Source organism: Haliotis rufescens, unplaced genomic scaffold (genome assembly GCF_023055435.1).
Source record: "Haliotis rufescens isolate VD_foot unplaced genomic scaffold, xgHalRufe1.0.p SCAF_20, whole genome shotgun sequence".
Lineage (NCBI taxonomy): Eukaryota > Metazoa > Mollusca > Gastropoda > Lepetellida > Haliotidae > Haliotis > Haliotis rufescens.
The window spans coordinates 19,486,043-19,630,221 of record NW_025963891.1 but is presented as its reverse complement, the minus strand read 5'-3'; the positions used below and the strand labels follow the sequence as shown (position 1 = coordinate 19,630,221).

The 144,179-nt window shown below is 39.0% G+C and overlaps 1 protein-coding gene across 1 annotated transcript; it reads right to left on the bottom strand.

Moving 5' to 3' along the window:
- Positions 1-35,968: 35,968 nt before the first annotated feature.
- Positions 35,969-103,538, bottom strand: LOC124137393 (RYamide receptor-like). The gene is made up of 2 exons (XM_046503678.2): positions 102,483-103,538; positions 35,969-36,584 (listed from the first exon to the last, which is right to left on the bottom strand). Exons 1-2 carry the CDS (start codon positions 103,173-103,175, stop codon positions 36,105-36,107), a joined length of 1,173 nt encoding a protein of 390 aa, XP_046359634.1. The 5' UTR covers positions 103,176-103,538; the 3' UTR covers positions 35,969-36,104.
- Positions 103,539-144,179: the final 40,641 nt, after the last annotated feature.

The following is a 144,179-nucleotide window of genomic DNA, read 5'->3' as shown; positions in this document are numbered from 1 at the left end:
CCAAGAAATCCGTACGTGAAAGAACTTATTGTTAAACCAACAAACAACAAACAAGTGGTATACAATCAACAAGTGCATTACCAAATTGACTAGGTTTACAAGTCAATACAATTACTGTACACCAATTACAACGACAGTACACAAGAGAGCGGTAGAATAATATTCAGTGACAGTATATAATATGTCACTGGTCAGTGTCAAATTCAGTTGTGATAGCAGATTAAGACATCTGGCAGCTGTGATTGGATGATTTTGTGTAAGATTGTCATGTTCTTTTGACAGTGGTGATAGTTATATGATGGCGGTCTGTGAAAATCGAGTCTGGCCCAGGCAATCAACTGATTTACATCATGAACGTCGATCCACGCAATTAGGATACGATGTCATGCATCAACCAAGTCAGCGAGCCTGACCGCCCGATCCCGTTAGTCGCCCCTTACGACGAGAATAGTCGCCTTTTACGGCAAGCATGGGTTGCTGAAGACCTATTCTTCCCTGGAAGACTACGCATCCGAAGTGGGATGCAAACTGTTACTTTGTTGCACTTTTCTCGGTCCTCCTCAATGTTTTCCGGAGATACACAGTTCCTCTGGCATAAGGTTGCTCATCAGATGACTATGTCAAGGTTATTGATTAACAAATAGACCCTTTCACCCAAAGCGTTATTTTTACTCTTTTGTTGTATGATGGCATTCCTACAGATGGGATGTAACAAGCCACTTTTCATGAAAGGACCTTACAGATGTTTCTCAATCTCCCATCCCGTCGGCTGAGCTCAGCTTAAGGAAGGATTACTCAAGAACTCCAGGCCACACAAGACTCTGTCAGAAGGAAGCATATCAAATGTTCATGGTGCTTGTTTAGAAACACTGGAACCAATCCGGTACCCCTCTACCCCTATCATCGGCACATTTACATGGCTAAGAATTGGTTTTGGTAACAAACGTCTTGAAGGTATTAAATTAAAAATAAATTGAGCATTTTTTCGAATTGTGGCATGGCTATTTCTCCAGTTTGAGACAGTGTATTACGACATGAAACAACTGATAATGGAAATCGTTTTTTTTTGCGATAATATATCATGGTTTCTATTTAATTATTGAAATTAAATACCTTAATTATTGTACTGTCTCTCATCATTTAGTCACATTTGTAGGGAAAGTTCACTTATTATTATAATATCCTGCACACTCACAACTACTTCTACATCTAGAAAATGCGAAAGTAAACCCATGACTGCCAATCTATTTGCCAATATATTTGAGTTTTGTTTCTTTCCTAATAATATGAATAATGATATGATGAAAAGGGATGATCAAGGTATCAAATTAATTGCACAGAAGTGCACAGAAATGTACAGAGAAGTCAGACGATGCTCGCCTGATCCATGTTTATCGAATATCTAATTCTTCAGGTAGCTAGACAGTATTCTCCATACCATTGATGCCAACATTGTTGGTTCTGCTCCCACGCTAATGTTACTATACTACCATATGCATATCTACTGTCACCAAGATCACCTTTCCACCACTTCATCACGAATGTGAAACTTCTAACTCTCTATCAACAAAAGTGACCAGGTATAAGCAGGATGCTTAACATCTAATCAGATTTAATTTTGTTGTTCTTAAAAGCTTGCCTTTTTAATAATGAAGATGGTGTAGCGTAAGCAGATTTAATAGCGGATTGTCCGCTTGTCATCTTCAGTTGCCTTACTTGTCAGTCACGCAATTGCAGCTGTTTCAGTTTGAATGCACAGACTCTCTCCATGTACTCTTTAACTCGACCATCCTGTGTACTCTTTTTGTTATTTTTGTAACGCGGATATTAGTACTTTGTCGAATTATGGTGTTCTTAAGAAAATATGCGTGGCGGGGTCTCGAGTGGTCCTTCACCTTGACTTTATCGGTAATTGGAATAAACAATATCTTTTTCCGTCGGAGATGCCTGTATCTGAACGTTATAGGAGTTTCATGTAATTCTGTGTATGAGTTTGTGTATTGGAAAGGAGCCAAAATGTTACGATTGACATGATTACAGCAGAGATAACATACACGTCGGCGCGGGTCGACTAATCTGTCTAGACTACGCATGAGATAAATATGTTAGGAATGAAAACAAGATACACAATGTCTTCTTTTCTAAAACCACTCCATTTATCATTAGAAATAGATTCATTAACTGTAAGTTCATATCACACGATGTAAATACAATGATTCCAAAACAAAACACAGACATGAACATGTGTTTCGATGAGTTTAAAAAGAAATAATAAAGATCGATCTTGGAAGTTTAGCTTTAATTTTTGCGATTGGAGTCGGATCACTCTGGTTTCTCATACACCATCATCTGGAAGTCATTCTGGATTACTTCCTGACTCGCTAAGTAGAAGGCTCGCCCTTTCAGATGAAAGATAACCCCTCCCTATACGTGTGGCAAGTCGTAGCCTCATAAATCAGAGAAATAATTTCGAAAGCATAACCCAGCTTCAGTTGACGGCTAGACTAATTATTTCTTAAGACGGTTTACAACAAGTGCTTTTTTTTATTTATGGGGTATGATATATCATGTACTTCATTTACAAAGATGTAGAGGTAGGATTTTCACGAAATATCATACATGTCCATGAAATGACAACTCTCAATTACATCTGATGAAGTCGTGGGCAGTAATCCGTCGTTAGTATCATAATTCTGTACGAAGTTTGCACGGTACTTGATTTCTAATAAAGCAAATGAATGATATTTTCCACTGACGAACCTCTGTGTTTGTCTGTATGTTAAACCTTATTATTTCTACTGCTGGCTGCTGCCCATTGTACCATATGGACAGAAAGCCTTCAGTATCAAGAATATAGGTTTTGGTATGTATCATATGCATTCGGCGTTAGAGGCAACATGCATGTATAGTCGACACTAATAAGAGTGAGTGAGTTAGGTTTAACGCCGCTTTGAAGAGTATTCCAGTTATATCACGGCGTGTCAGCTTAATTTCGGTGGAACGCCCGAAGTCATGCATGTCTCAGACATTTACCTCTTTGGTGAAACCCACGAGCACCGGTATGGTAGAAACATAATCAGGGCAAACCGGGATTCGAACCCACGATCATAGGTTTCAAGCGTGCCCAAGGGACGCTACTCTGCACCGCGACTTGGTCACCCGTGCCTCCACACTAATAAGACATTTACATTGTGCAACATGTATACATAAATCACAATGGCATATGGATTCTACATTTGATAAGAAGATAGGGCGCCTAACAGAAGTGCTCATGGCTTTGAATACTAGTATATTTGTTTCATGCAGGGCATCCATGTTTTTATTTATTTTTATTTTTATTTTTAAAAAGTAATGAAATAGTCATGATCATAATTATTATCCTTATTGGAAAAAAACTGATGACAGCTGTCTGAAACGGAACTACTCTTTTAGTTCAATATAGACATTATCGTTCGTCAGATTGCTTAACTCTGTTTCTGAGATGCTGCTGTTAACGATCGGGCAAATATAGTTCAACTTGCCTTTTACATGACGTACCTTTTTGCACAAATGCAGGCTTGTCAGTAGCTCTAGTGACCAATTAATAACGTCTACAGAAATAGCAATCTTAAAACACGTCAACCAAAGCAAAGTTGGTATTAAAGGCACCTTCGTGGCTACATGTACACATGTCCTACGAATTCTCTGAGAATATGATAACCGTGATAAACGCATGATCATGATCAACAAAATCGTTTTAGATGGAACGAAAGAAATTGGGTTCTGGCATAAAACCTGGCACTCATCTCCGTTTTCCTGAATTGTAACAAAGTGTCTGAAACCTAATGGATTTTGTTTTGTTAAATGTCTATCTAATGCATTATATTTGATGAATGTTTATCGATTAGTCCATATAGCCGTATAAAGTACTATTGCGAATTCGAAATGACTCCAGGTTTGTTAAATGCGCACATTTTAAAATAATTATTGTTATATATCATTGGTAACCTGTTCACCAATTTAAAAATCAATATCAGAAATCCGAATCATATTTGTTACTGCAGCTGCGTTCTCTGCATACCGATCTCAGTATATGTTATAATATATTATACGCATAATGCAATGAGTGAGTAGGTAATATGACGCCATAAATGGTCTTCGTACATTCTGGCCATTTTGGGAATTGTATTCGGACCTTCGGTTTAACGAACGAAGTTTTAACCATGAGGCCACCACCCTCAATTGCGAATGAAATATTCGTGTATAATATTATTGTTATATATACTTGTACATGGAGATCGTCTTCCTACATGACGACTGCAAGTAACTATTATTTCGACCAGTCAGGATTGAAGGTAAGAACATAGGTCCCCAGCAATCTATGCTTGTTGTAAGAGGCGACTGAATGGAGGTGGTCGTAAAAGTCGATGATTTGGTTGATTGTAACTTATTGTAACCCATATGAATGAGTTCAATCACTGGATAGTCTGACCCAGACTCGATTAGTTACAGACCGCCGTCATACAGCTGGAATATTGTTGAGTGCGTCGTTAAACGACAGACAAACTGCAATTTTGACAAAAGAGGACCAGTATCCAGTATAATGGGTATCCATGATAAACTGCGGCATGGTACCTCAGTGGGCTAGCACTAGGTTACACAAAACCAAATGTATTCCTATAGACGTCTCTTGTAATGTTATTTTTTGAGAAAAAAGATAACTGGGCATTCAATAGCTATTACATGTACACGTGTGCAGTTCGGCCTTAAACAGTAGAAACAAAACATTTAGCTTTTTTAGCCAGCTTCATTTCCGTGTACAGGAAGCCACCCACACCATCATCAGTTCTGCACCAATTGGCACCTGCTTGAAAATATCTGTGGTCACATTCAGCATAAGTCATCATGTTAAAGAAGACAGCACTAACTCTTGAGAAACATGGTCATATTTGATTACTGGATGCATGTGCATTTAAAGAACATAACAATCATACACAAAATCATGAAATCACACCTGCCATATGTCTTAATCTGCATTCAAACTTTAAGATAATCTCGGATTTGGTGTAAGAGAACCTATAAAACCGGCATAGGTCTGATTGGTGCACGCAGCCACACACACGTGCATGAACGCCATGGTCAGTGTATAAGTGAAATAATCTTGAAGACAACGTTTCACTTCATCTCATCTTATTAACGGCCGGTCGAATTTAAATAGAACTGTCTTATTTGATCTCTATTTTTGTTCATTCCACACAGTGCTTTCACTCGAGATACAGAATAACACATTGCTTTCGCGTTGAAGTAACTGATTTGAGCACATGAAACATCCATTGATGCTTAAGGCAAAATAATTTCTTGACTGGTCCTTGAGTTCTTGTCATAGTCGTATCTGACAGTTAGACATAGAGAACGTCATCGCAAAGAACAATCAGACTCGATCATCTGGCGGTGCAAAAGGCATGACTGTTGTAAAAGTTATTATTATGAATGAATCACTGAAAATCATCCTACTTTCCCACAACCCTAATCCTACACTCAAAACGAAGATGATTGAGTTAAAAAGATTTGTATTGCCTAGCATCATTTGTTGGAGCGTCTGTGTCGAACTGACATTTTCCCGAAAGGAAGTTGCGAACTATCACGTAGACTCGGACACATGGATCTTATTCCATTATTATTGATCTTTATTTAGGGAGTCAAATCATATGCAATCAATGTAGTTTCCGTACATAGTTTATCACTATCTGTCCACAAACATGTACAACACCACACTATTTTGTCAGTGTAGCTTAAGCTTGTTAAGCCTGACAGCGGTAACGTAAAGGACACGCCGGATACGTTTCCGCCTGGTTGTCTGGATGATGCTGTGTGTATCGGAACGGGGAGGCTGGAACGTTTGATATCACCAATTACTGACAGTGTACATATTTTGATCTTAGTTCAGAAGAGTGTTTGAGGTTACATAGACGATGACGCGAAGGTATATGATGTTATATATTATTTAGATAATGTGATATCATAAAGTTACACTTCATACAGTTACACTCAAACAAAAAGTGGGCCGTCGTGCTTCTACTGCAGCGGTGATATTTTTAGGAATGGATCACAGAAAATCAGTGATGACACCGGGGATTCGCCAAAAGGGAAAGCATGTCTTGCCCTAACTACAGCAACCGTAAGTCACATAATGTCCATCGAAAATCGAAAAAGTAAGTCTCCGTTTGTTGCCTGACGCCGCACTGCAGTACTTCTGCCATACAAATGCCGACATTCATTTCTTTTTGTAGTTGTAAGAAATACGAGACCTGTCGTAAAGAAAGAAAATCGATCAAACTACAATTGTTTGAACTGCAGAATGAACATACAATTCTTATTTCAGCAGACATTCATTTCACAAGTGACAGTTATAAATCTCCATCATACCAACTGCTCGAATGAGCGTGTACAATGCGTAACCCAGAGAGACGTTTATGCTAGTTGATGTGATTGCCTGATCAGTAAATGTGGGAATTGGTACAATGTTGATGCTCAGTGGTCATTCTCTGACTGCTGACTTTCTTCCACTATTTAGCTGAGAATCCCCACAGAAACCTGCGTTTCTGATTTGACGTTCACGGATATCCTTGTGGACATGATATAGTGTCAGATTACTGACGTCTGGGGATTACAGCGTATAGCAACGGAAGCATTAGTTTTTCAAGCATAAGAAAAAGGGGTGATCAAATTGGTTTTGCGTAAATCTTACTAATGTTTTTAGTGAAAGGTAGTCAATGTATTTTTATTGAAACACGGTTTGCGGCTTCAGACTGCAATTATTTACAAAATCGAAGGAGTTCAACATTCAGTGGAATGTTTTTTTCCTAATTTATTGTCCCCCTTGGAGATTTTATGTTTGAAATTTCCAATATAATCCCGCTTATCGTATTGAAACAGATGTCATTTTCAGATAGTTCCAAATGTCAATGTTTTCTTGTAGTTTGCAAGGAAAATAATATTAAGTCTGCTTTCATTCATTGTTTCTAATTCAATCTATTCCCATGTTCTAATCACATCAAGTGATGGTCGCATGGTACAGTCAAGCCTATTGAGTCTACGTTAGTTAAGAACAAAACGAGCAGTTACACGTAAAATGTCAACTGTGTCACCCCTAACCCCCACATTAGTCCCTTAGGCCCCCGTTACACTATCAAAAACTTTGATGAAATACTTGGTCAAAGTCCATTTTGACCAAGTTTTTGATAGTGTAACATGCTGTCAAAATCTTTGACAAAGTTTTTGACGGACTTTGATGGAATAGAAACCGATCTTTTTTCTCTTCAAATAAAATCAAAGTTTGATGACGTTGATTTAATTTAGCCAATCAAAATGCACGGAACATTTACCCCTTATCAACCGGGAGTGCATAGAGTCAAGTCAAGGTGAGAAAACTCTTTGGATGTTGGAAGAATTAATCAATTTGGTTCAATAACGAGCAGCCATTCTCGGGACCAAATATGCCTTTGTCTACCCCGACTCCGTCTTTTCAACATGGCAATACACAAAATACATGTGATATTGTCAAAACATTCTTCGTCAGTAGCATCCATCTTGGCAAGATAATGCCCGCCAAAACTTTGACGGCCTGTAAAAAAACTTTGATGAGTGTAAATAGCCCAACTTTGATCGAAGTGTTTAAGAGTGTAACGGAGGCTTTACAAACTAAACTTTATTGATCAACCTATTTTGTCAATGCATCAATTCAATTATTCGTTTGGTTGTGTGCTATCGATTTTATATTTAGAAACACAAATGAAGTTGAGTCAGTATGTTGTTTCTTAAAGTTGAACTTCACAATAATTCTTCAATTAAGCCATTACAGAGGTCAGTGTTGAACATAGGTCAATGACATTGATGCGGATACAGCAGCCTATCCATTGTATTTCATGAAGCAGGTGGAGAGGAAGTAAAGTGAGGAAGAGTGATAGCGCTGTTGTTGACGTTACAATCCAAAAAATATAAAAAAAGAAACAATCAACATTTACATCGTAGGTGGGGGAACATCCTACATCTAGCAGAGATATCCGATAACCAATGTGCCAATCATTAGGCGGATAGTCGTATTCAGCACTGATAAGTGAATCCAACATCTTGCCTTTGATACGTAACTGCTCCAGTAGATGGGTCACAGCTGCCCTCGGCGGACTTTCAGGTCCTACACCGCCATCTTGCCCCGGTCTGAAGACAAAACGAGTAGATCAGTTCGAATACTTCAGCCTCCTTCAACACGTCCACTGACAAGAGGTTGGACTCCTCCTCCACATTTAATATACCTCGATGTCAAGTCAAGGACAAATACTTTTTCCATTGTCTTCAAAACCAAGCATATGAATAGGATTAAACAGTTTCAGCGTACATTATGAACTATCTAAGAGACATATTGTTGGTAACGTGTTCGTTGTCATTTTTGGCAGCTGGATTCTCCATGAGGCACATTTTGAATCCAAAAAGCTAATTGAAAAATGACATTTATGATAAATAACTACATGAATAGCCCAATGTTAGGAGTGTGGAGTGTTAAGATATTAATATCACCATATCCCCACTCACTGTCTTACGTACACTTTAACACTGAAATTAAAATGTTTCTAAACACTGAAATATGACAAAAGTATGCATCTTTCATGCTTGTACGATTCACACTGAAAGACATCGATCGATCATGGACAGGTCCCCCACACAGCTCTTATACTGCCGCTTCAAATCATGGATCCAATGAGTCATTGTAGTGAGCCCCTTATTGGCAATATTTACTTCCAATTGACATTTTAGGGTATTAATACTGAAAAAAAGTCTTATTACTTTTATGTTATTAAAACGTATCCTTTGTTCATTTGGAGTATGCAGCGGGGATCCCTTTTAACCAATAATTGGGTCCTTTTCATTCGTTTTTTTGTATGTGAAGACCTTATAGTACCAGTGGTCAAACAAATTGTAGTTGATGTAGACGTAGTTTGGGAAGATAACTGACATATTTTCTTTGATACAGTTTTTATACATGTAGTTATTGTCTTGGACAAAATTAGTATGTGTCGCCATAGCTGTACATTGTTGTGTCACCCTAGGTGTGTCATGTCTCGGACTGTGTCTCCATAGCTGTACGTTGTTCATATATAGCGTCCCCGTGAGGACAACAAACAAACAGTCTTAGCTGTGTGGTGTATGGTTTGGTTGGTTGGTTTGTTGTTTAACGCCGCACTCAGCAATATTCCAGCTATATGACGGCGGTCTGTAAATAATCGAGTCTGAACCAGACAATCCAGTGATTAATATCATGAGCATCAATCCACGCAATTGGGATCTATGACATGCATCAACCAAGTCAGCGAGCCTGACAACGCGATCCCGTTAGTCGCCTTTTACGACAAGCATAGTCGCTTTTTAGGGCAAGCATGGGTTGCTGAAGACCTATTCTACCCCGGATCTTCACGGGTAGTGTGGTGAATGTGTCGTCTTTATAGCTTTACACATACACCACCAAAAAAATCCAAACGTTATCAAAACGTTAGGCTGAAAACAGTCGCCGAAACACTGCAAACGTAACACAGCCTGTTGGTTTTGAAGATGCACGTGCAGGAATTTAAAATCACTAAACACCTTTTTTCAGGACCTGCCGAACAGCGTACAGCAGTTGGAAAGTGCCTCATTGACATAGTGGGGCGTCTTATGGACGCTTATGTCATCGATGAGGCGTCGCTGTCAGGTTCTGTCTGAATGCCCACATAGTTCACACACGATATTGATGTTGCCTTTACCGATGTGCAAAAGAAAGCATTCAGAGGCTTTGTTCAGACTTTCATCATCTGTTTTGTTTCGTGATAAGTGTCTTATGTGTTTGATTGCTGTTTCTTGAGTGCCATGAAATGTCTTCTTTTGGGTTGATGATTGCATTTCAAAATTTGTACATTTTGTGGATTTTGCTTTTAAAAACAGTCCAAGCAGGTGAATACTTTCTGTTGATCAGACGTCCAGGAAGCTATTATTATGACTATTAACAGATTAAAATATAAAAATGCAGCAAAGAGGGTTTCAGTGATCCTGGCTTAGTCAGGCTGGTTAGGCTCATCATCAGCTTAGGGCCCTTGCCCCCTCTACACGCAGCACAGGCAGGGAATGGGACTTCTCCCAGGAAGCGCTGCCTAGTCATACCCACCCAGCGCTTTTCGGAGAATATGAAGACTCCCCAGCACTGCAGCCTTATGCATTCCCTAGATTCCCTGTCAGCAAACCCTGTCAGTTATTGGTTGTTGTTTAACGCCGCACTCAGCAATATTCCAGCTATATGACGGCGGTCTGTAAATAATCGAGTCTGAACCAGACAATCCAGTGATTAATATCATGAGCATCAATCCACGCAATTGGGATCTATGACATGCATCAACCAAGTCAGCGAGCCTGACAACGCGATCCCGTTAGTCGCCTTTTACGACAAGCATAGTCGCTTTTTAGGGCAAGCATGGGTTGCTGAAGACCTATTCTACCCCGGATCTTCACGGGTAGTGTGATGAATGTGTCGTCTTTATAGTTTTACACATACACCACCAAAAAAATCCAAACGTTATCAAAACGTTAGGCTGAAAACAGTCGCCGAAACACTGCAAACGTAACACAGCCTGTTGGTTTTGAAGATGCACGTGCAGGAATTTAAAATCACTAAACACCTTTTTTCAGGACCCATAAACATGCAATGGATCGTTGCCAAAGCATCACAGGTGATGAAAAAAACCAGAAAAGATTTGCCACGTTTAACTGCACAAAAGAGAGTGGGAGAGGGTTTTCGGAATTAGGCAAATGGGTGCCTACATTGCAAGAAACTTCAACTGTAGACATGCAACCATCGCGCGTCAGACTGTTTGAACCATACAGGACAGGGCAAATGCAGGCAGACCAGTGGTGACTACGCCACAGGATAACACGTTCGTCACAACTGCAGCAACATCGTTAGGACGCTGCATTAGTCGATACACTGTGCTACGACGTCTCCGTGTCGCAGGTATTCGAGTCCACCACCCCTTGAGGCGGGATGGCCTTGAGCCATGAACATCAACGTTGAAGACGGCACTGGCCAAGGGCAGTAAACCGCTGGCAGATCCGTGACCGGCAGAGAGTACCTTTTACTTACCATAATGATTGTCCTGATGGAAGTGTTCATGTTGTGGCGAATGAATGGTGGTGGGGCCGGAATTTGTGGCAACCAACGGACGGGACTTGTCATCATCCGTGGCAACCTCAACGGCCAGATCTACAGTAATGACGTTATTCAACCCGTGGTCTTACCATTCCTTCGCAATAGCAACAGGGAACACTCTTACAGCACTACAATGCTAGGCTGCAAACTGCAAGTGTCTTTCTTGGCTGCGCACAACGTCTTCGTTCTTCCATTGCCAGCTCGCTCACCAGACTTCAACCCTCATTGAACACTTGTGATATCACCTATCGTCTGATCCGGAAGCGTCCCCATCCATCACAGAACCATGAACAGCTGGAAGCCGCGTTGAGGGACGAGTGGCAACGAATTCCCAATGACGCAAGCAGTCGGCTGACGACACCCATGAGACGGCGAAACTGGGCGTACACTGGTGCTCGTGCTATTTAGTGCGTCTGATACCTGAGAACCAACTCAAACGTATGATGACACTCATTACCGTGTAATGTGAAACTGTAAACAGTGAAACCCCTGTGTTTCTTAAGAGACCATGTGCACGTTGTGAGCTTCTCACTGATACTATGCATGCTGTATTGCTTATCACATGCAAGTACATCACCACTGAACAGCCTGTTTCTGTTTCACGTTATCCACAGTAAAAATGGAGATATGCTTTCTTTTGCCCGGCACCTTACATGTACGAGCGTATGTCAGACCCGTGAAGATACGGGTCAGAATAGGTCTTCAGTAACCCATGCTTGCCGTAAAAGGCGACTTTGCTTGTCGTAAATGGCGACTAACGGGATCGGGTGGTCAGGCTTGCTGACTTGGTTGATGCCTGTCATAGATCGCAATCGCGTGGATCGATGCTCATGATGTCAGTCACTGGATTGTCTGGTCCAGACTCGATTATTTACAGACCGCCGTCATATAGCTGGAATTTTGCTGATTGCGGTTTTAAGCAACAAACAAACAACATGTTTATTACCTCTTGTCCTTGCCCGACGTACTGATCATTGATCTTGTGACGCAATATATTAATGCGCACATTCGATGAAAACTTGCAGTGTTTATGCACTGTCGGGGATGTTTTTGACGAGAAAATTTAAGAATGACATTATATGAAAAAGACGTTACCACGCTTGTGTCTGGGTGGTTAATATCCTGTATAAGGAATACACAGTTTGTATTCTTTTCGACTAGGTTCACTAAATGCAATGCATATTATAAATACGCGATGCCCTCAATGCATTATAGTTTCTATTGATTCGAAAGTATATCAAAATCTATTAAGTCGGGAAAGGCGCTCAACACGTCCATGCTCCTCTGTGTAATACAGAGTAGTGAGCTGATAAGAACTTTGCTTGGAAATAATTAATATTAATAATAGATCAGTTTTGCAATGAATCATAAATTCTTCTTATACGCTCTTCGGCGGTGGGATAGCCTTGTAGTTAAAGCTATAGCTTCGATTCCCCACATGAGTACAATGTGTGAAGCCAATTTCTGGTACCCGCCCTGATAGTGCTGGATTATTGCTAAAAGCGGTGTAAAACGATACTCACTAACTCATTCTTACACGCTCTTGTATTCTTTCTACCTGCGTAAATATCTTATAACTCAATCGGACCAACTGTGTATTTCTTATATAACATATAAAGATGATAGTATGGGGTCTAATGTAAAGTTTTTGTTTCATTATTATCTGACCACTGTTATCAGACAAAGCATTAGCCTCTGTTAACTGTGTCAATAGCGACGCGATAACCACTTGACACGGTCTTCTAAGTTTCACCGGATTAAATACACCATTGACGTTACACTCTAGCTCATGGCGTGGTTACACATAAAAGTAATCGATCCTGGTCATTTCATTAGGAAATGATATCGCCTGATGTGGACAACATGAAACACAAAATAAGTATTTATCTTTGAACGTTTTCCATTTTTGAAAGATGGTAATTGAATTATAATTAAGTTTATATTTACATATATTATTATTATTATTGCTTTAAAATGTCCTAAATCTTAGTACCCATGAAGGGGGTAAAATAGTTTTTTTATCTTTAGCTTATTACTCCCAACAATTAAAATACCTTTTACAAACAAAGTGGGGGGCACGGGTGGCCCAGTCGTCTAAGGCGCCGCGATTCGCTGTGCAGAGTTGCGTCCCTTGGGCACGCCAGAAACCTATGATTGTGGGTTCGAATCCCGGTTCGCCCCAATTATATTTCTAGGTTTGTCAGCACCATACCCGTGCTCGTGTGTTTCATCGTAATGGTAAACGACTGAGACCAGCATCACTTCGGGCTTTCCTCCCACATTAAGCTGACACGCCCTGATATAACTGGAATACTGTTAAAAGCGGCGTTAGACCAAACTCACTCACTCACTGACCCAAACAAAGTGTGCACAAGTATGCTGTGCATATATGATAATACTGGTACATCAGGTCTTTCAATATACTGTAGTCAACCTTACCGATGTTTAGTATTTAGTATTTATATAGTATACTGGCTTAGCCGGCGCCATTATTGTCAGGACTATTTAGTAATGGATATATTACAGAAATATCTTACACGTATATAATTTTACTTTGAAAGGTGCAAGTGAAGAATGTTAGCTTTAGTTTTCATTTGTGATTGTGAATAAAGGTACTGAAAATACAGCTGCAATACTATGCTACTAAATGAGTAGGTATGTTGGTTCCTTGCTTGCAGAATACATTAGAAAGTTTAACTAAATGTGTCAAAAGCCTATCCATAAGTATAAGAAATATCTAAGAAGTACGATTCCGACTATATCATGATCATGCGTTTATGAATCACTATTTAAAAAAATTGGATACCCGGTGTTCGCGAAAAGGTGGACGTATCTGGCCCCACCGGTGGCACCCGTCACAAACGCATCCAAAGGCAAGTCAATTAATTGTTCACCTGAAATAAAACACGGGGACATATGGTACTGTACATGTCAAAATAGGGAATTGCATTGGACAAAGTTTTTTTCATTGATGCGTCTTAGTTTGAAATGACCTCCTCGTGTCAGACATGAAACTTTTTGAAAGTTTTACCGAGGCCTTGAATGTTTGTAACCTTGTCAGAGTATCTTTAGAAACAACGGTTGTTTAATGATAGACGGTAATAATATGTTATTACATTCAGACACGCGATAAACACGTTTTTTGTATTTAATTCAAATTAAACAATGCCTCTTTTGTCGTTGACCGTACACTGCCTAACTAATTGTTATTTAAACACCACTTGACAATGACGGAATATTCTTTTTTCCTTTTAATTGATGGAATAACCTTGACGACACGAAAAACCTCAGGCGGATTTGAACTCGCGAAGTCCGCCCGGAGGCTAACGAATGTAATCTGTTATATGGTATATCCGATATAGTTTATGCACGTGTTTATTGCTTTTCTGTATGTTTATTATGTGACAGGAGGCACGTCGCAAAAGAAGTAAATATGAATAGAATACAATCGCTTTCATTGATACTAATTGAATTTCCGTGTCGAATGAGTGACCTAGCCTTTTAAAGTATGTGTTTGGTTTAATATACTCAAGTTGCATACACTTGTCTATATATATATTGCAAATGGCTTATTGACTAGAGACCAGAACAGATTCACTACGTCCGGACACGATGAAAGCAAGGTCATCCCTCATTAGTCGGATCCTGGCACAAGCATGGGCTACTGGGGACCTTATTCCCGAATCTCAACGAGGCATTACTGAAAGTCGCATCACCTACCGGTCACAAACAAGCCGAATGATCTTGACGTTTTCTGCTATATTTCACAATTGCTTTTATTGATTCGCACGCCTGCTTAATGCATTGGCATGATTTAGTTATGATGATCCCCATAATCAATATTGCATTTATCTTCCAAATAAGTGTTTTTATTGAATGTGTTCATAATCAAACCAATAAGAGTAAAGGAACTTAAGTTTCAAAACTGACATATGACAAACGACTTCATGCCAACCCATTTTTAAACATCCAACTTACTAAATCAATTGGGTACAGTGTTCTCAGTGGCCGGTCCTTAGGTAAAATTGGCAATTAGGAAATAAATCTGTATTTGCAGTTTTGTGGGAGCAACGAAGGACATGTATTTGATTCCCGGAGTTTCATTTGGAACCAACGGAGTTTTAAGCCAATAGCGCGGCCACTCACATTGGCAGCGCAATGTTACCTTAGTCGACAGTTTTATATTTTCGGGACGTTTCAGCACAATAATAGTCTAACGTTCGCGTTAACATTTAGATCGTGATCAGGCGACGCGTGCGTTAAATTGATTTCCCACAGAAGCTGGATGGCGTCAATACAATATGGCTCCGCTCTGACCAAGGAGTCCCATGATAGCAGCAGGAGCATATTTGGAAACGTCGTATTTCTGTTTCCGTGCTGAAAGTACCAATATGTTCATTTTGTTTTTGTGTTTCGAGAATAAACCAAATATTTCCCCAAAGTAATATACACAATAAAAGATAATAAAAGATTAACTTCATTCGAAATGCACACTGAAACTCGCAAGCAAAAGTGATACCTATAATTATATCAGATACACCAATTCCAGTAAACTACGTTTATAACGAACACGCTTATAACGAACTGACGGATATAACGAATATAGTCTTTTGTCCAAGCCATTTGCTGTATATATGCTTATAACGAACTATGTCGAACTGGTATCAGTGGTCCCTTTGAGTTCGTTATAACCGTAGTTTACTGTATGTGGCATTAAATGCGTTTCCGTTGCTACAAATCGGAGATAACTATTTTCTCTTCAGCTATGAATACTACCTTTGCGCCATTCAGCTTCCTGTGGTGACAGCGAAGGTAAGAGTGTCCGACATGTATCTTGGCTTTAAATCAGCGTATTACCAGTCACGGAAACGACTGTGTTACAACTGCCTTTTAATGTCTGATACAACATTTTGACAGTGATCGATGTGGCTCACGTCAATGTGGAAACGATTTGGGACGTTGCTGGTTGAATTTGTATGTCAAGTGCTGCAACTGAACAATAGGAATACGGAAACGTGTCGTTTGAAAAGGCGGCATAATTTAAAGACGTTTTAATTAAGTGTTGATCTTATCTTTTTAAATTATTCATTTTAAGAATGTAGAGTGGGCACCAAAACGCTGATACGCTGAAGTCTTGTCATGGAAGGTCAGTGTGATCTAAGACTGTTTAAAGATGCAAGGATAAAAAAAATTTGTTTAACACTGCATGTCAGCATTATTCGAATAATATTAGGGCGGTCTATACTACTCAAGATAGTACCAGACAAACCAGTGATTAACGTTATGACCAACGACCAATGCCGTCAATGAGCCATGGCGCGCAATCAGCCATGTTACCGAGCCATCTGATTTATTTACTCTTAAGACAAGCATATGAACCATAGACCAATTCTAACCAGGAATATCTATTTAGCGGATAGCTTTGCATTTTGAATTATATTCTTTAAACTTTGCTTGTGGTTTCCGGTTCGTCCGGTTTCCAAATTTACTTGCGATATATTGGGCCTGTGTAGTGCCAGTCATCTAAGGAACCGCACTTTGTTGTGGAGAGTCCCTTCCCTATGATTGTTTTTCGAATCCAACATTCGCCCTGACTCCATGTATGTTTCTAGGTTCGTCAGCACAATAACTGTCCCTGCTCCTGTGTTTCAGCAGTGAATTTAACGTTGCGAGTTGCATCACCTTGGGATTTGCTCCCACTTCCATTAACATGCCGTGTTGTAACTGAAATACTCAAACTGTCTCAATCACTTTGTGCGCTTGTTTTACGATCGCGAATTTGTTGTATTTAATCAAAACCCATCCCCCTCTTTAACCTCATACTCCAACAGACACGCGCCATATCGGTATCAGTTTTAAGTTCATTAACCTCTCAGCTCCGATGTGATACAAGATACACCAAATTTCTCAGATGATCGCCCATCCTACACAGTCGTCATATTGACTCCAATACCAACTGTCATAGATTCTTTATATACCGTCAATCTTCTTTTACTTTGCCCTGATATTTCTATACTTGACGGACTAACGAGAACGTAATTTTGATACTAGTTTACCCCAGTTAGATATGATTGTATTAATACAGAAAGATATATCACTTGGAAGTTGAGGAAAATGCTGAACATATTCACACATCTTATTTGAGGTTTTGAAAGAAAGAAAGAAAGGTGGCAGTGAACTGCCAAATGTTGCAAAATGTATTTTAATGTTAAAAGGGGTCCCAGTGTACATGGGTCTGACACACGAATCCTGGATTCATACTGAAACTATAATATTTTGCAGTTGGTTGTCAACCCTTCATTGTTGATTAGCCAATGTGTTAAACGTCTACGAACTACGTAACTCTATAAACCGCCAGGCGAAAGAGAGTATACACTCGAAAACTGGATATGGCTAAAAACAATTACAGACGCTCTCGAAATATTACTAGGCTGTAAACAGTCGCCAAAACACTGCGAATCTAAGGTCCAAAACACATCTGTGATACCCGTATCAAATACACCACCATCGGATAACCCTTTCTTGTTGTTTAATTATTAGTCACCATCAAACAGGGATGTACACTTTCTTTTGGTATCAATTCCCACAAATAAAACACTGATAGGGTCAGGGGGTAGCCTATTTGTGAAAGCGAGGTTAATTCCCAGCATGGGTACAACGTGAAGCCAATGACGCCAATTTCATGGTTTCCCCCGTCGTGATATTGCTGGAATATTGCTCAAAGCGGCGTAAAATCCACCTCACTCAATCAGGTGTCATTATCACATGTACTGTATTGAAAGATGATTCAAACCACGTCACTCACTGACGCACTCAATTCATAATATATCTTTGTGGTGACTTGTCCTGTGGCCTGTCTAGAGTCCTCCTTTACTTCCATTGCCCTGCATGCACAGGTCCACTAAATGCCATTACATATCCCACAATATGTCACCCTATGATTCACAAGATTTTCTCGTGCTACGATTAGATTCTAGTGATATACTTGAGTACTGCTGTGTCACCTGTGAATCGACCGAGTGTTTTGATCATGAATAACGTATCGATACTGCATTGCAACACAGTCATCTTCCTTAGAAAAGCGATGCAAATTAAGAACTAACCTTCTCGTTGTTAACCCCAAGAATGTGCGAAGAAGCGATAACTATTAGTTCCTAAAGTGTTCCTAAAAGAATGCAGGGCTAGACTCGATCCGAGCGATAACATATTTCAATCCACTGCTTACACCCCAACAGCTGCCCGTTGATATTATCTGTTATAACTATCCTTTACTCTGGGTACACCTGGTTTTATTTCTTTACGCTCATAACACTTGCTCGTAAAATTTGGTACTCGTTTGATGTGATGTAACATGTTTAAGGGAATGTACGAGGGAAGATCACAACAATGTTCCTTACTTTTCTTAAGGCTTCACATTTATGTCGATAAGACAATTCTCTGCCACTTATCTCCAACACCTCTGTGAACTATTTCAGTGTGCCCATACGCCAATTAACAGAATAGTTCTTCTGCAAGTGCTGAATGATAGCCGACCCGATCTGACTGTTCATTATCTGTAACCGGCACCAACAGCCTTCACACTCCACGACAAATAGACTTATATGTACTATCATAAAGTGATCGCTTGCTACAACTGTGACACATATTAGACGGTCCTCTTTGATCACATACCATCACGTGTTCAGATTTTATGCACAGGGTGTTTTTGGACTTACAAATCAGTCGGTACGGATTCGATTCCTGCATGGTCCGGTGGTTAGCCGCCTGTATTTGATAGCGAGCAGGCTTTACTTTGAGGTCAGTTAATTGCGTTAAATGCGGATTTCAACAAGATTTAAGTTGTAACACTGTTAACGTTGTAAGCTCAATATTAATGTGTCACGGACCGCCTTTGTGGGTCTAGTGGATAGCGGGTCTGCCCTGAGAGGGGAAGTTCGGAGGTTCGATCCCCGGCTGCGTCATACCAAAAGACGTTAAAATATGGAACTTTGTTTCGCTGCTTGGTGCTTGACATTAAAGAGACAAAGCTATATATATATATATCGGATATATATATTGCCCTTCTGCAGTTTACGCTTCTACGTGTCGGCTCCGATATGGAACAGCTGACAATATTGTCTAAATTTTACTCACTTGCTGGCGCTGAAAGCGTTGCCTTGTTATGAAAACCCAATACAGATGGTAAACCTTTCTTACGTCCGCATACGCGAATGAAAGTTGTTTTATTTTTTAATAATATTTCGTTTGAATCTTTTATATAGCGAATATAAACACGTGAAGCAGAAATGTTTTCGATGTCCTCGGTGATACGACATTTTCTGATGTTCCACTGCATACAGGTCAAAAGAAATGTTGCCTCAATGCAGAAAGATGACGACTGAGTGGGCGCCGCCAGACCAAGCAGCCCTTTTTGTTCCAATCGATACGTTCTGCTGAAACAGAAAGAATTGCCATGCTTAAGCTTCAACAGATTTATAAAACTACGCTGTACTGTAAACCTGACGTTGTGTATTTAGAAGAGAGTTTTTGTATCTCAAAAGACATGATACCATGTCATCAATCCTTAACGTTAGTCCTTTGAAGACCATAGATTATTGCTGCTGTATCTGAAATCATACCTTCCTCAGGACTGTTTTCTGCCAAGGATGAACTTCAAAAGATTCGGCTTAAATCCCCCTTATCTTTTTTATTTGATTTTCATAACCGGATGTTATTGATTTGAAATTAGATGAGTTGACTTTCGTCCGCGAGATGTAAATATGCACGTTTTATACGCATAAAAAGGTAACAAGAGACTATGCGGAAAATTACATTTTTTATGATTGAAGTCAAACATTTAAGGTATTCCCTTGCAGATGTGTTTTGGATTTATCTCCAAATGATCCAAGGCGTGTTGTACGTGATTTTATGCATGTAAATACTACATTCCATTTTCATGCATCGTAGGAATTACGGCATGAAGTACATAATATGTTATCATTTGGGGATTACAGTCTGGTGCTTAAAACAAATCATTAAACGTGAGCGTTATGATAACCTGCAAATTGCAATAGCCACCCGATGTCTGATGTAATAGGGGGACATGAGTTCAAATCACTGGCCGATAAAGGAACATTTCATAATGGCACGTAAATGATGCAAACAGTGGTTATCGTCGGTCACATAAGGTTCTGATCACATTCAATAATATTCGTACTGATATGTGTACTGATCACTGTCTGTCACATGAGCACATGTATTTTCTGATCACTATCACATGAGCACATGTATTTTCTGGTCACTATCACATGAGCACATGTATATCCTGATCACTGTCTGTCACATTAGCACATGCATATCCTGATCATTGTCTGTCACATGAGCGCATGCATATCCTGATCACTGTCTGTCACATGAGCACATGTATTTCCTGATCACTGTCTGTCACATGAGCGCATGCATATCCTGATAATTGTCTGTCACATGAGCGCATGCATATCCTGGTCATTGTCTGTCACATGAGCACATGTATTTCCTGATCACTGTCTGTCACATGAGCACATGCATTTCCTGATCATTGTCTGTCAAATGAGCGCATGCATATCCTGATCATTGTCGGTCACATGAGCACATATACATCCTGCTCACTGTCTATGACATGAGCACATGTATTTCCTGATCACTGTCTGTCACATGAGCACATGTATTTCCTGATCACTGTCTGTCAAATGAGCACATGTATTTCCTGATCACTGTCTGTCACATGAGCACATGTATTTCCTGATCACTGTCTGTCACATGAGCACATGCATTTCCTGATCATTGTCTGTCAAATGAGCGCATGCATATCCTGATCATTGTCGGTCACATGAGCACATATACATCCTGCTCACTGTCTATGACATGAGCACATGTATTTCCTGATCACTGTCTGTCACATGAGCACATGTATTTCCTGATCACTGTCTGTCAAATGAGCACATGTATTTCCTGATCACTGTCTGTCACATGAGCACATGCATATCCTGGTCATTGTCGGTCACATGGGCACATATACGTCCTGCTCACTGTCTATGACATGAGCACATGTATTTCCTGATTACTGTCTGTCACATGAGCACATGTATTTCCTGATCACTGTCTGTCAAATGAGCACATGTATTTCCTGATCACTGTCTGTCACATGAGCACATGTATATCCTGATCACTGTCTGTCACATGAGCACATATACGTCCTGCTCACTGTCTATGACATGAACATATGTATTTCCTGGTCATTGTCTGTCACATGAGCACATGTACGTCCTGATCACTGTCTGTCACGTGAGCACATGTATTTCCTGATCATTGTCTGTCACATGAGCACATGTCTATCCCGATCACTGTCGGTCACATGGGCACATGTATATCCTGATCACTGTCGGTCACATGGGCACATGTATTTCCTGATCACTGTCTGTCTCATGAGCGCATTTACATCCTGATCACTGTTGGGCACATGGGCACATGAGTTCAAATCACTGGCCGATAAAGGAACATTTCATAATGGCACGTAAATGATGCAAACAGTGGTTATCGTCGGTCACATAAGGTTCTGATCACATTCAATAATATTCGTACTGATATGTGTACTGATCACTGTCTGTCACATGAGCACATGTATTTTCTGATCACTATCACATGAGCACATGTATTTTCTGATCACTATCACATGAGCACATGTATATCCTGATCACTGTCTGTCACATGAGCGCATGCATATCCTGATCACGTGAGCACATGAGCACATATACGTCCTGCTCACTGTCTATGACATGAGCACATGTATTTCCTGATCACTGTCTGTCACATGAGCAAATGTATATCCAGATCACTGTTGGTCACATGAGCACATGTCTATCCCGATCACTGTCGGTCACATGGGCACATGTATATCCCGATCACTGTCGGTCACATGGGCACATGTATTTCCTGATCACTGTCTGTCTCATGAGCGCATGTACATCCTGATCACTGTTGGGCACATGGGCACATGAGTTCAAATCACTGGCCGATAAAGGAACATTTCATAATGGGCACATGTACGTCCTGATCACTGTCTGTAACATGGGCACATGTATATCCTGATCACTGTTGGTCACATGGGCATATGTACGTTCTGATCACTGTCGGTCACTTGAGCACATGTATTTTCCTGATCACTGTCTGTCAAATGAGCACATGTATTTCCAGTCACTGTCTGTCAAATGAGCACATGTATTTCCTGATCACTGTCTGTCACATGAGCGCATGTACGTCCTGATCACTGTCTGTCACATGAGCACATGTACGTCCTGATCACTGTCTATCAAATGAGCACATGTATTTCCTGATCACTGTCTGTCAAATGAGCACATGTATTTCCTGATCACTGTCTGTCAAATGAGCACATGTATTTCCTGATCACTGTCTGTCAAATGAGCACATGTATTTCCTGATCACTGTCTGTCAAATGAGCACATGTATTTCCTGATCACTCTTGGTCACATGGGCACATGTATACCCTGATCACTGTCTGTCACATGAGCGTTGGTACGTTCTGATCACTGTCTGTCACATTAGCACATGTATTTCCTAATCACTGTCTGTCACATTAGCACATGTATTTCCTGATCACTGTCTGTCACATGGGCACATGTATTTCCTGATCACTGTCTGTCACATTAGCACATGCATTTCCTGATCACTGTCTGTCACATTAGCACATGTATTTCCTGATCACTGTCTGTCACATGGGCACATGTATTTCCTGATCACTGTCTGTCACATTAGCACATGTATTTCCTGATCACTGTCTGTCACATTGGCACATGTATATCCTGATCACTGTCTGTCACATGAGCGTTGGTACGTTCTGATCACTGTCTGTCACATTAGCACATGTATTTCCTAATCACTATCTGTCACATTAGCACATGTATTTCCTGATCACTGTCTGTCACATGGGCACATGTATTTCCTGATCACTGTCTATCAAATGAGCACATGTATTTCCTGATCACTGTCTGTCACATTGGCACATGTATATCCTGATCACTGTCTGTCACATGAGCGTTGGTATATCCTGATAACTGTCTGTCACATGAGCGTTGGTATGTCCTGATCACTGTCTGTAACATGGGCACATATATTTCCTGATCACTATCTGTCAAATGAGCACATGTATTTCCTGATCACTGTTGGTCACATGGGCACATGTATTTCCTGATCACTGTCTGTCACATGAGCACATGTATTTCCTGATCACTGTCTGTCAAATGAGCACATGTATTTCCTGATCACTGTTTGTCACATGGGCACATGTATTTCCTGATCACTGTCTGTCACATTAGCACATGTATTTCCTAATCACTGTCTGTCACATTAGCACATGTATTTCCTGATCACTGTCTGTCACATGAGCACATGTATTTCCTGATCACTGTCTGTCACATGAGCACATGTTTTTTCCTGATCACTGTCTGTCAAATGAGCACATGTATTTCCTGACTACTGTTGGTCACATGGGCACATTTATATCCAGATCACTGTCTGACACATGAGAACATGTATTTCCTGATCACTGTTGGTCACATGGGCACATGTATATCCTGATCACTGTTGGTCACATGAGCACATGTATATCCTGATCACTGTCTGACACATGAGAACATGTATTTCCTAATCACTGTTGGTCACATGGGCACATGTATATCCTGATCACTGTCTGTCACATGGGCACATGTATATCCTGATCACTGTCTGACACATGAGAACATGTATTTCCTGATCACTGTTGGTCACATGAACACATGTACGTCCTGATCACTGTCTGTCACATGAGCACATGTACGTCCTGATCACTGTCTGTCACATGGGCCCAATCGATGTCCTGCTCACAATCAACCCAAACTGTTTAACATCGTTTTACTGTCGTACGCTTTTTTTGGCCACGGGTTCTATCCATGCCTCTTCCAAACACCATAAAACAAATGTGACAGCATGTGAAAAACCAACAGCTCCATGAAGTCTCGATGATCGATCTTGTTTTCTGTAGTTGGTGAGCGGATTATGCATTACTCCAGTCACCAGTGTTACGTGACGGCATTGTCACATACAATGAGTGCAGAAATTTGCAGTACAAACATAATCATGTCGTGTTTACTGGATAGCCAATTGGTAGGTTTTCGCATTAAAATTCCCCCTAATCACAGAAACGTGTTTCATTAGAATGCGGGGCGGTGGGGTAGTATAATGGCTAAAACAGTCGCTTCGATTCCACACACGGGTACAATGTGTAAAAGCCTAGTGTTGGTGGCCCCAATATTACTGAAAGCTGCCCCCCCCCCCCCCCCCCCCCCCCAACCCACTCGTTCACTAACTTGTCAATGCCTAACCCATTAGAACTGTCTAGGGTAATCATGAATATTATTGTTTTCTGTAGTATATTGTACAGCTATATACAATGTATAATAAACATTTAGTTCTCCAACGGAAGTTATAAATGGTTATTTGGTTATTTGAGAGTTGATTTGTCTTAAAAATGTCACTCTTAATCATGTTGTGTAACTTAATTATCGAGGACATGTGGAGTAGACATGTAGATGACATTTCCTAATTTTAAGCATCAGCGACAAAATTATGTGAAATGCAATTCCCTATTTTGACTTGTACATGTACCATTTGCTCCTTTGTGTATTCAGGTGAACACTTGACATGCCTTTCCATATGTTTGTCAGTGGTGCCACCGGTGAGCCTGGAAACGCTAAACTTTCCGCGAACACCTGTTATCATCACGATTTGAAGTGATTGATAAACACATTATATAAACATATGATATATTTGGAATCGTTCAATAGACTCGGCTTTTAGCAGAAATTTTCTTTGAATATGGAAAGAATTTTGTCGCTTTGATTTACATGTCTGGATCAGTACAGACAGGAACATAATGTACTGTAACAACGCTATAAGCAAAGTCCGTTAACAGGAATAAGGATCAAATGCCCTTACGGTATGAATCACATGGAGCAAGCACGATCAACAGTAATGCCATTTTAAAAGCACTCTTTAATTCTGTCTTGAGAGAGTGCTTCAGGACGTTTTGTCAGTAAAGGCTGTCATGTTATTTGAGGAACACTGCCGCTTTTTGACATTAATATCGGTTTAAGCTTAAGATAATGTCACATGTCAAATGAATTATTTACAAATCAAATTGACCTGTCAGCTCTCTATTTGCTAGACAAAAGCATTTGCAAATAAACATGAGTAAAGACCTTTTTTCAAGAAAATATGCCAAAACGTAATACACGCAGTTGAATATGAGTGACGAAATATTATTCAGACACATGCATTCAGCGTCCCCCGTGTGTACTGTTGTGTGTATATATTCAAGTGTGTGGATTACTCGGATAATCCCAACGGCTACATTGAATATTGTATACCATTCCTCTGTACCACTTAGTAACTGTGGCGGATATTGTTTCCATGCCAACAATTTGATTTTTTTTATAATTGGCGTCTTGCTGTTTGTACCAAGGTTGTAGAAGCTGTTCACTTTGCACAATAATACTTTTATTATTATCATAAAATAAGAGGTTCCTGGCAACAAAACGATCATTTGAAGTACCGACATGATTTCATTGGGACAAAAGGATAATTCCTGGGACTGAAGGATAAATCCAGGAAACAAAATGATAATTTGAAATGCGGACATAATTTCAATGGAAAAAAATAAAAAAATTAGGTAACAAAAAAAGATAATTTGATGTATCGACATGGTTTCATTGGAACAAAGCATAATTCCGGGGAGTGGAGGATAATTCCAAAATGATAAATTGATGTATCGACATGATTTCAATGGAACAAAAGGATAATTCCAGGGAGTGGAGGATAATTCCAAGTAACAATTAATAATTTGAATTACCGACATGATTTCAATATTTTATTCATCTAGATTAGCTTTTTTGATCGAATTTATACATGTATGTTTTTTTAAGTGAGTAAGTGAGTATGGTTTTTAAGTCGCTTTTAGCAATATTCCAGCGGCGGAAGACACCGGAAATGGGCTTCACGCATTGTACCCATGTCGAGAATCAAACCCGGGTCTTTGGCGAGCCGAGCGAACGCTTTAACCACTAGGCTACCCGACCGCCCACTGTTTTTTTAAGAGCTCTCATTACCTACCTATATATTAGTGAGCACGGAACGACAAATCAGCCAAGTGACAGATGAGAGTTCATGAGTCTGGTTAATCGGTGATATGTAACTTTACATGGCCTCTACCGTCATATGGCTGGAATATTGCTGAGTGCGGCGTAAAAAAACAAACAAAACATGGCCTGTAGATCATTTCGGTTACCTCTATATTGAGAGCAAAGGAGAGTATGAACTCGCAGATGATGTATATCCCCCAAACACTTTCAATATTTAGCTCGATTGAAGCGGCGTTGACAATCAAGCGATGTCTTCTTAAATTATAGCATGATGGCTTCCTAAATTTTAAATGTACACATGTTTAAATAAACATATATGTATATTTATTCAAGCTTTTCTCCCACATTTAAGCTGACACGCTGTGATACAATGGGAATACTTTCAAAGCGGTGTTACACCAACTCACTCAGTATATATAAAATTATATATATTCGAACATACGCTCGCAACTTCATGACGTCTTAAATGAGACTTTTCTATTTTGAGATGGTAGTGAGTTAATCCCCTTAAATGTAGCTGGGCAACGCAGATAAACTCAATGGCCCAACGATCTGATCAAAAAGTTGTCGCGATACAGCAATCTGTAATGGGAGAAAAGGTACAGATAATGGCCGTCAAGTATCCACTTGGCACATTTTCTCTTTATACTGTCATTATTTAAATACGGGCATAAATTTGTAAAGATTGTTCAGTTATCATCCTTAAAGAGGCTGTAATATGATATTTCATATAAGAAATGGACGGCTCATGTGAATCTATCAATATATGAATCTTAAGTTACATGTTTCAAAGTATCCTTCCTTTGATAGTTTTGCCCAAATTGTTTGGAAATATTTCGGTCCTTCAATCTCCATTCTCAACATGCAACGAACGAGAATAACGCATTGAACGTCTTACTCATTTCAAATTCCAATTAAGTGAAAAATCATGACGAAAAACGCACCCAATGCTCCTAGAGGGCGGACTTGTCGTATCCGTGTTTATCTTAGCACCAGTTTAAAACGAAGTTACAGCGACAATACAGGATCAGCTCTTTCCTTCCGAACATGGCAGTAACCTCAGGTTATGAGTCTAATTTGATAAATTTATAGATTTCCTCAACTTTTTCTGTTTAGAAAGTCATCAGTTTGGGGGCAATCTTCCTACACAATCACTGGACTTAATCCGTTTAAACTGAATTAGCGAATCGGTCGATCTGACGCCAGTTGTTTGAACAGTTACGTCCTGTTCTTTCGTTCATGTTTTCCTTTCCGCTTCACGTTGATCCAGTAACACATTTTAGCGCCACAAAGCATATAATTAGTAGCTAATCTGAAGTTGAGAGACACACAGCCTTAAAGCGTTATCCATCACTTAACGATGAAAAAACTGATAACTTATAACTTAAATGTGGTTTTAATACAAAATTAACGTTAAAGGGTTACGCACAGGTTAAGTAAATTAATGTTTTCCAGTAGTCACTGTATAAAAAGTATATTTATCTACTCTGTTTCTGTCTGGACGAATAGTTTATCGGAGGTCAGTGGACATTCATAGAATCTGCATTCGAACGTCTTTAGATTACAATAATTGTACCGTTACTTAAGTAATATGTTAAACGATTACGAATCTGTACATGATACGTTCGGGTTTTGCGACGTGAAGGTGTGCGTGCTTTTGTTGTGTCCTTACCAAATACACGTGCCCGAATGATTTTATGTTCTCAAATACATTGTTGACTAATATCACAGGTCATTTATGACGTGATGTCTAATTACATCCTAATTTAATTACGTTTTAGAAAGATTCATTGTAAACTTCATGATGGATACCATTTTATAATACCATTTTTAATCGTATCCAATGAGTGAAAGCCGGTTATGTGCGTTTTGAAATACACGTTGTCATATAAACGCTGTTTATTGAGGGCGAATGTAGTAATTTGCACACTATTCAAATTCAACGTTTATATTTGGCATGGCATACAATGTAGATTGAATTCAGTCAACATGAATGTGGTGCCAAAGTCAGGCACTGCCTGATGTATTGTTGTGGTGACAGGGTTATCGATGTGTTGCCATTCAAGAGTTTGCGCCCTTTTACACATTTCATGTTGGTAATCATAACATGATAACTTGATTTTCTTGCAGAGAATATAAGATTGCTGTGTCCCCTGCGTTAATTAATTCGAAAATTTGATAATGATCATGCTTGACCAGATAGAAAATTGGACGTCGACAATTTGATTAACTCTGGGTTCAAGTGATCAAATTTTGAACGCCGACAATAACTCGCTGATACTGAAACAATTGGTGCATATTGTAACATACTCATCAACGAATTCGAATACATCGTTGATTATGTTTACAAAATATTCAATGGGTGCCATCTCTAGAGTTTAAATTTTGCCCCTTTTAATTTGTTGTTTGTAAATGGGAACTTGAAGGAAAGTGAGTCAAGTGTGTATGTGGCAGTGGTTTTGCTGCACCAGGTAGTAATGTTGATTGTGGCGTTCATTCAAACTACCTCATTCGAGCCGGACAAACTATCTTGAGGAAGCAGTTTCTAGAAAGCCAGCCGTACCTTTATAAGAGATGACCCGTGAAGATCCGGGGTAGAATAGGTCTTCGGCAACCCATGCTTGCCGTAAAAGGCGACTATACTTGTCGTAAAAGGCGACTAACGGGATCGGGTGGTCAGGCTCGCTGACTTGGTTCATGCATGTCATGGATACCAATTGCGTGGATCGATGCTCATGATATTAATCACTGGATTGTCTGGTCCAGACACGATTATTTACAGACCGCCATCATATAGCTGGAATATTGCTGAGTGCGGCGTAAAACAACAAACAAACAAACAAACTTTATAAGAGACAGATCTAGACGAGAGCAATTCTAGGCCTCCTTCCACGATCTGACTTGCGACGCACGCATCTACTTATAATTACCCAGTGCGGACGGGATGCGTATTTGACTTATCTACCTGCTTCAAGCACTGTTTCCTGGATTCAAGAACGGAGCACGTGCTTCATCTAAGACATGCGACTGTGACAAATTCTGGACATTCGTGAGTGCACTTACCAATATAAAAGACCCTGTTATTTATTGCTGCTTACACATATTTGACCCACTGTGTTGCCTTTTATGATTGTAAACCTAATCCTGTGTATTTCTATAGAGTTTGTTGCTTGTTGGTTAATCTTGTGTTGTTATTTACTGATTTTACAATTTAGTTCTGAACGAACCAATTTCTGGGTTAATTTTCGCGTTTCAACTTCTGATTCAGCACGTGACAACTGTGTCCGCATCTCAAAGCATTCAACATATATATCTAGAAATATGCTGTCACATTAGCATATATAAACATTTATCCTTCCAGTGCAATTTGTGAGTGGATAATTGACACGACAACAGGGAGTTGATCCTCTGGTAGGTTAATATTATTAGAAGATCCTGTCAACACTCTCAGCGATCACTCTAATTGTGTAATAAAATTAGCAGTCCGTGCAGGGGCCAGATGTCGGACAGAGTCACTGAAACCAGATGTTTGTTTTGTATAAGTATCCTTCAATGTTCATTATTGCGAAACTTGTCCAGAAAGTGTGTGAAATTTACTGGGTCCGATAGTCAATTTCAATGGGATAAAAATATGTTTTATGATTTGCATGCATTAACATGTGTAGCAAAGCGCATATCCCCGTGATAAAATGCATTTTTGTATATATACTAACGGAAAAAAATAACCGTGCTTCCTACAAAGTGGTATATATAGCAACATACCAACATGATACTGAGTCATCGTTTGATCAATGTTTGGGGAAACGACCGGCCATGGCAGTACAGCAATGATATGCTGCCTCACTTTCACCATGTCGACCACTGACTTAACATATTGAAGTCAATTTTACTATGAGCATCTTTTCCTGAAGTTACGGTAATGCTTTAATGCAAGATTTTGAAATTTGATCTTTGAATGATTGATATGGGACAGATCCTTATCTAATGGTGGCCGAGGGACATATGTGTAAATAGAAACTGGTGCCAAATAGTGATTTTGATAAAACGGGGGAGTACAAACCACAATAGCACCACAATCGCTGAACCGAGTTACGTCCCTTAGGCGTGCCACAGATCTCTTATAGTCGGTTTGATTCCAGATACCTGTGTTTGTGGGTTCCACTAAGTCTAAGTTACTTCGGATTTCCCCCCACATCATGTTAAGACGCCGTGAAACAATTGTTCAAAGCAGACTTACACGCAAAAATCGCTTTCTTTCTTTTTCTAAACAAAACGCAATTTTAGAATTAGTTAGTATCTGTGTTTGAAAATATAAACTCATTTTTTTCACAGTGAAAGTAGGAAGCTCACAATAGTGTGAAAATGCTATGCCGTTATGAGGCCTTCGTTTTTCGAGCTAAAAAAGGCCGAGTTATCCCCCTTAGATTATGACGTAATTGGTGCCAATTCAACTGGGTCCCTGTCTATTCTCAACGCAAAAGATATCAAGTACCAGTTTGCGGTAAAACAACATGGCCTACGACACACTCCGGCGCAGTGGTGACTCAGCATAACACTATGCTGGCTGGTATCTGAGACGCTAGAATCACACACCTGTACCTACCCCACGTGAAGCGGCTCTAACAAAGCATGATGACGTCATAATGTTTATCAATTGGCACAATGACGTCATATGGCAAGAGGCATAAGCCATGGTGTTTTTGTTCTGGAAATAGAACACTTGGTAAATGTGAAAAATATAAATCGTTTTAATGCAAAAAATATGTTAATTAATTGTGATATTTTTATATTTTTGTCTATGACACTACTAGGTTAACACTTTTAATGTGGAAAAAGTACACGAAAAATAGGTTCATTTCCTTGTGAACTTGCCCTTTAAACCAACCCCAAAATTTTGGCCAGCTGTGACGAGTCCACGGCCTCCACGCACGATGTGTACAGCCGATAGGTAGGGCATCCTTAACACCTTCGTATATACATTGTGCCTTCACTGGAACGTCCGGGTTATTCGTGAGTGAAAGTTCTCTTTTCCAAGTGATTAGAACCCCACTGTACATGTGTGTGATCGTGGGCGATGGTGTGACCTTGTGGTTTTAACGTTCACTCATGATCATCACGCCGATGCCCCGGTTTCGATTCCTCACGTACAATGTGTGAAACCCCTTTCTGAGCAATATACCCAACAGATACCGGAGAAGAGAAACCTCTACATTCTCAACCACAAGATCACTAAAAGTGACACGATACTATAAATGTAAAATGATGCCAAGTAATACGCACATAGCTGTACAACAGGCTAGGTTTACGATTCACCGCCTGTCTAGAAAGACAGAATGTACACAATCGTGCATGCATATCGACCAGACCATTTGTAAATTGCCTCCTGACAACTGATAATTTGTGTACTCCCAGAACGGTTTTGTCGACAAATGATTCATCGCAATCCATGGACCACCACATTGACCATGATTATCAGATTTTGTCGTCAATTATTTTGTATTCCTTGAGGGTTATATTGTCACGATTTAGCAAGAGGATACGGGAGGTGAGCCATGCTACTCAGGACACCAGTGCAAATAAGGGAATGGTTGAGTCTGGTCAGCTGAAATCACACTTGTCCTATTTAGTTAGCCACTGATCAAATCTTCGATCAGCATCCCCCGAGTACTCTAAGAGTGTTTGTCGCTTTTCTCTGTGTCTTAGATATATCAAAGACCCGAACATCACCTAGGAAATTGGAACTGAAATACAGGAAGGGTGCAGGAAAGAGTGAGTCGTGTTTAAAATAACTAAGTATCAGGTTGTAATGGATTTAACATGGCATTGTCCCATCCAATCGCAGTATCCGTTTCAATCATGATGTTAGTTTGTAGTGTTATACAACTTACAAAAGTACTCTCCAAAAGAAGTAGGGCTTCGTGAAACATAAATGTTATGATCTGCCGTCAGAAGAAAGACCAGCGTTGAAAAAGAACTGCTAGAGATCCTCCCGTGCACGTGGGTAGAGTCATTTTTGACTTGCCACCAGTGGGGCAGGATACGCTCACCTTTTCGCGGACACCTTGTATCACCACTTTTAGATAGTGATTCATAAACACATGCTCATGATATAGTCGGTATTGTACAATCGAGATTTCTTACGAAAGTATAAAGGGTATTGTTCCAAGTATTCATTTGACAGCTCTGTGAAAGGTCGCTCTGACTGGAGAGATGACTTACAAAAATTTAACTTATTTTCATGATCAAATGGTTCATTCGTTATACCTACACAGGTAAATATCCTAGTTTGTATCTGCGACGATCAAGTCATCTCAAACGTTCATATCTTTACTACACTCTCCCTTCTTACCCCTACACCCTTACAATACTAGACAACATGATCTGTTGATGGTCATGTTACACCTAGTCCTTACTCTTTCTTATCCATCCATTACATCACTCGATACCTCTGTACTCATCTGTTATTATCTCATTTCCTTTACGTAATTGGAGGAGTTTACAATGTAGTGTTCGTAAAGATATGTGAACTTAAGATGCCACACCGTATATATGTGTGAATTGTCATTGAATTGTAACTATAAAAACAATCACTTGTGGTGCACTGTTTCTGAGTCATATGGGTTTCATTATAACCATTATGCATGATATACCTATTCTACTACTCACACATGTAAATACTACAGTCATGGCATCACAGGTTAATTGTAGCAATATGAAAGAATCAGGTGGTCCTTAACTCTTTTCGGGGGCACGGGTGGCCCACTCGTCTAAGGCGCCGCGATTCGTGGTGCAGAGTTGCGTCCCTTGGGCACGCCAGAAACCTATGATTGTGGGTTCGAATCCCGGTTCGCCCCGATTATGTTTCTAGGTTTGTCAGCACCAAACCCGTGCTTGTGGATTTCACCGAAGTGGTAACGTCTGAGACCTGCATCACTTCAGGCTTTCCTCCCACATTAAGCTGTCAAGCCGCGATATAACTGAAATACTGTTAAAAGCGGCGTTAAACCCAACTCATTCACTCACTCACTTAACTCTTTTCAGTAGTATATATCCTTTGCCTGAAATACCACCATGCGAATTACAACCCAGCAGTCTGACCCTGGCCTAATCAGCCAATTATTTGGCAAACATTTGATACTGTTTCGGCTCCTATTCGCGTGTACCTTCTCTCTCCGAACACCTCAACATGGCTTCATTTCCGTAATGGTTATATGTCCTGAAAGTGACACACGATTTCTCTAAATGGCTGATCAAGTATCGACCTTACACACATTAATGCGATTAAGGGACATGGGCTCTCCAATTGATTCAAGACACCATCGCACATGATTGGATTTACCCTAGGAATCCATAAAGTTTCATTTGACATACCCCTTGTCCACGATACTCCAGATTAAAGTGATAATCGATATGAAAGTAACCAAAAGGAAACTATACCAATGAAGTATCAAACTTTAGTTTCCAAGTTATGGATTCAGCCGAGAGTTGATAGACAAGAGACGCGAGTGTCTCAAAGAAAAAGCACGTGGTCGATATAGCATGTGAGTGAGTGTGGCAATATTCCAGTTAAATCATGCCGGGGGACATCAGAAATGGGCTTTACACATTGTACCCATATGTGGGGAATCGAACCTGGAACTTCGGTGTGACCCCACCGCCCAACATGGTCAAAGGAGCATACTCAGTCAGTTTGTTTCATCCATTTGTTTCTTTGCAATGACAACATCTAAGAGCAGCTATTGTTCGCAAATACCTGGTATCATCACTTTTGGATAGTGATTCGAAAACACATAATGTTGATGTTGGGAATCGAACAACGGACTCTTCTTTCAGCTTTCTTATGATAATGGAAAGGGTTTTGTTGCTTCTAGCTAAAAAATGTAAAACAATAATTTTTTGTAGTTCGCCTGTTTATTTAGTTAATAGTAGAAAATGTCAACATAGACAGTCCCTTTCATTTATATTCAAATATTATTTCAGTGCAAATATCGAGGACTTGATAATGTAAAAGGAAAAGAAGTTCGCAGAGCCAAAAGTGCATTTGAGAATATTTTAGAGCACGGCATTGGTCGAGTATGCCGCCATTGGTCGAGTATGCCGTTCTCGCTTATGTCAAGTATTAACCAAATGTTTATATTCTTGGAACACAATGGCTGGGTAATGGACATAAATAGTTTGTTATTTTAATATGGCTCCCGTGTCGACAATCTTGAAATTAAACCTCAAACAAATCTGTGTGTAAGCATTTTTGTGAACAAGCATATATAGTTTCACTTCTTTGGTACCGTGGTTTTTGAGGTGATGGTGTTTACATTGCAGAGAAATGCATTTGTGAGAATTTCAGTGCATGTACCAAACGCAAAGGTAAAAACTTATAAATACGCAAAATCACATACACAATGTGTTGAGTATCAACTAAACATATATGTGCATCACATTTCACATACTTTGAATAAAAAGACTGAATGTTGGCCATGAATTGTCTTTAAAACGTGACTTTGTCAGGTGAGCTAAATATTTTGTTATTTATCCGCAATATTAGCAAGGTTTCATGGCCCGCAAAATTACATGCGATTTGTGAATGTATGCAAATATATATTACCCCTAGCATAGATGACGCAAAACAACCAAAGCACGTTAAAAGGAGGTCCATTTTGTTACCTTGTTTGGCGCTCGGCATTAAGGGGCTAAAACAAGGACTGGTCTGCTCGGAGTCAGTATACTGTGTCTGAGTGGGGTATTCACATTAAACTGCGGCATGGTATCTCATTGGGCTAGCACTATAAAATCGGCATAAGTCTGGACTAGTACAAGCAGCCACACATACACACACGTGCATGTACATCGCTATATAAGTGCAATAATGTTGGACGCGACCTTAAAACCCATTTCACCTCACCTCACAATATGTGTGCTGGATGATTGTGACCTGTGAAGATCAAGGTAAGAATAGGTCTCCAGCAACCCAGGCGACCATGCTTGTCGTAAAAGGCGACTAACGGGATCGGGTGGTCAGGCTGGCTGACTTGGTTGATACATGTCATAGGTCCCAATTGCGTAGATCGTTGCTCATGTTATTAATCACTGGATTGTCTGGTCCAGACTCGATTATTTACAGACCGCCGTCATGTAGCTGGAATATTGCTGAGTGCGTCGTTAAACAACAAACCAGCCAACCAACCAGCCTGGATGATTGTATGACATCGTACTCCGGTACGCCTGATGTCAGTCAGTGGTCAGTCCAGAACCGTGTATTATACTTGCCGCCAAGTCATATACACGCTCCTGTAATTTTGCTGACAGCCGAGTAAAACCGTCTATTTAAACTGTTAAGGATGTCTATACTGTAAATACATGTTCTTACTGTTTGATAAACAAAATATGAAATGAATAAATATATTGAAGAACAAAGGTGACAGTAGCATACAATATTCTTCACACTTTGATAGCCCTACATTATGAAATATATGTTTAAGGCATAGACATGTTAAATTCCCAACTATCGAGGGAAGTGTTCGTGCGGTTAATGCATGAATGTGACAAAACAATAGTGTTCATGAAATCAGAATAAAATAGTTCCAGAATTTATTTCAACAATATCGCAGTCAAATCTTTGTAAAGCATATAGAAACTCAACATTGTTATAGCATAAATAGAATATTATTTTCGGGCATGTCGTTACTGTAGCCTCACGTGTCACTATGGATGCTTGTGTTCACTTCGTTTTGACAATTACATTCACGTCCCAGATACATCTGAACTGGTAAACCACAGTGCCCATTCCTGATGGTTAACCTGACATCATGCTGCTTCCTGTTCACATGGACCTCCATCAAGTAGCACATACTTTCTCTTTCTGGCTCTCGATCCTTTTCTTTCCGTTCTTTTCGTACAATAAACTCGTCGGACTCGCTGTTACTTGGTCTACGCCGGGAGCACCTGTTGAAGGCCATCAACAAACCAGTTCTGAATTTCGGGCTCATCCAGATGTAAATTATTGGATTATAACAACTGTTACTCATTGCAAGCCAGTGACACAGCAACCAAATGATAGGCATATATGGGTGATCGTATATGAGAAAGTCATGGTCACCAAGAATGGTTATCACATGTATTGGGAGCCAGCAGAGAGCGTAGAACACTACGACGGTAATCATCATCCTTATCATCTGCAACAAAGAAAAAGAAGTGTTTTTAACAATGCTGAAGAAAATACCATGTTGGAGCATACAAGTTGCTATCGATATACAATAGGAAGCGCCGCGAGAACATAAACGATTCTTACGAGGATTTAAAGAGATATCTCGGATTGTATGCTTCTCTGATTCTCTTTGGAAACTGTAATATCACTGATAACAAAAAGTCTTTTCAGCACAATTCCTCTTTGATGTTTCCTTTACAATTTTAAGAAAAATGGTTCATTCTTTATTATTAGTGCTACATATCCCACCAAATTATCAGCTCTCTGAACCTCTTGGTTTCTGAACAGACGATCATTGTGTCTCAACACTTCCCACAACTGAGAAAAATGTTTTCCTGTTTCAACAAGCATACGTCCATTCATTTTTAAAAGTAATCACACAGTCCGGTAATCTGAAACATGATTTTGGTACTTAGCAGCACCACGTGATTTAGACTGGTTCAGACAATATTCCAGCTATCTCATGATGTCAATCACTGTCAATCTGAGTGCGGCGTTAAACAACAAACAAAACAAACAAAAACAACATTATCATGATTGAATCACATTACGGGCATGTACATTTAGGATGAATACATCTAAATCTGGTGGTGCTGCTAAATACCAAAAGCATGTTTCAGATTACAAGACTTTGTGATTACTTTTTAAAATGATTTTATATTTTCGTGTTCTATTCTTTTGAAACAAAATTAACGCAATGGCCAGATCCTAATAGGATCCTAGTCATTATCATAAAGTTATCGGACGAATAGACGACGGAGAAACTGGCGACAGGCAATGATGCCATAATCTCACTTGGATCCGATCAGCTAGATTCATAAATGCCTTGAGAAAGACAGCCAAAAGAACTGATGAAATAGGATAGGCACTTTTCACCAATAAGGGTTGCTCAGACTGAAGTATCACCAATGAGTGATGCTATGGCGAAAACGGAAAACGAGATCTTTGCATTTTCAGAGTGCGAGTAACATGTCTAATGAAGACATGTTTGATGTCAAGTTTGTTGTCAAGCAAAACAAATTCCATGAAATAATATTTAAAATCTTGGCACAGTCTCCTACAATGTATCCTTCAAAGCGCGTGTTAACTGCATACACGTATATATCACATGTACTTTGCAGTACATAGCAAATTGTAAGATATATCATATATATTATATATCATATGCAGCTGTTCACATATGTATGTTGGTTATTAATGTCTAGTCGCAAACGTATTTAGATACAGGATACCCGTCGATATTCCATTACACTCAAATGATGCTTCAGTCTTGGCAAGCGCGTCTGCCAGCATGCATACGGATTACTTTCTTTAGGTGAAATTAATTACAGTAAACTACGGTTATAACGAACTCAAAGGGACCACTAATTTTAGTTCGTTATAACCGTAGTTCGTTATAAGCATATATATACAGCATATATACAGCCAATGGCCAGAACTAAAAAATAAGTTCGTTATATCCGTCAGTTCGTTATAAGCGTGTTCGTTATAAACGTAGTTTACTGTACTTTCGTTGGTATAACTGATACGTAGCTAGAATGAAAAAGTAGCTTAATTGGTCTTTGCCTCTGGTAATGTAAGAAAATGTTTATATGTTATAATAAATAATAAGAGACATAATAAATATAATAAATAATAAGAAGAAATAATCTTTTACTCGGAACGTTTGTCTCACCTGTCATCATCATGAACTAATGAATTTATAAGATGTCAGAGTTAATTCCAGTATAGGAATGAACGTTGTTCTAGGAATTATCTATCGTAAGATTTACACATGTATATTGTTACTATGTAACTACGGTATCATCTCTTGCAAGATAGATTGGAATCACGTAACTTTGGTTTTCAGACAGTTTAACCCTCATTAATTTAAAAACATGCTCTTTTCACACTAACATATGGTCTGTCAGATAAAGTAATTTGCAAAATAGATGCATGTATCAAATCGGATTAACAAGTAAAATCATGAAGGATGTTATACACATTAGCATTCGACATTAGTTATCTTCACTCAAGCGTGAATGTATATAACACATCGAGAAAATCTACGAATCATATTATTTTTTCAAATTATTCATGAAGCATTTAAAGAAGACAACGACACCAGCCTGTTAGAATCGAACTAGATACAGGATCACTTTAAATGGTTATCAAAATGGACCGTCATATGTTCAGAAAAGTCAAACGGATGGTTTTTATATAGGCTTGTTGAAATCGAATTACTACATGGCACTACATGTCAGAAATAACTAGAATTATTCCAAAGGTTAAAGATGTTCGTGTTTCCACGCAAAACTAAATTTCATTTTCAACTCAGCTGTACATCATCTCCGCGGCTTTCATCCTCTCCTGTAAAAATCAATTTATTTCGCCACTTAGTAAATCACCATTACACGATTGGTACACGTTCAATGTTTTCAGGTGTTTTGGAACCTATACTGTTCTAAAAGCAATCGCCATCTGCGTGTGCGGCTTTTGTAAAATGAACTCATTCACAGTTTTGCCCACTGGTACAATTATCGTCCCTGCGAAATGTCCCAAAGACGTCAGTAACTCATCCATTAATGTCCCACACCTAATCTCCGCCGTGAAAGGGATTACATGCTTGAAAATAACAACCGTCCTTCCCTGCTGCACCTGCACACATTTCTGACCAATTGTTCAAAATGTCAGAGTAAGCTGTTTGTGTGTAATCGTCAAGCTAGGCTTTTTGTGAATAACTCACACCCACTGTCCTGATATATACTGAACAGCATTAAAAACGCACCACCGTGAAAATGGTTGTATTTTTATCCGGGCTTAAGTCATATGAAAATAAAATAATATATGAGTGAATGAGAAATATATACGACGTCCTGGACGAAGCATGAAGAAGAACAGCTCGTCAAAACACATTCCTAATTTTTTTGTGAGCGAAATCGCCAAAACGCAACAAATTGCGTGCACATGATGGAAAACGTGTTTTGTCTCACCGGATCATGCAGAATAGGGCTATAAAAGACAGACTTTTAAAAGCCACATCACTTGTTGCTGCAGACGTAAAGGGTACTGACACAAGAAATGCCAAGATTAACAGCAGAGGAACGTGAACGTGTCTTGGGCATGCTTCAAGTTGGTACGTCAAGTAGAGTCGTTGCACAACGGTTTCAATGCCATCATTCAACAGTCTTCAGGCTACTGAGCAGATACCAGCAGACATGACCCCCAGAGATCGACCACGGCCGGGTCAACGTCGTGTAACTACACCACGTCAGGATCGCCATATTGTTCATGGTGTCATGGTGTGGGGCGTCATCAGTCATAACCATCGAACAGAGCTCCATGTTTGTCGTGGAAGAGTTAATGCCCTTTACTACAGGAATAACATATTGGCAAATCACGTCATCCCATTCTTTCATCAGCGCCAGGATATGCACACCTTCCAGCAAGATAATGCAAGAGCGCACACAGCACGTGTTTCAACACAGTACCTAGCGAACAATAATGTGCCTCTGCTTCCATGGCCAGCCCTGTCACCCGATCTATCGCCAATTGAACATCTATGGGATTACCTGGGTCAACGCCTCTCACGTTGTCCGCAAGTACAGAACCTGAGAGAACTTGAAGATACACTACGTCAAGAGTGGAATGCCCCAGAACACTATTCGCAGACTTATTCGATCAATGAGAAGACGTTACATGGCCTGTGTTGCTGTCAATGGTGGACATACCAGATATTGACTTTTCATTTTAACCCTATGTGTCTTACACTGATGACGTAATTGTAATTACTGTGTGGTATTCCTGTTTCCTTTATCGTCTTTCTAAATAATCCGTCTATGTCTGTTCTAATCAAAATTGGTCATTGCTCAAGTTGTTTTTGTAATATTTCAAGATTTATTGCTGGTGCGTTTTCAATACTGATCAGTATATATTGTGTCTTTGATAGCAACAAATACAACTTAATAAGTATATAATAATGAAAGGTAAATCGGTTATTCGGTTACGAAATTTCGATGTTATAAGCATATTTACATATTGTTTCTAATCGCAACAAAATTATATTTACTGATGCCAGCGACTGATTTTAAGTTAAACCGAATAAGAAAACAACAGACCTCTTAGCATTATAGCATCCGAAATGTCCATTGTACGACTATATCATAAACATGTGTTTATTAATCACTACCAAATAGTGATGAAACCAGGTGTTTGCGAACAGGTGAGCGTATCCTGGTCCACCGGTGGGACAGGTCACAAAACACATGCAAAGGCAAGTTAATAGTTCACCTGAAAAAAACATAGGAATATATAGTACAAATCGAGGTAGGAATTGTATCGGACATCACTTTTATCGCTGATGCATCACATTTGGAAATGTCCTCAACGTGTCTACCATAAAACCTTTTGAAAGCTCTTCTGAGGCCTTGAATGTTGTAACCCTGATCAAACCATTTTTAAGCAAGAGTCGTGAGACGCTCTTTATAATCTAGACGAAATGGACATGAGATTGTCCAGTCATTACATGCGATCTTCCATCTGTACTTTACGAAAGAAATGTAACAAATAAGCAGTCACATCAGGGCCTCTGATTTGATCAGGGCCACCAGTGTTTCTTAGCACCATACAGAAAAGAGGATTATTTTAGCTCGTTGGAGGCAAATAATGTGATGATTCTTCTCGGGTCACTTGACTGTTTGAGGCCGTTCGTTTGCAATTTTTTAAAAAGTGGATGTAAGTGACAATTGACATATTACTGTTTGGTCTCTTTCAATATAATCCTAGAAGTCATCCCTAGACCAATTACAATGTCTAGTCACTTCGACCTGGCTTGTGTTTCTGGCATATAAGGGCCTTAAGTGAATGCACATGAATAAAACATGCCTCTGTCACTTTTCTGGCCTCTTTAAGTAGCTGAATGATTGAACATCAATGCTGTCCTCAATTTCGTGGTGTGGAAATACAAAGAAACGAAACTCTTTGACTGATCGGGATATGACTTCTTTCCTACTTTGATGACACACTGCCGTTGATACATTTATGTTTAATCAGAGTATATAATTCTTAATTACTGTTTTTTTTCAAAACCTGAGTATTGATCTAACGAGACAGATTAACGCAGTTAACAACACTGCGGAAATATTCAACTTCGATATCCGACCGGATATCTGAGATATATAGTTGATGGAACAGACAGAAAGAATTAATGACCATTAATAGATATACTGAACCGCAAAAGAAACGTCACCATGGATAGATATATGAGACACCTTATTTGTCCAAACACTGTAAACATACTTTGAGACATATTAAGAATATGAAACTTGGCAAAACTGATCATCAAGGTTGAACTTAAAGTGTCAAATGTTCTTAAAGTGAAACACAACACTAGTCTATGAGCATATGGCATCTCGTGTGTCCGCCATGTGAATTGATGACTGCCATGCAACGTCGATACATGGAATGTGACAAATTAACCTTATTTACGCGTCGCTTTCGATGTTTTGGATACAATATTTGCATTGAGGATGTTACGATTTATCCAGTTCTGCAAGGTTGTACCTACCAATGATACTTCTTGGATTGTAAATAGGGTAAATATGATAAAGTAATCCGAGATCTGCCACACTAATTCTTCAGGTCTATTTCCTGGTAACTGTTTATGACAGGGATTGTTAATAGCATCTAGTTGAACTTGCAATTGATTCTTGGAAGCAGTGAATGAATGACTGAATAGCAATAAGTGCAGGTCTATTTTGTCTTAAGTACGTGTGCAATAGCACACCGCGGTCACAATGTGGTGATCGACCGTGGATCCATCTTTCAGGCTCGTTTATCCTTCTGCATCTTACACGTATACCTGAGCACAAAGGCTGGAAGGAGGTACATGATTATGCTTTCGCTGTCAGGCATGGATCAAGACGCGCATTATCGGCAATGGCCATGTATTCGATGGACTCAGTGTCTGAGAGCGTCCACCTTTGATTCAAGCCATCTTTTATGGCGGGATATACTGCGCGAAGTATTGGATTAGGGTTGAATAACGGTGGTTACTGTCAAATAAGGTGTGACAAAGAAATGGTTTAGTTCAATATGTATGTTCCACGACTGATTTGTCTCCCCATTTAGTATAACAGGATTATGTTCTACAGACTGAAGTTTTTGATACAGTCAAAGAAGTTATAATAAATTTCTGATACTGACTTAACACCCACATTTGAATCAATATGAACCTTTTGGAATTAGGTATATTCCTTGTTCATTCATATTTCTTACGATGGAGTGGAGATGGTTTATTACACTATCATTAAATCATTAAATATCGAACGTAACAACGAAACAATTATGTACTGATTGACTGATACCAGAACAGGTCTATCGAACCGTGATTTGTGTTTTAAGCCATTGCCTGGGATTTTGAAATCATGCCTCTTTGCGCGGATCTTGCAATGTAATAACAATTGATTAGTGTCAACACTGATTTTCAGTGGTCCATTCATATACCTTTCATTACCATTATGCCTTTCACGTCCTGTTTCAGCAAATAATCGAGACTGATTAATGGCTTGCGTTGACGTTTTGAATAAACAATCTGTATAAACGTTACTTTACAGTTATTCTCTATTCTTCACTTCAACTCGGACACCTTAAGCTTGGTGACAATAAGAGTTTTACATTATAGTATCAGTTTTAACGGAATAATATATACATCTGTCTATATAACAAGTATGACTCTCCACACTTTGAAAAAGTCGTCTTCCACACAAACAAGATAAAGTCAGTCGCGGAATGTTTTATAAAGCCAAATCACGCTTCACTTTCACTTCACTTTTCCCCTTTCCCTTTAACCTTCTTGGCAGGGCAGATCATGCTCCTTCGTTTTTCCGAATTCATCCGCGCAACATGTACAGTGATCCGCGAGTGTATGTTCTTGAATGTGTCTCACTTTAAGTGTTACAGATAGATATGAACAACCTGAATGCCTTGACGCTTCTATCAACTGAGGAACTGATTCAATTTTTACCCATGAAACTTAAGTCATACAGTTATAACTATTCATACATAACGAGTGTACGAGTGACAAAGTGGATACAATATCATAGGGTAGCCTGTATGTAATTGAGTAGCAGAATCCAACTAGCTTCAAGCCAACATGACTGATGGCAGTCTGAAATGGGTTTAGGACAAAGGATATCCCACAGAGGGCCCTTCCGTGGAATGAGACTCGGGCCATTCCTCTTGGTAAGCAGATAGGAAATGTAAAGGATTTATTGTAATTAGGTGAATCCGAAAGAGTCCACCTTCATCTCAACCTCCGTTCGATATACTTGATAATTGGAACACATATGAACCCATTTCGATCAATGTTACAACCTGCAAGACCTCAGCAAGTTTTATGGCAGACATGTAGAGGACACGATGTACGATGCAATTTCCTATTTCGACTTGCAGCATATGTTCCCGGATTTTTTTTTCAGGTGAATAATTGACTTCCCTTGGCATGTGTTTGTGACGGATGTCACAACGGGAGCAGAATTCGCTTATCTTTTCGCAAACATCTGGTATCATCACTATTTAACAGTGATTCATAAACATATGCTCGTAATATATTCGAAATCGTACAAATAAATTCCCTATGTCTCATTATCATCGTAGGAATCGACTTTGTAGACTTTAACACCGATTGCATATCAATTTGCCCCAATCGGGGGCTGTACATGTGTTCAGTCACTGGATAGCCTGGTCCTGGCTCGATTAGCTTGAATATTATGCCCGCGGCGTCAAACATCTTTCACTCGCTAAGAGTAATACTTTAGGCTGTTTGGGTGGATCAACCATTTGCACTGAAATACACATTTGAATCTCTCCACACATTTCAATATACTGATAACAACAGATACATATTAAGAAACTTGGTTGATGCATGTCATTGTATCCCAATTGCGTTGATCGGTACTCGTGATGTCAATCACTGGGTTGTCTGGTCCAGACTTGATTATTTACAGACCGCGGTCATATAGCTGGAATATTGCGTTAAACAACATATTCAGCAGAAATACTTTGCATATTCATTCATCACAGTGCCAAATCGTCTACCTGGACAATTGTTCTAAACAACATTAGCACTATTAACTTCTGACTCGAATTCACGTGCCCATTCCTTCTTTCTACTTGAGTCCAAAGCTCCATACAAATCCTCACAAAGAGTGATAGAAAATATTTGAGACAATTGGAATTAATACAAAAGCTCAAAGTAATTGCTTGGATTTTTTCAATCTCAGAAAACAACCAAGTTCAATTGTGTCAAAACATGTGATTTTTAATTTTGAACACTATTGTCCCACACCACAAACTTAATCCATGGGGGTGTTTGTCACTGAACGTGGTGCCCATGCATACAGCAAAGGTTCAGGACAAATTGTCAAAAATGGAAGCATAATCATGTCCAATTATGTTTACTCAGAAAACAATATGTGAAATACGAATGCAAGTGATGTAGGCAAAAAGGTAGGCATCCCATGGATACCAATTGTGCTCTCTATGCTGATCTGTTTCTTTATGCATATGAATCGGAATATCTGCTCGGATTGCAAGAGTCAAAACAAGAAAAATTAACATAAGCTTCAGGTGTATCCATCTAGTGAAACCGCCTCCTCTGGTTCATACTTGACCCGTGAAGATTCCGGGGTAGAATAGGTCTTCAGCAACCTATGCTTGCCGTAAAAGGTGACTATGCTTGTCATAAAAGGCGACTAACGGGATCGGGTGGTCATCAGGCTGGCTGACTTGGTTGATGCATGTCATCGATCCCAATTGCGTAGATCGATGCTCATGACATTAATCACTGGATTGTCTGGTCCAGACTCGATTATTTACAGACCGCCGTCATATTGCTGGAATATTGCTGAGTGCGGCGTAAAACAACCAACCAACCAACCAACCAACCAACCAACTGGTTCATACTTAGATCTATATAATATATTGTCCTAAGTATTGTCATTGTGCATGTTACAAAGTTTTATTCACTGATTCAGATGTATCTCTGACATTCAACATGAGGGACTCCGCTAGCATCAAACTGTTGGTACCCTTGACTAAGATACATCCCTCAATAGTTCATACACATATGTGTTCAGTCTACAATAGCCTACATGGACTGAGTGACTAGATGTAATCAAGCTGAAACTGGCAAGTCCTAAAACATACCGTATACATTGCATGTCAACGTCAAAGTAGACCTTTACAATATAATCACATATTGGATATGCAAGATAACGTTATGTGAAATGTGGCGAAACAATATGATGTCTATAAGCATGCTCCGACTACTTTATCATGCCAATTTGATTGTCTACTCTCCGACGAAGAGTTGATGCATGATAGTTCAGTCGTGCATGGAAATTGTTTTCAGCATCTGATCCCACTCCTCTCCTACATGTGCCTAGGCATCGAACTATGAAAGCCTCTTCCTGTACATGATTAAAGACATTTTATCTAGACAATTCCGACAAGACTGATGTGTGTGTGTATGTGTGTGCGCGCGCGTGTGTGTGATGTATGTATGTATGTATGTATGTATGTATGTATGTATGTATGCATGCATGCATGCATGTATGTACCCACGCACGCATGTATGCTGAAGCCATCCCTAAAACAGACATGTTTACACTGCTTTGACTGTATGTATGTATGTATGTATGTATGTATGTATGTATGTATGTATGTATGTATGTATGTATGTATGTATGTATGTATGTATGTATGTATGTATGCATGCATGCATGCATGCATGTATGTACCTACGCACGCATGTATGCTGAAGCCATCCCTAAAACAGACAGATGTTTTCACTGCTTTGACTGTTGTTTAGTCTGAACCTATCATCGTCAACCGAAGACTTATCCAATCGCCCAATAATGTCAGATGGGTCTGCTTTAAAACGGCGTAAATTCTCACGAGAGATGATAAACCTAGAGCGTTTCTGATCAGAGACCAGAAAGCCTTGGAATACGGCCAGCTGAAACCACTTCATTCCTCACACTCTCCTCAACTCTCTCACGAATGATGCCTAATGTATTGGCTATGTGACATGCATCCTCTCGAGGCAAGGAAGTTAACTGATTATAAAGGTCCAGTTTCCACCAGGAATTATGGAGTTATATTTTGACTAACCAGTCTATACATAGTCCAATCAAAATCGCGTCACGAAATCGACGTCTGGTTCGTAAACTATCGTGCAGATTTCGGTCGATTTCAGGAATTGCAAAGCATGTGTACCGTCAATTTAACGTCGACATATATATTCCATATCTTTTCATGTTTTTGTATCAAGGTCCTGACGTGATTTGTTGCACTCCACGAAGTAGGACCCGTTTTATTACAATAAAGATATTGATTATGGATCAGATCGTCTTGACGGGGCGTCGCCATTTTGTTTAAAGCACATGCAAGTGATATTAGAGGTGGAATCTGATTCGTCATTAGGATGGACATAGAAGTGACATAACTCGTTATAGCTAAATAAATGGTGGCGCTACGATCGAGCCAATAAATTCCAGCCTTGCAAGGGTGGAAACTGGACTTTTACAGTCAGTTAACTCCCTTGCCTCGGGAAGATGGGTGGTGTGCAGTGAGTCGCCAATCATCCACAATCACATCCTGTATTTTATCAATAGTTTCCTAAACTGTGGCAGTGTATCATACTAAATGCTCCCTCTTCCCTCTTGAACTCCGTTGCCCAGCTCTCAACAGTGGTAAAGGAGGGACCATCATCCCCTAGAGTTAGCACCATGTCTGCAGAGATTGCTGTTGGGGTCCTTTCAGATGGAGAAACTTGATGACAGCGCCATAACCATGTTGTCCATTTTCATCAACAGAGAACAACTAGTTACCGTGGCCTAAAACCACTTTCACAAACTAATGCTTCGCTCCTGATTGTGTGCAAAATGTAGAAACTGCAATTACACCATAATCCATTTAACCAGCTTTCGTTGGGAATACTTAACAGTGATCTTACGAGACAGCTGATCAAACACCCACCGAAATGAGTAATAACTGAAAGAGATCATAGTGTTCCATAGTAATCTTATTGACAGACAGACACGTATAGTCTGGTGCCTTTAAATTTAATCACAAGACATCACAAAACAAACAGCTATTGCCCAGACAGACTTCTACAGAACTCTGCTTCCATATATCTTATGCGCATAAGGTAAATTGAAACTTCTGGCTACTAGCAGTTGCTCACGTTGGCATGCTTGTGATCTCTGTAATGCTACTTTATTAAATCTCGGGCGTCGTTATGTATGTTGATAATCATACACACGAAAGCTAATATAAATCGTCTCGTCCCAGGGGCTACACTTTGCAATAGGTTAGAGCCTGGATAACAAAAATTGAAACTCTAATAATGCGCCCTAAGCAACTGATCTTCCGAAATTATTTTACATCATCGTCATATCTAAAAAAAATTAGGTAGCATTGCATCAATTATTACTTCGTCTGATTAGAAAAAGCAAACATCATCAACGTTTATTCCACAAAAACGTATGTATACTGAATATTTGTGTCTCTTTGATGATGAAAACTTGTGTGCCTACGCCACTGAATTTTCGTTGTACTCAGACTTTCTAGTATCAATTGATTCTTTACGATTTCTAAATAATGATTCGATGTAAAATTGTCGAGAAGTCGTTCGGTCATGGACGTCCTGCTGCTTTTTGGACGATACTGATTAAGATTGAGATTTAAAGCGTAAACCAAACACAAACTCACTATTCATTATTGTATGATTGGACCCGAGTCTGTGCTATTCACTCTCTGAGAGCCGGGAGGTCTGCTGCAATCACTGAAGATACAGAAATGTGAATCGCTGAACACAGATTCTGGTCTATCCCTGAAGCCGGCAAACAGTTATTTTTTTACCAGGGGTACAACGTGTTGATCAGACCTTATTGGGAATACAAAAGAACATATTCAAGCAGCAGAGGCACTCGGGCTGTGTAATTTCCAAGTTGAGATGATTCTGCGCCAAGAAGAGCAAAGATGGAGTGGCCTGGCTACGGAGCATATTTAGTCTTCAATGCTTTGACCTTTACAAAGTCATGGAATCTACACGCACTTTACTCACTGGCAGATGTTTATGAACTATATTGTCAACTGCCAAAATATAATCAGTCTCGGAAAATGTGAGTGACTGGTGCTCCACTGGACATGTTTACTCTTTTTGCGAACACCTGGTGTCAGTCACTTATCTTCAATGATCCCTTCAAATAATGTTAATTACTCTTTTAGGGCAGAATGACCCAGTGGTCTAAGACATAGTTTTATGTCCTAGCTGCCTAATAGTTGGATACATGCAATTCCTATATTTAACCCTTTCATCCTTGATTTGTCACCGTCCTACCCTTATTCATTTGTTTTAGCTAAGTGATAAGCGTTTAAATCCGTATTTAGCTGACGCTCCCTGCTGAATGGAAACGATGTTACAAGTGACGTCAACCCAAAACGCTCAATCTATCATAATCCTTTATACAAACAGTATGCCAGCCCCGCTCTTCAGACAATTCCCATAAGTACATATTGATAGAATCGGTGCAGGTCGCGTACAATTCAAACACCTTAACACTGCACACGCTCCTGTGAATACAAGGCTTCATGAACTGGTGCACACATGTTCAATATACATGTAGGTCTAGACCTTGTCCTTAGTGCCTATTGTAAAATGAAGACATTGAATCTTTGCAACGCGGGTAATGATGTTTTATGTAATTCACATGACCAATGGTTTTCCTCACTAATTTCTAAACTTAACTTGAACATGCATCATTGCATGAATTCAAGTTCACGTGTCAATAATCCACTTGAAATATGCAACCCTTTTTATTATAAAATCGTTCAGCAGTAATCTTTAAATGTGTCAAAATATAAATAACGTAAGCATTACCCATTTCATGTTGTGAAGTCTTAGCTTTCAGACCCCGGCAGTAAAACGTGCTTTTTCCAAGCCATGCCTCAATTCAATTTGGCGATACAAACGAAGATGGAGTGTGCACGTAGTAGTATCATAATTATCCCTCTGAACCATCTTCGCTGGTCAAATATGATCTGGGATTACTGATTGCATCAGTTCCATATCAAGTTATTACGAAGGCAGAGAAACCTCTAAACACTAAGATGCTTTCCATTGAGGCACGCACGTTTTCAGGCAACCGTCATACTTGTTTGGTTTTGTGGTATCACTTTAACAGCGAGTGTAGAGATTTACGAGGAAATCCCTACAGTAACGAAAGAAACGAACTGTTCACAGTCATCCTCTTGTTTTGAAGTTGTAAAGCCTGCACTCCAGCATGTTTGTATTGCCCAAGTTGTGCCCAAGCAGTAAGATAGGTGTATGTCCGACTATTTAATCAGTTCTTTGAATTATGTTATTGCTCTATATCATCACGTCAGGATATTCGTGAACGATTGGGACGGGTTCGGCATGGAGCTTTACGGTTAAATGTCAGCAGGGTAATTATACAACATTCACGTCGAAAAGCCACTGTACATAAAGCTATGCCAAAAGCAGAGTCGAGTGTATGATCATGGGCATGTGTTTTTGAATCACTATCATATGCTGATACTACCAGGTGTCCGCGAAAATGTGAGTGTATCCTGCCCCACTGGTGTCACACGTCACAAACACATGCAAAGGCAAATCACTTGTTCGTAGACAGAAACGTTTTATTGTGTCATAGTATGTTTTTTCTGTGTCTGTGTTTTGTTTTGTTTTGTTTTGTTTTGGTTTGGTTTGGTTTGGTTTGGTTTGTTTTTGGTTTGTTTTGTTTTGGTTTTTTTGTTGTTGTTTTTTTGTGTGTGTGTGTGTGTGTGTGTGTGTGTGTGTGTGTGTGTGTGTGTGTGTCACGGAGCTGTGCTCCAATGATCAGGGGTGTCATTAAACAAGAAGTAAGTGATCTGCACTGACAAAGATCACTGATTAATAACAGTAATTTAATGAGAGTATCTAACATGTGCTTAACTCTAATGAGTAAATAACTTCGGCTGGGTTAAATAACGGGAAATAAACACAGAGGGACAATTCCTAAAATAAGTCACTTGCACTATAAATTAGACGAGAACGTTTGAATATCAAAATGTCTAATTGACTAAAGATTGAGTCACTTTTCAGTCAGAAAAACTGAGTTTAGAAAACACAAGTTACTAAGCGGCTGGACAATCGCGGGAAGTATTGTTTAATAGGCATTACCTAGAAGTTGACGGATGACAACGTAGACATTTCATATCTCATTTCCAAACCATTTCCCAATTTCAGCTGGACGCTTAGTTGAACGCTTTCAATCCCAGAAAAATTGAAAAATCCAAATCTTTTAAAACATCGCTTGGACCCAGAGGATTCTTGGGAAATACAAGACACACAACTCACATGATCTTGTCCAAGACGTAAACTATTAGCCCTTGAGGAATTAAGTTCTACATTTAAATTAAACTTGTCTTGGATAGTTTCGTATAACCGTAACATAATCATCATTTTCCCGTGCCCTGATAAAATTAAGCCGTGAAATGAAAGCTTATCTCATTTATAGATATTCTCGAAGTTAATATAAGTGTAGTGATAATATTACCAACTATCTTTCATCATTAGACATGTATGAATGTCATGTCGTCATGTTTAGTACGTGACGTATTGTAACGTGATATTTGAGCCAATGCGGAGTTTCTGTCCCACGATCTGGTGCTGATTTTCGGGCTTCGTATAGAAGTTAAAATTGGTGGTTTGTGTCAAACTGAGACGGTGTCTGTATGTTAGGTGAGGTGAATGGTATTTATTGCACTTATACAGCGACGTGCATGCATGTGTGTCTTTGGTTGGTTGTACTAGGCCGGCTTTATTGTTCTAGCCCACTGAGATACCAAGCGGTAGTTTAACATGCCTTCCATACTAAGACAAATCATACTCCGAGCCGACCAGTCCATGTTTTATCCCCTTAATGCCGAACGCCAGGCAGTGTAAGAACAAGTACCATATTTTAACGTCTTTTAGTAAGACGCGCCAAGGAGATTGAACCACAACCTTCCGCTCTCCGGACAAACGCTCCATCCACAAGACCACGGAGGCGGTTTGTCTGTATGTAATTAAGGTAATCATTAACTGTAAGATGTACATAATAAAATTTGTGTTACAGACAAACAAAGTGGGTTTTGAATTACTTTGAGTGATTCAATCACTTACTAACAGGAATTACAAATAACATACTGACATTTCATTCTGCGATGATGGAAATATTACGTCCAATTACTGACTGATTTAATCCCTTACACGACTTTCAAGGAATAATAACTATTTACTTACATCAGTGATATCTCGGAACTCATCTTAAGCTAGTAGTAGGCTATGCTAAGGTTATAATAACATATGAAGATATTATAATCTCGTTGTAAAGCCCTTTAACAACCTCATACGATGCATAGAATCCTGAACGAGATCCCGTGTAATACCACTTTTATGAAACGAGTGAATAGTTCTGGTATCTTAGTCTTAGATTACTATAGGCCGCCGCCGTATGGCAGGAATACTCCTGTGATGCGTCAGGCAACACACACTTACTTTTTTATGCAAGCTCTGTGAATTGCGAGTGCTTCCGGTAGGGCAGGACATGCTCACCCTTCTCGTGAACACCTGGAATTTTGGTGATCCATTCATAGTATTTTGCCTTTTACGTCCAATAGAATCTGTTGCGGCTATTCTCTGACGTTGGCATTTTCTGTTTGACCATTATTGATGGGAAGTTATAATTAGAAAGCTAAACATGTATTAAGTGTCCTAACGACCAGCCTCAGTGTTAGACCAAAAAAATTAAGTCATGTTTGAATACTAGGTCAGTCAATCTAATTCACCTTTTTATGATGAAGAAAGTTCATATGAGAAATTACTATTCGTTAATAGCACAGCGTAGTCAAGGTTTGGAAGCTAATGTATCGTTCTTGTCCCCTACATCGTTTTTCTGCCCTTTTCTTTCACGCAACAGCTCATTAAAGACACTTACTTCGTGATATCTAAACTTGTTTACCTTCAATTAGATGGGATTCAAGTTCAGATTATTCTGGAGATTGAAGAGGTTAGGTGAATGGGGTTTGACGTCACGTTTAAACCTATTGTACTTATATAGCGACGTGTATGCACGTAAACTAGTCCGGACTTACAACAGTTTTTATTGTCCTAGCCCACTGAGATACCATGCAGCAGTTTAACATGGATACCCCGCCCGGACATAGTATACTGACTCTGAGCCGAGTTATCGTTTTATCCCCCTAATGCAAGACAGTAACCAGTCTAGATTATCTGCCAAAACAGATAAAATTTGGAGTAAAGGGGAAAATAGCTATGAAAATTATATGAATGCAATTATAAGCATCCTTAAACCTATATACCAAGGAGATCATGAAACTACGACCGCTCTGTGGGCAACCGCACTGTCCACTACACCACAGAGGCGGTCTTATTCTAAAAAGTCTTAATGTACAATTAGTCAAGTAAGTGTATATAATCCCCTAGAAATACAATTTTTAGCGCGCCAATTCATTCAAGATTACACTCTTCAAAAAAAGAAACGCATAGTTAAAAACTAAGGATATTCATGAAGTGGATGTAAAAGTATCTACACAGAATATACGTGAGCACAATCAAATGAAATTAGACACAGTGATCGACAAAAGCATTGTCGTCATTGTCAGCATTAATTCAGTTCAGTCATTGCACATGTGTAGCCACAAGGGGGCGTCATGGTCAGTACCTGGTCACATCACCTCTTGCAGCCGTCACTGCTCGACACCTCCTTGGCACAGATTGCACACGTCTTCGGATGTTTTCGTGGTGAATTCTTCGGCATTCCTCCTGTAAGGCGTTGGCGAGTTGTGCCAGTGTGTGGGGACGCTGGTGACGTTGACGGACGCGTCGATCAAGTTCGCCCCACAAATGTTCAATCGGGTTGAGATCAGGCGATTTGGACGGCCATGGAAGGACATTGATGTTCTCATTAACAAGGAAATTAACTGTTGCAAGTGCTGTGTGGGGCCGAGCGTTGTCATGTTGGAACAGCTCCCTCTGGCGGTCTAAAGTTGGGTGGAGGTGAGGACGCAGAATTTGGTCTATGTATCGGTTTGATGTAAGATTGCCCTGGACAACCACTAACTGTGATCTGCCCGTGTAGGATATGGCTCCCCACACCATGACACTCCCTCCACCAAATCGGTTCACCTGTCGAACGCAGTTCGGCGCAAAACGTTCATGTCGACGTCGGTATACACGTTGTCTTCCATCCCGTCGTTGAAGAAGAAAACGTGACTCATCGCTGAACCAAACGCGTCGCCAGTTCCTGAAATCCCATGCCTGTACTCTGTTGCACCACCGGACACGTCGTTGACGGTGTAGACGTCGCAAGACAGGTCCAACTTTTGGTCGCCTCGCTTGAATTCCCACTTCCCTCAGACGATATCTGATGGTTTGGTCGGAAATTCTTCGTATACCAGGCACTTGTCCGTTGCTGTAGCAAATCGATTCCGAAGGTGCAACCGGATGTACCTGAGCAGGGGTGGTCACTCTTGGTCTTTCTGGGATGATCTTGAGTCGAATTAGTGCGGGTATATCGATCCCATAGTCGAGATATGGTGCTTCGGTGAACGCTGAAGTGTCTTGCAACGGCAGACTGGAACTCCCCTGCTTCCAAACGTCCAATGGCGATATTTCGGTCAGCTGCAGTTAATCTTGGCATTTTCGATCTCCGTTCACGTCAGAAAATTCGTAATGAACTGATAAATTATGTACGGTCAGTGTCTCCACTCTTGTTTCCAACATTTTGCACGTGCATTGTGCTGAAAACCTTTTCTGAAAGAAATTTCCATGCATCCTTTGCATTTTTGCTGATAAACGTTTTCAAAAAACATTTTGAGATGTGTTCGCGCGCAATGCACAACAAATATGACATGATTAACGGGACTTCATGACGATTGCTGGGGAAAATCTATTTGGAATTCTCAAAACACCTGTGCGTTTCTTTTTTTGAAGAGTGTATTTGTTGTTTTACCAGAGCACATAAACTATTGGAACGAGTCAGCTCCAATGTTACCGCGATGCAAGATCGAAGCTAGTGATGAACTTTCACAGTCACCACGCTCGTGTTACATTATACGAGATAAAAGTAATGTGTGGTTCCAAAGCAAAACCCGGAAATAACCGGATCGGTTGCTGATTGCCTTCTGTCGACGTGATGTGAAATGGTGGTGGGTAAAACAGGTGAAGAAGCACATGAGACGCTGTAGCCGACTGAGGTGGTGGCATGTACGTTCCTTAAATCAATGCTCCTCTCTAGAATGGTAATGAATTTCGTGACACACATAAATCTATCTACGGCCTCACTCCTACCAATCAGTTTCCAACTTAGCGATTGTTTTAAGCTCTAACATTGCTAGTCATGGTTATGATTGTTAACTTTACTGTTCAGAGGTCATTTATCATTTACTTGATATGAGTAAATGTGTCAGGGTTTCACACTGCCGTTCACTGCATATCAGTTGTGGATGGTAAGCCTGACGTGAATAACATCGTAGAAGCTCATTGGAGGAAATGCACAAAGATAGGCATGACAAAGGACCAAACCTGGGGTTGGCCTCCCGTTTGCCCATTGTCCAATGCCATTTACCTATCAGTGATAATTTAGTCCTCGCTTCCAGTTGTCCATAACTATCATCGCTAATTACTGTACAGTGTTGGCTTCCATTGTCTATTGCTTATCGCCTATCAGCGCCAATTACCTGTTGGCTTCTCCAGTTAAGTTACCAGCTTTTGCTCTTGTTGTTCTTACGTGTACATATATATGCCCCCTTCCGTATATCATTCATTCACATGATGAAGGTGTAAGCATATACTCCGAAACGTCGTGTTCCTCATAATAAAGAAGTTGACGGGAATCGAACCCAAGATTATAGATTTCTGGCACGCCTGAGAAACGCAACTCTGCACAGCGCATTGCGGTGCCTCAGACCACCTGTGCATCTGTGCGATTAAATCAGTAATAAATCAATCCCGTGTGCCTGCATTAATAATTAAGCTCTATAAAGTTTACAAACGCGTCACATTACCCACCCTGTGACATAATGCAGGAGGTTAATTCCAAGTTACACCGGCGACATAATGCCCTGTGACGTCATCCAAGGACAGGTCATAGATCTTGTCTTTAAATCAGCCAAGAATAGCACCAGAGAGGGAAATCATTCTTATTGTCAACACATTTATTGTATTTTTCTGATTCAACTAAATTCATGGGGCAATAGGCGTTATAGATGGGATCTGATTTACATATATTAATTTTTCGATTTTATTGTGTATGAATGCAGTTTATTACGCATATTATTGATTGACACTTCACACATCTTGTTAACATATACATACATTCATCGCCGGGCTGAATACTTTTTATCGACCATGCCAGTGTGGGAGGTTATTTTGTCTTTTGTAATATACTCAACCGCAAAAGAAACGTCACTTCATGAAAGTTTCCCATTGAAATATCAATGCATTTTTTGGAGGTATCTCGCTTTTGGCTTTAGTCTGCATACAAATTTAATGTTAATGGCCAGAAAGTGAGACCAATATGGATATAATTGGTCGCCAAAACGGAGCTTAACAAATGACCATGGTACAAAATCCCAAATACTTTCCCTGAAAATCAAAATTAACTTGCGTTTCATTGTGCCTTTTCTGACAAACGACACACTAATACGTGGATCCACCATTCTTGTATCGATACTAGCGCCATACCAAGACTTATGAAGAATAAGAGAAACCAGGCTTCAGGACGACTGCATGCTGTTGGTGACCTGGTATCGTTGCTGTAATCTGTAGATGGTTCTCACGTGGACATATTTAAAGCATTGGCAACAATTCGTGCAGTCTGGCCAGGATGCAGTCATCCTAAAAATACTGGTTTCTCTAATTCTTCGTAAGTCTTAGTAATTTGGATACAGACTAACGTCACAAATGAGATACCTTTAAAAGAATGCATTGATATTTCGATGGGACATTTGCATGAATTATTTTCATTCAGTGACGTATCTATTACAGTTCAGTGTATATAGATTCATCTGTTAACAATGCCAAGGATCAAAAGTACTTTGTAACGGGGCTAGATGGATTGTTCATCCTGGAAACTGAAACGTCGAAGAGTGCAAGTATAAATGCACTTTCTTGTTTACTGATATTTCCGATGTATATATTCTTCAAGGAAGACGTCGAAAGAGCAGGATTGAGCAATTTTGTGTGAATATATTGGTTTGAGAAAACTGTCATTTTGCGAAATGTGCTCAGATGAAGCTCCTCCCAGCCTCGTAGCGTCACCAGCATCTTAGATCCTCAATATGATCCAGATCATTCTCTCGCCCACCTTATGTGACAAACTCCTCAAGTGAATTATTAAATCCCGTCATTGCGTACTCGTGACCCTCGAGAGTCGTGAGCACTTTTGGGTTCGTTTCACATCGGCACATTCCTCACCACTCATGATCTTCTTGATAACGGAAATGGACGAGTGCCGCCAAATTACATCGGCAGTGCTTCAATCAGTCTCGTGACTAATCGTGTCATTCCGGGACAAGCCGAAAAGCTGACATTCCGAATGTCTTGAGTTTAAGACCCGTCGGATTGCTACTTTAAAAGTTAACTGGTCTCAGTAGTGACTCGTGACTTCTGGCAGAGACCGCCCTCGGGAATATAGGATAAAATTTCTTTCATTGAAAGAACCGAATTCGAATTCCCACAAAAGCGGCGTAAACACTCACCCATTCACTCAATGATATCCTTGTATCATGACTCTATCTCGACGTGGATAAGAAAATACTTTAAGTCTTCTCAAGTCGCGATGTGTTATCATTTAAAGCACTCAACAAAACAGGCGGGAGACTTACATTTGAGCAACAGTCAACACCAAACCACGGCCATGGCCGTATATCCTATTATGTAGTACCGTTCCAGTTACATGGTGCAGTAAACATTCTCCCGATCGCCTTCCTAAGTGACCAATCACCTAATTCTCTCTTTCATTAAACAAGACAACGCTGACCCTCCAGTCACCCGAGATCGATTTGTGTGTCACCATTTAGAAGAAGGAAATTGGTCTTAAGTCCAGCACACATCAAAGGCAGTTCACTCTCAGAACGTATCGTGTTTCCCTTTAAGTGTCTTTTTATGCATGAATCCAAATGTGTAACGACCATTGGCCAATAAGTCACGATGTTTTGTTACTTCAAAGTAGTTTTGTTCTGTTGTAACATTTCAATCAGTTTTAATGTGGTAACCGAGTATCAGGAAGCTGAACCATGTCGTTAATTGTTTGCATGGTCTGAAATAGTCTGAAGAGTATGGACATATCTTTCCTGGTGTTGCTCGAATGAGTTTTATTTACAAATAATGGTATAATAGTCCCGCTACTTATATTATACCCGTGAAAATCCGAGATAGAATTTATCTTCTGCAACCGATGCTATTTTTTTTTGTCCTTAGAGGCGATGAACGGGATCGGCAGGTCAGGCTCGGTAACTCGGTTGAAATAATGTCATTGTATCCCAGTCGCGTAGATCGATGGTTATGCTGTCAATCACTGGATTTTCAGGTCCAAATTCGACTATTCGACGTTACATAGCTGGAATATTGCGGTGGTACTGGAGTGCGGCGTTGAATAACAAATATAAAATAAAACTAAACTTTAAAAGAGTAGATTGAGATATATTATTCTGAGCCACTGTAAGCATTCCAGGCATCCGCAATCAAATTGCGGGCTTCTTTCCTTGAGGATAATAACACATTTAGAACCACCACTTTAGTAGATGTTGGAACTCTGTGATTGTTCCTGGGCATGTAACGTTGTCCCAGTTCTGGTTTTGTTATACGGGCCATCTGAACTGCTCCCTGCCAAAACATTCCAGCCTGTGTTTGTATTTTTGTTTGAGTTTATATGAAAAGCGATCACGAAGAATTTCAGGCCCAATGTTATATACAAATACAAATTCCAGACGTGGAGGTCAAAGTGACCGTGACCTTGACGATAGTACCAAGGGCGTCCATCGTGTAAGTTACAGTTGGCCAGTGTCTAGACCAATGCTTAGTTGTGTTATCAATCACACGACCAGGTGTCTGAGCAGACTGCTTATTCATTTCCTGTGAGGCCAGGACTTGCTTCCCCATTTCGCGAACACCTGGTGTCATCATTGATTTTCAGTGATCCATTTATATAACTTTCACCGCGGATGATCGAAACTGGTTATTCTCTGGTGTTGTTTCTTTATGTATTATTTATCATAGTTTTGATGACATGTTATGCACTCAATCATATGAAGTTTTACCTTTTACCTGAATTAGTTTACCTTTACCTTTATTAAATTGTATTAATTATATATCATTTATATTGTCATGGGGGCGTTTGGGTAGCCTAGTGGTTACAGCGTTAGCTCGTCGCGCCGAAAACCCAGGTTCGATTTCCCGACATGGGTACAATGTGTGAAGTCCATTTCTGGTGGCCCCCGCCGTGATAGTGCTGGAATATTGCTAAAAGCGGGGTAAAACCAAACTCACTCACTCACTGTTTACTGTAATTGCATGCTAAGGTGGTATTGCAATGTGATATCATTTGTAATTTAAACTTGAATATGAGTGCAGTTGCAATCGGATTGACTGTTTGTCGGGTAAGTTGGTAATATCATCTGAAAATAATCTCATTTTATTTGCAGTTAATCGTCCAGTATCGACCGCAAAATGGTTTCAGTGGCAATAACGTGTTATATATGCTTCAGATATAACAATTCTATCGGGACCGATTGAGTTCGGGATGATAGAACAAATTTTCAATAGGCTGTAGAACGGAATCGACGACTGTTTATATGCTGGGAATGACTGAACGAGTCTTAAGCTCAACACCATCCATCTGCGTTCAAATTGACGTCCTGTAATTTTCTTCCCACGGTGAATTATGTTCCGATTTACTTGATTGTAATTCGCAACGGCATTACGTGGTGTACTGTTTCACTGAAATGTCAAGTGTCACGGACATATTACATTATTATTATCACCGAGACTTCTCGTTTTGAAGATGAGCGAATAGAAACGATCACAGTCTATTCATATCTACACAACACGGATATTGCCAGCATCAATATTACATTATGCCTACATGACAACATTATCGAGCATCGCAGTCGCTCTGGTTAGCAAAGTGGATTATGTAAGGCAACAGGGGAATTATGAAACATATGGGTTTTTTGTAATTAATTGACTTATGACATGCACTTTATGAGAGAAATGCTTTCATGCTTACGCTTGACAAGAAAGGATGGATCCGTTCGGCAGTTATTCAAATGTTCAGTCAAAACATTATCTGGACAATAGCATTAGGTGCAAATGAATATTAACTTAATGATAAAGTTTGATAATAAACCTAATATTTGTGTTTGTAACAAAACTCAAGTACTCCATCAAATTTATGGGAGTAAGTCGGTGAGTGAGGGAGTGAGTGAGTTGATAAATATCCACAGGCACAACTCGTTGCCTACTATCAAATGTGCACATGGAAAACAGACATAAGAATATTTGCAATCCTAAAAAGAACCAAAATACCATTAAAGACTTAGCACCATACATTTTATCGTTCAGCAATTTGTATGACGGCAACATCTACGCGTATAGAGGAGCATCAAAGCAAAGCATGTTTTCATTTGCCGTGATTATTTAATTTTTTGTTTGATTTGTCCTTTTTTAGATAATACCTGCTGTTATATAGTAGTGGGTGAATGTGGTTTTGCGCCGCTTTTAGAAATAATCCAGCAATACTAAGGCGGTGAACTGTTATATAATAACCGCTTAGATTTGGCAAATGTGTACCATCGCATATTTTAGTGTTGAAATTGGATGTCATTAACCCATTGTCCCAATTCAATCTGTCAAAACTATCATTAACAAAATCTAAAATATTCCCACGCACATATTTAAGTACTTGCAGTCATTCAAGTCGACTGAAAGACACCTTCACTCATGATGACGCCAGATTGAGACGTTCGACCTTTATTGTTCAAGTTGCCAACAACACTCCAACACAAAAGCATTCAACAGTGGGACAGTAATAGGATGTAATTATTCTACATAATGTTTTATTCTGTCTAGCACAGAGCAGTCGACAAGCATAATTCACTAATGGTGATGTACATCACATCTGTAACATTGATAGACGACTTACCGCTGTCACCTTAAAAATGGCGTTTAATTCTCCCGGATCAATGCACCATGTATTGTAAATAAAATGCACTGTTTCTTATTCGCATTTTCAAACGAGGCGTCAACAACTCATAAAAAAATATTTCAGCTTCTGACAGCAGTCATTAAAACTGGAATCGACGACTCGCAAAAAGAATTAAGCTTCTGACATCAGTCGGATTTGACCTATCAATGACAACACTACCTGTCATGAAGATAAGGTTGATTTGAACAGTCCCACTCGCGACGAACTACAGATGCTCTGTAAAAAGTGAATTAACATTGAAGGTCTTACTTTATTGAATCACGAGGAATTGATGATACGTGGTTCCTATCAGTTGTGTTACACCAGATGAAATTAAATTCATAAATTGCTACCTTACAAAGGGGTTAAAGCTGATTGCCGTTAATAGTTTTTTCAGTGTGACGTCAACATTGTAATGTCACAATCACAAAGCGTTATAAAGAGTGTGAAAATAGCAATAGTTTCAATATACTACTGGTAGAGATTATTGAATCAATAATATATCCTAGATTCTACAACAACCATCAAACTAATCAAAATCATTAATACCCATTCAGAATCTACAGTCGAAAACATTATCTCGTTGTCCGTTGACAGAATATAAATAGAAAATCTGTAGTTGTAATCTTGTACATGCAACCCCCTCACCACCATTTATAGTGGTCCCTAGTATTCATTGCATACCACTATGCATTTCCAGTATAACATTTTTTATCATAACCATCAAGCATAAAATGTTATATTCCTCCAACATCATGCCAGAACCTACCTTGCCACTTGGTAACACAGTGAGGCACCTTAAGGCATGTCCAGTGACATCATTTCCGGTTGGGGAAACACATGACCAATGCAGTCCAATTTAAAATCAGAACGACACATTCTTCTTGTTACATTAAACAGAAAGTAACAACCAGTTGCATAGTGACATGATGAAGATAATAATAAAGCGACAAAACCCTTTCCATATCCAATAGAAATATCTGCATAAAGCAGAGTCGATGGTACGATTCCGACTATATCATGAGCATGTGTTTGTGCATCACTATCAAACAGTGATGATAGCAGGTGTTTGCGTATCCTGCCCCACCGGTGGCACCCGTCACAAACACATGCAAAGGCAAGTCAACTGTTCACCTGAAATAAACACGGGAACACATCTACCATAAAACTTTTTGAAAGCCTTCCTGAGGCCTTGAATGTTGTAACCTTGATCAAACAACTTCTGTGCAAGAGTCTTATGGCGCTCTTTGAAATCTTGGAAGGAAAGAGCATGCTCGAGTGAATCTCAAAAGTTGTGAAATGTAAACACCAAAGGCTGTATCCGGAGCTGCTGGAATATTGCTCGACATGATGTGAAAGTTGACTGTTGGAAAGTAGAAGGAAGTCATCCCTCTTGTCGTAGAGTCTTGTGGAGAGTGTTTTGTCACTGAATTTTTATGCATAGATTTTGATGAAGAGATCTGAATATGAACCATAAAATCAGTGGAAGGGAATTGACTTTTTAATTGTTATTGAACGATATCAGATCACCGATATTTCTGAAGCTTAATTTACACTTCCAGTCCAAATTACCTTGTTTTGATTTTGTCAATCCGAGCAGAAATTCCGATAAATATGCATCAAGAAACACATCCACAAAAAGAGGAGCGCTGCACTTCCAGTTGGAGAAAATCAATACACATGTCATTTGCAATGCTACTTTAAAACAGAAAGAATGTTGCCGCTGACAACGTTATTAAGAAAGTTATATTACTCTAGGAGTGATTCGTCTCAGGTATCACAAGTACATTCCAAGGGGTGTCCTGTATAGAAGACCAAATAAGAAGTACACTATACTTTGGTGGAATCATTCGTAACAAAATTAATATACATGTATGTATGTATGTATGTATGTATGTATGTATGTATGTATGTATGTATGTATGTATGTATGTATGTAGTATATATTGCAAATAATTCACTGTGACCTACTACTGACATCATACGATTGTCATTACAAATTCTTTTCGGGTTAGAGTGAGTGAGTATGGTTTTACTCCGTTTTTGGCATTATTCCAGCAATATCACGGCGGGGGACTCAAGAAATGGGCTTCACACATTGTATATATATCGGGAATTGAACCCGGGTCTTCGGTGTAACGAGCGAACGCTGTTACCACGTGCACTAGGCTACCCGACCGCCCCTTTTCGAGTTAGAAGTAAGCAAACGCAGATGATACTGACTCTTGAAATGACTGATCAATGTGTCAAAAGACAGTTGATGTGCTTTGAAGAGATACACATGATCAGCAAAGTGCGGCTACGGTCAGGCAAAACCTAAAGGCATCCTTGCTATTTCATGGTTAAGAGCCATGCTATATAATGCATCTCTGGTAATGTACATTCTGTATATCTGAAATATCGATTCATATGAACAAGAAGGTTCGTACAGTCCTCCGAGTCGTGGTTCCATATGCCCATTTGTCTTGCACTAATTTTCATGTGTTATCAGTTTCCCAACAAAATACTATTTCAAATTTCAGGAAACACAAACAGTTTCATTTTCCAGTAGGAACACTATGTTTGTTTGTTGTTTAACGCCGCACTCAGTAATAGTCCAGCTGTAGGACGGCAAGAACTCTATATCAACCAAGCTGTTCAGTTATAGGAACATGTTGCAGAACGTGGACTTGGCACTAATTGTGGCTGCCTTGACCTATACTGAAACCAACCACCATATACTCCCAGGTGACTCTATTATTGACGGTAATATCCTTTGTCAGTTATTCAATTACGGACCAAAATATCACGAGCAACCTCAGACCAATTGAGATCACAACTTTAAAATCATAATGGATGCTGTTGAAGCATATGCCAAACAATGTGCCATAAAAGAAGAAGAACCCGTTGAACGTCTTTCAGAATCGGTTAAGTTAGTGCGCCATGTTTTCATTGGTAGAATGCACAAACTGAAAAAGAGGAAACTGAAAAAGAAAATTGGAATAAACCGATTCTGTCACAGCCAGCTGACATCCAAAGTCTGGTTGCCACCGACAAGACCTCAACGAATATAGCCATTCGTTGGAGCACTACATTATTCATTTTTCTGAAAGAACCTGGTATAAGGGATGGTGTATTAAATAATGCGGCATATAAGGCCAAGACGAAATCTGCCAAAACCGCGCATCAGTAGTGTAACCTTTGGTTATACCCATTCCTCTTTTGTACTGGATACCAAAGTTCCACAAAAATGCCGTAAATAGAGAGGTATATTGCTTGGCTCAGCAAATGTACCACCAAATCCCAGTCTCAAAGATTACACATAATTCTCACTACAATCTGAGAAGGACTTTCTATATATTCACAGAAAGTATTTGAGACGAAGCAATTAGAATACCATTAGTACCATGTGGATACTCAAAACCTCAAAGAATTTGCTTGCTCTCAGAAAAGAACCTACATTTGTAGTTCAATTATGCCATTACATATGATTTTTTCAACTTTGTACACTACCATCCCACACCACAAACGCAAGGGAAAACTTTATTCCTTGATCCATGGGGTATTTGTCAATATTACGTGGTGACCATAGAAATAGCTACATCTCAAATCTTTAAAGGTTCTCGATAATTTGTCGGAAATGGAAGCTTATGTCATCCGAAGTTTATTGTGAAAACAATATGTGAAATGATTGACTTCCTCATTGATAACATATCTGTGAACATTGGGGACAAGACATTTTGGCAATTTATTTATTTATTTACATTTATGCATTCCCATTGGCACCAATTGTGTTACCCCTTCTTGCTGATATGTTTCTTTATGCATATAAATCGGAATTTCTGCTCGGATTGACAAAATCAAAACAAGAGAATTTGGCAGAGAAGTTTAACTTACGTATCAGATATACCGATGATTTGATATCTTTCTATGAGGGTCATATAGCCCTATATTCTTTCCAATGACTTTACCCCCTAAACTAGAAATAAAATAGACCATTAAGACCACATCATTTGTTTCAAATTTAGAAGCATAAAGATTCAGAGTGACAAAAAAGAATCCACAAGATCAAGATAATCAAATGACGTGCCGTTGTATGTGTATGTACAGTGTGCCACCAGTGGCGCAGGATACGCTGACCTTTTCGCGAAGACCTTGCACCATCGCTATTTGACAGGGATTCACATACACATTCTTTATAAAGTCGGTGTCATACAATGGTAAATGGAAACGGCTTTTTGTCGCTTTTATTTTGATAGGCACAATGTAGTTGAAATGACCATGTAGTTGCATCTGACAAAATAATAAGGATTACATTTTAAGTGAGTATATATGGTTGACGCAGCTTTTAGCAGTTTTCCATGTCACACTACGTTTGGGGAAATCAAAAATGGACTTCACCTATTGTACCCATGAAGTGAATCAAACACGGTCTCTCCAGAGCAGGTCGGCCTGGCAGTACTGCGTATAGGGATTAGATGAACAATAGGATCAGGGGAATGTTTTGGGGGGAAGAAGTATAAAATACGAACATGTGCTTAACCAGTGTTTATTTTCCAGGTCTTTTCATAAAATACATAGTTTTTTCGTATGTTTAATCAAAATGAAGACATGTTGTGACTTCAACCACACATTCCATTGCGGGCATCATTCTGTTTTCCAATTGTAACTGGAGAATGAGTAATCGTGTGTCAAGTTGACGATATTTTACTACACTAATAGTGTTTCATCGTTCTTCAGAACAATCTCTTCTCGTTTCAAAAAGGTAACTAATTGAAATAGCGACGGATGAGCCTTGGAAACGAGCTTCTTGAGGCGACCGTGCCAACTCTCCAGGTGATTGTTACTCTTGGGACCATCGGTGTCATGATGGTTCCACTGGCTGGTGTGTAGGCGGCCCTAATCCAGTTGTTCGTAGTCGGCGAGGGAACGTCATCCGGGGTTGTCTGGCATGGTATCAAGTGTTTCTATCCACTGGCCATCCACCTAACAATGAGAAATATTATACAATAAATAGAATATAGCATATCAATATAGATATCCATATAGTTTGTGTGAGAAAATGATACGGTAACTTGCTAATAAAGTTTCGTAACAGAATACTTGAACTTGAACAAAATAATGTTTATTAAGTTACCTTGTCTGTGGGCAATATGAGAAAGTCTTGACGTCGGCTTGTTCTCGGTAGGCACTTTAAGGATCCTTCTGTTGTGTCCTTCTTCTTGCAAGTTTGTCGTTCGTAGTTGAAAGTCTTCAAAGTCCCAGTCCCAGTCTCTTCTTATTGCTTTGAACATGTATCCTTAGCAAATCAAGATTCAACCTCAACGATCAAACGGAATAAGCTTGATATCTAACTGTGCTCTTGTCTTGTTGCAAGTACAAGACACTTTCGCAGCTTTAGTTATGTCCTCGGTGAACGATGTTAATATGATTATTAGCAAACGACACTAATTGAACTCAAGTTCAAGTTCATTGACACATTTATTTCGCTATTGACTGGATACGAGTTCTAACTCACTCAAATTGAAAGTCCATATGAAATTTTGGTGAACGTTAGTACACTGTCCCCCACAAGTGACATGGTCCCTATGTCATCAAAACAAACATTAAATACTTAATCCCTTCAAATGATACAGGCATGTCTTTCTGTTTTAATCCTATATGTGTCGGTCTCACAGCACGCTCTCCCTCACTCATCCCATGCGACGTTATAAGCCCCCTTATCCGTAATAAGCGTATCCTTTTCAAACATCATTACATTATTTTGCTCCAAGTAAATATTACACAGCGGATACATACGTTGCTATGCTAGTATAAATAGGAAGAGGAACAAACATTTTAAACTCATTTGATAAAACCTACATGGATGAATCACGTTAATATGTTCACCTCGATCTGAACAAACAGGACATGTTCCACAATATGTCAAAAGTTCCCAACGTCGACTGAACAAGGATACATACATGTCAGCTCTCCTTGTCTTAATTAATATAATGTATTATTTCAAACGTGGGATCGTTGTATTGTCCTTGCACAATATCAAAGTTTTCAACGAACGTGTGTGATGTTATAATCACGTCAATGGGTACCCGACTAGATTGTTTCTTCTGTAACCTTAGGCAGCTCCAGGAGTACACTAAGAGAGAGAATCATTTGAGTGCCCATGTGGTTTTCATTGTTCACAGATTACATACCTATTATATGTTTACAGGCCAAGATGTTGGACACATTTGGATACCACCAGCAGATATTATTCATTCAACTGTTTATTGAATACAATGTGCAGTGAGTGTATTTAACCGAAATGTAGTCAAGAGATGCCAAACACAGAGTTGCCAACATTCTTCATTACATAATCCCAAAGGGCCTATTATACCAGAAACTCATAGAAAACGTGTTTCTTGTAATCCAATACACTAGTCTTTTCTTAGTTCTCTGTTGACGTATACCATAAGCTTTCAAATGGGATTCATTGGGATGTGGAATTGTGTGTATTTTGCTGAACAAAAACTGTTTTTTGTAAATGAATATTCGTGTTTGAACATATTGATATTTTTCCAAGGTAAATGTTTTTTCACATAAAGATTCATTCTTTACATTACTTCAAAGCCATCTATCTCAATGTCATTCTTCAGTCTGTTCTTTGGTCTCTTCCCGATTTTACATCAGTTTGAGTATGGCAATAACGCTGGAGTCAAAATCAAAGTAAAATCGAAGTTTATTGTTACAGTACAAAAGGCCTTCGGTCCATATATTAGAAAGAAGAATATTAATAAAATCAGACACACCTTGTTTTATTAGTTTATTTCTTTTGGATGATGTTTGTTTAATACAGAGAAAGATTTAATGTGTTAGATTCGCTTACAATTTATCGCTGACATTGATGTTAAATATTTTTTATATATTTTCTATCTATATATTAAACAATTAACAAATTATTTTCGATTTCTCGAAGGACAGTTTTATTCCCAGATGAAGGTTTTGTCATGTACTTAAAGACGGACAAATTGTTTTCATTCACTACACATACACATCATTGTGCTTTCTCTGACATGAATTGATTTGCCAACAGGGGATTTGTCCTGTTCAGACAGACAAAGCATAGTGAGTGATCGGGTTCTAAACATAAACACCAGCAGCTATATATGCCTAGACTAAACATCTGTGGACAGCACTCCTCAATCCTTTCTGGAATTAATGAAACCTCAAGAAGATATTCTCTAAATATACACGTAAAAACGTTACATTCACCAGCAAGAAAGCAGTTCAACGTCAAGTAACTAAGCTATCAACATCTTTTGCATCAAAACATACCCAACGAATATAACGTTAACACGCGCTACCAATCGTGCCAACACAGGTTTGTGTGCCAACAAATAACCCCATGCCCCGAGCACCGATATATCAGTGCGTCTTGTTGATGCGCTGTAGTCACAACCTTATTTAAAGCATCATCGAAGCTTTACTTATATATTCTGATAAACATATAGGTAGTCCTAAAGTAAGGTAATAAATTTCAGACACGAAAAACAAATCTCTGTATTCCTATCTTCAAGGTCACAAATATCATCATGATGAAACTTCAGTCCGTCTTTCGCTCTGTTACATGGATTGCGGATGTAGACAGTTGCTATGTCAACCTCCGAAGACTTAAGGCGGTCAAACAATACATCAAATAATACAAGGCCCCAACCAAATGGTTTAACGTCGCGTTTAATATTATTGAACACATATAGCGACGTGTGTGTGTGCGTGCTTGCGTGCATACGTACATATGTGTGTGTGTGTGTGTGGCTGCTTGTACTAGTCGGGAATAAACCGCTTTTATAGTGCTATTCGATGCCACATTTGTACATAGGACCCCCACTCAGACATAGTATACGGACTCTGAGGCGACCAGTCCTTGTTCTAGCCCCCAAGTGCCGAGCAGGGTAACAACATCTGTAAAGTCTTTTGGTATGACTCTGAATGGGATAACCACCGACCTTCCACAAAGAAAGTTGAAGTACACTTAAATGTGAAGAACCACCTTATTGTACATGTATTTCAATCACTTCATGTCAATCACACCGCACACGTTCTTGCGGAGTACATCAGCGTTGGGCATGTTCCACAGGAGAAGTGTAAGTTTGAAGTTTCACAATTGATGCTTCATCGGCGCAAGACATCGACGATGCTTCGTCATCATATCGACAATCGATAGCGGGGTTGCTTCCTGGAATGTATCATCCTGACACTCCATATCCTGATAGTAACATCCTGGCACTGTCTGATGGAGGTGGCCATACGTACAAAGTGAGATATATTGCTCTGTTTTGCAAGTGTACCACGAACTCCCTGACTCAATGAAATGAACCACAATCCTTAACACAATCAAGGAATGCTATAATCGACTCTGGGTTTTTTAGATTTCTTTTGAATATGGATAGGATTGTGTCACTTTTATTTCTATATATTCATAGAAAGTATTTGAGACAAAGGAAGTAATACCATGGGGATTCTCAAAACTTTAAAGGATTTTCTTGAATTTGTGCAACCTCTGAACAGAACAATTATGTCAACAACAAAAACATTTCAACTGTGTACACCACTATGTCACACGACAATTTTTAGGAAAACTTCACTTCTCGATCCATGGGGTGTTTGCCAATATACGTGGTGACCATAGAGATAGTTACATTTCCATCGTCAATAGGGTAATTTTGTCAAATATTGAAACAAATATTATCAGACGTTTACTGTAAAAACAATACATGAAATGCTGAACTTCCTTGTGGATAACATTACTCTAACTAAAGTAAAAGTTAAAGTTTTAATTACGCTTAAGGTTTATCGATGATCTGATATCTTTCAATAAAGGTCAAATAGCCAATCCCCTTTCATTGATTAACCCACCTGAACTAGAAATAAAATAGACGACGCTTCATCATATATATTAACAAGTGATAGAGTGGTTGCTACCTATCAGCCCGACACTCCACACCCTTATAAAAGCATCCTGGTGAACACAGATGAAGGGTGTGGCCAGGTTTACACGCCACACCAAACTGTAGAGACCAGAGACGACAACTGCGAACGAGTGACTGATTAAGAATCTTGATAAGGGCCCTTTCGCCGACCAGAAGCACAAAATTCAAAGTTGGAGAAAGTTTAATTTAACTGTACCAATTGACATCTTTGTTTCGTCGCTTGGAGGATTTAAAGTTATGACAAAATCAATACATCAGTCTGTGATTGGACTCAGCCTCAAGCCATATTCTTCACAGTTCTAATTGGTTGGAGAAAGCATTCCGAAAACTTCTGCGGTTGACTCTTTCGGAAACGTTGTTACTGTGTATCCACATGTGTGGAGGAACGAGCTAGGTTCTACATCATATATATCATTCACGCAAACACTTCCCATTACTTTATAAGCATTCTAACAGTTCTAATCCCTTTCCAATTTTAGCAACTCTAGTAGGCGAAAACAAACCGTAAGCAAACATTTTCCTTTGATCAAGAACATCAGAATTTTCATAAGACAGAAGATCGATTGGGCTTTGTCAATTAGATGTAGCCATATGGTGTCGATCGAACTAACATGATATGTCGTTACGGCCAGTCCCCTACAGCTACGTCTCAAAAGTTTGTTCATCATACAAACTCAAGGAGTATTCTGTCTATCGGATTACTAAATTGTGGCCATCGGCGTCTAATTATCTGGTGTGAGGAATCAGGCTTTCCATGCGGTATGGTGTGACACTGGTGATTTGGTCCTACTTATATCGGAAAATATTTAAGAAATCAAACAATCCATAACTTGAGTAAAATGGCACGTCTTATTCTGTTGGTCTCCTCTGACCAAATCAAATAAAACATTATACCTCACATCATCATAAGGCATTTTTACATATATAAGCAATATTCAATGTCGTATGAAACATCACACCTTTAACATGCTCCATACGACGGTGGGTGATATGACCGCTATTGCTATGTAGGATCCCAAAACTCTTTTAGAATGGTCTTATTACATGTTACACTGTTAATAACGTAATTACCCTATTCCGTCTGAATAGGATAATTGACTGGAAAATATACTCAACAACAAAAGTTCCTGTGACACCAATATATTAGTGTATTTTTCAAACAAGTAAAGGTTGGTTTTCAATATTGTAGTACATGTATGGAATCAAGTCACAAAAACGCAACTGCTACAGAAAAGCATGCATTCCATGCAAAAGTTGACTTTTATGCAAGCCCCATGCATTTCACTACCCAAGAATGGGCATAAAAACATGGGCATCGCGACGAGATCATCGGCCCTGTTGTTCTACCGTTTTAGCGTCGTCATGGCCCAGGCACTACCTTTCACCATGACAACGCCCGGCCTCATATTGCTCGACTTGTTCAGGACTCTCTTCAACAGAACAACGTGAATGTCATCCCCTGGCCGGGTCGCTCCCCTGATCTCTCACCAAACTAGCACATGTGGGATGAGATGGATTGGCGCCTTCGACGTCAACCACGTGTTCCACAAACATTCCAGGAACTTCGAAACATGCTCCAGCAGATATGGACAGATATCCAACACTACTTTGTGCGACGCCTGGTCCATTCCATGAGACGAAGATGTTCTGCTTGCATCGCAACCAGAGGTGGACACACACGCTTTTGATTTGTAAATTGACTTTTTCGCATGTTCATGGTTTTTTTTATGAAATCACCTCAGTATGGCAAATTAAACCATATGCACACTTACAGGAGTCTTTTATCTGTTTCAAGCCGAAATTGTTTCAGATTTGGTAAAAAACATATCTTAGCATTAAATCTTATTCAATGTCACAGAAACTTTTGTTGTTCAGTATATGTATTTACTGGAGGTTTGTTTGTTTGTTTATTTGTTGTTTAACGCCGCACTCAGCAATAATCCAGCTATATGACGGCGGTCTGTTAATAATCGAGTCTGGACCAGACAATCCAGTGATTGACATCGTGAGCATCGATCCACACAATTGGGATCAATGACATGCATCAACCAAGTCAGCGAGCCTGACCACCCGATCCCGTCAGTCGCTTTTTACGGCAAGCATGGGTTGCTGAAGACCTATTTTACCCCGGATCTTCACGGTTCTACTGGAGGTAGAGGTATTTTCCAGAATTATACTGAACTGCTTTGAGATTAACTTCTGTCGACCTACAATGATCACTGACGGTCAAAAGATAATATATAAACCATAACCGCAATACAAAGTTAGATTAGTTTCAGTTTTGTTCGACGTAAAGTAACAAATTTAAAATCGTCGAAAATTGCTATATTCATATTATTAAATAATGTGCCACGGCAAAATACAGTCACCAGTCAATACAAAACACACTGAGAACACAACTGACTGCTAAACAATTTGAAAGTCAATGGTATATTATGCACTTGGGGGCACGTTCCGTCCACGTCTCAATAATCACAAACTGTACAAAAAACGACGATCACAAGGTTGATGCGGCATTACAGGGTGACTAGCAGGACTGCAGACAGGTTATGAAGCAGAAGATTTCACAACAGCCAATGAGGAATACCTTGCACTTTTGAAACTGATTCCTCATTGTGACGTCATCTGCAGAGTCTGCGCTTGGAAATGCCATCAGTCGTCGCCTACGACGAGACAACATCAACTACAGCGTTTACGTTGAGCACGTCAATTTCAAACCCAGCAAAGTCGGAGATGGCAAGGTGTGTCCTTTTCTAATGTGATCAATTTCCAGTTGACGTCAGAGAACTGATTTTCCGGCGTGGCCAGAGAATGTGACGCCGTCTCAAACTTGCAATGAACAGACATCGGACAGTACAGAGATGAGTACAACTTAGAGATGAATGTGGGTGTGAGATGTTAAGATGTTTGTGGGGGGGGGGGGGGTATAAGTGCGGTATATTATATATTATATATTATATATTATAATATGTTTGTTCCCCACTAGTAACTATTCTCAACTCCCTTGGGGAGTACACAACCTAAGCTTCCTTCGGGCGCTGGAGGTTTTTTACACCTACCTCTTATATCGGGTATCCATTTCATTGGGGTGTATGTACGTATTCGTGTTTCCACCATCCCGTCAACTACCATAGGACGAGTGGGTTCTTTTGAGTACATAAGGTGAATGCACTGTACACTAGGGGTAGTGACAACACTGTAAACATTGTTGGTCCCATGGCTGAATAACAACCCGGTCACCAACGGGATATGATCTCAGCACCTAGCGCTTGCTCGTCTGGCGCCTTTAACCGCTCACTCCGTCCGAACTGTTATAGTTATTATGATGTAACATAATTATGATGGAAATTATTGTGTACGTCAGTGACAAATGATTATACTTTCGAAATACAACCGTTGTGAACAAATAATCGGTTCACTTTCTTTTGATCCTTTGATTTTTCTCTGTTCAGATTCATGTTAGTGTTAGTGAAATTTGCTGAATGTTTTGTGTGTGCCCAAAGCCTATTAACCGAATTACACAGCCCTTATTATGTTTCTTGGTTTGTCGGCACTATGTCCGTACTCAAAGTTGCAGAGGTTTAAGAGCTGCATCACTTTGCGTTTTCTTCCAACATCGACCTGACAAGACGTAACATAAATGAAACACTGTTAAATAAAATCATTCAATCACTCACTTTTTTAAACCGACAATCATTATTCACAAGTGTAGAAAACTCAACGTGAATGTCGACACAGTCAGAAGTCTTCTCAAAGACTTTTGCATTGAGGTGCATCGGTTTATGAATCCGATACCGGCAGCAAACGGCAGCTCTTCGAGGGACAACATTTCGAAATGCAGTTTTTAAGATACGAAACAAGGTGTAATTTGAATGTTGCTGATGGGAGTACTGTGATCATCACGTCATGGAGGACAGGCTTTGCTGGGGCAGTGTGGTGGTGTGGGCGGGCAGGTGGACACCAGGCCTGGATACACGCGCAAGGTAGTCACAATTCCCAATAATATTCAGCAATTTGGACAATATTTAACCTTGTTTTTTTTGTTACTCATTAGGATTTACTTTCGGCGTGAGAATATTATTAAGAGAGTATGATCCATAGTTCTCCTTGAATATGTGTCTTGATCTTTTCGAAGGATTCGAATCAATTTGAAGGACTCCACAGTTGCTGTATGTCTGTGAAGTCATACACACTATATGAAATTATGTGTAGGTCATGCGAGGAGCTAAAAAGGGAAATTATCTTTTTGTGAGTGAATTAGGGTGTGAACTTTCATACTCACATTGAACTCACACGTCAAAGTCAGTTCTTAAATATACTTCCTTAATGGCAGCCTTGCCCCTTTTATACGTGCTAAAATAAGCACTGTTTAGCATGCAGTCCAAAGAAGCAACCTACATGAACTACCGAACCGATTCTACTACAGGGCAACGTATTCACAATTGTACTTCAATACAGAAACGTTTTAACTAATCCAGGTAACGTATGCTCTAAACCGACTGACGCACCCTTAAAAAATAGAGTAAAAACGTCAATATAACAACATAATGGCTATGACGGGTACTAACAGTAACACAGGGCACCCACGTCGCCCATTAAACCTTCACATCATGTTAGTTTTGTATTAGAAAACCGATCGTGCGAAACAAATGTGGCCCAGGAAAAAATGGAAACATTGCATACATTTTGGATCAAGAAAATAATTTTCCAGATGCGCGAAGCTGTTCTCCATACGTAAATCATGCCCTGTTTGACAGGTAATAACATGGGGAATGAAATCATCATGTGACTCGAACAAACAGACCTAATCTGATCCAGGGAGTACTTTCGATGGATTCAAGGACTTGGTCCTGTGTATGACGTAACCTAGACGTTGAAGGGCTTGGTCCTGCGCCACTGAGCTACAGAAACATCGAGGAAGGCACACACTTACTCTATATTGTAAAGTTATTATTTCTAAATAAGAACTTTCCTTTTATTTTTGTTTGTAGGAGATATGCGTATTGGTAACGTTAACCTTTCTTTTTCTATTTTTGCATCATTATATTCTGCATAATCTAATGTCCATATGGATGGAGTTTTCAGTCGCTCTGACATCAATTTTAACGTCTGTATCTGGAACAAACAACTTAAGGGGATACTATGTCACGCTCCAACACGTCTGAGAGTCGGCCTTCCCAAGAGTTTACAGCCACTTAACGTATCACCGCCTGAAGTCCTTTCAGTCTGAGCCCCACATGGACCGTCGTGTCTGTCAGGCAATACTGTTCACCTCTAACCACGTCTACATCATGGACATCTCATGGAAGTTTAAACTGATGGTCATTTTACAGATAAATGTTTAATAATTGACTTTGTTGACAATATAATAATAGTATAAACGTTAAAACAGGTATCCGCGTGTGCACTCCGGATGTTTTTTTTGTAACATTAATCCTGCCCATTCTATTATCAGCCAATCAGCAAATAGTTCGTTAATGGGCGCGGCCTAATTCTTTTCTGTTCATGGAAACATAAAGGCAAAACTAATTGCAAAGTCGGCCAATCAAATGACATAGAAATACTTGAAATTATTTACACAACAATGTAAACGAAACGATGTTAAAATGTGATAAGGTAGATGGATGAACAACTTCTATATTAAAATTAGGAGTGACGTTTTGGTGCAGTTTCAATTATCAAGCACGTGTGTTCATCTATATATGTTATCCTTACTTAGTACTCCAACTTCAAAATGACTGTCAAAGGAGAAAACGATGTTATGTTCAACTGTAATAACTGTGAAGGATTTGACAAAGTACTTACATTTTTAACTCTTCACGCCAATAACTACATTACATGTATCGTACATTGTGATGATACCATGTTCTCTTTCATACACAGTGGGCTGGGCTCTTTGTGACTTTACTCCTGGATGTTATTTCTTGCTCAGAAGTTGTTTGATCAAGGTTACAACATTCAAGGCCTCAGTAAAGCTTTCAAAAAGTTTATGGTAGACATGTGGAGGACATTTGACGTATCATTGACAAAAAAGATGTCCGATCCAATTCTCTATTTTGATTTGTACCATATGTTCCCATATATTTTTTCGGGTGAACAATTGATTTGCCTTTGCATGTGCTTGTGACGGGTGCCACCGGTAGGGCAGGATACGCTCACCTTTTCGAGAACACCTGGTATCATTACTATTTGATAGTGGTTCATAAACACATGCTCGTGATATAGTCGGAATGCTACAATCGACTCCGGGAGTCTGCTATTGGATATGGAAAGGGTTTTGTCGCTTTATTTCCACATGAGAGGATATATCTGAAGTCACTAAATAATACGGTTTGTTTAGTTGGTTTGTTGTTTAAAGCCGCACCCAGCAATATTCCAGCTTTCTGAAGGCGGTCCATAAATAATCGAGTCGGGACCAGACAATCCAGTGATTTATATCATGAGCATCGATCCATGCAATTGGGATACGATGACATGCATCAACCAAGTCAACGATCCTGACCACCCGATCCCGTTACGACAAGTATAGTCGCCTTTTAAGGCAAGCATGGGTTGCTGAAGACCTATTCTACCCCGGATCTTCACAGATAATAGGGAGTGCCATTGCATTAATCTATCAAAACCATCATTTGCCATTTACATTGAAATAAACTACAGTAACTCTTGAAAACAAACTTTCAAATGCGGAAAATGTTACATATATCAACAGAGTAGATGACATAAAAGGAATGACGTAATATGCGTCGCATGAAACCTTAACCCGGCAACAGCTAGACAAATGATGTCCTACAGACCTTTCTACTTAATAACCTCTGGTGATGTCAGCCAACTGTAGACGTGACAGACACTTTGATTTGTGGTAATACTCTCACAGGGTTTCATCTTTTTCGAGAGAGAAATGTGAGACATCTGAAGCCAAATTGACACAAAAGAGCATCGGAGGATTCCTCGCTTCTTGTGTCAGGCTGTTATCTAAAGACCATGATTAATGGCAAACATGGGTGCCATGTTCTGTGGATACCTAGTTCCTCGAGTTTTAAATCTTCCATAGTTTGGATACAGAAGAGTGCGTAGATGAACAATAAAAGCTGAGACATGTAAGGGGGGTGATTGATAGACCACACATAGCATGTGTTACTTCATCGCTGCATGAGATGTTTCTGTCACACAAAAAAACAATTTGAGGTTTTCTCACACGCAGGTTCTCATTAGAAAATGATCTATGTAAGTGTATTTAGATTATAATTAAGCACATACGTGTGTTTCCATCTTTTGTTCTGAATCAACCGCCTCCGTGGTCTTGTTGTAGAGAGTCCGCCTAGACAGCGGAAGGTCCGAGGTTCGATCCCCGGCCGCGCCATTACAAAAGACGTTAAAAGATGGAACTTGTTGTTACCCTGTATGGCTTTAAGGGGCTAAAACAAGGACTGGTCTGCTCGGAGTCAGTATACTGTGTCTGAGTGGGGTATTCATGTCAAACTGCGGCATGGCATCTCAGTTGGCTAGCACTATAAAATCGACATTACTCCGGACTAGTACATACACACACACACGTGCATGCACGTTGCTACATAAGTGCAATAATCGTGAACGCGACGTTAAACCCCATTTCACCTCATCTCACCTTTTTGTTCTGAATCAGTTTTTTTCGCTAACCTTTGCCTGCCATTATCTGCAGATCCTTTTGAATCTAGTTATTTGTTAAGGAGTGAGTGAGTATGGTTTTAAGCCGCTCTTAGCAATATTCCAGCAATATCACGCCGGGGGACACTAGCTAGAAATAGGCTTCACACATTGTACCCATGTGGGGAGTCGAACCCGAGCCTTCGGCGTGACCACTAGGCTTCCCCACCGCCCCTCCATGTTATGGAAGTAATGGAGCGATACTGAAAAGCTGGAAGACCGACAGTAGCACGTTACCTACACGTTACTTGGAATTACCTTTCTGCAAACGACACTGGTGATCAACCTTCAAGTAAGGACTTATGTGTATAAAACTCAAGTAAAGCTAAACCAAACACAAAGTTATGTAAATAAAGCGACAAAAGCCTTTTCATAATAGTAAGAGTCCGCTGAAATGGTGATGGTACCAGGTGATCGTGAAAAGGCAACAGTCACAAACAAATGCAGATACAAGTCAACTGTTCGCATAAGAAAAGGTAATAAAATGAGGCCTTGATTGGTGAAACCCTGATCAAACAATTTGTCCCATGATGCTCTTTGAAATCTTCGTATAAAAAGCATGAACGACTGTACCTCAAAAGTTGTGAAATGAAGACATCAAATGCTGAAATGCTGGAGTTTTGCCCGAAATAAAGGAACGTGGACAATTGTCATCCCTCTTGTCGAACAGTTTTGTCGATATTGTCTTGTATCTCTCAATGTGTATGAATAGATCTAAATATGAAACAGATAAGGTGGTTTCCAATGACTCTTTCTTGCTTAGGTCGTTAAATCAGTAGTAGGGAATTGGCAATTTGACCATTATTTATCTATATCAGATCATCAATGTACCTTAAATCTAACTTAAACCATATTTTATTTTAATAAGCCTCATTATAGTAGCTACGAAACTTTGAATAAGTGGTCGATGGCTACCCTTAAGGCCCAATTCAGTGCAATTATACACATCATCAGTGAATAATACACTAGCACATGGTCAGTATCAAAGTAAAGGCGCCATCAAAAACAAAGATTATTGTGTTAAAAAGATCGTCAGTGGAAACACAGGACACCAAAATGCATTCACGGTAAAGAACGCCAAATGCATTTATATACAATACGAACATGATGAGTTCACAAGAAATAACGTAATACATAGACTGTTTGTGCACCTCGAAGGATGTAGCTTTATGAAGTAAGAAACTGCAAATAATAACGTATCATTATTGACGTTGCGCGATAAACCTATTTGATAGTAAAATGTGCATTTGACGTCGCTTTACGTTTTGATGACGAGAAAGCAAAAGATTATTTTAAACAACAGTGAATACATGATATGTTTGGCGTTTATTTTGAAGTTATCATTATCCATATGTAAACCTTTTTTGGAAAACGTTTTCATTTTAACGTTTGGATATATTTGAGCATTATATTAGTCACGTCTATTTGCATTTGAGAGTTGTATTAACATGAAACTGTATGGCCGCCTACAAAGGACACATTAACCTTGGATACATACTTACATGATGATATAACACTCATACTAGGGATATTCTTACTTGATATTGAGGACGCAACATGGAACTAATATCCATTGGGGCATTCTGCAATTAATAAGATTTCTTTTTCTTTTATAATTTCAAGATTAAGCCTAGCCCTAGGTGACAGTTTAATCGAAGGTTCATTTAAGGTACTAGGTACACTGCACCCTTCGGTGCTAGATTCTCCCCTTGGGATGCCAAACGATGTTATGTTGGTCATTTATTTTTGCCTTGCTTAGTACTATTTGATCAAGAATTCAGCACTAGCTTCCATGACTGTTTAATCTCGTCTAGACTTCAAATAACCTTTCCTTTATCAAAGCAATCGAGAAGTGGTCCAGCGATGTCCAATTCCCTACAAGTTCAATTATTTCTGGTGCTACAGAAGAAATCCTACTTTGTATTCTAACACCATTCTTGCTGTCATGAAAATATTCAGTTGAAGGACTACAGCTCACTCAAACGGAAAAAATAATTTGATTATTGGAAATTGTTTGAAATCGTTCGGTAGCCCAGATTGTACACAGCTTAGAAACTCCTTCCAATCTCACTGGTGTTCTGGTAATCGGAATAAAGATTTATACCCTCTGTGCCCACGCGCAGAAAACGTTGTAATGATGGATGTCACCAAAAAATATTTACAATTTTCTGACATTAGTCCCAAGTGGTACAATCAAACACACACACACACACACACACACACACACACACACACACACACACACACACACACACACGTGAATGCACGTCGTTATATAAGTCCTATAACTTGAATGTGACGTTAAACCTCACCTAACCTCACCTCACCTCACCTCACCTCACCTCACCTCACCTCAGTACATCTGTAACTGTCCGGATTTCCAGAATAACGGCATGAAAGGTCTCAGTGTATTCTATACGTACTCCCTTAATTAAAAGTAATCTTGTTTCGTCCACTTTGAGACACATTCCTAGACCAGAAATACAAATGGATACATTCTACTATATTCAAAGACTTCATCTGTATTGGGAAACCATAATTAACCTGCTGAGGCCATTGAAACTGCCTCTCAAAAACAACGTTAAGAAATCCTACCTTGACTTTTAAGTCAGGTGTATTAGAGGTTAAATATATATACCCATGTACTCAGCGCTAGATTTATCGGTCTGTTCAATGACCAGACAGCATAAGCTGACGTCCTTTATCTTTGTTAAACCGTCTCATCTTTCTCAATTATCTACCTATGAGGTCCAGCATCTATCAATAATTACCAAGTGAGATTGCAACTAAATGCGCATGTTTTTTAAGAACGAGGTATTAAGCAAATATATACGGGACAATTAATCACAATAAAATGTATGTGCATGAGAGCACTACATTACAGTGTCCATTAAGGTACTATTTTCAGGAGGATGTTTTGTTCCGAATGTTCTCTCTCATAGCTCTCTTCGGGTTCGGCTCTAATGTTTCCTCCCATTATCGACTGGTGTGTAAAACAGAGATATATGACCCCTCTCGTTGACAGATTTTACTATTAACATTTATACTGTCCTTTAAAGGTATCATTGGTGACATTGTACTCAGTATGGTTGAGGGCACGGGTTGCCAAGACGTCAAAAACGTTGCAATTCATTGTGCAGAATTGTTCCCTCGGGATTGCATGAAACCTATGAGCGTGAGTTCGTCTCCTTGACGAAACCTAATTATGCGTCTAGGTTAGTCAGCAGCATAGCCGGGATCTCGGGTTTTACCAAGAGCTTGAAGTGCTAAGACTGCATCACTTCGAGTTTTCCCCTCACATCAAGCTGACACGCTCTGGTACGATGTGATGGCAGGATACGCTCACCTTTTCGCGAACACCTGGTATCATAACTATTTGATAGTGATTCATGAGCACATGCTTATGGCCGAATCGTACAATGTAAAAGGGTTTTGTAGCTTATATTAATACAAAACTGAAATACTATTCAAATCGGCGTTGACCCGAACTCACTCAATGGCACTTAGTCCGGATAATGTCTCACACGAATGCTGCCCCATATTCAAATCATGACGGTTCCGAGTATTGTATCATGCAGATCAGCAGCACCAGATCCCCGCACTCCTAGCCATATATAGAAATATAGATTATATTAACATATTAAATAAAACACAAAGGCCTAAAGGGGAAGCAGATATATTTCAAGTTATTCTTCAAAATAGCTTTGCTTTTCAGTTTTGGTGTTATGCACTTCGTTTAGTGCTGTACCAGGAAGACAACGCGTGAACCGGAAAAAAATGCCATGTACTGATGACTGTTTATATTTTGCTTGCATTTGTGTGGTTTTTTAACAGAAAACATACCGACAGTGGACTTTTTCATTTTTATATCACACATTCTCAAACACTAGTCTAATGCCATTGCTATATAGAACATGACCAGCTGTTCGTCATTATCAATCTCTTAAATGTTAATATATTCATTCTCACACTTCTGTAAGACTCTTGTCTCTCTTCCACTGGAAAGTGATTGGTGGAAACTAGAACAGAGTCTCAAGAGTTATTTCCTGCTCGTGGGATGCCTTCATTATTGCCAGTAAACTGTAGAATAACTCTAAAGGGAACCCTTTAACTTGATAAACAACATAAAAAGTTAATGAGTTTCTGGCAGTGTGACATTGACTGTGAGGAATGTTGTTTGTGCCCGGCATTCCAAATCCCGGCGTGGAGTTCTTTATAATTCAAGACATCCTAATATTAAGACGAACCTACATGGATCTGTGATCTGTGGTTTGTTTGGTATCTTTGCAACACGATCTACATGCATTGTTGCACAATCATGTCATGTTGACATCCGTTAAAACATAATCTAGCTGCCACTACTATTGAAAGTAGACACGATCAATGGTGCAGCTAGGGAGTATCTGAGTGCTTCACTAATCTCTTGTTTCTAGTAAAATGAAGACATTCTTTATTGATGAGGGCAACACCACTTTACCATAGGTACAGTGTACAACTAATGATTAGAGCGGTTTAAAAGTATGAAAAGGACAGATTACTTGTTAAAGTACATATATTGCGCGAGGTCATATAAAAGTCATGAGGGAGTCATGAAAAATACAAGTTTACATTACATGTTACAGTCAATATCTAAAGACAGTTTATTTGTATATTTTCAAAGGTGCGTTTTATTTGAAAAGTTATATCAAGGAGGTTAGTTTGTTCAAGTGAGATGAAATCCCAAAGTGACGAAAGACCTTTTTTATTCTGGTAAAATCTAACAGCAGTATTACATGCAGTGTGATTGGGTACATGAACTGACAAAACACCGACCTGTGATTTCAACTTGTGTCTGTGGATTTACACATGTATATATGAATCAGTTATTAACCATTTGAATAGCAACTTTACATGAGACATGCCATTGTCACGTGAATGTACATTCACTGACTGTCGGTTATGCCTGACTCCTGGTACAGTATATCTACATTACATTTTATAATAGGATTCATGTTCACATTCCGATGCAATGAGAGCCGCTTTGCTTGTGTTTGTGACGGATGACACCGGTGGGGCAGGATACTTTCACCTTCTCGCGAACACCTGGTATCATCACTATTTGAAAGTGATTCATAAGCGCATGTTCATGATATAATCGGAATTGTACAATCGATGCACCTATTAGCCGTGATTTCTTGTGATTATGGAAAATGTTTTGCTGTTTGTATTTAATTAGTAGTTTTTTTCGCTTTTATTTATTTATTGATCAGTATATATAAGCGGGACAGCGAAATGTGGAAGAAAATCCCAAGCAATGCTTGAGCATAGTCAGAGCTATTCTGAGATGCCGACCTGGTTATAAGTACATACCTCTGCACAGCGAAATATGGTGTGTTTAATGCCACACAATGTTTTTTACATATTGTATCCTGTTTCAAAAATGCACCCTCGACAGTGTATCATTTCAGCATTTCATTGTGAGATAATAAGTCCTACGTAGGAGATAGTAAGTCCTACGTAGGAGATACTTAGTCCTACGTAGGAGATAGTAAGTCCTACGTGGGTGATACTAAGTCCTACGTAGAAGAATCTAAGTCCTACGTAGGAGATAATAAGTCCTACGTGGAAGTATGTCACCGTGGCCCTACTACGCTTCCGTAAAAAAAAAATATCTCAAAACTGATTTTATTTTCGTCCAAAATAAGATTTTTGATTTTTAAGGTAGACGGATCCGTAAACCAAGTTTTAAAATGTCAGACATAAATAAACGTGGAGAGGAAATACAGCCTGTTTACAGTCTTCCACACCTGAATTCCTATTGCTGAACGGCGATGAGTTAAAGTCGCTGAAAAAACTGTAACTCAATTTGCGGGCAATTACCACATGTCAAGCAGCTGCATATTAATTTCCTGAAAGCATGAACTAAACTGAATGGGCATTGATTTACAGTCGATAAAAGGTGAACAGAAATAACAGTCTATTTACGTCAGGCATATGGCAAATTAATCGTTGATGAACAGAGAGATTGATCAGTCGATAACATGTAGCTGTGAATCCTTATAACACACCAAGGAGATTCTTAACCATAAACAATAAATGTTTTCATTCATTTCATTTCAGATCATAATTCAAAAAGATTTCTTTGCCCTGTTCAAATGAATTGGGAAATAAGACTGAAGGAAAGGGAAATCAACGACATGAGAATCGACTTTCATCGGAAAAAACAGACTCCATATCCACATATCATATAAGCCATGCAGCGCTTATACATGTTCATCCAGGAATCAGTACAAGTATGCATATAGCGTTGTTGTCAGCGACTCCATCACTCTCACGCCGGTACGTCACCAAGCGGACATTTGAGGTAATATTGAGTTTTTTAATTATGTGCTACGTCACAAGCGCATCATGAATGAGGATTGGTTTAGCAGTGATTTCTCATAATAAGAGAAAGGGATTTGGCGTTTATATTGCACTACTTAGTGTGAAACTAGTTAAACAATATTTGTGATCATAAAACAGCGAATAGACAACATGAGAATCCTTGTTCGATAATGACCCAGACGATGACGGATACCGTATTCATGATCAATCGTGTCTTGTATCTCAGTAGTATAGGTGATTGGCGTTCTGCCGCAACCAACCCTAGGCCATTCCCAAACCCTATAAATGCTTCTACTGAGGCCTTTTTTATGCAAATTATGCGATGCGATCCAACGATCGTCATGCTTGTATTAATGAAAGACTGCTGCAGTGGCTAAGGTATCCAAAGATGTTGCCAAGGATTGGTTAAAGAAACGAGGAAAAAGTTTGATATTTTCACAATGAATGAAGTTCATCAGGCTAACCTCTAGTTTTTTCCTCATGATAAGGCAAGACGCAAAACATATAAATACACATTAACGGTAGATGCAGCTAGTCGCTACAAAGAGGCTGAACCATTAACCTCAAAAGATTGAACAGAAAGTAGCTAATGCACTAAGCCGCATATATAAACATGGACCACTAAAATGGCCCAAGTTGTTTCAAGGGGATCCTGGTCGCGAGTTTATGGGATGAGTAACTAAACTATTAACAAAGCACGATGTTGCAATCAGGCGTGGCGAAAAAGAGGCCCAACGTAGCAAAGCTATTGTTGAAAGATTTAACTGGACATTAGCAGAACGTTTGGTTGGATATCGTATCATTTGTCTAAATGCAAATCAGCCGAGTCTCTGCTTGGGTGATGGTGCTTTGGCTATCATTTTACCTCTGCGAGCATAGCCCATAGTTAAGCCAGTAACAACTGCTGAATGCTACATCTGTAACTGGAGTAGTCATGCGTTTTAACATTACATAAGGGTGTAACTCTAATTGAACCTCGTCCAATTTTTGAACTGGTGATGTTTTCTCTTCACCAGTCTTAATAAACGATACTGCTGCTATAACAACAAGTCCAAGTGCATAGGGAGCCCACACTTTAATCTATTGTGAACTGTGTTCAGTATTTAAAGCCCCCCTTTTACCCGCTGCTACTTTTCTGGGGTTCTTAGTCACTCTCACAACTTCCTCTTTCACTTGTGGTGTTTCCGCATTCACTTGTGGGATTTCCGCTTCCATTATTATAAGCTGGGTACATACGTTTAAATTGAGAATACTTAGCCATTCTTCTAGTGGCAGTAAATGGTGCTAAGAACATTCCTTATCTATGGTAAAACTCACAGCTTACTGCACTTAAAGTGTGTTCAACAAATGGGTCTTTCTCGAGATTCTCATAGATACAGAAGATTTTCTGGTGGGATAGGAAGAAACGTACTAGCGACAGCTGTGTATAGTTGTACCAAAGCCAAACCTATTGTTGTAGTCATGGTAGCTCCCCGTCTAGACTTGTAACATGTGTATAGTTTTTTCTTATTTCTTCGTCATGTTATCAATTTTTTCAGTGGTATAATTTTCCCCCAAGTATTGGGATCATTTTCAACCAGCTACCAAAGCCGCAAGTCTTTCTCTATGTTGTTCTGTAGATTTATCTACTACAGGTTCTGACTCATCTTGGAGCAGTTGTTCGAGAAATTCGTTGCATTCCATCTTTTTAATATAATATACTAGCTGATACTTAAGTCCAATATATTTAAATATGATATATCTAATACAGCCTGAAATAATAAACTGTTGCAAAACGAATGAGGATTTCCAACCATATTATTACATAAATGGTTGCTAGTGTTCAAATGAACTTAAATTTGCTAAGCAGTTGCTAAAGTTTGCTGAGCAGTTGCTACATTTCCAGTTTTCTGACACTCGCTTGAGCTTGGTAGAAATAACATCATTTATGCATAGACATTTCTCAAATGAATCTCAGTCTTTGCAATGAAACAGGGCAACCCATCTTGTCTGCTCTCTGAGATCTTTCAGGACACAGCTGTATTTTTGAATAAGTACCCAAACACTATGTCGACCAAAAATGCTAAATATGAAACGTTTGTTTCTTTTTGGTAAGTTCTTTACACGCACTACTCTCTTCTATTATGAAAAGTATTGATTCTCCTTTGAATTTTTCGTGGCATACTCGTAAAATGTCTTGTAAACGATCGACCAGATCAACTTTTTGCACCTCGGGATCCATCATTACCCAATCTCTTGATATGAATGTTTTATTAACGTTAAATAGTCGATCACAAAAAAAATTGTGATATTGACTTTGTAAAATATCTAGAATAAAAGCTATTTCTCTGCAGAACATTTGCCGGCAGATGATAACACAGACATAATCACGTACAAATATAAGTTTTATTTCCAAGCCCTTTCAGCCTTCTCCGTTATCTGTATAGTTACACCCTCACTACCATTCTCTATTCTCCGCAAACTACCGTGTAGTTGGTCATCATCTGTGGTTCGCATGTCGAGCCATAGCGCACACTTCGAGGTAAGGAATTCAGCCAGCGATACATTCCCAAGAGCCAAATCTTTTGCAACTTCTCAGCTTCGTCTTATAGAAGGGAGTTTTTTAATCTCATCCCACTGTTGATATGTTCGCTTGCCTTGAGTATATAGTTGATTAGGCACGCCCTCGATAGTAAGTTTTACTTTTGTAATCTTGGGATGATAGAACGCCTAGGTAGCTCTGGAAAATGGTTCAGAAGTTTCCTCGAACAACACTAAAATACCCTCCAATGATCTAGTGAGCACGTTTAGATTGATATTCCACATTGTATCACCTTTGTTCTTGGAAATCTTTTGGTGTCGAAGAACGCAATCGTACAAAATGGCTTAACGGCTATACTGGTTACGAATTTGTCTGGCTAATACAGGGTCTGTTATCATATCATACTCAAGTAGGATATTGTCAATGGAATAGCTAGCCCCATCAGTGGTTTTGATTACTCTGTGGTAGTCATTAAATGTGAGTTCGTATTCTAACCTATAACCTGGGGATGCTTGATAGAAGGGCATGTGACAATCGAGTTTTACAAAGTCAAGTGGAATATAGAATAGGTTACCTAATGCATCAGCAACAACCTTATCTTATTATTAGCAGAATGTACACGCAGTCTCGTTGAATTATTATTATCAATACTTTGATACTGTAAGTTTTCCCATTCTTTTGCTTTTGTCCAGAGATCCATTTAACAGAAGTGTACATCGCTGTCGTCAATACTCAAGACCTCATTACCGCAAATTTTAGTCGTAATTTTCTTTACAATTGCACGACCTATGTTCTGAACAAACTCCCTGTTAATGCCAGTTGAAGTCAAACTAATTGTAAATAACAGTCGGTCAGTTCCTGGAACTAACACATCATGAGCGCTGAGATTGGGAAAGTAAACCAGAAGTGTTTGATTTTGATCAATGTGGTGCTTGGGTTATCAGTTATAGTTACAGACTGCTTTGACTCCTTATGGATCCTGAAGTCCATGTTGTGGATTGAACTTGTGCCTGTATTGCGAAGACATTCTTTATATTGAAATGATGTTTGCTTATTTTTTTAAAAAAAATGGATGATATCAATCTAGATAAGCTAACTGACACTACTGCAGTTGAAGGGGGGACTGATGAAACCAGCTTTATGAATCTTACCTAGGAACTTTTGCAATCAGCTGTTAATGATTATTATGATGTCTTAAAAGAACACAAAAAGTATGTGACTCCTATTGGCCGTGACTATTCCAAGTTAACAATAGATAGTAAAGGAATATTGCGACTGCATGGCTCTCCAGATATTGATCTTATGAATTCTTGTACTAGGAAACCCCTAGCGTTATCTACAGTAGCTCTGCGTCGTGGCAGCATCAACATTATTCATAACATGAATTAGGTCTTGTAGACTATGACAATTCACAAGTAAAACTTTCTGCAAAGACTACTAAGGTTCTTCAGACTGTGCGAACTGAACTTGGTGCAACACTCAAAGGAGGCCTCGGATGGCCTCGGAGAAATCTTGGCAACCTATGAAGAGTCTACATTACAGGCACCATCCTTAGAGTACAGTATTAGAGGGTTATGAGGTCTTGACAAACAATGTGGGATCACTCATCAATAATATGGCCAAGCCAGATGGACTCGACAAGCATATAGCTTATGAGAAAACAAAACTTACACAGGCAGATGATGAATTCAGTAGATGCAGAGTTGCTGAAAGATTGCATAACTTTGAAGAAAGATCAGCCCGCTTGGAAGCAGCTTCCAATAATAGAGATGTTCTTCATTCACAAATCAGTCGACTTTGAGAAACTATCGATCAAGTCCTCAATGATGATACCACACTGGCCGAAAAAAATAAAATATTGTTCAGAGAACAGGGGATAACCATTACCAGTATTTTAACCACATTGGGATTTATCAACTTTGGCTCTTGGATTAACTGGAGGTGGTGGTATAGGCGGTGGATAAGGTGATAAGGATGGTGTAAAAGAGTGGATAAAAAAGCATTTAAAGGCATTAGGAGAAGCACTAGCCAAGCTCGCTGGGATAGCCGCGTCTTCACTTCCTGGTAGAGAGTATTGTATCCTGGCTCTTGAATGTCTTAGCCAAGACTGCCATTTGGCTTAGTCCAAACTTGTGGGCAGTAATTGTAGCAATTGTCCGACTATTTATCCAAATCATTAGTAAACCCGTCATGACTCTTCCTACTATAAGCCCTGTATTTTCATTGATATGTTGTTGACTTTGAGTCACAACATGTGGCTGTTGCACTTCTGTTAATTACAGTAGATGACCTTGACTTGACAATTCCTGTTTTGCCTGTGTTTGGTTGCGCTATTGATACAGTGTTAAGATCTGAATTGAAACCTAGTGTTTGTTTATCGGTGTCAACTACAATCATATTATTATAACCTACCACTTGGCCAACGTTAAGTTGCATGTTACTCGGTGTAAACATAGTCCACTTTAGATTCGGCAACTGTAGTACATCTTGGTATCAACGGGTGATGAAACAGCATCCTCTACATTCGCAGTAAACTGTTTTTGCGCATTGAAAGCTGTCCCCGCACAAATGATGTTTGAGCGTGTTTGTGACTGAGCTCGAATGAGAGCCTAAACATAAGTTCTGAGAGAGTCACTAATTATTTCAGCGCCCGGGTGACTAAAACCCTCTGATTTATTTTTTAAAATGTTCCAAGCATTTTCAGCATCTTGTGCTTGGTCAACCTTTTGGTCGGTGAAAGCAACACCACCCTGAAAGTTCATATGATCGTCTCTCCACTCGTTAATCGAGAGAGCCAAGCTCGGAAGAAGCCGACCTCTTATCAGTAAATCATCGCTGACTTCTTTAACAGAGTGTGCGACACCGTATGGAATACTGAGACAATGGTTAACTCCACACAGACGCCAATCTTTACTCGTAGAAAAAGCTAATTCCCCACAATTACGTTCATATGCTCGCCGATGGTACGGATTATTTGATACATTCTATGCTTGATGCTGAAGAAATGGTGCACTTATTTCTGTAAGGATGCGCCCAAGCTGATAGTACACATGAAAGAAGAAAACAGACTTAGTTTGTCGCGATGGTCACTAACAGATACTCCACAGCCTGTTGTTGCACACCATATAGCAAAGTTTAGCTGGTTTTGACAGAACTGCATCGGATTGGATAACCAGTCATGTACTGTTTTAACATTCGTTGCTGTGAACCTGTAATTTCTAAAGATATCAGGGAATCGAGTTTTAAACTGAGCACCGGAGACATCGACTAAAATTGTCGATTACTTCAATACTACTCTCGGTTTTACCAGCTCCAATATTGAAGTAATAATATAGTATCTTTGTATATTTAATATGTATGCTACACTCCCGGGAATAACAAATGGTCAGTCTATTCAACTGCTTCACACTATTGATAACTTGGCGGGGCAACTTGAAGTTGCTCTCTGCAATATAACGTATTACCCACAGTGGACCAATATAAGTACTGTGAGAGATAACGATAAGTTATTACTAGACAACGACTGTCATACTAGATCTGATGGGTATATCAGTGTATGATCATCACTCAATGATGAAATTTTAAAACCTTTTGGAGCTAGTCTCACACTAAATGAGTCGAATGGGGTGCTGATTTTTTAAGCAGTGGAACACATTATATAAAACTTGACAGGGACTTATCAAAAACACTTGGACTCTTAAAGAAGAGAAGTGGCACCCAACACAACATTGCATGGAGTTAAATTTCCCGATATAGTTCCCTATCAAGAGTTGTGCATCCATCTTGAACAGATTAGTACAACAAATAATATTGAATGCAAAAGTCCTTCAGCTCTACTAAGAGCTAACAGAATCGTTCTCATCATTGCAGTATAAGAAGTTAAGGCGGGGTATTATTACAGAGCTAATGATTTCTGTATTAGATGTAAAACATCAACCTGTACATATAGGATATTTGAGCGTGTCACTCCATATTATAAATAATGGTTAGTGGACTCTATGAAGCATTTTATACAACCTTGTTCGCGCCAATAACAATGGACTCGAAGCAAAAATCGAATGGCTACTGAATATCGTCATTGCCCCACCATATGTGACGAGGGACAAGGCACATCATTTAACTAAGATAATGAATAGTGGCGTCATACTCGGGGCTTATATTCCCTCAAAACGAAAGAGTGTGTTAGTCGCTCCCCTGCAAGATGGCCCAGGCTATATGTTATTGAGTCCAGCATTAAAAGATGTTAACTTAACTTTTGTTACTTAATTCAATGATATATTAAACAATTTTAATGCTATACCCCCAAGCGCTACACTTCTTGTGGAATTCTTGTTTGGGGATGCGCCAGAACATGGCCTCGTGATATTACCGGGGCTATCAATTAAATGGTTTAAAAGACATGAACGTCAACGTTGTAGTAGTATTTTCGGAGCGGGAAACAATCTTATTACTTCAACCCTTAATGGGATTGAAGTTAATATTATGCGTCTTTCGCTTTTTAGGATATTTATACCCTATAATCTAATCTAAAAAGGATGATGTATACCCCCTAGACATTGTCGACCGACCAATTAAACCCTCTTGTATAATATAATAATATATTTATTATGATTATTGGTTTATATCCAGCGCTCGATGAAGCATCTGAAAAAAGGGATACTGTTGATGAATTTCGATTACATCAAATAAGTGAAATAAAACATCACATAGAGAAGGGGCATGATTCTAGATTATTAGACTTGGATTATATAAAATGTATAGCAGAGCCTTGAATGCTCTTGGTGGTGTTGACACTGCACTTAGCTAGTAGCAGCTAGGATGGGACTTGGTGTAGCCGGTGTTGGTTTATTATCAACTATAATCGCCATGCCTATCATATATGGCATGGAAGTAGCAGTCTCTGGACTGGCAGGAGTAGCTCTTAAATTTATTTGCAAAAACAAAGCATTAAAACATGATAGTATTCGTGTCTTGGCTGAAGCAAAGTTAAATAGCATTGAGGATCATATCTCAACAACACTGGCTGATTGCAAGATATCCGAGAAGGAGTTTCGTTTAGTGTTGTCAGAACCCACCAAATACAACGCAATGAAACAGGATATTCGGTCAAAATCTCATAAGACCAGTGGCATAAGTAAAGACGAGAAAAAAGTTCACAGAACAAAGAAAACAAAAACCAAAGAACTGGTTGGAGATTAAGAATAAATTGTTTCCTCGATATGCATCTTAATCAATGACGATCATTTGATCGCACTGCATAATTTGCATTAACAATTACGTCTGTAGAAGCATTGATAGGGTTCGGGCCCCGTCTTGGGCGGGTTTCAGTAGAACCCTCATCACCTAGACTACAACCTTTAATCATTTCAACTGGTTCGCCCCAATGCAAATCCAACACGCGTTCGGTAGTTTGACATTTGTTACTTGCGATTAAACACCTACGACGAACATAAATATCCATATAACACCACCGAGCCTGCATTGAGCAAGGCGATTGGTGATCACATCATGCCAACATTTCACAACTATCGTTTCCGGAAGGCATTTATTAAACCCGAGAGTGTTCATGCGTTTACACCCGCGCTACATTGCCTTTTGTAAATACGGTAATCGCTAGCGTTGAATTTATTGCATTTCACTTCTTTGCCCGGAAGCAGAACTCCACAACAAATCATTTGGACAGAAATGACATTTGGGCAACCTTGTCTCAATCACATTTGTATCTTTTTCACATTTCTTGATAAAAAGCAACACACTACGGGTACATTGCAGCATATATCTGAAACGAAGAGTAAATCATGCTAAAAACTTGTTTCATTAAAGTATTGCTCGAGAAAAAACTGTTAATTCTTACATGATGACATGTTTCGTTTCAGGGAGTCCTGTTATCTGATTTCATAGCTATTTTAACTGAATGGCGATGATATAAAGCACACCTGGTTTATCTCCCTGGGTAGGCATGTCGACAGTGCAAAAACTTAAACAGATTCGTGTGTGGTTTTCATGACTATGGATGATACCATATGGCCTGAAATTAGTTTAAGATGTACATAAAAATGCGCCACTTTCATGTTGAATATGAATGTCGAGATAGCTTCGAAACGTATGATGTTCTAAAAACCTTATCACCAGCCGCATAATATGATATAGCAGTTCCTCGGAATAAACTCTTAGTGCAGTACTGATATGTTCTTTGTGTTTTCTTATCAAAGTAAATCCATTAGCGAAGGACACGATACGATCGGAAAGTACAAAAACGGTGTAACACTTCAAACCGTCAACATATAACAGGAAGTTGTCAAGATTATCGACAGTTGGTTTTATGACGTTTGCACTCATGTTTGGAGGCATAAATGATGAACTCCATCTGTGTAGTTACAGAAATAGACCCAGTGTTGTGTCCGAGTATCTTCACGTTGCAAATAAAATGCAAGTTTAATCCAGATGTTTCGGTTCTCTTGGAATATGTTCTATAATTGGATTTCAAACATGGAGTAATGATAGTATGGTTTTCTTGTTTCTAAGTGATCATTCGCTGCATTCATGTGTGTGTGTGTGTGTGTGTGTGTGTGTGTCTGTGTCTGTGTGTGTGTGTGTCTGTGTCTCTGTGTGTGTGTGTGTGTGTGTGTGTGTGTGTGTGTGTGTGTGTGTGTGTGTGTGTGTCTGTCTGTATGTGTGTCTGCGTATACCGAAGTCTTTGGTGAGAGGGGATGTGACTAGGTAGCAGGTCAAGACGTTTAATAACGTTGACGTCATGGAATAGTAACGTCACTTTCGACAATAACACCTTAAGGGAATTGTGCCACATCTACAGACTGGCGATATTTATCAACAGATAAAACTCTTGACCAATTAACCATGTGAACAAAAGAAATGCTTTTCGTTCAACTTGACGTTTAGATTTGTTTACCACACGTAGCCTTTTAGGTATTGTTTTATTAACAATACAGATCGTATCGTTGCATGCAATAGCTAGACTGCAAAGGTTTTAGGCGGATGAAGGAAGTGAAGTTTATATTGTTTTGCAAGGTGATGCTCCTATATTATTTCATGAAGGTCTCAAACGTCGACGTTGGCCACATATTGATACATTGCTTTTTAGAATGATGTTGGATAGTAAGTAAAATCGACTCGTAGCTTCGGAATATGCTACTTTAATCTACTTGTGTTGATAGAATTGAAATCAAAAGACCCCCGTGTGGGATTCTGTGTAAAAAAAAAAAAAATCTACATACCTCCAGGGTATCTGCTAATCATCTGAGCTTATATCTACTTCAACCACGGTAAAGTCATGCCCATCCAAGAAGCAAACCCACGTAATTAACGTTAACTGTATTAGAATCTGCGGTTAATTACAATTTCCACCTTGGCAGTTTCATGCTATTTCAATAAATATTCGTAACGTCTTAATATAATTCCTTTACATGTTTAAGGATTGGAATTTCACATGTGTAGATATATCTCATCTTATCCTCAAATATTCAAATTGAAACAACCAAGGTTGAGATGTATGGATTCAATAAAAGTTAAAAGTTTACACCAACCATAAGTTTAACACCAGCCACCAAGATAAGGACCACGATAACGATGTTCTATATATTTTTTAGACTGCTAAGTGGTGTATCATTATCGTTCATCACCTTATTTATTTTCTGTTAATCTATTTTGATGGTGTGTCAACCTGATGGTGACCTTTACTTATTGACCATTAGCCGGTCTTGGTGAGGATGCAGTGTCTGCGTACACGTACAGTGATGTCCCTTAAGCACGGATCAATAAATATGTGTGATATTATCTTCTTTGATATGTATACTCAGCTGCTCCTACTACTTATCCAGCCTATCGGAACGGGGCTAGATAAGTGTGATGCATTACATTTGCAGTAAAGATCATAGGTGTCTACATTAGTGTTTATTTTATCCTAACAGCATGTATATTTGGCCTCTTGAGAATACCAAGAGGTAATGCTAATCTCTCCACTTCAGTTTAGATATAAGATGTAGATTCAAAATATTCAATGAATAGGACATTTGAAACCTCCCCTGGCATGCAAAAATCTGTCAGTTACCTATGCTTTGCTTTGCATTATAAATCATTAAAACCTGTCTATCTGTATCTTGCCTTATTAACTCAAAAAGCAACATAGTAAGCAGATACGTCATTGTGTGTGTCATACGAGATATCAGCCGAGAATGAACAGAATGCCACATCATGATTATAACATAACTATTAAGTAAATAAACCCTTTCCATATTCACAAGAAATTGATTCAGTATATAGCATGAGCATGTGTTTATGAATCACTATGAACTATTGGTGATGACAAGTGTGCGTGTGCGCGTCCTGCCCCATCGGTGGAGCAAGTCACAAACACGTGTAAAAGAAAGTCAATTTTTCACCTAAAACAACATGAGAACACATGGTCAAAAGAAGGCAAAATAGGAAATTACACACGTCTACCAGGAAACGGTTTGAAAGTTTTACTGAGGTCTTGAATGTAACCTTGATCAAACAACTCGTATGGTGCGCTCTTTTAAATCCTCGTAGAAAGAGCATGCTTGAATGCACCTCAAAAGTTGTGAAATGTAGATACCAAAGGCTGGAGCTACTGGAATATTGCTCGACATGAAGGGAAAGTAGACCATTGGAAAGTTGAAGACATCCTTCTGGCAATGCAGTGTTGTGAATATTTTTTGTCACTCTGAATGTTCATGCATAGGTCAAATACTGAAACCGATGAGGCGGTTTGACTGGTCTATTATACTTTATTATATATATTGTATTATGTTTACACAGACTGATATAGTATCATTTATACCATGCGAGTATTTACAACTGATTTACAAACAAACAAAGCGTTAAAATGGTGCGTCCAAACGTGCAGATTAAATAATTGGTTTGGACCTCATAATGATGGTTGTAGGAAAATATATAGACAACTTCATTTGCTCCACCAAGAAGCAGAAATCTTTCAGAATCTTTAGTAGTATATTTTACACTTTGCACAAAGTGGTAATGTTATAAAGGACATAGTTTGAAGAGATGCCACACGGAGATGCAGTCTTTCCGACAGTTAGTTGAGTATAATGATGCCAGAAGTTATAAAACGGCAATGGCCTATATTGGTACAGATTCATTCGTGCTAAAACAGACCCGCTCCTTTGAGAGCTAAGGTCCTCGTATAAGTAATGCGATTATATTATGTACGTAACTCGTTCCTTGATGTCTTTGCCAGAATCCTCTCTGTCGACTACGTAATAAACTCTGAACCACTCTCAGGCACTCGCTGAATGACATATTGCCCTCGGAAAATACCACATGTGTTTCGAAATAAGAAACAAATCACAGACGTTTGTGTTGATAACATCTACAGTGGGTTCTCGGGTTCCAATATGCACTTCCAATTATACAGATACAATTAGAATCTGTGTATGTGTTGGCCACATAATTCTCTGGATGTTTATGTGAAAAAACCTCCAGCGATTATTATCGGATAACTTTAAATAGAACGGCATGCCCCGTGTGTTATGGAATGGCGTAATTAACTGTAGTGCCAAAATACGCCATTTCCAGGGCGCTTCCTGTGAATGAGATTAAATATAAAGGTAAAAACTGGGCTAAAAGAAGGAACAGACATAAAAGAAACTTCTGATAGAATAGTTGCAATTATGCAGACATGGACTCGTGATCAAAAGTGGAGGAGCTATTTTTTTCGTCGTAGGCTCACTGATCCGTACGCAGCTATCACATACACTGCCTGGAAAGAGTATTCCTACTTTGACCGAAGTGTGATGCTCTACTCAACCACAGATGGGCATTCACGGTGTCATTGGAATATGTTTGTCGTCACCAAATACTGCTATATGAAACGAATTGATTGAGTCTTAAGGTGGCGAGGGAGTCCTATTCATGAACTTGTCTTTCAAGGAGGGATGTACATACAGAATCTGGCAAGGAGTGAGTGAGTGAGTGCCCATTGAACCGTATTTTATAGTCACCCGAACGCAGGTCCTAGATGCCAATTACTTTGGAAAAAACAAACACAAATTGGATTAATGCTGACAGAAGGAACAGTATCGAGGCAGGTCATGGGGCAACATAGGGCATGCAACTGGTGAACGCTTTAGAAAGGATCGACAGATATGATCAATGACGAGATAGTATACCGGGGAGTCGGCAGGTCATGGGGCAACATAGGGCATACAACTGGTGAACGCTTTAGAAAGGATTGACAGATATGATCAATGACGAGATAGTATACCTGGGAGTGGGCAGGTCATGGGGCAACATAGGGCATACAACTGGTGAACGCTTTAGAAAGGATTGACAGATATGATCAATGACGAGATAGTATACCTGGGAGTCGGCAGGTCATGGGGCAACATAGGGCATACAACTGGTGAACGCTTTAGAAAGGATTGACAGATATGATCAATGACGAGATAGTATACCTGGGAGTCGGCAGGTCATGGGGCAACATAGGGCATACAACTGGTGAACGCTTTAGAAAGGATTGACAGATATGATCAATGACGAGATAGTATACCGGGGAGTCGGCAGGTCATGGGGCAACATAGGGCATACAACTGGTGAACGCTTTAGAAAGGATTGACAGATATGATCAATGACGAGATAGTATACCTGGGAGTCGGCAGGTCATGGGGCAACATAGGGCATACAACTGGTGAACGCTTTAGAAAGGATTGACAGATATGATCAATGACGAGATAGTATACCTGGGAGTCGGCAGGTCATGGGGCAACGTAGGGCATACAACTGGTGAACGCTTTAGAAAGGATTGACAGATATGATCAATGACGAGATAGTATACCTGGGAGTCGGCAGGTCATGGGGCAACATAGGGCATACAACTGGTGAACGCTTTAGAAAGGATTGACAGATATGATCAATGACGAAATAGTATACCTGGGAGTCGGCAGGTCATGGGGCAACATAGGGCATACAACTGGTGAACGCTTTAGAAAGGATTGACAGATATGATCAATGACGAGATAGTATACCTGGGAGTCGGCAGGTCATGGGGTAACATAGGGCATACAACTGGTGAACGCTTTAGAAAGGATCGACAGATATGATCAATGACGAGATAGTATACCTGGGAGTCGGCAGGTCATGGGGCAACATAGGGCATACAACTGGTGAACGCTTTAGAAAGGATTGACAGATATGATCAATGACGAGATAGTATACATGTACTTGTTTTAATGTATCAGCTCTTTGTCGTTAAAGACGACGTTTTTGTGTGTATCAGTACCGCTTCATAACATATCAAATTACTACATGAATAAAAGTAGGTGGCGAGGGAGTCCTATTCATGAACTTGTCTTTCAAGGAGGGATGTACATGAATAAAAGTATAGATTCAAATATTACCTGATATACAAAACCTTTAAAAAGATAGATAAAAAAGTAAAACGAGTAGTAAACATTGATATGATAACTACATTCTGCTGATTTAGGCATGTCGAAGATTATGTTTTAAGTCAAATAGATGCAACTGTGACAATTCGCTAACTTTCGACAAATAATTGTAAGGACTCTTGGAGTCAAAAAGAGTCCAGTGTGCATTTCCGACTATATCATAAACATGTGTTTATGAATCTCTGTCAAGTAGTGATGATACCAGGTGTTCGCGAAAGGTGAGAGGATCCTGTCCCAACGTTGGCACCCTCCACAAACACATGCAAAGGAAAGTCAAGTGTTCATCTAAACAAACACGGGAACATGCAGTCATTTTGGGCGAATGAGGTATTGGTGGCCTAACGGGCCGAAATTCTCTGTGCAGAGTTCATCTTGCGTCCCTTGGGCACGCCATAAAATCTATGTCAGTGATCTTGGGTTCGAATCCCGGTTCGCCCAGATTGTGTTTATAGGCCTGTCAGCACTCGTGGTTTGAAAAAAAGTGGTAAACGAACTACAGACATACTTCGGGCTTTCCTTCCACATTGATACGTCGTGATATAACTGGAGTAATGTTCAAAGCGGCGGTAAACCCAACTCACTCACCAAGATATAAATTGACCTCAGTGGTATTTCCGTGGTAGTGTGTGTGTGTGTGGGGGGGGGGGGTCCACTGGTTTTCTGGATGTGTCCATTTCAACATTAGCATTTAGACTGCATCTACGCATTATCTTAAGTTTCTTTAAACTGAAATGTCCTCAATGTGAATGTGCCAATAAGCTTAGTGAATGATTAAGCCTTCCACTAATTGTTATGATGCAGAATTATAGTTATGATTTTAATTCTCACAAAATGTCAAATTGTAGATTAAAAGTTTAACAAACATGCCGCAATAAATCTGACTTCATCGTAAAACATTCTAAACCATCTGTATAGTATAGATACGTACATGAATAACACTGACATTAAAAGCTAAGAAATTAGATTAAAGTTTTGAAGTGTTCCTGTTTTAGAAAGCCGGTCTGAGCACATGGTATGGCTTTACAATGTGCTTTAAATTTCTCCTGCCCTTCTAGCAGTAAACGGCACCACTAGAGCACATGCCATGGTTACGAATCTTTATGATCTATCTCTGTGGCGTTTTCATTTCAGCATGGAGTGTAATGTACCAAAATACCGGTCTCTCCCGCCCGTATTAACCACCTGTCCGCTTGATTAATACCATTTCAAATATAGACGGCTGTGAACCCAATTAGAAGCAAACTATTTACCTTGCCAGATTCCACATTAAACTTGGAATATTGATTATTATAGACATTTAATGGATTCAAGATTTCCCACATCTTGTTTTAATCGGAAAGTACCTATTTCTGGTTGGTTGGTTGGTTTGTTGTTTAACGCCGCACTCAGCAATATTCCAGCTATATGACGGCGGTCTGTAAATAATCGAGTCTGGACCAGATAATCCAGTGATTAATATCATGAGCATCGATCCACGCAATTGGGATCAATGCCATGCATCAACCAAGTCAGCGAGCCTGACCACCCGATCCCGTTAGTCGCCTTTTACGACAAGCATAGTCCCCTTTTACGACAAGCATGGGTTGCTGAAGACCTATTCTACCCCGGAATCTTCACGGGTCACCTATTTCTGGAGCTACATATAGTTGTAGTTATACTTGTATACTGTACACTCACATATCCTCAGTTCATATGAGATATGATCCAGAGGCTATTTCATCTGTCAGCTGCAAATAGATGGGACATTTTGAAACACATTTCTGTTATTTAGTAAGTAAATGTCACATGATTCCGATGCACCTAACGATTTGAGGTTGAAAAGAGCTACGGCAAGACATGTTTGTTCATAAATAATAATAATAATATAACTTTCATTACGCAAATCACTAGTTTATAATAAACGTATTATTGTTAAGTTTGAAGCCTAATATTAATTGATCATGTATCAGTATTAGATTGATGTAATCGTGTACTATTTGTAATCACCATAAAATATTCTCTTGTTTAGATTCACGTTTAGTTCCAATAAAAGCGCCGAAAACATTTCATAATCATAATAAATCTCCACTAGTCTATTGTACGAGTGTATTATACGAATCCGACTATATTATAAGCACGTGTTTATGAATCACTACCAAATAATGATGATACCAGGTATCCTGCCCCACCATTGACACCCGTTGATCCCGCCTTACGTTGATACCGACACAGATCTAGCACTATTATAATTGAGTCGTCATAGGGATAGACTGTCATTAATGAGTAGCTCGCGATAAGGGTCATTCCCAGCACAATCCGACATACATTGGTTTTTTTCGAGGTCTCCATATATACAATAATTGAACCCTTTATACCCTTAAGCCGTTTGTCTCAGACCATTGTGAAAATAACATCCATATGATACTCAGATACTCGGAGCCAACGCTAAGCATCAATGTCTTGACCTGTCACTGCTCAGTCTGTTATTATGGTATAAAGTGCACTCGTGTCTTTCACATTCCAGTCAAAGGAAGCAGAATGGTCAATGCAAAGTCGGCGGCATTAGTCTTCTGCTCCAATTCCAAATGCCAGTGAAATAAGACCTTGTGGACTCTAGTAGCTAATTATCGTCTTGGAAAAATGGGTCACATAAAGGTGCGGATACCAGTTGGCCTCATGAAAATCGCTGTATAATCATGTAACGAAAAAATATCACTCGACTTCGAGAATGACAAGATGTGCTATCCAGTTTAAGTTGAACTCGTTAAGACTGAACAGCATAATGGGATTACGATGCCAAAAGGCTCGTTGTCTTCAGTGATTCATAAATGGGCCTTCACAACGAACTTGGTAAACTGTACATGCCATGCCCACATATAAAATATAACTGTAAAACACTTGCAAAGAAAGAATAATTTCAAATAGCGAAATTCTCTCGATATGGTTTTCAAGAAGGATTTCAAGAAGGATTATAAAGCATGTGTATGTGTGGAACGTTTATGTTTGTTTATCTCGTTTTGTTGTGGTTTACATTAAAAAAGGCACATTCAAATTATCAGTATGCATAATTGAATCGACATCCGCGGATCCACCACAACTCTTAAGGGATCCCAAAACGAATATCCGTATTTCCCATGACTGCTACTTTCCGGTCTATGCTCTTTCCACTTTGTCCACACCATTTTCGAGCCCTGGAACAACGTCTACAGGGAGACGACGATTCAGACACTCATGAAACATGAATAGATATACGGCAATGTATATGATAAACGAGAAATGATTTTTATTTCATTTGGAAAATGTAAGTTGTAATTCTCGTCTAGTCCATTTTTGTTGAATACGAAAATGTTTGAAACAGAACATGTCTATCATTGGTTCCACGCATTTTTTAATGTTGCGAAACATATTTTTTGAGAACAGACACGTACAAAGCAAGCATACATTAGGGCGAAGAGGACAATTTAACCCACAAATAATCCAGAAATGAATGTTTATCGGATTGTCCTTGTAAACCGCAGAGGCTGATGATGACACTTTACATTAGACCTGCGTTGATAGTCGCCAAGATAGACCTTATTCACTTCGTTTCGGCAAAACCTACTTTTCCATTACTTCAACCTGCTCTGGTGTTTCTGTATACACTAGCTGCATGCAGTTTCCTGTGCCTTGTATACTTTATCAGCTCGAGATACCGCGCGTGTAACCTTAGATGATACACAGACTTTTCTTATCCAGTCGCTGATTTCCCAGGAGCGTAACTCAAGGGTTAAAATGCGTTGAAATAATGAGCTTACTCTGACACTCTGACACTTCAAGAATGCAACCTAACACAAGAAAATTTAGCATAAACGTGAACAGAGATTCCATTTGCTTCTGACAAAGTTTATACGTAGATTGATATGTATATAATAGAGGCAACAGTTCTTATGAGTACGAGGATGGTGAGAGAACCTTTGTATTGATACTGGATCAGAGCCCATTGGTAATTTAAACAAGGAGTTATTTCAATTCACCAAAGGGAATTATACTCCTTTGTATAGACCATGACGTTGTTCCATTATATGATACCGACAGACCAACTCCATAGTGTTATGGATAGAGCGGAAGGTCGATCCCCTGCCCGCGCCATACTAAAAGAAGTTAAAAGGTGGTACTTGATGTTACCCTGCCTGCCGCTCGCTTTTTACAATTCGCCAAATCAGAATAAACCGGCTGACTTGGGAATTATCAATATTAAACTGAGGCGTGCGGCGTGCTATTTCAGAAGGCTAGGATTATAGAACTGTACAAGTACAACAGTCCGAAATACGAGCATTGACCGAGACGTTGATACCAAAGTTCCCATCACTTCACACTGGCAGTCCATTCAAAACACAACCGTTTATCGATATATGGAATGCATCAATATGGTCACGTTACATCGAATTTCATTTATTCTATTTCCTTACTCTTCATACTGTTACAATTATATATTTATATGTACACAAGGATATTGATCAAGATTAAGTTCCGTTTTTTCACCTCAACCATTTTTTCTCACATAATTCCATCAAGTCAATATATATCCTTAGCCAGAACCTATGCTTGACACACAAACGATAACTGGCACCCCAGTGTTATTGAATCATCACTCACCTTTTTTTTCGCAGCGGCCAACTGTAATCGGCGTTTGTTCCCCTCGTCGCTTTTGAAGTTCTTTACCCAGATGTTGTAGCCGATTTTGGAGTATGAAAATATCAGAATCACAAGGGGTCCAAAATATTGTAATACCATCAATGCCACACTGTATGTATATTTCTTTGAATGATCTTCCCACACCTCAAAACACTGCCCACTTGTATTTGAATAGTAAACGAGTTTTGAATTCAAGAATATAGGTAGCGGTATCGCCAACGATACAGTCCAAATTGCCGTTATCACAAAGACTGTTTTTCTCGGTGTGATTCTTTTAAGGAAAGGGTGCACTATCACAATATAACGATCCAGGCTCATGGCAACAAGCGTGTAAGAACTGAGCACCACAGTCACTCCCTGTATATATTGAAGCACCGGGCACATTACAGCAGGAAATGGCCAGTAGTTTTTCAAATTAACAGCAGCAGTGAAAGGTATGCAAAACACCGCTAACAGTAAATCACTGACCGCCAAATTAACAATGAAATAGTTAGGAACTGTGTGCATCCGCTTGTAAGCAAAAACTAAGTAGCAAACAACACCGTTCCCACCAATTGCTGTGATAGTAATAATCGAGTACATTATGATGAGAATGATCTCCATATACTCCGAGATTTTCCAAGGAAACTGATCTTGTAGGTCTGTATCGTTCATTCTTTATTACTCCTTAGCGGTTCAATGAATAATGGGTCCCAAGAGCCGAGAATAATGTCCATCTCCCTGACTCTACCTCAGCCGTAGAGAGTCGGCTTGCCTCTGGCTTCTATCGCTGCCGCTTACACCTGCGCCAGGATCAGTCAATAATGTTACCACAGTCCTCCGCTTGGAAAACCCACTGGGCCGATTCGCTAACAGATATACGTGACTCTTCCTTATCAAGGGGTATCCATTGTGCCCTGGGTATCGAAACGACAGACGGGACTTCCAGCGACTGTGTTCTTTATACAGTGCCTTTCAGTGTATGTTTCCTTTCATGACGGCTCGTAGTCGCAAGGAAGTCGTAATTGCCAGATTAAGGCTCGGTGTCTGTTGATGTACATTAAGATATGAGGGACGTTCAACGTGTCAAGAGAATGGAATGTTGAAAAAGAGTTCCAAGTGCAAAATTAAAAGTACATATCGACAAAAAGTAATAATGTTATCTTTCCAAAGTTCAAAAACGTATTTTAATGTGTATCAGTGAAGGCATAGAGGAATATATAAACGGATATAAAATTCATGTTACATCGATCTTCTTCATCGCTCACGAGGTGAGGTGAAATGAGGTTTATTTAACGTCGCGCTCAAGATTATTGCACTTATATGGCGACGTGCATGCACGTGCTTGTGTGTTAGTGTGTTCTTGTACATGTTCTAGTCCGGATAGTCTGTCTTACAGACCCTGATACAAATATATATCAAATACAGCCCATGCAAGTCTATAATGTTTGGCAAGTCTAGATCACTTCTGCTGAAAATGAAGAGAGTCACTGGGCTCCTTTTTATTATATTTTTATTAAGATAACTGAACAACTGTTTTTTTTATGTACGATATGTTCATTTCAGAGACTAGATTTTAGTCTATAGTCCGGACTAATGCCAGCTCACTGAGATACCATGCCGCAGTTTATCATGAATACCCCACTCAGACACAGTATATACTGAATCCGAGCCAACGAGTCGTCGTTTTATCCCTTTGATGCTGAGCGCCAGGCAGGGTAACAACAAGTACAATATTTTAACGTATTTTGGTTTGACATGGATCGAACCCACGACCTTCCACTCTGGACAGACGCTCTATCCACTAGACAAGGCGGTCCCCGATATTGTGACAAGTTCACCGAGGGGACGTTTTACCACTAGACCACCAGGGCGGTTCATCGCTTATTAATGTATGTTAATCACAGCGTAAGTCCATATTATGATGAAACAAATCGTCGAAAAGTTTTTGCTTACATAATATTTCTACTTAGTTCTCTTCTAAGTCGCTGTATCATACGCCATATCAGCCGAGTATGAAAAGAACGTCAAATTACATCTTGATAATAACAAACAGACTTTTTACAAGCAACAAAACACTTTCCATAATCATAAGAAATCACGATCCCGACTATATCAAGAGCAATTGTTTATGAATAACTATCAGATAGTGATGATACCAGCTGTTTGGGAAAAGGCGAGCGTATCCTGCCCCACCGGCTGCATTCATCACAAACACGTGAAAAGGCAGGTCAAGTCTTCACCTGAACAACCCACAAAAAGGGCACCAAATAAGTATTAGTGAATCTAAAATGCCGTTACGCCTCTAGTGTTGAAAGAGCGGCGGAGTAGCCTAGTGGTTAAAACGTTCACACCGCACTCCAAAGACACGGGCTCGATTCCCCACAAGGGTACAATGTGTGAAGCCCATTACTAGGGTCCCCGCTTGCTCACTCTAAAGCTGTGCTTACCTACCTACCCTCCCTCTCTCTCTCTCTCTCTCTCTCTGTCTCTCTCTCTCTCTCTCTCTCTCTCTCTCTCTCTCTCTCTTACAGTTATTCACTTCAAAACATAATACAAAATGTATGGTATATATATATTGGTAAACAAAGTTGTAAGTTTCTTATGCAAATGGAAATAATTATTCAATTTACCAATTCTGACATTTAGTATTATTTGTTTTCACGGCAGCGTTTCCAAGTGGTATGATCTATGTTAGCGATTTGATGCAACGCTGGTTTGACAAATGCACGTCCTATATTTTCTGACGTGATTGTTAATCAGTGTTGCTATACACCACAGGTGGTCAAGTCGATTAAAGAGCCGGAACTCGCTCAGTAGAGTTGCATCCCTTGGACGTGGCTGAATAATGAATATGGTTCTATATTTGTCAGAACCATATCCGTTCTCGCGGATTTCACCTCACTGCCCCCTCCCTCATACAGTTGAAGAGGACATATAATGAAGTGGGATAGCTTGCGGTAGCCTGAGGTTTATTTTATGTTTTTAAATTATTTCTGAAATATGACAATTTCACCCTACGAGACATGACGTTTCCATTGCTTTATAACAACATAAACACATTTATGATAAAGTTACTAAGTTTTAAGATACATCACTGATGAAGTAGATGGCATGGCATTATATCATTTTCATATTTTGAAGCGAATTATTTAATGATAAATCATTATCCTCGTCTCACATATAGTTTTGTCAAACTATATGACATATCAATACTTTCTGTGTGGCTGGACTGATATTTGCACTTGTATGTAACTATAGTTTATGAGTAGTTGTATGTGTCAGGACTGATGTTTGCACTTGTATGTGGCTAAAAGTACATGCATGTGTATCTCTATGTGGCTGGACTGATGTTTGCACTTGTGTGTGGCTAGAGTTTATGAGTAGTTGTATGTGTCTGGACTGATGTTTGCACTTGTGTGTGGCTATAGTTTATGAGAAGTTGTATGTGTCTGGACTGATGTTTATACTTGTATGTGGCTAAACGTATGTGTACCTCTATGTGTCTGGACTGATGTTTGCATTTGTGTGTGGCTATAGTTTATGAGTAGTTGTATGTGTCTGGACTGATGTTTGCACTTGTGTGTGGCTAGAGTTTATGAGTAGTTGTATGTGTCTGGACTGATGTTTTCACGTGTATGTGGCTAAACGTATGTGTACCTCTATGTGGCTGGACTGATGTTTGCACTTGTATGTGGCTAAACGTATGTGTACCTCTATGTGTCTGGACTGATGTTTGCACTTGAATGTGGCTAAACGTATGTGTACCTCTATGTGTCTGGACTGATGTTTGCACTTGTATGTGGCTAAACGTATGTGTACCTCTATGTGGCTGGACTGATGTTTGCACTTGTATGTGGCTAAACGTATGTGTACCTCTATGTGTCTGGACTGATGTTTGCACTTGAATGTGGCTAAACGTATGTGTACCTCTATGTGGCTGGACTGATGTTTGCACTTGTATGTGGCTAAACGTATGTGTACCTCTATGTGTCTGGACTGATGTTTGCACTTGTATGTGGCTAAACGTATGTGTACCTCTATGTGGCTGGACTGATGTTTGCACTTGTATGTGTATACTTTTTTTATGTGTCTATTCTTATGAACATCTGAGCAAATGTTTGTGACTAAACTTATTTGCACGTTTATTTACAATAACGTCAATATTTACATATAACAATGCTAATATTTGTCACTTTATTTTATATTGGGCGATGCATTGTTGTTACCCAGTATTAAATCTTGTACAGATTATAACATTTATCGAAAAGTATTTAAATTTTCATTCCTATATGTTTCAACTATTTGTATAGTATTCGACATACACATGGTATGCTATGGCAGAGACACATACACAAGGAGCTGTTTAATGTTTCTGTGTAAATGATTCCAGTGAACATCATGTACGTGTACCTGACTTGTCCCGCGTCAGACAACAAACAAGTCCTTTTCTATGCAATTTTTGTGAGTGGCAGGTGCTACCGGTAGGGCAGGGCATTCTTACCCTTTTCGCGATCACTGGCGTCATCACTGATTTTCAAGTATCCATTCATATCATTTAATGTTGCGTAGAATTTGTTTCGGCAAAATTCTCTGGTATTCTCTGGTGTTGACGTTTCAATTTTGTTTGTTTGTTTATTTGTTGTTTAACGCCACACTCAGCAATATTCCAGCACGATGACGGCGGTCTGTAAATAATAATAATCCAGTGATTGATATCATGAGCATCGATCCACACAATTGGGATACGATGACATGCATCAACCAAGTCAGCGAGCCTGACCACCCGATCCCGTTAGTCGCCTCTTACGACAAGCATAGTTGTAAATGTAAATGAGAACCTAGTATGTGAGCTTCATGAATACACTCAGAGACTACTGATAACCAACAAGAGAAATATATTGAACTGAACCATTAATTTGATTATGATGGAGAGGAGACACTGGTTTCTGTCTTGACCTCATCAATACAGATTCAACCTTATAAACGCACCTGAGGGAAGCTGCTTTTTAAACATAAACGTTTGCCCAAACACACCCAACATCATTTGACTGTTAGTATTCCGTACAATTTGAGAAAACTGATTTTTCGTTAATATTGTATGAAACATCACTACTCATAAAAGGCCACGAGAAAGAAATGTCAAGGTTATCAGCAGAACACAGGGGGCGGGGGTTGGGGGTTGGAATGGCGTGCATTTGGCTACGCAGATCCTTATTGCATGAACACCCGGGTGCAGCAGACTGACCATTGGCAGACTACTTCTGCGATATCCTGACTACGAGGGACACAATGAACAGGCGACGAAGCGGAAGGCCACCCCACAAAGGACCGCCAGCTGTGCACATTACATCGTCAAGACGATTATCTGCTGCAGGGCTTCGGGTCTACAGTCACTACCGCGGAAACGTCAACATCGGCGAATTAGATGTCAACGGTCTCAAACTGATTGGTCGAGAACGGGTTCAACTAGTTTCATCGTGATGGTCGGATGCGAGCGTATCGGCGAAGAGGTGATCGGTTAGAATGCATCAAAGAGTGTTGCCCCATTTTCGAAGCGGTGGCGTCATGATGTAAGCAGGATTTGTAGTGGAAGAAAGACACGTCTTGTCGTCATCCTTGGAAATTTGAACACCCAACGTTACAGGGATATCACTCTGCAGCATCCAGTTGTCTTCCCTTTGTCAAAAGACAGCCACAAGGGATAAGAAAATCCAGGACTTTCCCAACATTATTAACATAACCATGTACCCGTGCTGCTTGACGTTCACACGACCCCTCATCGATAATCCATCTCTCGGATCATGCAGGGCGACATATTGTGACGAGGTCAAGATTGAAGGACTGCCCCCTTGTATTATTATGGCTTCCGTATGTTAATTGTTTAATTACCTTTAGGGTTTTAGTTACCTTTTATGCCGTAACGAAGTGACAACTTGGACCATTAGTGTATATAAAACATTTTTCCTAAACTGCAAACACTGCATCTTTCATGATGGTCTTATTATTCATGTTAGTTTAAATACTGATCCGTAACACAGGTTTGATGTGTGTCAACAAACACACTAAATAGCCTTGGCTGGCTTCCTACCACCCAACCACCCGAGCGGAGGCCACCTGCTTCGACGTCCGCTTGACGTAAACATAGCTCATGCTGTATTTCCTCTGGGAGAGAAGTCCCCAACTTGATCGTACGCTCGTGCCGGTGTCCGCGACGCAAGATTGAAGGCCGGAGTCGCTGTCCAGCTGTGAAGACAGAAGCTGGCTACGTAACGGGTGGTTTTCATCATCTGGAAAGGGACGGTTGTGATACCAGTTGTTTTTGACTGCTGTTTGTTAATTCATACCGAGTACCATGAAAGTTTCTTGTACATGTAGTGGAAAGAAGCTTCACCTTGATATGCCACAAAGAGAACCAACAGTCTCATATTTTAACAGAAAATACTGCATATTCAAAATGATATTCTGATTGAATAGAACCGGATAAAATTATATACACGCGGTGTTTATTTATTGGTTTTTAATCCTCAATATTTATGCAGAAAATTTGTAAATGTTAATGCTGACAGCAAGGTTGAAGTTGCTTTCTTGGGTGTACTGTTAACCTGTTCACTTCTTATCCAGGTGAGCTACAGTGGTATGCTATGGCACTATTTCTGATACTCAAAATCGTGTCCTTGACCAGATGAAATGGCAATAGCTGCAATATAACATCAGTCATGTGTCATGTGTCAAGAAATAAGTACATATATATATATACTATTACTAATGTGTTTATCAGAGCCATCATGGACTTGCTGCTATTCAGAACATTAATGTGATTCGGTGTTGTGTTCCATCGACTCTGTGGGACCACATAACGCAGACTCGGTAAAAATATAGAAAACGATCCTGCACGCACTATTTCAGTTCGAGGTTCGTTGTTATTTTCAGTTTCAAAGCAAAGCGTTATTGGAAACTCTAAAACATCACATCGATAATTACAAATTGGCGACCATCACATTTAAACGCGATCTTAATTTCAAGGTACATGTGAATCCTTTTGTAGATGTGAGTGCTTGAACAGATTCTTGTTTGGAAATGGTGCATTAACATAGTTTTACCGTTGGCAGGTACCTTGGGCAATTTCGAAAAACAACACTTACAAATATTGAAGAGATATTTATTTCTAAGTTTAATGGAATGTGAACCTATTTTATTTATAGAACCTTGTGTGGGAACCTTGGCTCCCAGGGTGGTAATTGTTAAGTTAAATATTGCCGTCCGTAAAATGTAATACCAGTTGAAAACTGATACTACTTCATTTCAGGAAATTATCAATTAAAATTCTTTATTAACTCAAACCGCCAGCAGGTGGTATATGAGCAACATATATACAAAAATACAATGTGATCAAATGGCAACAGTGGTTTACTTTAGTACGGAGAGTTTTATGTTTACAAATTTAGATATTTTTTTTAAGATTGTAAGTTCTCATATTTGACATCAAGTGCTTAAGGAAATAATGTTGGACCAGTTAAGATATCTATTATGAATTAATGTTTTTCTTTGCTGATCAAAATATTCACATTTAAAGAGGTAATGGAACTCGTCGGCTATGGCAGGGAAGGTGCAAAGCTTACATGTGCGAAATTCGCGTGGGATACCCTCCCCGCGGCCAGTCTCAATCGGCAAATTCTTATTTAAGGTTCTGAATTTTAATAATTGGAGTAAAGATTTCTGGTGATAAGAGACGATATTGTTCAAATTTGAAATTAGTTTTGTAAATTCTATAGTTGCAAGCTTTGGAGCTTGTAGTTAAATCGATATTCCATTTTTTGAATAAATTGATCTTTACTGTTGTTACTCGTATTATTTATAGAATTTATATGTATTTCAATATGAGGGTTGAAAATTTTACAACAAGTCGAATATTACTTATATATTTGTGCCAAAACGAAATCATTCTTTTATATTTGATTATACTAATTGGAAATCTCGAAAATTCCCGATACAACATATAATCTGGTGTTGAGTTTCTAAGATTGAAGGCAAGTTTAATGAATTTCCAATATTAATGTAGACTTTCCAATACTGAATGAGTTTCGTACCCCAAAATTTCACAACCATATGTATGGGCAAGATTAGTACATTAAAGGCTTTGAGGGAGTGAGTGAGTATGTTTTTACGCCGCTTTTAGCAATATTCCAGCAATATCACGGCGGGGGACACCAGAAATGGGCTTCACACATTGTACCCATGTCGGGAATCGAACCCGGGTCTTCGGTGTGACGAGCGAACGCTTTAACCACTAGGCTACCCGACCGCCCCTCAAAGGCTTTGAGAAGACAATCCACAGGTAAATTTTTAATTCTGTGCTCTTTGTAATAAACAAAACATGGCTTTTGAAGCTCTAACAGCGAGATTTTAATTGCACATACAAAACGACGGTTTCGATGGAATAAAATACCAAGATAGACAAAACTATTTACTATTTCTGCATTTCTAGTCAATATGAAGCTTCAAATTCTTAGGTATTTTGGTACCTGATCCAAATACCAATATTTTAGTTTTGCAGTGTTTACCTCTAATTTCCATTTTTTTTTGCAATATTTGTGAAATGAATCAAGGGACTTTTGAAGCTGTGCGTTGTCAGCAGATACGACCGTGTCGTCAGCGTACAGGATACTAAGGAACTGTAAAATTATAATGTTCTTCTGGTATGTCAAGTTTTACACCGTTACAGTTATCCGCGGGTGCGTAATTTTCAAAGTCGTTTAAGTAAAGCGAGAATAGAAGTGGTGATAAGTTTTCACCTTGTCGTACGCCGGAAGCGTAATATTTCGGTACATATTTTTATTAACATTCAAAACATTTCCACTAACTCCTTGTTTTTGTAACTCATGCCATAGGCCGACTCTCCAGACTTTGTCAAACGCTTTTGAGACGTCGATAAATGCGCAGAACAGCTTTTTGTTTGATTGTTTAAGTATATCGATCAGCATGTGTAAAAAGAATACATTATCCATGGCTAAGTGGTCCTTACGAAATCCGGCTTGTGCTTCACTTATAATTCGATTGTTTTCAATAAATTTCATTAAGACTTTCATTACGTAAGTTTCCCGGAACAGCTGAGAATAGTTATTGGACGTTAAGAGTTTGCGTCAGACCGATCTCCTTTTTTTGTATATATAGGTTTTATTATGCCGAACGACCACGTAACTGGTATGTCGCTTGTATTGAAAACATTGTTGAAGATCAAAACAAGAGGACCCAAAGAATCTATAGTATCGACCAGATAGTTGTATTCAGCTCAATCAAGAGCTTTAGCTTTATTCCTTTTTTGTTTTTTAATGCAACATTTAATTTCTTGCAATGTTATTTCATTATTCAACATACTTGTATCATAGTTGTTACAATGATCATTATTTTCATTTTCTAAGTCATTTTGTGTATCATATACATCAGTATTCAAGTTAGAAAAGTATTCATAAAATACGTTGCCTTAATACGCTGGGTACATTTCACACCGGAAGTATTGCGTGCGGCCTCGCAAAGCACGTGCGCGGTGGCATTAACAAGACTGTCGATCACATTCTTATCCGGGTCACCGTGACCTTAAAGCGCTGACTCAGCCCTTTTTGTTATTTCATCAACTTCGGTCAAATCAATATTAGGAATGAAATCATCTTTTTGTCAATATTATATCGTTTTGGCCAGCTTAAGTTGATCCGAATGTTGATTATCGTTAACTGGGGTTTCGTGATTCATTGTGAAAAATTTAAGGTGACATTGTATGGGACAATGAACATCTGAGTACAAAGGGTTAAAGTCTAGAACGTTCATGGTTGTAAATAAAGACAGGCATGCCTGACTACACAAAACATAATCAACTGTACTTTTGTCACACCATGTTACCCTGCCTTCCGAACCGCCTTCACCTATTCTTCCATTGCAAATAAACAAATTCAGATTTTTACACATATCAAGAAACTTATTTCCATGATTGTTAATTTTACCTAAATCCTGAGATTGTTGTGACGTTAGATGCCCAAGTTGCTTCTCCGGTCGTGGTTTCGAATCGCAGATTATCTCGATGTCGTACCTTAACCGAGCTCATGAGTTTCACAGGTGAGTGTTTGCTGTCTCACCGGTAGAATCCGCCTCAAACTGTTTGGGATACATGTATCAATATAGTAAGCTGGTCGCTCTGAGACAGGATTATTTGCACTGTAATATAACTTGAACGTTTTACTCACATAAATTCATAATAGTGACAGTAATTGTCCTATCAAAATGAAGCTAAGTTCAACTTTTCATCGAAAAGTAAGTTCAAAACAGTTAGAAAGCTTGAATGTGGACCCAAATCAAAATCAACGAACACATCAAAGCAATACTTCAAGGTACTTCAATATAATTGAATAAGGTGTTTGCACAGCGCGTCAAAGGCACGGGTTCCATTACAAAGTACATAGAAGAGACATTTTTGTTGAGTGTAAAATCAACATTAAATACGAACATTTCTGGGAATGCATTTTAATAATTAGAGTAACAAATTGAGAAACCGTCTGAGATTACATGGTGTGGTATGTATATATCTCATGTGAATGATCTTACCAGTCTTTCATTAGACATAATGGTCGTACACTAATGTCCCTATAGGGACAATAAAGTAACAGTAAGTTTTAGATTACAGTAACAAAATCCTTAATATCACATATTGCCTGGAAGCATTAGTGATGTGACATTTGGTATTGTATCCTTACTGTATGTTCGGCTCTTTATTGATTGTTTACAGAAGAATAATGTCATTTGTTCTTGATTAATAAACTAACTTCCATCTGAAAAAAAATATTTCATGATATTGTAAATATTTTAAAACAAACTCAAAAATACAACTGTCTAACCAAGAATTTGAAAAGTTCTCTTATTATCTTCAAGAAACTTGAATAATGAATAATGTCGACACTTGAACTGGGCATGTAGGCATGTGTCACTTGCAGTATGCAGTTTATCATGTGAAATATACCGTACTAGTATGTAATTATACATTGTGTCATGTGCAGTGTGCGCCGTGCGAACTCGGCCCTTGCAGTAGCAAACATTTCCTCCCCCTCTCATTTATAGAAAGGCAAACCCTTCATGGAGGATGTAACAAGATCAGAGGTTGCACGCACTAGCATCTGTTTTGCCGGTGACGAGTGAAGGGTGCTGAGGGACAGATACACTCTTGGAGTTCAGGGATTGCAACTTGATGCTGTTGTCTCGTAAGGCCAAAAGTAAGATCCTCAGGACGACAATTGCACGAGAGGCTTGTTGGTTGTAGACGAGGTAATGCGTGGTCTGCCGTTTTACCTTATTACGAATATGATCAACAATAAAAACCAACGCAAGTTGGATCTGGGAGCTGAGCACTAATCATCCAGTTAGGAGTTCACAATAAAGCGTTGAGGACCTGCAGACGAACTTATGTTGTGAATTAAAGAAATATCCCCAAGAACACCAACACATACTTCGGAGGTAACATGCCGTGACTAAATGTCATTGTATGGTTAATTTAACTTTATACTCAACAGGCTTTACAAGATTTATTTGTAAAAACTCAACGGCAAAACGCAATCCTAAAATAACACAAAGAGGCTGCGTACACGATGAAAGTGGTTTCAATTACTCCAGTGAAACAAAGCGGATGCGGGTCACTTTGAAATTTACATGAAAAACGTCAACCCCAGAGAATAACCAGTCTTAAATATATCTCGAAGAAACAGCCATTAGGCCTAAAAAGCAAAATAGCGATGCAAAAAGCAGAGGCCACTGTAGGATTCAGACTATACCATAAGCATGTGTTTAGGGGCTTTGCGTATCGACGAACGTATCCTGCCTCAGCGGTGGCAACCGTCACAAACACATGCAAAGGCAAGTAAGTGTTCATATGAACTAAGAAGGAAAACATATGGTACAAATCAAAATAGGAAATGGATCGGACATCACTTTTGTCACTGGTGCTTCAGATACGGAAATGTCCTCTGAGTGTCTGCCATAATACATTTTGAAAGCTGTACTAAGGTCTTGCATGATGTAATCCCATTCAAATAACATTTGAGCAAGAGTCCTATTACACGCTTAGAAGGGAAAGATAACTATTTGAAGTTGAAGACACGATCCCTCTTACCAAAAATCTTGTGCACAGATGAGACCGTTTCACTGCTCTCATTTATTTTATGTTTAGATGGTTAAATCAGTGAAAGGGAATTGTCATTTTGACCATATTGAACGAGATCAGATCATCGATATGCCTGAATCTAAAGTTAAACATCGTGGCCAGGTTCCCCTATCAGCATTTTACAAGTCCGAGCTGAAATTTCTATTCATACGAATAAAAAAAAACAGTAATGGAACATTTTTTTACATACACATGTACATTGTTATGATGGTTGGATGGTTTTTTGTTTAACGCCGCACGCAGCAATATTCCAGCTATATGACGGCGGTCTGTAAATAATCGAGTCTGGACCAGAGAATCCAGTGATTAATATCATGAGCATCGACCCACGCAACTGGGATCGATGACATGCATCAACCAAGTCAGCGAGCCTGACCACCCAATCCCGTTAGTCGCCTTTTACGACAAGCATAGTCGCCTTTTACGGCAAGCATGGGTTGCTGAAGATCTATTCTACCCCGGAATCTTCACGGGTCACGTTGTTATGAAGAAAATATATTACGGTATACATTGTGGAGCATAAATGACATGTTATATACATTTACATATTTCATTATATACTCACACAAGTATTATAATTGACCATTTGACCTAAAGTGAATATGTGCAGCGTAGTACCAACAATGATATTCGACACACGTGTGGATCATGAAGAGTTCGGACCGTTCAGATTAGAGAAACACTCCATACGATGATCCCGAGCGTACCTGTACATGCCAAACAACAATTTAAAGGACACAAGTATGGAACGCTTATCACATATCTCCGTTGAGGCGTATGAAAAAACCGCAATGGAATAAATTTAAAGTCCCTTATTCCTGCACATTCGAGGTGGTTTTCAGATTTGTTTGTTTCATAGTTTGTTAGTTTTCTGCTTAACGCCGGACTCATCAATATTCTAGCTATATGACGGCGGTCTGTAAATAATCGAGTATGGACCAGACAATCCAGTGACTGACACCATCAATATCGATCCACGCAATTGAGACACGATGGCATGCATCAATCAAGTCAGCGAGCCTGACCATCCGATCCCGTTAGTCGCTTCTTTACGACAAGAATAATCAAAGCAATTTCTGCAATTGTATGACAAGCATGGGTTTCTGAAGACCTATTATGACCCAGACCTTCACGGGTGGTGGTTTTCACAAAACTGCGCCACGGGTGTACTTGTAACTCACCTTCAGTCCAGTGGAGCTAGTGCTATATATAGCCGTGCTCGTTGGCTTCATTCAAGTGGTAATTGTCTGAGATTTGTGTCACTTTAGGCTTTTCCTCCAACATTCAAAACGAACCACATGTACGCAAGAACTTTACAGCAAAAATCAAATAATTCAAACTTCACATCTTCTGATGTTGATCAAGAAAGTATAGTAAAGGTTACCCTAGGTGAACAGAGATAATACCCCGTTTGAGCATGAATCAGTCGGTGCGTGAATTATGACCAACACTTGATAAAGGTGTGAAACCCTCTTTTTTTGGTCCCTTCTACATCCCGGAATCGAGTTGTGAGACGTGGCCTAGAACGCAACCAGCAGTCTACCACGGCACAGAAAGGATGTGGATGCGGACACACACACACACACACACACACACACACACAGCATGTTTACTCACAATAAACACGATCATAGCTATAGGTAAGTGCTATATGATGCTCCCACTTGAGTAAAAACTCAATTAGAATTAGAATTGTAACCTATTTGCAAGTGTCTTTCTTCAGCTTATAAAGAACATCATAAATTCATCTGAAATCGCCCCGTGTAACAAACTGTACAAAACAAATAAATCGTAGTTACAATAACATCTGCATGTATCTGTATCCGTTCAGTTGGTTTTTATTTAAACTTGCTTTATCAAATTTAAACCTGTAAGATTGTAATGTGTAAAGTGAGTAAGTATAGTTTAACGCCGCTTTTAGCAATATTCCAGCAATATCACGGCGGGGGACACCAGAAATGGGCTTCACACATTATACCCATGTGGGAAATTGAACACGGGTCTTCGGCGTGACGAGCGAACGCTTTAACCACTAGGCTACCTCACCGCCCCCATTATGTGTAAAGATAACACTTAAACATGAAATGTCAGCATGTATATACCTTCTTTGTGACGTGCAATCCTGAATGTGCAATAGAGACCAAAAGCAGGCTTGGCACTCCATCGGTTGAGCAGCCCTCAGTTTTAGGTGTAGTGCATCTGAAGGAGATATTGTGTGATACCTAGACATATAGTTGAGTGTTGATCTGGGAGATAACAAAACGATTAGGTTTTTTTCAACATGAGTCGATAAATTGAAATGATGACGACACGCTCCCGTAGTTCTTTATCGGTTCTTGTTGAATTATCTTAGATAGCGTGTATAAAAAATAATAAAGTAGATGATAAACGTCTATCCAAGGTATATGCATCACATACTCACCTACTTTTCACTTAAAATGCACAAACACCATCAATAGGCTGTATGTATTACGTTCTTAAATCCACCGACCTCCCAACACCCCACCCCGTCTCCTCCACATGAACAAGCTCCCAGGACTCTTGTTTCGTTTCGTGAGAGGACAATGCATTGATTCCTATGGCCAGGCCCTCTGACTTGTTTGCGTGTGTGTCTTCACGCCCGGGTAGGGATTGCGTTGCTTCATGCTCCAGACTTGATCAGCTACAGAAGGCCATGACATAGCTTGAATATTGCTCACCATTCACTGGCTCTCTCACTCACCATCACCCATGTATCTTGTTAATACTAATTACATATTTTACATAACTATGTAAAGAACGAGATGCAGCTTTCACATTTTCGCTCAAAGCTCTCTTTCTCACAGTGGATGAGCTTTTGAATTAGTGAATACACCGTACCCAAATCAATCTTCTTCACCGCTCCATCGGTGATAGCGCCTCGCAATCGTGTGTGAACACATTCATAGCATGGTTCTTGTTACAACAATTTCGCAATGCGGCTCCTCAACGATTAACTTTTCAATTCTGCAAAATGAGATATTTCTTCCTCAGACAGAAATAACGACAGAATCAATTTTAGTTGGAATGAATGGAAGTTACTTCAAATTTGTTTGAACTGACGTTATATTTATATGGCGTTATACGAAGTTTGTTGAAAACAGTGTGCCGCGAATGAAATACTTGATGAATTGTGGTTGGATTATTAAGATTGATGATAACGACTGATGTTGCTTGAGGTGATGATAAAAAATCGTGTATTGTTAATTAAATGGTTTATTCGCTCATTCCGTGAGGGAGCGAATTGGCTTCAATACAGAGTTTAGAAGTATGTCAGTTGAATCACGATGTAGAGCCAAACCTGTGCTAGTGTGATTCACGAACTTGGTAAATGTGTAATTTTTTTAAATGTTAAATATCAAGCTGACACGTTATGATATAACTGAAATAGTTCTCACATCAGCACTTAAAATCGTAAAATAGAAGAACGAAATTTAATGAGAATATATAATCAATTTATTAACTAAACGTAACGATTTATCCGAATCCAATTAACTTTAATGCCAAATAACTAACTCACTTCATTTGAAACCACTCTCTTTCTGCCACTCATATAATTCACACATATATTTTCAAATTACTCACATTGGTTGGTTGGTTGGTTTGTTGTTTAACGCGGCACTCAGCAATATTCCAGCTATATGACGGCGGTCTGTAAATAATCGAGTCTGGACCAGACAATACAGTGATTAATATCATGAGCATCGATCCATGCATTTGGGATCGATGACAGGCATCAACCAAGTCAGCGAGCCTGACCACCCGATCCCGATAGTCGCCTTCTACGACAAGCATAATTGCCTTTTACGGCAAATACATGATAATACTATATAAACAATTCAACATACGCGACATATTACAAAACGTCGCTGTTCAGAATGTTCACACATCACATACACGGATCAACCGTATATGACGTCACAGTCACCCTCAAGGTGAATAATTTGTTTTGTTTATTGTTTATTGTTTATCGCCGCACTCATCAATATTTTAGCTATATGACGGCGGTCTGTAAATAATCGAGTCTGAACCAGACAATCCAGTGATTGACATCATGAGCATCGATCCACGCAACTGGGATACGACAACGTGCATCAACCAAATCAGCGAGCCTGACCACCCGATCCCGTTAGTCGCCTCTTACCACAAGCGTGGATTGTTGACCTATTCTAACCGGGCACTTCTCGGGTCTCCAGGTGAATAAAGTCACTACAGTAATGCAACATTACTGTTTCTACTGACGCATCTCCAACTCTCAAGTCTCTGTTCTATCTCTCACATCCCAGTTGGCTGGTGTTCTCGGTCCTTGTCACTTCCTTGGCCAGTCTTCCACGGCCAGTCTTCCACCACACATGTCAGCTGCCTCAGACACTGTAGCTCCTGGTCTCTGGACACTATATAATCCAATGTATACACCACACATGTCAGCTGCCTCAGACACTGTACCTCCTGGTCTCTGGACGCTATATAATCCAATGTATACACCACACATGTCAGCTGCCTCAGACACTGTACCTCCTGGTCTCTGGACGCTATATAATCCAATGTATACACCTCAGTACACATTACCATTCAACTTTCAATGAACATTAATGCACATATTCAGATTGTTTGTACTTACATAGATTCGAGCATGAGAAAACTCTCGGAATAATTTTACAAACACGGTGATTCAACATACAAACGACTATTAACGAAATACCCAATATCAATTGTGCTTACGACTTCTACTTTACAGTACATGTAGTTAGACTATCTTACTGAGAGGTATTTGCATTTTGATTTACACTACACATTGCATTCTACGATTCTGGTAAGGATTTTACATACCTACAATGACGACCACCAACATACCGCCATATATAACTTACTTCGTGTGAGATATACTACATTTAGTTCATTTGTGTGAGAGATCCAAGGTTTATTTATACCATATATTTGACACCACAAACATCCATACATCTGCATACGATCCTATCACTGCACAAAAATACACATGATATACAAATAATACATACACAAGATTGACTTTTCAATATAAAAGAAACCCGTGAAGATTCCGGGGTAGAATAGGTCTTCAGCAACCCATACTTGCCGTAAAAGGCAATTATCCTTGTCGTAGAAGGCGACTATCGGGATCGGGTGGTCAGGCTCGCTGGCTTGGTTGATACATGTCATCGATCTCAATTGCGTGGATCGATGCTCATGATATTAATCACTGGGTTGTCTGGTCCAGACTCGATTATTTACACACCGCCGTCATATAGCTGGAGTATTGCTGAGTGCGGCGTTAAACAACAAACAAACAAACCAACCAACAATATAAAAGAGCATAGACATCAATTTGTTTACATACAAATATAACTCACGCCTCGAGATTGGGAAAACATCGATGTCACCAAACCCAAACCGTCTGAACTATGTACGTTTTCTCAAATGATTGCACTGATAATCACGTTACAGTGCAATAACTTTACAATCCATTCAGTCCCTTTAGCACATACAACAAATCCTTCAATCAGCTTACATAATCTCCCAACAAATTACATTATAGCTTACGAACAGTCCAGTGCGAGTCCCATGTCTACAGTCAAATTAAATTCAATGGTATCCCTTGTGATCTTGTCAAATGGTTCGGTTGAAATAATTAATATTTTACCGCTTAGAAGTTGCCGTGGTTACAGCGATCTACCAAAACATAAGCTTGTCTGAGCATGACATTGCTCAGTGTTCGCAATGTTGGAAACTACAATCGATTTGTCATCATTGATATGGTAGCACATACATTAAAATAGGTGTAATTTTAGGTGATGCTTATTTGCTTAACCCAGATGTTGTTTTATTGACATACGAACAGTAGATGGTATATATGAGCGATATAAATGCAATAGACGTGACTTCGGAACAGTTATATCATGCAAAGTGCCTTATGAATATCTGGCAGGTCACTCTTTTACAGTACATGGGGCAATCAAAACGCATGGGGATTCCGGGTTATAAAAACTCCTCAGCAACTTATGCTTGACGTATGAGGCGACAAAACGGATCAGTGGTCAGCCTCGGAGACATGGTAGATTGCGTGTCATCGAAACCTGAGGGCGTGTGAAGTTGTTCAGAATATCAATCACTGATTTATCTCATCCAGACTCGATTATGTATAGGCTGCCGTGTCTACATGGTCAGTTAAATTGTAGACTGACCATTTTGTTCACTCATACGTACTCTGAGATTAAATTTATAAAATTGATCTAATTATGTTTCTCTTGTAGATTTTCTCTCCATTTTGTAAGGTAATAATTTAAACGGCAAATGTTCCTTTTGTATATTTTGTAGTGATCATAATATTTTCTGGTTTCGTGTTTTGATCAGATTCACGGACCTCCAGATCCAAGGCCGGACGCCTTGTCCACACTACCAAAAGCAGATTCGGTTGCAAGCTGACAAGGAAATGACACCATATTTAGCATGGCTCCACGACCTTACACACTCATTTGCCACATATAACACAACCTCGTACATACTTTTGTTTTACACTTTGTTCAGAAAAGTTTGAATTCGTGGTTTGCTAAGTCATGTTAAGGAGTGCCAATAGAAGCTTGAACAAAATTCAAGTAAATAAGAGACAACGATTTGATAAACCATTTTCAACATGAATAGACCTTTGAATTGTGTAATACATCCATCCACAACACAATTCATTTCAAGCACCCATAAAACCACACACCAGAGTAAAGGGATACAACTAGAGTCAATACACAATGGACAGTAAGATGCTTCCGTTTGTCAGAGATGAATGATGATAATATCTAAATGTTTCCGTTCCAAGCATTTCACCAGTTGCATTAATAACCTGTAATCGTCAGAAAAATATTATGATTATAATAAGAATCATACAGACCGCCATACATAACTACACATGAATGATACGTAACTTTATATTTCATATTTGACGTGTTTAAGTAACGCGGAAATATCAATGCAGATTGAAATGTAAATGTTTACTTAGATTGTGTCAGCATGATGTAAGAGATTCATTATCCACTTTTCACTGTATAATTATTACTGTCAGTTCCACTTGCACTTACATTTTGGATGAATTCGCTACATACTTTGTGTTACGAGGTGATTTCCAAATCGAAACCCATAAATCCGCACGTACAGAACTAATTTGTGAAATCAGTAAATGATCACCCGAGCACAAGGTATTATTAATACATTTTAAAATTACACACAGTTTTAAGTTTACAATCAAAAGAGACAAGACAATGGGACACATATGTGGCAGCAACAATTATTATCAGACCTTTTAATAAATGTTAATGAATTTTAGAATGTTTAGAATTTTGTCACGCTCGAAAGTTTTGAAGGAGTTCTGTTTCCGTTCTTAAATCTGGAAATAGTAATGGAAGCTGGCAGGAATTCGGTGTTTTCAAAACGGTATCCAATCCGGACTTGGCAAATAGATTAGACGCAAGTGAAAGGCCTCGAATCACCCTCTTCTCACGCTTATAATATAATAGGTACAGATAACCTCCTAGAAACTGTCCCATGCCGAAAATCCTCGAACGATCAAGCCTGTCGTATGTGTTTACAACAATGAGGGGCAGAAGACTCTAATCATTTCCTTTTCATGGCTTATACAATACTCGACATCTTATTAGCCTTTGAGTCCTTTGCTGGCACTGACAATCACTACAAAAACACTTACAGCAATATCTACTACCACATACCACTTGCTATCAATCTGCCAAAAGCCGTACATTTGCTGGTGATGATATTGTGAACGACACCAGTTTTGTTAATGTAGATGTATAGTCTATATGAATGAAACTGCTATTGATTATTTAGGTAATATGTTCAAGATCAAACATTATCAAACCCACACGGGGCGTTTTGTTTTTATAAAACTGAATGTAATGAAGGAGTAGCATGTGGTAGCAGTGAATGAATGCAAGATTGACTTATCTTATTTCAGTTTTTATAATTCTTTAATGCGCCCTTACAGTACATATGAAAGTATCACTTACTTGATAAAATAACAAGCAGCTCACCAGAACGTCGCGTTGAAAGACACTGAGTTGCAAAACAGAAGTCAATCATGTTTAAATTTAGAAAACGACATTTCTACACGCAGACTGTTGGGGGAACAGTTTTTTGTTTTAAAATGTAATAAGAAAACCACGGATACCACCCCTGTCTGATGGAGAAATTTAATCAGAATGTGATCTGTTTTTTTTAATAATTATTAGTAGTAATACAGAAATCAAAATACATGTATCAAGTGAATACGTGTACAAGTCTCTTGACAGCAGGATTGATTCGATACAGTTGTGGAATGTTTATAAATAATATATTCTACAGAAAGGGACAGTAAAGAGTATATTAACTTCGCCGTTTAAGGCATTTGAAACCTAACCCAGCAATCTTTGTTTCATGGAATGTGTATGCAAAGTATTTAGAGTTCGTTCAAAATAAATACAATCAACATTGCTATCTCTGAAAACATGACACTTCAAGTTAGCAGTTTTCATGAAAGCTCGGCGTTCATCTTGTGTAACAACGTACTAAAATTTAAAGCTTTTACCCTTCTGTCGCTGTAGGAGATTTTTGTCCTTAATCTTTCATACCAGTCTGTATTCGCCTAATTTTACCCCAATGTGAAATTGTGTTTTCTATCTAATTCTAGATACATGCAGTGTTCTTAACTAAACCGTTTTATGGATTTGTTAATTTATACACGTAAGCTAAAACTTCGTATAACTTCGTTATCTTCTGTTATTCCCTAGTTGAAGTAGTTTAAATTCCAACACTTTCGCTAGTGTGTATGTGTGTTGGTCTCTATGCCTTAACATACTATATATATTTCACGACACACTACACATTCGCTTCGGGATAATAAAGTCTTATCAGATCTTATCTATTCATATTTTATCTTACGATCGATATCTTATCAATGGTGTAAAGAAACCATAAAGCTTAACTTGAACACACTTTAAGAGCCATATATCAACTGTAGTGTCATCCGAATGGATGATACTTAGGTTATACGAACTATGACGAAACTTTGAAGAGAGGTAACGGCAAAATCTTCCAAAAATTACATTCAGAAATGAATGTTCTAAAACGCGAGGGTACTACTTTGAACATCGAAAATCCACGAGACTCTGATTTTATTGGGACCTGACAGTGTAACCTAGGTTTTTAACTTGGCATGAAATGAAGGAATTGTGTGTGGCATGTGTGATTTAGTTTAATGTTTGATGGTGTGCGATTTATGGACACGTTCAGAAGCTTAAGATGAAAGTGCAGGTGAAATCGAGGCACATGATGGCGTGAGAGGAATGAGGGGGCTCAGCGATGTTTATAACCCCACATCCCATTCATTGCTGTATATATATGGTATTCATATATAGATGACAAAATTTCTTTCATCAATGCTAAGACTAATGAGTATCTTCACCTCATGTGTCCACTTGAATTGGAAATGAAAAAACTAAGAAACCTTACTTAGTTTCCTGTCTGGATAGAACTTCAAAATGATAGCAACATCTGTGCCACGCTGTATGACAAGAGGATTGATTTCTCGATGCTTACCTCAAACTATTACCTTTACACAGAGTTTCCACACATCCCTACTGGCACTACCTTTATTGGATCAGTCGGTCGGACTTGGTGCCGGTATTTCTCACAAAATCATCGACAAACCAAATCATTTGTTTACTCTAAACTGTTGATATTGTGAAGCTGTATATCAATATTTGAAATTCTGTTACGTTTATGCTCACGAAAAGCAGTTTAATGTTTTACATAACACTGACATGTGTCACTGATGAATTAACGAACGTATTCTGTGACATGACATGACATGAAAATGTCATTCGGTTTTTCCTCCTCGGTCAGTTGGCACGTTCCACCATGAGTGCATTCTCGATATCATTCTGATGATGCGTGGGAGAAACCTAAAATACATCGTACTCTCCTATTTTCCGATTTCACAGCCTTAATGATTGTCACATGCAACCACTCACACGCTGAGAAAACGAAAAGACGATATAGATTATAATCACGACTTCGTGAAACGTAAATGCCATCTTACTGACAAAAGTATAACCTAGTCCGTTTCCTGTTGTATACACCGTGCTTCGCAATCTTGAGGAACGTAAAAAGATATGTTTTGACACTAGCTTTGCGCAAATATGCTTCATAATTGCTTCTTTTGATTTGCGAACACCTGGTACATGCAGCAGCATGATCTCAACTGATTCATTTGGGAATCGTACAAAGGACACTTTCTTATTGTTATGGAAAGGGCTTTGTCTCTTTTACTTTAGTGTGTATATCGTCTTTGGAAATATTAAACCTAGTGAAAACGTATTTCTTCATGTTGGCGAATCACCCTTGTATGTGTTTATGTTATAGCTATGCACTTAAGCAATGAGGTTCACGTTGAGCTTTACGACCGCGAGGAGGGATACATAGTACATGAAATGACACTGTTGAGATTACCCATGATTTTTATATTCGTGGAAGCTTGAACATTTATTAATACTTCAAATGATGAACGGGTCTCACAAGCATACTTCTACTTCATTTACGCATAACATTATTAGTATATCTGCAGAACTCTCCACAAGTTACACGTTTGACTTACAGAAAAAATAATTCATTTCGAAAAAGACTATCATCAGACATTATAGACATCGTGTGATTGTAATATCTTAAAAAAACATGTATACGAGCAATATATCAAGATTTCTACTTTCATGCCCCCCGAACGCCAGGGTTCCCTCTTGTAGTCAAATGCCTGCATACAAATACATATGCACATCCTGAATATAAACATCTCAAGAGATGAGTAATTATGTCTGAGTTATGAGCATATTAGCAACAGCTGTATTCTCCTGCTGTGAACCATGCGTGTTGTTGTTGCTCTTCCTGAATAAAATAAAAGCAAGACGACTCCCTCAAGAGAGCCTAAAAGCATATTATTCACTGACTTGTATCCTTCTGAGACGAGTGTTCCACTGTCGACGTCCCTACCATCCATCTTACAGTATTTCTCCTATTGAATACACGACACCACGAAAGTAAGTTCTGATATGCGTTTTACATGATTAGAGGAAACAGAGTTTGACTCTTCTCCTGCACTTGGAACCCGTGTTGGACTGTGTTCGGAATGTTTTAGGTCAAACTTGATCATCACGCTTGCGATTGCAAATGGGAAATGAGTGTGGATGCGACTATTGTGAGGTCGCTGTGGTTGATACAAGTACAGTATTCAAGATGGCTGTTCATGAAATGTCGCCATGAAAAAAGCAAGTTGTCAAGTTGTAACGAGACGGTTGGTCTCAGATGTGTTCATGAACTAGGTAAACATATCATTTCCACTAATTCAGTTAGATTATTATACTTGACAACGACAAAGTTATCATTTCCGAACACCAAGGCGAATGTACAGGTAGGACGTGATACAGGCCGAAGCAATATATCCATTTATCATTAGAACCATTGTACCTTTCAATGAGAGGCATGTAAAACCGAATTTCGTTGCGAGCATGATATGACGTTTGTTAAAATGAGTACCAATTAACCTGAACAGTGTTGACGTCTTAACGAAAAGGCCTAGTCTACACTGCAATGGCATTAAAGCAAATTTAAACTTGCTGTTGCAAAACTGGGAGACATGCGTGTTTGTTCCCATCGTTCTAAATGCCTGTGCAAGAAACCAAGGTAAACTGAGGGGGGGGGGGGGGGGGGGGGGGAGTATACGGAGTTCGATTTTGACGTAATTGAAAATAGAAAGAAATGTTGATAAATTTGATTGTCTCTAAAAAGATCAAATTTATTGATTTTTAAAGATAAGCTGTCTCAAATGCCCATCAGCTAGGTTTTTTTGTTTTTAGAGTTTTAGATTATGTATTAAAAAATAAAACCATGTGGAGTGTTTTGAGCGGCAGTATATTACGATTTTTCTATAATATCGCTAACTTAAGGTGTTTTTAATGAAAACTAAACTTATGATAGAATCAACTGAGGTATTATTTCGTTTGCCCCTCAGTCTATAAGACGAACTACATTGAAGCCAATTCGGTGGTCTGATGTCATTTAAAGGCGGGAAATAGAAAATATATATCTTTGTCCAGTGAATAGATGCACATGTTGACTTGATTAAGTAAAGTCTGATATTATGAGGATTCCCAAAGGTACTTCATTAAGAGTACTCTTTATACCATTTGGGCATTTGGTCTATATATCTATCGAAACTTACTAAATATCTTTCGGAATCAAGTTGTGGGTTTCCGAATCCCAACTTCACCTGCAGTCTGATAATAAAATGACAGTTACGCCTGGGAACGTAATCACAAAGCTGATTGCAGAGATTCAGTTGAATTTGTTATAAAATCTAAATCAATGTAGACGTTTTTACTGAAATGACCCACATTCGTTGTCATTCAACTCAACAAGGGTAATAGTTATAACACTTTATAGGATTTTGTTTGTTTTGATCAGCATTAGGATTGAATAGCTCCTGTGACAAAAACGTGCTCTGAAACAAATCCGTTTATATATCTCACTTAATTACGTGTGGTTATACTTTCTCAATGATAGATTGTTTTACAATGGAATTAAACATTGTTTTTATGTTTTCTGCACAAGCCAGTGAAATGAAATGCCAATGAATGAGATAAAGTTGTATTTTTTCTAATAGCTGCTTTTCCTGCTGTCAAACAAAAACAACTTACATCATTCAATCTGGTTATTTTCTTTGATGTTCAGCACGTACTTTAGGGATAATTCAAAGTATCCTTTTACAGGCATAAAGTCAGTAAACACAATTCATCAAAAAAGAGTTTTATGTCTGTGTCTGTGGTAGCCTTCAAGCAATGAATGTGTCTCATTTAAAATAATTACTAATACTTTACTTTCTTGAATTACTTGTCACAATCAACTACCTTCTGACTCCTATAATACTGGGATGGATGCTGTTGCTTGCGTTGAGGTCGATGTCAGTATCACCATGACTTCTATCGGATAAATCCGTGCATGTGCACGTCTACACTACATTATTTCACACTGGCAAGATTAAATTGTTACTGTCTGAACGAGCTATTGTAAGAAATAACAGTTGCAGACATGTGTCAGCACATCTTACAAAAAGGAAATCAAGTCTTCGAGAAGACATAACAGATAACAAATTCAAGATTTGTTTCGTATTTCTGCAAGAAATAATGACAAGAGAGTTCCAGAATTCATTTTGTTATAAAAAAATAATGAATTAAGGATTTGGCTTTCTTCTGTGTTTGACAGCTATATTGGTTTACACAAAAGTGGTGTTTCCTTTGTTGAGTAAGCTGTGTCAAGAAGTGCGCATGTTTCTAATGACTCAAACTATACCGCTTACATGTGGAAATAGTGTAACATATCACATTATCAGCTTTCAAAAACACAGATCGTTATGTGGACGTAGTTAAACATGCACTCTCTTGAAATAATCATGCACATTGTTTAAATATCATACATTGAGATTATTATACGAGCATGTGTGTCAAACTGATGTTACGAAACTAGTGCCAGAATTCTTGTATTTACCGAGCGAGAGCAAGGGTAATACATGAATTCGTACACGAGTTTAGTAAAACCAGTATGGCACACAGGCGAGTATAATCATTTCTTTGTTACCCATTAATTCTTAATCCTTTTGAGCACCCCTTTAGCAAAATGAACTGATCACGACCACAGTCTCAGAACACCACATTTGTAGAATCACGTCTCTAATCTTCAGCCGGGGCCGTCGGGTACCCTAGTGGTTAAAACGTTCGCTCGTCACGCCGAAGACCCGGGTTCGAATCCCGACATGGGTACAATGTGTGAAGCCCATTTCTGGTGTCCCCCGCCATGATATTGCTGGAATATTACTAAAAGCGGCGTAAAACCAAACTCACTCACTCACTCACTCACTAATCTTCAGCCATGACGTCATTTCTAGTCCGACGTCATACCGACTTTACGTTACAATAAGATTCAAGTGACGTCAACAATGCTGTCCGAATGACGTCAACGATACACCGGTGCACGTAAAGTGATATTTGCACTATTTGCATTATTAACTCGGTTATTTCTTACATTATGTGTAGTAACAATGTATACACATAGCATTGTATGTCATGCTGTTGATGAATGTTTTGAAAGTAACCAAACTGCTGATCATTTGTTACCAAAGGAATAAAGCGTAGGGTTGCGTATAGAGACTTTAACCATTAAAAATAAAGTTTTATTACATTTATGGACGATATCTGAGTAAATGTGTCGTACTGGTGTATTCTGTAAATTATTCAAACGTACACACAGAACATATCTTTCCCGTTGACGATTGAGAAATGCAGCTTCAAAGGTACAGTGTATATCAAGTTAACATCCGAGCAACCGGATCTGAACCAAACAACGCAGTTGATAACAGCAATCACATTGTAGAGTCGCTCTTTGTGATCCACTGCCAACTCAATCACTTGTGTTAGCATGTCTCTGTTGTTTGTCGCTTCAGTGTTTGCTGACGACTGGCTGCATGAATTAGGTTTAACGCTGATTTGACCAATATCTCTGTTATAGCTCGGTGTGTCAGCTTGATGCGGGAACAAATTCCGACGCGATGCAAGTCATAAATTACGGCTTAGGTACTGACAAACCCAGAATTATATTCAGTGCGAATGTGGGACAAGAGTGGGTGCGAGACAGCTGCATTGCTGTTCTTGACTTCACGAGTCCCATTTATGTTAGATATCCCAAAGATGACGACTAAAAGACTGTCAGTTATTGTTACCAGGAGATCTGGTGATTCCACAACTGTGGTGATATTATCGACAGGACTCACATTTCTGGTCCTGCACATGCAGACTATCTGAACAGGAATGGCTGTATAATTATAGTAATTTCTTTAATTATATAAACGTTGGATAGTGAATAAGGGTACACGATACTCGGGTACAGACTAGGAATTCAACTACTGGAAAATGCTGCCTTGTTTTATTAAACCCAGGTTGTTAAAACCATATACACAAATCGTGCTTACCTTTACAGCTTCCCAAATACATATCACTACAGGTTAATCCGAGCTAAGATGACCATTAATAAACTGTTTCGGCCAGCTGAGAACAAAAAGAGACTTGATGCGTCTGTTGATTTTGACACTACAGTGATAACGGCATGTGTTGTACTTCATAGTCTGTGCTAGATATAGAGAATACTACACTCATTCTCGTCAGATACCACTTTTACGAAACGAGTGGTTTTACGAAAGTTCACGAGTTTCGTAAAAATGGTATCTGAAGAGAATGAGTGTGGTATTTTATTTATTGCTCACGTTAAATATATATTTAAGTGTAAATACATAACAACTTTCGTTCGTTGACAGACCAAACTGAAACCGGATGCAAAATCTGGTTGCGTATGAATATTGATAGATGCCCAAATATGGGCATTGTTGACATTTCTATGCATACACATTAACAACATGCGCCTGCAGTTGTGTTTGCAAACATAACAGCACCGACGCTCAAGATCCTTTTGGAAGAAATTCTTCAACTTATGGTAATTCAAGCGCCATGTTGTTAGTACGAAGGACACCTATAAGAAAATTTGAAAAGTCACATCAGCGCCGCGCTTTGAATATCGGACTAACAGTCGGTCACTCGCACTGCCGGTGTCCCGTCTGTGCAATAAAAATGGTTCGGTTTCCTTGATCTATCAGATGAATTTATATCATGTTCTACCAATTTCGAAGAGGGAAATCAGAGTGTTCGCCAAAGACATTCATGTAAACTGTACCACCCTATACTGAAGACGTGAAAATCAACAAACTCAAGTCTGCTTGCATGTCAGTGACAGCTTCGAACGATCAAAGGGCAAGGTCACCACCACCGGAATAAGAAAAGACAACCGTGATCTACTCACAGCAATTTTCGCTAGAGATAGGGAATGTTATTGTTCACATTTTGGGATGTTTGCGGCCACAAAATCAGAAGTCAGGCACACTTCCACGGAGTTTTCGAATGATTTGTATCAGAACTGCTCACTTTTAGTGATCTGGTCGTACAGTCGTGTACGTTCATTCATGAACAACACCTCCCGATACAGCGCCACAAATTACGCTTCGAAAGGGGACACTGATGGCACAACCGGATTATCCCAAGTAAGTCTGGATATCTGACCAGATAGTTTAAACAGACTTCATTTCACCACGCTTATCCTTTTACGTTAAATCAAATTGAAAGTTGCGAAAGTGGTCGGGTGCGTCACGCTCATGGGGACCCTCGCTCTATTGATCGGTAGTCCTACATTGTAATTGGATATAGCTCGATTATAGAATGTCTGTAGAAGCTCTATGCATAACTTATATATAATGCAAACCGAATTTGATGCGTGTGACTATTTTATTTGGTTTAATAAAGTGTTTGTAAATATCTCTCGTCCTCATTAATTTCTTTAGTTCTGCCTTGTAGTTGCAAAATGAATGACGTCTTGCGATTTTTATGGAAAAAAAAAGGAGTCCCGGTTTGACAGAGGTCACGGTTATCCAATCAAAACGAATAAAACCTTGTACGACACACGTGTGACGTACGGATTTAGTATCTTACCACCTGTATCTTCACCACGTGGGTAATAAAGGCCGTTGTCTTTTTGAAGCGGCGATAAAGGATGAGGAGTTGGGATGGGGAAGGATGGGGAAGATGTACAGCGGGAAGAGATTAGCCTTAGAGTGAAGTGTCTCCGTGGAATGGATTGGCTTCATACTTTGTCTCTGAGTAAACCCACGTTTAAAACTCGGTTTAAGTTTTCTGACATGGCATGATTCAGATGTTATTCAGCAAAAATAAAATGCAAAGGATCTTAAGTAACCTTATTATGTTTTTATAGATGGAAACAATGAAGAAATCTGTCAATGAAATAACTGAAGCTGAACACCTTGTCAGTTGCGAGCAATTTCCCCAAGATACAAATACAATTTATCAAAATGAAATGAGGTTTTGCGGAGCAATTTGTTCACAGCGGAATAGCATGTGCGAATGCACTTTCCGTTAGTGTGCTCAATTACAACTTACAAAATGCTAATCATGTTAAGATAATTATTTCTTTTGTAAGGTAACCGCCATGTGTCTTCTGGCACTGTGGCATAATCAGTATTAGAGCAGTTTGCACACATAAGCAAACCATTTTGGCTGTTCACATGACACAAAATACATGGCACGTAAATATACCCATGTGCAGAAATACTTTTACGAGAGCTATCTTGCCCACGTAAATATACACCCTATGTAATGTTGCATGCATGAGCAAATCTGTTTCCATGACCCATTTGCATAATATGGTGTGTTCAGTTACTAATGTGTGTATTAATACTCACATAAGTAAACGCTGGCGTGTGAACGGGCTATATTACATTGACGACTGGGAAAGCCAGGTCCTGTGTGTTTAAGACTTATACGTGTAACATATACATATATGTACGACTATAAATAATAATGACAGCTATTTACGTTTGTGACAGAATATCTACATATCCATTCAATATATGATCACGGGTATGAATATCAATAATGTTTTACGAGTCATTGACTTAAAATATGGAAATTATGGACATATTTTCACAAATATTTTATAACGATACGTGTTACATGCTGGGCATTGCGTGTTATGAGAATTTACCTAATTCGTGAAATAAGGGAATTTACAAATCAACAGGCCACGCTCCAATATCTTAAGCATGCTTAAGGTCAAGTTAATAACGCTATTTGGACATAGTTCAGGGCCGGTAACTCTTGTTATGCTGGTCAGGCAAAGTCTCGCAAACAAAGTTGAGACGTTAAAACCTATATCTGTATTTACTGCTATCTAAACATGAAATCTCACGTACCACATATACATTCGAGTTATACACGTAACTGGCCAGCTATTCTTCATCAAAACCTTACTCTAAAACACTTTTATCAGCAATGCATCGGTCAAATCAAAATATGCAATTCGGTATAGATACATATAAATGTAACTAAACTTCACCAAACAAACATATCGCCAATATGATTGAAAATTAGATGATCTGTAATAGCTAGAATAGGTATAAATACGAACGACAGCCACTAACACATAATTCTGTGGCTGGTTGTTAACTCCTGTTTATTGTCTCAGGCCCTGTGCTATTGTGTGGGTTGGTCGTGTACAACGAACGGTACGCTTTAATCTCACAATCTCGAGTGTTAATAACAGTCCGTGATCCAGATAGTCTACTACAGCTGTTGTGCATGTACCACACTGGTCGCACCATCTGAATAACGCTCTCAATATCACCTGATGCAACATAATATATGGTGATTATTATATTATATTTCTGTAAATATGATTAGATTTGCATCGATTTTCTAATTGGCAGCCGCGTTTGACGTATGTGGGAAGAAACATACAAGAAACATTGACAAAATAAGGCCAAGGCTACACTGTTCTCCATAATGAATATTGTCAGTGGCGCTTATCTAATATTTTCATTATATACTTCAGTGTGAAAGTTTTTTTAAAGATGAGAAACGAGATATTTTCATTCAGTGAACATAACACTTGATATTTTACTGCAGTAAACATGACACTTGATATTTCACTGCAGTGAACATGACACTTGATATTTTACTGCAGTGAACATGACACTTGATATTTCACTGCAGTAAACATGACACTTGATATTTTACTGCAGTGAACATGACACTTGATATTTCACTGCAGTAAACATGACACTTGATATTTTACTGCAGTGAACATGGCACTTGATATTTCACTGCAGTGAACATGACACTTGATATTTTACTGCAGTGAACATGACACTTGATATTTCACTGCAGTGAAATGGCACTTGATATTTTACTGCAGTAAACATGACACTTGATATTTCACTGCAGTAAACATGACACTTGATATTTCACTGCAGTGAACATGGCACTTGATATTTCACTGCAGTAAACATGACACTTGATATTTCACTGCAGTGAACATGACACTTGATATTTTACTGCAGTGAACATGACACATGTTATTTCATTGCAGCGAACATGACACTTGATATTTTACTGCAGTGAACATGACACATGTTATTTCATTGCAGTGAACATGACACTTGATATTTCACTGCAGTGAACATGGCACTTGATATTTCACTGCAGTAAACATGACACTTGATATTTCACTGCAGTGAACATGACACTTGATATTTTACTGCAGTGAACATGACACATGTTATTTCATTGCAGCGAACATAACACGTTGACGGAACTGTTGTGACACAAGAGTTACCTCCCCGCAAAAGTGTCTTCCGTTTTACATAAGTTCCACATTCACAAGGCCAAATAACGACAGATGGTCAATTATGGAGTTAATATCACTTCTTGCCGCGTGTTGTTCTCTTTAAAGTCGTACTCTGTAAAAATAATTATTCTCTGAGGAAGTAACATACTTATTGTAAAATGCAGAAAGAAATCGATAACTGCGTATGGCTGCAATATTATACTACCTTGTCAGCCACATTCTCTGCCTCTTTGCGTTACATACATGTATGACAAACGGAGGTATCGGAGGTATCTTTCCTACAGATACATAGAAAATCGGGATATAATGTCTATAAAGAATAGTGTTGTAGTTATTTCCTGGTGCATTTCTGCACATGTGGTTGGCATGGGGACACTGCAGGGATCCAGGATCCAGTGAATTACTGTTCTTGTTGTGATACGTCATTATGTCACATGGACTTATAAAGTGCTTTGGTGAAGTTGTTGTTCTGATGCGAATATCCACCGACAGTTTTAGTGCCACTTTCGAAATGCTCTGTGCAAAGTGAATGTTAGCCCTCGGGGCAAAGTCAGGTGTATCTGAATCTCGTCGGAATTGCAATCCCGAATCTGCTCTCCATAATTACATGATGTGAAGTCCATGTTCCCGATTTCAAAATGAGATCCACTCAATTGTAATATTTACTTTTTATTCCAAGTCGTACTTTGACGTGTTTTCGGACGATTAGGGCGTAACTGTTACAAGAGAGAATAATGTAAAACGCATGTTCAATATGGTGCCCGACGAAATCTAGGGCAGGGCTTTTGCTTTTCATGTTATCAAATCAGTTATTGTTACTGTTGGGTCCGAATAATGTGGATATGTATCATTTGTGATGTGATGTTACTTCTATTAACTATTCAGTACCATACCAGTCATCCCCGACACTTTTCTGACAGCCTGACATGTTGTCTTGACTCTTTCGTAGGATATCAATTAATTTAAACATATTTTATTCATACATGTGAAAGGGAAAATGATATACAAATTAGAATACCCCTCCTCCACTTGTTGTTCACAGATGTACAAGTTTTCAGAATGTTTAAATACAAATGAAACAAGAGACAAAAGAAATGGACTCTTGTCAAAAAGTATATACATGGATAAATGAAACCATCAAAAGCTTACTCGAGTCGCCTTGCATGTATTTCGAAGCATACATTTGTTTACATATTGCAAATGTCAGCCTGTATCGGGATTTAAATTTAATTAACTTAGTTTGTTCATGCGATTATAAAATTTCGGATAAAACGAATCGATAGGTCTTTTGAAGTTCCTTACGAGTCCATTTAAATTGAATACCTTATATCATGTAGTAGCGGCATATGATAGCATGCGTACATGTACATATTAAATATGTTCCTTTTCCTAATAAGCACTTTGCGAAGGAATGTAAGTACTTGTATGTACATTTTATGGTGTCTCTGTAATCTTGATTTCAGCAGTTTCATAAAATATCCCCTACGACTGATTAACATCACATCGTGACGATATGAAAAGTAAAGACAAATTATTGAATATCAATATCTATAATATATCGATATGTTTTTGGGACAGCTGAAAGAATGAACCCGACTTTTACTTGGATTACTAATTACATTATTGCGTTTCCAGTTTATTGCATGACGGCGTCTCTTTCTGGCTCTGGGGTTTGGGTAATTGCAATTAGTTTACAACACAGTCGTGTGTATCATAGGTTACAATGGAGTTAATGTTATTGTCAGCTGGAAAAAAACCAGCTGATTGGCTAATTCGTATCAGGACTTGAAAATGACTTCGTATATTGATACAACATAGTGTATGCGGTTATAATACTGTAGGAAATCGAGGCAAATATACATTTCGCGTAAACAAGGAGAACGTCACATCTGTCGGAAACTCCCCTTTCAATTTACGGTAACTACTTCCTGTAACTTCTCGATAAAAGGATAAGCCTCGGGCTAGAAGGCATTTCTTCCTTGAGACACATTGAGCCACAAGTGGTTAACATGGGGGTTGCCATGTTGCATGCTGTTGTCATGACGAGCCTGTTAGCCTACCACTAGTAATGATGCTGCTGGTCGTCTGATGACTGACATTATATACTATCATTACATTTACTTTTAAATATCATGAAAATTAGGTTCAGTTACCTCTCATCATAGTTTGACACCGAGCGCTTTAGAGCGACGTTTCAAATGTATGAATAAGAAGTTTCTACTGTATACTAGGACTACATGAAATTTAAAAACACTCTAGGTTTATCTCCATTCCACCATGACGACAAGATCGGTTTCAAAACTTAGTGTTTTGGAAAGCGTAGTTACACATGGGTACATAGGTCAGCGATCTTGGAACGTTCCGAAAAGGGCTCAGAAGAAGTGATATATTGAACAAATATTACTTAAGTTCTATTTTAGTTCCTTTGATTCTTGAATAATTCCAAATAATGGTTAAAATAGACATTCTTTTCAAAACAAAAGAGATGAAATAATGCACTATAGAAATATATTTCATGTTATCGCAAACTGTTGCATATTTGCACTTCTTGGGCTCAACCAAGTCATGTCTTGAAAGTCGGCGCGACGTGTCATTTATGGATATCAACATGACGTCTCCAATTATAGGTATGACAGGTTGTAGAAATAGTGAAAAAATGCTGAACGAATGCATTTTCTTTACCATCATTTCTGTCACTGATGCGTCAAATTTGGAAATGTCATCTATAAAAGTGATTCCTTGACAGTCTCTGTTCGACACACGTTTGCTTCCGATGGTTTGATTTGTGTCTTAATGTGCTTCTTACTGTGATGGGTACTTCAGTTGATGACGATCGTGATGTGCTTCACGATTTAGCATGGAAATGACATTCTATGATTTTTCAACGCCAACGGTACAATGACGATGGTAAACGTTTTGCAAAATTCATGCTGGGCCAAAGTGGTTCGTGCTCGTGATTAGCCTGTGTGTATTAGAACCAGAAGGTATCCAGACCATTTCATAATTAGTTCTTAAACCCCCTCATTGTTATACACAATGTTCTGGCTTTTGCAGTAAATATACGGTCACTAAAGTGGCGTGTTGATTTTTTGTTTTCGAGGCCACAGTTAGTAAAAGGCAAATTCAAAAGACATTCCTACTTTTTTAAACACATGCATGCTTACTTTTAAACTTTGACAGAACATTCTGTTGTAAAACATACTGAAAAAATAATCAAGTATTCGTTGCGTGTGCACATGCAACAGGCTCTGTCGCAAGATGATCTTTACAATGCATGGTACAAGGCTCTTTACAAATTCATTGGTTCTTAAACGGGTATTTTATCAATCGTTTGTACGCTGACGGGACATTAAAGGAAATATGGAGTCCTGATAAATATCTTTTCTCCTGTTTTTATTGCTATCTTCTGTCCCCGTAGCTTAGGACAACTCCTCAAATCATACGATGCGGGTTCGAGCCCTGTTGGCGACACATGATTACCAATGACATAGTTGCGACAAGCGTACATTAATTGATATGTGGGTTCAAGAAAATGTAAGCATAAATAATTGACAATCAACTGTCCATTCGTGAAAAATAATGGATCGTTTAAACAGTACATGTATATTGACGCCACTGATGCAGTTTAATTTCGTTTTTTAGCGTCATCACTTTGGTTTGAATTACTTGCTTTTAAATTTTCAATCGAATCACTCTGTCTGTTTTACTTCTAAAACAGTTATAACCCTGAAATAATTGTACTTGACATCCTTTTCCAGACATTGATGCCTTTACAATTTCAGTTGACAGATGACGACTTCTGTTGATAAGGCGTAAAGTTGAATTGAAGTTTGACTTGAAATATTGAATGGACAACTACCAAACCATTTCCCTGTGGGAGACAATGGGAACGACAATCATGTATTCACCTCAGACAAAATAAGCCATATCAATCTATTTTTCGAGTACATATATCCTGCAATGCCATTGAAGGGATCATAAATACCAGGATTCTTCAAAGCGTCCATTATTTGAGGCTTCTTTTGACTTCATGCCCATTGCCAATTCTGTCAAATTGAACATGCCATCTTACGAAGTAGCACGAAGAACGTCTATGAATTCTATTTCTAATTTGTAAACTGTTTCTAAATTCAAAATGCCAAAGATATATGTATACTAGACAGCGTGACCCACATGCCATTTGAAGTACGGTCAGATCACTGACGATTACATTCATGGGAGAGACACCTTTAACCTTCCATGTGTTGGAATTCAACTTGATGCATTTAGATTCGTTCGCTGACAACTTGCATGATGAACCTTTGTTGGGGTTTCAAATATTTGAAATGAGGACAAATGATACAATTACGAAGACGGCAACTCGTTAAACGAAAGTGACATGCTCCACGTTTAACGACACAGCCTGTACATTAGGCAATTCCTCTGCGCGTTTGCTTTGCCTCCAGCTGCGATCGACATAATAATGAAACTTAGAAGAAGATAATGAAGGGCTTGGGACACGCGTTAATTGGAACTTCGTATTGTCCATAAAACAACACGAATCCCTCACCGTGGCATTTCAGTATCAGTATTAAAGACGCCTGTAGTAACGAGACTTTAACTGCGTCGTATTCTAATAGCGAATATATGATTTAGTAGACTTTGGATTATGAAAGACAATTAAATAATACGCTTGATTAACAACAATTGAATCTTAATGCTCGCCTCCGTGGTCCAGTGTTTTGAGAGCGGAAGATCGGTAGTATGATCCACGGCCACCTCATACCAATATAATATGGTACTTGTTTTTACCCTGCCTGGACTGGGCGGCTTGGACAGACACACACACACACACACACACACACACACACACACACACACACACACACACACACACACACACACACACACACGCACGCACGCACGCACACACACACACACACAAAGACACAAACACACACACATGAACACACAAACACGTGCATGCACGTCGCTATGAACATGTAAGTGCAATAATCTTGAACGCTCCGTTAAACCGGTTCACCTTTTGCATGTCCAGATTAAAGTTATTTTTTCACTGGTACCATGTCATTAACCCATCCTTGGTTATATTTTATCTTTTGGTTTCTTTTGTGACGATTCAAGGCGATGTTTGATGCTGTTGCAATTCCATGACAAACGAATGTAAAGTAATATAAAGTCTCAGTGTGCATTAACATGTTGTCAGTCAAGGTCGTGTAAAGGTTTTGTTTTTCAAATGTGCAATATACTATTATGGAGGGCATCCGGTGAAGCTGCTATGATGTGTTTCTGAATAGGAAGCCAACATTTTTTTAAAAACAAAAATGGCATGATGAATTAAAATGATGTAAATGCAGATGTATGTGCATTTGATTGTAAATGTTATTTTGAAAGTGTGTATTATGAGTGAGTGGGGGAGAGAATGAATTCACTGCGGCCTTTAAAGAATAGAGTCGATGGTATGAATCAAATAACCTGACCACCCTATCCTAAAGTACATGTAAACCAGGCTATTGACCAAGAATTCCCTCAGGTGTGTCAGGATGAAGGTGCCAATAACAACTGCCACTATCTGAGTGAGTGAGTATGGTTTTACGCCGCTTTTAGCAATATTCCAGCAATATCACGGCGGAGGACACCAGAAATGGGCTTCACACATTGTACCCATGTCGGGAATCGAACCCGGGTCTTCGGCGTGACGAGCTAACGCTTTCACCACTAGGCTACCCGACCGCCCCGCCACTATCTGAGAGGACAAGCATTCATTGCAACATTTAATGCTGTATTAAAGCATTTAGATCTGATATGGAAAATGGGATATGCCTACTGGTTTCCGCTTTAGTATACGTGTATAACATTATTGCAATATCAGTTAACCCTGTTTTAAGTAATTAATCACCAATTAAAAAGTGACAAAACCCTTTCCATATAGAAACTGTACGATTCCGACTTCATCATTAGCATGTGTTAATGAAGTACTATTATGAGGCTATCCCATCAGTGGCACCCGTCACACACATGCAAAGGCAAGTCAATTGTTCACCTAAAAAACACGGGATCATATATCGTCAAAGCAAGAATTTCGAAAACACTTTATTCTCATTTGTCAGTCAGAGGTTTACATCACACTAATTACCGCTTAAACGCCTGATTTGAAAACCACAACACCGCGGAATCTCATGTTTAAAGAAACATAATTTCGTGAGTAGGCTTTTGCAATTAATGACACGTACAATTAAAGGCTACAAAATGCAGAATTTCCGAAACTCCAATATTTTATTATACAGTAAGTCATACAATACAGTTTGTGGACAAAACATGACAGGAATCGACTGAGAGAGTGCATTTAGGACAGATATGTTGCCGAGGACATATTTTAACTCGGAATCCCCGCAGGGCTACATAAGTTGTAGAATCAAGCCAAACTGTCAGCTTAGATACAAAGATGCGTTTGTTTATATGCTTCCATCGGATTGCACTGAGTACTGCCGTGAGACGTCAGACAACAGTCACATACTTTTATATGCAAATTGTGTGCTTCCGGTTGGGCAGGATAATTATTCTTACCCTTTTTGCGAACACCTGGTGTCATCATGGATTTTCATATAATTTTCAGCGCTATTTTGCCTTTTACGCTCAACGGAATCTTTTTCGGCAGATAATAGAGATTGAATATTCTCTGGCGTTTTATATTTCAAAATAATCTGTTTATTCATAGATTCATAGATCCTATTTGGCCATTTACAAATTTCCCAATTTACTTCTGTCTGAACCGATGGGTTCTAGTAACCCCAAGTGATCACATATTGATCTTTTTTTCAACTCACTATATACAGATAGGTGTTCATGAGTACTTATATCATTACATTGCTGTAAATATAATACTAGAAAAGCGCCATTGACAAAATTCATTATGGAGAAGAGTGTAGCCTTGGCCTGTTATTGTCAGCTGTCATTGACTGATCACTGCATGTATGTTTCTTCCTACGTACACACCAAAGTCGATGCCTATGTAACCATAATTACAGAAAGAGTAGTCGTTATAGAAGTATCATATATAAAGTATTCTTATTAATAAACTGAATCTTTCCGCAACAAATCAAATGCTAGCAATTTAGAAACTAATCAGTATATGGCTATGTGAGTGATCTGATCCATGAGTTAGTTAAAACGTAGCTCCCGGGTTCGATTCCCGACATGGGTACAATGTGTGAAGCCAATTTCTGGTGTCCCCCCGCTATGATATTGCTTGAATATTGTTAAAAGCATACTTACTCACTCACTCACTAAAACGTAGCTTCGCACGGGCACTATGTTTAGCCATATAGCGACGATGAATGAATATGTAATCAAACATGTGCATGAATATGATACAATTACTTACTTTAAAGTGTGTCCTAGACATGATATACGACTATTTATTGCAACATAACGCCAATATATTATCAATTTATTTATTTGACATTGATCTGTATAAAAGGCTTGAAAGCGAGACTTTTCAATGGAAAATCTTATGCCTACTTGATACTTGCAATTGAAACAAGATTTTTTTTAAAGGATCACGTCCAAAAAACACTTTTTCTGGGCGGCAGACCAGGATATCGAACTGGCTTTGGCTCTTCATGTACATGTACATGTTAGTAGACAGCCAGGAAAGTAGTGACGTTGTAATGTTATTGCAAAAGGAACGATTGAATCTTTGAACAGTTATCTGCAATAAAATAAACATGTTTTTACTTCTATTCCGACAAGGAAGATAGTTAGTATGTTATAACAAAATACAAGTCAAACACACCCGTGAAGATCTTGGTTAGAATAGGTCTCCAGGAACCCATACTTGCCGTAAAAGGCGATTATGCTTGTCGTAAGAGGTAGCTGACGGGATTGGGTGGTCAGGCTCACTGACATGGTTGATGTATGTTATCGTATCCCAATCGCGTAGATCGATGCTCATGATATCAATCACTGGAATGCCTGGTCCAGACTCGATTATTTACAGACCGCCGTCATATAGTTGGAATACTGTTGAGTGTGGCGTTAAGCAACAAACAAACAAACAACAACAAAACAAGACAAACACCAAATAACCCACAATATATCATTCCAGCTCTTCCGCGACAGCATAACATTTTGGTAAAGTAATTCAAATAAGAATACTAGTCTAGTTACCGCATATGAACTTTTTTTACATGAATATATCCTGCTTCTTAGTGTTACCTTTATGTACAATTATTACCTGTCTGCTGACCAATACTTATTCATTAGTCATTCTATGTAAGGGCTGTGATGTTTGCGGACACTCCAACATTCACAGTATATCATTCAGAAATGCCATGGAGTGTAATCCCCTGGCCAGGTCAAGCCAATTTTCCACTTTATCAAAGACGTTCATGACGGTTCCAGACTCTTTTCAATTTAGCAACCTTCCTCTCGGGAGAAAGGCAGACGCAGTCAATGGCAACCTAACATGAAATGTAGGTTTGACTATTTTCCAGTGTTCCCAGTGTTCAAACACTTTTATTCGTCTGGCCCAGCATTAACGTCTATAATATGCTGCAAATGGTGTCTGATATTTCCGTTGGATCTGCCAACTAGTATAATATAAAACGTCCATGCCAAAGAATGAGCTGCCCCGATTTTCTACCGAAACAGATTCCATTGGGCTTAAAAGGCAAAGCAGCAGTGACATTTATATGAATGGATCACTAAAAATCAGTGATGACACCAGATGTTTAGGAAAAAGGATAAGCATGTCCTGCCCTGCCGGTAGCACCCGCACGTTTTTATTTCACAAGGATGTTTTTTGTCATTAGTCAGGTCGACGTTCCGTAGGTTTTTATTTAGATAAGGGGTTTTGAATAATATTTTATTAAAAAGAAAGTTATTTCAGTATTGGTGCTTTGGCCTTGCCAAGGTTATTTATCCCTGGTATCACAATCCACCACCAGACGTGAGGTTTCAAAAAGAGTAAGTCGGTAAATCAACCTATCATAAAATGCCCCCATTGCGGTGGCTATCTATGAATTAGTTTGTCCCTAATTAGTTTTAAATCGATAGGAAACCAGAACAGTGCTAGTCTGGCTTTGGTAATAGATGCCAGTTAACGTGTAGCAATGTACGTGTATACCACTGAGAGGTCACAGAGTAAAAACCAACATCATTTGTCTGCGGGAGCGTGACGAATCGGTAAAAGAAGGCGATCATAACCCTAGTCTTCTGTGATGTTTTTAAGTAAGTTTTTTTATGTATGTATGTATGTATGTATGTATGTATGTATGTATGTATGTATGTATGTATGTATGTAGGTATGTATGTAGGTATGTATGTAGGTATGTAGGTAGGTATCTGTTGACGCACAGACTACTTGTAGTATGATAAGTATGCCCCCTTTTATACATCGACTTTCAATGGTCCAGTAATATACTTTCATCACTATTTTGCCTTTTACGTACTATTAAATCTATTTCAGCAGATATTCGAATGACAATTCTCTGGCGTTGACGATTTGATTTACACAAATTGACCTCCAGTGGTATAGATCATATACTGCCTTTCAAAAAGAAATACTATAATTAAATATAGGCACATATAGTATGACAATATGTCGAACGTCACAAATGATATGTTTATATAATGCAACAAGCAATCAGACACCAAAAAATGACATTCGATCACAAAACAAAATTATTCTGCTCGAACTGTTTGTCCGTGACCGAGGACATCGACACATAATATGTACCACTCCAGTTAACAACATATTCAGATAACAATTCACCAAATATTCATAATAATCATCGGTGATATTTCAAATCAAATCAAATAAACTGGTAAAAAGAACACATGAAAAGCATTTGGTGACTGTATAGTGAGTTTGTTTAAGAAACAGATTTCGTGATTTATGTGCGTAGATTTATGTGCGTAGCTACAGATTCATGTTTGCAAACATGCTTATCATGACAACGTCGTTGACATCACATTCGAAAGATGTTCATATTTGCAGTATCAGACCATCAAAACAATAATGTCTTCTCTCGTGAACGAATAGCACAGACACTTTTCACATCATCTTAACGATTTCCGATTAATGTGTTGACATACGTGCATATCACCGTTTAATT

Excerpts from the sequence above, each read along its gene's own strand:
- LOC124137393 (XM_046503678.2), bottom strand. The coding sequence starts at position 103,175 with ATGAACGATACAGACCTACAAGATCAGTTTCCTTGGAAAATCTCGGAG. Across the intron at positions 36,585-102,482 it reads TGGCCGCTGCGAAAAAAAAG|ATGATAAGGATGATGATTAC; the intron begins GTGAGTGATGAT and ends TCTTTGTTGCAG.